The sequence below is a fragment of the Ictalurus punctatus genome, chromosome 26 (assembly GCF_001660625.3).
Source record: "Ictalurus punctatus breed USDA103 chromosome 26, Coco_2.0, whole genome shotgun sequence".
Taxonomy (NCBI): domain Eukaryota; kingdom Metazoa; phylum Chordata; class Actinopteri; order Siluriformes; family Ictaluridae; genus Ictalurus; species Ictalurus punctatus.
Window position 1 is genome coordinate 15,455,006 of NC_030441.2, and position 144,179 is coordinate 15,599,184.

Consider the following 144,179-nt stretch of genomic DNA (forward strand, 5'->3'; position numbering starts at 1 on the left):
AGCAGTTACTCTGAGATATTGTCACCGCATAATACATTGAAAGCAGTAGTTTATGCGAAACAATGTTTGGTTCGGGAGGAATATACCACTGGGTCATTTGCCTACTCAACAAATATAAAAAAGAGTAGAAACACTGGAGGACTATAATAAATCAGTGTTATTTTTCTGCGTCTAAAAAAGGGAGGAAATTTACACGCCGGATCCACTGTGTGAGGCACAGAATGCAAAATCTGCTTCTTTTGTTAGGAAGTTCTTAAAAGAAAGGTTCCTCGTGGATGTGCTACGTCTGAGCATCCTTCACGGCGTGCTTTTATGGTAAAAAAAATAATAATAATCTTTAACGGGGTGGCGTAATGCAGAGTTATTGAATTAATGTTTTTATTTATTATTATTATTATTATTATTATTATTATTGTTGTTGTTGTTGTTGTTGTTGATGATGATGTCATCAAACTCTAAATAGGTCATATGTATTGTAGTGTATCGTAAACACTACATAATATTTCTACTCAACCCCTATTATAGACTCTTGATATGAGAGAAGTCATTACTGCCTCTGAGCCTGAGCACATGAGCTGTTTTACTACATAATTTGAACAGCGGTAATATCTGTGTTTAATCTGTGTATTTTCCTACAGTAGACCTGACACCGTGTCATTATTTATACGGCTGCATTTAACCTTGCAAAAAAAAGATGTATTTGTGTGCATGTGCCTGCATATGTGTGTGTGTGTGTGTGTGTGTGTGTGTGTGTGTGTGTGTGTCTCCTGTATGCTTGTGTGAGTGTGTCCGTGTGTGCCAGCAGCTGCATTTACAGGCAGCTCAGCCCGTCGCTGCTCATGTGAATAAAGCTGAAGGATGTTTGTGCTGACAGGAGCTATCCAGCGCCATAGAGCCACGACGGCTTCTCACACGCCTGACCTTTAAAAACATTGGGCAAATAGAAACTCCAACTACATAGGCATCCAATATCTAGCAATCAGCTTCAGTACTACATGAATTCACGCTTCAAAATGTTACAGTGAAACTGACATCGGCTGCATAGATACAATGTAGCCGTTAAGTCGTTATCTCTCTCGATCTTCTTTACCGAGCATGCTCCTCTCGTCGTTTTTATTCGCCGTTCCTGTCCAAGTCGATATGTGATACGCAGAAAATGAGCGTATCAATAAAAGCAATGGTTTCCAACTGAACAAAGAATGAAATCATCACCGTCAGTATGTTACGTTTTCTATTCGGCACAAGAATGCTAATAATGGATACATTATACCATGGAATAGTGCTTGTATTAAACATGATACGCGTGCACAGTATGAATAATGATTTGTTCATTCATCATCTATTTCACACCGCAGGCCAGGCAAGAAACCCGAAGTGCAGACGAATACAGTGTTAGACGTCGTAAAACAAAGATGATTAGCGGATTAATACGACCTGGATTATCACCATCAAATAGGAACATATGCTCCTGTCCCAAATGGCTTTGTGATCCAACTTCAAGTGCGCACTTTGTCGAGGTGCAAACATATGGTGGTTTAAAAGCATACATTTTGGACAAGCTTCAAAATTTCGCCACATTGGATGTTGCCTGTGCGGTACCTTTGGTGAAACAAATAAAGTTAACAGCCATTTTGTCCGATCCTTCATTAACATCTTATACCACATTCCTTATTCCTTTATTCCTTTTATACCAATGATTTTGCTAATTATTTATTTACTAAATAATGACAAGTCATGCCTTTTTTTCATGTTGTGGAATGCCCTTAAATGAAGTTAGTTCCTGTTATCAGCTATAAACTCGATTTTCACTGTCTTTTATTGTTAATAATTGTTTCATGCTACCAAGAAACCAAAGGCCCTCAGTCCTGAAGACTTTCCTGTGGTCGAAAACTAAATGTTATGAAGTTACAAAACTCTGACACTGGAGACTCCTTCCAAAAATGAAAAGTACGCATCTCCTTACAGAAAACTTCGCCATAGCAACAATAGCGAACTTTTTAAAAAAAAATCTGTTTAAGTGGAGCGTCCGTCAGACGAGTCCCTGTAATTTGTTATTATAGAAACGATAACATATCGGCTTGCAGTCAAAACAGTTGTGAAAACTAATGCTATAGAAATCCATCCATCCATGCATTTTCCATACCGCTTATCCTACACTGGATCGCGGAGAGCCCGGAGCCTATCTCAGGGCATGGCAGGGCTGATAATAGTGATAACACTGATATATATCATTGGGTACTTTTACACAGTGGCGCAGTATCAAATGAGGCTTATATAGCTCTAGACGAAATTAAGTTGCTTTCCATTAACATAAGTTGATGATCAGAGACACGACAATATAAAACTTTGGCTTTGACGTCAACGTCTTGTTGTTCCTGGTCTCAACATACCGACAGTGATTGGGACAGGCCGTAACTTTCCTTGACCCTTCTTAGCTCATCTCCACCCACCGGCCTGGATCAGCCACTTTTGCCTTAGCTGCACTGAAAACACAGTGAGACGGCTCCTGAGTGGCAAGTGTCACAAATGATTTAGATCTAAACCAAGTACCTCTTCAACAAGCTGAACCCAGGAACCAACATACGTCACATGGACTGGAGTGTGTGACATGGGGTGACTTTTAGGTGATGAGGTTTGGTGAATGCTCTGATGGTCCAAAATAAAACCAAGAAAGGTACACACTCTGGGGTGTGTTCTATAGATGGTTTCATTCAAAGCTGCTGCAGTTCAATTCTTTACTCTCATACATTACCAGCAATGTAACCTTGGAATACAATCGATGATGGGAGATTTCTTGTGCAGAGACTTAAATCATAAGCTACCCGAGCTATTGAGAACCTTGTCAGTCTCAACATTAATCTCCTGACTTATTAATATTTAATTGTGTCTTGTCTTGCCACTGTACTCTGTCTTACTGCCTCACCCGGGAAGGAGTCATAATTCTTCTTTGACTATTAAAAAACGAAATGCTACTGAGAACTTAAAGGAGATCAGCTGAGTGGGTATAATGCAGAGGTCCTACTTAGCAAAAATATGTCAGTGGACTGAACCTAGTACTTACTGTAGCAGAGCCATTAAACAACTCAAGTTCAGCAACTCAAGTTTTCTAAACATGAACCATCATGGCTTCTGCAGCAGATCCTCTGTTGTGTTTTATCCAATCACATGCATTTTTGTAAACGATTTAGCTGAAGGCAGCTCATCAGACCACCAACGACTGTAGCTACAGGGCTAGAGACATTAGCTCATCAAGGGACGCATTTTCACAGACTTTCATGTATTTTTTATTTTATTTGCTTTCTCTCTCTCTCTCTCTCTCTCTCTCTCTCTCTCTCTCTATCTGATTAGTGACTTGTTTAAAATAAAAGTCAACAATGAAAACAAAATGTTTAAAGATGATTGGACATTGATTGTGTCACGTTTTGAACTAATTCAAATTGGTCTTCAAATCCCAAACAGGATTGGTCTAAACCTGCTGGATTGTTCAATCCATCCATCCATCTTCTATACCGCTTTATCCTTTTCAGGGTCACACGGAACCTGGAGCCTATCCCAGGGAGCATCAGGCACAAGGCGGGGTACACCCTTGACAGGGTGCCAATCCATCGCAGGCCACAATCACATACACATTCACACACCCATTCATACACTACAGACACTTTTGGAAATGCCAATCAGCCTACCATGCATGTCTTTGGACTGGGAAACCAGAGTACCCAGAGGAAACCAGTGTAGCACAGAGAGAACATGCAAACTCCGCACACACAGGGCCACGGTGGGAATCGAACCCCCGACCCTGTAGGTCTGAGGCGAGTGTGCTAATCACTAAGCCACCGTGCACCCTGGATTTTTCAAATTGACCTTTAATTGGATGGGGAGTTTTTTTGGTCATGTTTGTCTTGAATGACAGTCCTGAGTATCTACACTTACCAAATGACAGTCGACTAATCATGAGGTGTAGGGATGTACCTGATTCATATGTATTATAAATGAACTATGCTCCCTCATTCATCCTTAATAACTGCCTGGTCAGGGTTGCAGTGGTTTAAAATAGGTGGCTAGTTTGTTTACATTTTGGGAAATAGCACCAATTTAATTTAAGACAGGGATAAAGAAAAATAACAACCGCTCAAGCTGGACACTGTACACATATGCACATCCCTAGTTGAGATCAGTGATGAACTTGAGTCATGTAGCTGAGGCTGAGGAATTGTCAGAGCCAGATTTCACAAACTGTGCTGACACTGCTGGTATTTCTACCTTTTGGGTTTTTCTTTATTTTATTTTTAAAATATATTTTCAGTGTTTCCAGGAACATATTAGTAGGACTAACAGATATATATATAGAAAAACCCTTCTGGTTAAAGATTTGTTTAAGGATCGAACAGACACTCTCCAGCCAACTTTTCTTTACCACCTTCACTCTCACCATCTAAAAATAGGAGTGCTTACATCATAGATGAGATTAGCATAAGGAAATTGATGTTACAGGAGATAGTACTCGTATTAGGCTGTAATGTTTAGATATTTGAGGTTCCATGTAAAGGCTATATTCGTCCATTACTCAGAAACATTATTTTCCATTCCATACTCTTTAAGTTGTGCTCATATTTTGTGCCATTGTCTCTTACATGGAAATGAAACATTAATTTTAAGCGGTGAAGTCAGTCGTTGAATTGGAAAGGACATTTATGCATGACTTTGACATTCATCCAATATAGATTCTGTTCCCCCTCTTATTGGATTTGAAAACGAGATTTACAAGGCACAGAGGATCATTAGAAGACTCGGGGGGAGAGGCATTTTTCTACCAATAGCATGTAATTAAAACCATAAAGTTATGTTTGGCAGGATTAATATTCTGAAAAATTCTGTCGTAATTTATTAGAGCGCTGGAAAAGTTAATAAGAGATTATTTATTCATGCTCATATAAATATTTAACTTATGTATTAATATTCATTGGCACCAAGCTTCCATATTTATCATGAAAAGTAGATTTATTGTGAGGTCGGGGGTAATTTTGGTAATTTCAGCATTCCCTCACACTGAGAGTCCAACACAAAGCTGAATACAATTTCCATATAGCATAAAAATGTTGCATTCTGGAGTCCTCATGCTGGCAAGAGAAAATAATTTCCGATAATCCCTTTATTAATGAAGAAAGGTTACAAAACCTAGGTGTTTTTCTTTGAGACACATTCATGAAAGAATGCTTAAAGTGAACAGAATCACAAGCATGAAGGAATTGCAAGGGTTTCAAACACTCTGTTGTCGGGACTAGCATGAAATTTTCAAGGGCTTCCTCAGTGGGACAAGATGAAAAATTCTTAGATGGTTCTAGACAGAGGTGGGTAGCAACATGCTACATTTACTTCAGTAGAGTTTTGAAAAAAAAAATGTACTTTTAAGAATAGGTTTATTTGGCCATACTTATACCATTACTCAAATCCATTTTTAATCACAGAAATATACTTTTACTATGCTACATTCGGTGGCGTTCCTCCGTTACTGTTAAATGTTAATGAATGTATCAGTACGTTTACATGGAAAACAATAATCCGATATTAACCCGATTAAGACGATACTCTGATTAAGAAACTAGCATGTAAACATCGATTTTTTATTACCTTAATCCGATTAAAGTCATACTCGAAGTAAACACAAATGGAATTAAGACGTGTGGAGTATTCCTGTTTTAGTCGCATTATCGAGGTGTATTACAGACATGTACACACCTTAATCACACTGTTAACCTCGTGTGGGAGTTTTCACCGCATTTTACGATAGGACACGTACACACCTGACAGTGCTCAACTGTTTTATGGCAAATAAGAGAGCACGGCTGCGTCCCAAACCGCATACTTACATACTATATAGTAGGAGAAATACATGTATCTCAGGTACTATATAGTAGGTAAGTACACGGTTTGGGACGCAGCCCCAAGCAGTCGTCTATTTGCACGTTCAGCGTGACAAATAATTAACTGCACTTGAAGCTTTCGTAAAATAAAAAATAAAAACACCCAAAACTGTATGCGGTACCATAACGAAGACCAACTGTAGGTCGATACGTGAAATTCTGGAGGGATGTCGGACGGCGTGGCGCGGTGACGTAATGACGTGTGCTGCTAATCGATCTGTGTTCTATAACACGTAAAACGGGAACATGACAGGAGTATTCTAAATACGAGTCATGTAAACACCTTAATCACAATATTGTCTTATTCAGAATAAGTTCAGTAATTAGATTATTACATGTAAACGTAGTCAACGTAGTTTTAATAAGTAGTTTATATCACGTATAATGAAGTCGCGAGTCTCACAATATGCTGAAGTGGTCTGAATATGAACGCATCAACCGCTCACTTTTTCAGCGTACACATACATGCTAACACAAGCATACTAACCCCCACCCCACCCCCACACACACACACTCGCTCTCTCTCCACACACACATTCTCTTCTGTTCTGCTCCATAGTCTGTTCTCTTGTTCTCCGTTGTCTTGTTTAAATGCAGATGCTGACAAGTTTGTGTTGTTAACATGTTGTGAAAATAAAGACAGTCAGATGTTGGGAAAATGTTTTTGGGAAGTGTGTGTGTGAGATTTTGTGTTGAAAATGACAGGTTGTGTGTTATTGTATTGGACTGGGATATGCTGCTTCATCTTGAACCCAGGTTTTCTATTATATAAACAGAACAGACTTTCAAGGCGAGGTGAGACTTACAGTTTCTCCATGTCTGAGACTCAGGATTTTCCCTTCATTTTAATCCGATTTCGAAGTAGCTAGTAACTTGCTACTCTAGTACTCTTCTCATTGGATACTTTATTACTCAAGTCATTATTAACATTATTACTTTCACTGTTACTTGAGTAATTATATTTATAAGTAGTTTTAGAAAATTTCAGCAACAGTGTCAAGGAAAGAAACTCAATGAGACGACATGAGGAAGAAACTGTCAGAGTAACCAGACTCAAACAGAAACCCATCCTTTTCTAAGTCAAACCTTTTAACTTTAGCAGTCTTCATTCACCCATTCACACACACCAGCATGCCATTGGGAGCAACTCGGGGTTCAGTGTCTTGACCATGGACCCTTCATCATGTTGAGGCACGTGGGCCGGGGATTGCAATTGGTGGTCAACCTGCTCTACCATCTGAGCCACAGCTGCACCCAATTGCGGGATTATACATCATTACACGTTTACAACCATATACTATAAAGTCAAACAGTACTAAATGTTTTAAATGGATGTTCAGTATGATTGTATTGTGAATAAGAAATCTTGGACAGTGTTTATGATTACAGCAGCAGTTCCTGGGTCTACAGTATGCAGGTGAGATTATCCACTGAAACAAAGGCACGAGTTGTTTTTGGGAAGTGCAAATCTTTAGGGTACCATATGCAACCATCTACAGCAGCAAAAAGTGAATTCTTTTCTTCTATTGTACGGTTCAACATATAACCTTTAACAGTTCCTAGAGGAACAAATTAGTGAGGGGGGATCAAGTTTATGTACCTGTAGCTTGATATGTCCATCTGAGTAGTAAATCCGATGACTCAAAACTCAGATAGTCTAATTTACTTCAACACGCGGTTTGAACTTTTGCTGCCCTTTAATGGAACGGTCCTATTCGTTCACCACAATTCCAAAAGGTCCAGAAGATAAAAAAAATAGATTGAAGTAGGTTCCTTTGTTTAGTGTTAAAGACTTTTTTGCTTGTGATCAACTTTCTCTGTCACTGCTGCCATCAGAAACCAGTCACTTTACCTGCCAAGCTTCATTGCCCCACCAGGGCCTTTTGAGAATCTGTTCAGTATCTCAAATTACTCTAGTAATGCGTTTTATTTCACATCTAACAGAAAGAATTGGTGAAAACATTAGAAGCTCTTGGGGGAAATTGTGCCGTCCTTGATTTGTTTGTTGTGAATAGATTTCCGAAGAGTCATTATTTATCCATGAGTTGATTTTATCCGGAGAGTTAGTTGTACTCGGTAGATTGGGAAGCTGATATTTCTCAGGTTATACAGTATGTACTGGAAATCAACAGTGAAATCAAACCGCAGTACGGATATGCAGCAATGACATGAAGGCTTTGCGTCATGAAAAGTCTTTTGGTCTTATAAAACCTCACTATGCTGTATACTCATGTGTGGCTGCATGAAAAATGTTCAACGTTACAATTCATTTTGCCAACAGTCACGACCGAGCAAGTTTCTCCGACGCCGCCAGATAGTAATGCCGAAATCACGGCTGTGTCACTTGTACATAGAAATCGAATCCCTTTGTCTCTTCCTAGTGTGAACCCAGGGCTGTGAGCGATGTGTGTTTCGCAAACTATTCGGAAAATGTGAATCATTTCGTGCATCCATCCACTGACAAGCCAGCATGTACAGTGACAGATATACTGGTTCACACAATCCTCACAAATTTCACAAAATGTTTCATACACTATATGAGCAAAAGTATATGGACACCTGAGCATGACACCAATACGTGGTTCTTCCCCAAATTGTTGCCACAAAAGTAGGAAGCACACAATTTTATAGGATGTTTTTATATGCTGTAGCATTACAATTTCCCTTCACTGGAACTAAAAGGCATAAACCTGTTACAGCATGACGACGCCCCTGTGTAGAAAGTGAGCTCCATGAAGACATGGTTTGAGTGAAGAACTCGAGTGCCCTGCACTGACCACCTTCGGGATCAACTGGAACTCCGACTTCACCCCTGGCCTTCTCAACCAGCATCAGTACCTGACCTCGCTAACACTCTTGAGAAAATCCTCATAGCGATGCTCCAAAATCTAGTAGAAAGCCTTCCCAGAAGAGTTTAGGTTATTATAACAGCAAAGGGGGAATGGGATAAATCTGGTATGGGATGTTCGACAAGCACATGTGGGTGTGGTGGTTAGGTTTCCTCAAACTTTTTGCCCACATAGTGCACTTTTCAATCTAAGAGAAGTGTGAAAACAAAGAAGCAATCCAATACACCACTGTGCTCCAGGCGAGGCGATGTGAGAGGCCAGGAACTGCAGGAGAAATTGAGATGGGAAGCAGAGAAAGCGAAAATCCAGGATCTTTGACTTGCTGCAGTGGTCGAGGTGAGGGAACATGATGATGCGGGTCTGCTGTAAGCAATACTTCAGCTCGGTTCCCTTCAAAAGGTGAACAGGGTATTAGAGATTGCAATAAGGAAAATGCTGCACATTAGCTTACCTGACAACTGTAATCTATCACCATTTCATCCTTTATAAATGTTAAATCTAGAAACAATCATCTTCGTTGGTTTGACCTGCTGGGAGAAGCCTTGATTTTCCAACGAATCCTTGAAAAACATTTGTGTTCTTCCAAGAGTGAAGTGTTCCTTGGTTTGAGTTTTAGGGGACATCTTAAAGGTTCTAGGTGGAACCAAACATCAGAGTGTTTTCCAATCGGGATACTTCCAGTTTCTTAAATTTCTATTGTTCAGTGCTGATGAATGAATACTGTAAATTTACTACTACTAATAAAATACTGTAAATTATATTCAAACTGCTAATCATTTACAGTTATAATTAATCAGTATTTAACATTATATATATATATATATATATATATATATATATATATATATATATATATATGCTGAACTGATGCAAACCTCCGGGGGTCATAGAAAATACACCCCACTAGAAACACGCTCCTCCTGTGGTCATTTTATTGCTGTCAAGAGTTTTAACTCAGAGGAGATGTGTTAAAAAAATCATCACAGATGCCCTCTTTATAAACTAATCCAATCTGAATAAGGGCTTTTGTTTCATGTAAAGTGTTATCATGCTTTAGGACATTAAGGCTGAGCCTTAGCTTTCTTGTCCCGTTTGTACAAAGCAGGTAGGACTTAGAAATAGTGCATAATCCATGCATTTTACATACCACTTATACTACACATGGTCGCAGGGAGCCTGGAGCTTATCCCACGGGGCTCAGGGCACAGGACGGGGGACACCCTCATCGCAGGGGACACTCACACACACTACGGACAATTTAGAGATTCTAATTGGCCTACAATGCATGTCTTTGCGCTGGGGCACAAAGCACAGGGAGAACATGCAAGCTCTGTGCACACAAGATGGTGGAGGCAAGATTCGAACCCCCAACCCTAGAGATGCAAGGCAAACAGGTTAAACACTCAGCCATCGTGCCTCTAAAATTACAAAACCTTCTACTTATTTCCAATTTTAAATGGAAAAAAACCCCCAGATTTTCAGTGTGATCTCAGACTTCGCATGTAAGACGTCCACTACATGTGAAAAATGTGTGAAGTTCATGTGACTTTTCCTTTATATCTTATTTTGCTTTATTCCATCTAAAGTGCCACTCTTCTTCCATAACTGTACTTTTGCACGTGACTGTTCTCAAGATATAGGCCAGGTTAAAACAAAACAAAACAAAACAAAACAAAAAAAAAAAAAACAAAGTCAGATCAGAACAGTAATTCAGACTCGATCAAGTATGTCTAGCAGTCTGAAGTGCAGAGTCGATGATTTTGTAACACACTACAGCACGTTTCAGTGTCTAATAATGACTGATGACAACCAGAGCACTTCATGATAGTCTTTTTTTTTTTTTTTTTTTTTTCCTTTCTCGAAGCAGTGGAACGCACGAGCAGGGAATGATGGATACACACATAAATGATGGATACATTTTCTTTCTCCCTTAGTCCCTCATACACACACCTCATCTCACACAGGTCACCCTTGGCCACTGCTGTATCCTGAATCCATTTCCAAGGCCCTGAGGGTTTAGTGCGCGCGCCTCGGTGCGTGCTTTTTGATCTCTCTCTCTCTCTCTCTCTCTCTCTCTCTCTCTCTCTCTTTTCCCGCGCTCTCCGACGTCACAACAACACGTTAAACGTCTTCGTCAGCATCGACCCAAACTTTCGCGTCCCACGTTAATAAAGTGCGCGCCGCGCGCCAATGTTATCCCACTCTCTTGATCATTAAAATAACTTCCGGAAATCAGCAGTGCTCTGATCAGGGACGTGATGCATGTAATGGGAGAGTCAAAAAATGACAAGAACAAATGCATGACCCTTCACCACGACTCATGCATATACATCAGGACTGTGAAAGGAAAAAAACAAAAAAAAAAACCCCAAAAAAACAACAACAACAACAAAAAAAACATTGGCACGCGCAACATGAACATTTCAGTGCAATCGGAGTCGCGCGCTCTGGGTGAAGTTTAAAAGGATTTCGCAGCTGGTTAACGGTGATGGAGTGAATGCGGCAATCTATTGGCTGTGGGCTTTGTAAATTTCACTCGGCGCAGTCCAATGGCAACTGAGAGAGCGAGAGAGTGCGAGAGAGAGTGAGTGTGAGAGAGAGAGAGAGTGTGTGAGAGAGAGAGAGAGAGTGTGTGTGTGAGAGAGAGAGGTCCAGCTTTGGTGTCTCTCCCTTTAATCTCTCCGTCTTTCTCTGTAGAGGCAACCTGAATCTCTGCATTTTAACGCTCGAGCGCATTGCATTAATCCATCTGGATCAACCACAGTGTCGCTTATTTTCTTCTTTTCATCGCACTGTTTGGATTGGATGATTTTTCTTTTCTTTTTTTTTTTTTTGTAACCAGGGACCGAAGGATTTTTTTTTGGGGGGGGGGCACTTTGCTTTCTGTTCTCGCGCTCTCGTTTGTTGCATGTTCATGTTTGGTCATATCCCATGAAGTCAGTGCGCAGCTTGGGGAGAGTCCTATGATGCAGATATTGCACAGGTAAGAGACACCACAGTGACTGTGTGTGTGTGTGTGTGTGTGTGTGTGTGTGTGTGTGTGTGTGTATTTTTGCTCTGTACTGTTTTGTTTTGTGCTCGTGCAGATTCGCGTTCTGCCTTTAATATGCACATTGAAAGGAGCTGCGCGCGGACATTTTTGTTTGTTGTTTTTTTGTTGTTGCGGTGAACATTTGCATACCTGTTTTGTAAAGATTGAGGACTGTGACAGCCGTGCATGCTGTAATGACACTCTGTGATGCGGATTTGACTTTTAAATCTATTTCGCAGTCCTATAAGACGAGTTCGTGGGTACTGGAAGTATTTAACCCGCGCCCGCGCGCGCGACTGATAATGTGATGCACGGGTTTTGGTTTCATCCAAACTGCATTTTATTCTCTCCAGCAAAAAAAAAAGTGCTATATAAATATCTATAAAAGCCACAGGTTTAATTTACCAGCATGACTTACCTGTGGCACTTTTTATTTATTTTTATCTTGTAGTGTGACGTTATAATGTTGTGATATATCTTAATAGGTTATTACATGGGGTTACAGACAGTGGGGTAAACTGAAGATCAGGATGGGATAATAAAGCCATGAAGCAATGGCATCTTTAATCAAAACTCAATGGAAAACTCCATGCACCGTCTTGCTTATTTGAAAAAGCGCAAAAACGCAGAAACACGCACGCTTCCGGTTCGAGACAGGAGTGTCTCGAGCGCAACAAAACACAGGTCGCCTCTCTTCTTTAGATGCAGTGCGTCCGGTCGGGTCTGGTCTAACCCTCACCACTTTCTCCATACACACACACACACACACACACACACACAGACACACACACACACACACACACACACACACACTCCCGCACTGAGCCGCAAGGTGGTACTGTGGACATCTGCATAAGCAGCAAGGTGCGAATAGGGCACCCGTCTAGAACCGCGCATGCGCGTTAACCTTGTACGCCTTCCAGCGCTTCTTCCATGTCGTCTGACTCATGATTATGCATAAGGCGTCATTTAAATGACATTCCTCGAAATCTAGGCTAGTGATGTTGCTGTGCCATATCACTGAATGGGTGAAACTTAATGACATGACCTCCGACCTCCGACATTTTAGTAATGTGTTATTCTGGTGTGTTGATTAGATTCCATGAGTGACTCCCTGGCTTGTCATTTTGCCCCTAGATAAGTCTTATCTGCACATAGATGAGAGTCCTCTCTCTCTCTCTCTCTCTCTCTCTCTCTCTCTCTCTCTCTCTCTCACACACACACACACACACACACACACACACACACACACACATATATATATATATATATATATATATATATATATATATATATGGATCCTAAAAACGGCTCATGCCTGAAGAAATCTATCTTTACAAGCAGGCGATTGAGACCTATTGATTTCCAATCAGTTTGGCCTACAGCTGTGCAATTTCTTTAAACAACCACACAGGGACCTGTCTCCTAGTGTGTGACTCTTAAATGTAAAGGCAGCTGATCCGATTCTTTCTCACCGCAGCCTTCTGTCTAGAAGGATGGGTTGTTATTCATTTCTGATCCATATCTCAGCAGTTGAAACGTGCTAGTGCGCCATCTCTCTCTCTCTCTCTCTCTCTCTCTCTCTCTCTCTCTCTCTCATTCTCTCGGTCTGGATCGCCCTCAACACCACACAACATAACACAGCCGTCACCTTTGAATAAGTCCTCCTCTCTATTCACTTGCATCTCTCTGGGGTCCTTGTCCTCATTCTCTCAGCCGCTAGAAAGATGTGGCTGGAGCTCTGCTCAGGAAGAAAAATATCGAGCTGGCTATGTTGAATAGGTGATAGCGGGTCCGTTCAGGGCAGTGGAACTGTCACTTCTCTTCTTGAAAGTTCACCCAAAGGTCAACGGCAGATTTTTTACCCCGCTTTGTTTCCTTCTTTCTTCTTCTTCTGGTCCAGCTGGAAAATAGCTTCACCCCTAGCATCTGGTTGTCTCACTTGACACTTGATCGGATCCCTGGCCCTCAGCCTTCTACCAGATCCTTTAGAATAATTAAAATGCAAATGAAAAGCCCAATACCTTCATTGAAATTCGTATGAGTTATCACACACACACACACACACACACACACACACACACACACACACACAGTGAATTGTATCTTCTAGCTATTCTCACTTAGGCCTTTGGATGTGAGGTTTAAATGAGCGTAAAAGGGTGTCACATCTGAGGCTTCTCTCATATCACAGGCTCGTTTCATTTGAGGATAAATGAGGCACTGAAGCAGGCCTTCAAGGCTGCCAGTGACACTGTCCAGATATCCAGAACCCAGAACGCACACATACACTCATAGCTTTTAGTAGATATCTACAACCCCAATTCCGAAAAAGTCGGGACAGTATGGAAAATGCTAATAAAAACAAAGAGTGAATTGTAAATGTACTTTGACTTGTGTTTAAACAAGAAACGTATAAAGCTGAGGTATTTGATGTTTTATCTAATCAGCTGCATAGATTTTTGGAGATAAATGTTTATTTTGAAATTGATGCATGCAACACGTTCCAAAAAAGTTGGGACAGGAGCAATTTAGGACTAATAGTGATGTGATAAGTTGAAATAAGAAGGGGATGTGAAACTGGTGAGGCAATCATAGTATACAAAGAGTCTCCAAAAAAGGCCTAGTCCTTCAAGTGTCGAGGCTCGACAATCTGCCAACAGATGCATCAGCGAATAATAAACGCTTCGAGAACAACATTCCCCAAAGCGAAATCAGTAGGATTTTGGGCATTTCACCTTCTACAGTGCACAATATAATTAAAAAATTCAAGGAATCTAGTGAAATCTCGGTGTGTAAAGGTCGAGGCCGAAAACCACGTCTGAATGCGTGTGATCTCCGATCCCTCAGACGTCACTGTCTTAAAAACCGTCATGAGTCTGTAATGGATATCCTGACATGGGCTCGGGAATACTTTGGTAAACCTTTGGACAAAACATGCACTGCCATCCAGAGCAGGACAACGCCAAACCACATTCTGTCTGGATTACAAGTGTTTGGTTGCGTAAGCAGAGAGTGCGGGTGCTAGCATGGCCTGTCTGCAGTCCTGACCTGTCTCCAATTGAGAATATGTGGCGCATTATGAAGCGCAAAATAAGGCAACAAAGGGGGAAAATTCTGCTTGCTAAACTTAACCAACTGGTGTCTTCACTCAGCGTTCAAAAGGTGATGTTCCACAGTGGTAAACAGTCGACTGTCCCAACTTTGTTTCGAGTGTGTTACACTCATCAGATTTGAAATGAGTGTATATTTTCAAAAATAAATTTAATTCACAAAGTATAACATCAAATAATGTGTCGACAATGTGTTTTGAATATAGTACAGGGTAAATTAAATTTGCAAATGACTCTCTTTGGTTGTTTTTTGTTTTTGTTTTTTGCGCATTTTCCATACTGTCCCAACTTTTTCGGAATTACATTTGCTGACATTTTTAATTGCTAAGGCTTTTGTAATTTTGCAATTAAAAATCAGCTAAGGAGTATCTATTATCATTTTGTTAATTATTTTAATGATCCAATATGAGGGTTTCCATCCAGTTCTTTTATGGAAATTTAAAACACATGAATAAATAAATAAATAAATAAAAAACCCCGAAAAGGCCAAAATAAAATATACAAAAAAATGTGTTTTTGCTTGGCTGGGGTGGAATCGATGGCATAGCTATAAAGAAGAAATGTGTCAAAGGTTTTTTCTTTAATGAAAATAATGGAAGCACAGCTTCAATGGCATTTTTTTTCTTTTCTGACCTTTGCTGATAAATTTGTTTGAAAATTGCACTGTTTGAATGGAAACCCAGCTTTTGTCATGTCTATTATAACATTTGGTTGATGCATAATGTTCAAAAAAAAAAAAACCTCTCAAACATTTTAGCCATCTTAGTTTCTCATTTTCTTCTTGAACCAGCTTCTCTAATAATGATAATAAGTCTATATTAGTCATTATAGCACAGTGAAATTCTTTTCTTGCCAGCATACTAGGAAGTTGGGGTCAGAGTCAGCCATGATACAGCACCCTTGGAGCAGAAGGGGTTAAGGGCCTTGTTCAAGGGTCCAACAGTTGCAGTCTGGCTGCACTAGGGTTTGAACCCCTAATCAGTAACCCAGAGCCTTAACCATCAAGCCACCACTGCCTCTGTACCAGTCTGTACTTGGAATACACATTCCAATGCTAGTTCAGAGCTTGTTGATTCCTCTATAGATGCTGGATGCCCCTAGACTTGCTGAAAAACGTGGTGTAAATATTTTTATACTGTCCCCACTCCTGTTTCCTTTCTGCAATGGAAACAAAATTACAGGCGGAATACTGTGGCCCATCTGCCTGGATAGAAGCAGAGCTTGAGAAGGGTCCTTAAATTTCAACCTATGGTAATATTCATAGTGTTCATGAGGACAGAAGGCAGAACGGATACCAGAATAATTGTAACAGTGTTTCTGGAACCAGTTTAGACTAAATAAGAATATTTAAGACAAAATATACAAAACAGTGGTATCTGGTAAATACATATTTTTTAAAAGTGGTCAAGCTCCATGTAAAAAACTGTCATAAATATCTAATCTTTGGAGAATGGAGTAAATATTGTCCAAGCAGATGCTTCCTGTAGTTGTGTTTTTTTTTTTTTTTACACTCATCAGGTAGCAGTGTCTATGGTTCCTCTAGTAACCATTGGTATTATGTATTATAGTAAAACATTTTGAGATGGTACGTCCCACGACAAGTTTAATTTAATGTGAGGATCTCAGTTAGTGTATTATAGCTGCTTTGCTTTGCTTGAGCACTCAACTTCTCACGAGAACCATTATCCTCCATCTGTTCAGATTGCTCTGCAAGATGCATAACTGCCATTAACTTCGTTCCACACTTTCGCTTTCTTGGAAAATCAGCATATGCTTTAGACGTGCTGCAGCAGATCATTCTAAATGCACTGATCTGTGGTCACCTTTGTGGTTTCCAATGTTATAACTGAGGGTAGTATTCAGGCATTGGAATCTGGTCTTGGATCAGACATCCAGGTCACCTCAGACCCTCGTTAGGAAAATGGCTTCCGTTTTTGTTTTATTGTAGGACTAAATCTTTAAGGCTGCTGAACAAAAGTCCTGTAACTAAAACAGACGAGCAGCAGTTGTTCCCCAAGAACCTGGTGGTTACTGTAAATATCAGAGAGTTCAAAATTATGTGCAAAGTAAAAATACAGAGTTCCTACCAAAAAAATGCGTAAAGGTTGGTAGGTCTGAATCCATTCTGAAAGCTGAAAGATTTTGCATTTTATATACACTATATGGAAAAAAGGTCGGTGACACCTGACCATCACACTCATATGTGGTTCTTCCCCAAACTATTTCCACAACGTGGAAAGCACACAATTGTATAGAATGTCTTTTTATGCTGTAGCATTACAATTTCCCTTCACTGGAGCTAAGGGGCCCAAACCTGTTCCAGCATGACAGTGCCCCTGTGCACAATGCATGAAAAAATGGTTTGACATGTCTGTATAAGCTCTGTGCAGGCCACTCAATTTCAACATCAACCTTGGCAAACCATGTCTTTATGGACCTCGATTTGTGTACAGGGGGACTGTCATTGATCAAACCTGTTGAACACCTTAAGATGAATTGGATTGTTGATTGCACCCCAGGCCTCCTCATCTGACATTGGCGCCTCTTGGACCTCTTGAGGCTTAATGGACAAATCACCATAGCCATGCTCCAAAATCTAATGAAAAACCTTCTCAGAAGAGTGGAGGTTATTGTAAGAGTAAAGGGGGATTAAAGCTGGAACGGGATGTTCAGATGTTAAACAATATATATATATATATATATATATATATATATATATATATATATATATATATATATATATATAACATCTCTTGATGAGCTGATCTAGAGTTCAGGCAGTGCCTAAGCAGTGTGGCAGTGTGGCAAACTAATAGCCTTTCATCATGAAACCAAGATGGAAGCATCCTTAGTAATAAATCTGTAATTAGTGATCTTGATGAACTTGTAATTAAAGTGATGACTAATGGATGTTAATGTGAGGATGTTCAAATTACTGCAGACGTGAAAGAAAGAAAGGGAAAAAAAACTTTGGACATCTTAATTTCCCATCCAAATGTTCAACCATAGAGAGTAAATTAGTCACAGTAAGACTTTTCGGGGTAGATGAGTAACCTTTTTGATTGCCCGGTTGTAGCGACTGGGAAACAGATCGATTGTGTTTTATGGTTGCGTTGCAACTATTCCACATCTAACGTGGATATTTGATCCTCAGTTTTCTAGACTGTTTACAAACTGTGGGTATCTGCAACGAGAATCATATTTCAAAAGGTAGATCCCAGTTTCAACTGCGATCATGTGAGCTGACTTGGAACGGCTGTGCTGAGTGTGCATAAGCATTGCTGGCTTACTGTCTGGTTTGACTTGAAGTTTGACTTAAGGTATTTCCACTATGCTGTGTTTGTCAGTGTCAGTAAGCATGAATTTTAATAGATTTTACTGTTTGTCCTGCAGGCAAACCACGGATGGAGTGAAGATGGACTGAAGAGTGGAAAGTAGTTGCACTGGAAGACTGGAAGCCAAGAAGACAGAGCTGCATTTTTTTGTTTCTATCAAGGGGTAGCTGTTTGACAGAATTAAAGCTACCACACCAAACAAGACCCGTTTCCTTGGGATGGGGGGTTCTAGTGTTGGTGATGTGATTGGAGGGTGTCTTGCCTATAAGTTGCCCATCATAGCCTGAGACAGGGGTTTCACCTCATCTGTTCAGGTGGGATTATAGGACCGTAGATATCTTCGTCTCCCCAACCTCGGCTGGACCATGTCACGGCAAGGAGGAACCACATGGATACCTACAACCATGGTCCCACCATTTGCCAATCTACACCGAATCTGTTGGATTGTAGTAGTGGTAGCTTCTTGCTTAGCAGTGGCCCAGGGACAACAGTATCCAGTTGTCACTACAAACTACGGCAAGTTGAGAGGCTTAAAAACATCACTGCCCAATGAGATTTTGGGACCTGTGGAACAGTACTTGGGGATTCCCTACGCTCTGCCGCCCATAGGCGAGAGGAGGTTTCAGCCTCCAGAGCCGCCAATGTCTTGGCCGGGGATCCGAAATGCCACTCAGTTCGCCCCAGTGTGTCCACAGTTTCTGGAAGATCGCTTTTTACTCAATGATATGTTACCTGTATGGTTCACTGCTAACTTGGATACAGTGGTAACCTACGTGCAGGACCAAAGTGAAGACTGTCTATACCTGAACATCTATGTGCCCACTGAGGATGGTATGTTTCTTTTGTTGTTTCAACTATTTGAAGAGGATTTCTTGTTAGATTTATCCTTGCAATTACTTGATTTCTGAAAAATCGCAATTTGGTACACTCCTTTCAAACCATCATGGCAATGAACCCTGCAGAAGTCTCAGAATGTGCTGAAAGCTGATATAGTTACCAGAATACTGAAGGGAAAAAATAAGAATCAGACCTCAGAACCCCAGAAAGCATTTGGCTCAATGGCAAGGGAGCTGCTGAGGCTCTCAAAAGAGATCTTAACAGTATTGATTTTCTTCAGCTGTGAAGCTCAAGCAGAGTGAGACCTCATAAACACCAACTATCACAACACAGCTTTTCAAAGGTGGATACATGCGTGGTGCTTATCTGGGTGTGGCCTACGCCACGTAATGATTCTCGTTGGTTCAAATGTAAAAGAAAATGGCGGCGTGAACATTTTCTCCGATTCAGTGTGGTGTTTTTTAAACTCATTATATTTAGTGCTAAACCTTGACTGTTAACTGGAAACATACAGCGTAGATGTCCGCTGAACTTGCTTAAATAAATAATAATCAGAGATATTAACAAGAGACATGGGATACATGAATGAATAGCACACATTAATACAAGGACAACAGATTCTGCACTCATTTCCACCTTGATGCTGTACTGTTACTGGCATGTTTTGTCAGGGGCTTGATTCTTGAACCATGTGGAAGGCCTGCGTGACTCAGCAGGCATGAAATAATCTCTGCATATCTTCCTGCTAGGGGTCTGCGGCTTACTAACAAAGATGGTGCAGATAGCTGAGTTGTTAGGACTGCTGACTAGCAACTGGAGGGCTGCCACTTTGATTCTGGCTCGGCAAATAAGTATGCACCATATACCAGTGCAGTGGAGCTGCAGGAAATAAAGTTATTGCCGTCACAGTGCTGAATATTATTATGCCCTTTGCAGCCACTGAGGCTTTAAGTGAGGTTCTTAAAATTGCAATAGTGTTACAGTTGCTTCTTTCCAGCAAGAATCAGCTATAACTTTGAAATAATGCGGAAAGTTTGAATACATGTAATTCTAAGAAGTACCGGAGTACTAGAGGGTCTATGTACATCTTGATTCGATGGTAACCTGAAAGGTTCTATACAGTGTTAAAATATATTCAAGTAACTAGTCAAACCCTATTATTATAAATCAACACTTGCAAGTATATTATTCAGCACGAACAGATAATTTGTTCTAAAGAGATACAAATACAGATATGAATAGGAGGAGCACTATTTGGTTTTATGTTAGAATTCACGCCAGAAGTGTTAACATGGCATCAGGTTGAGACGAGAGCAGGAAGTTTTTCCATTCATGCGGGCGTTTGTGGTCAAACAAAGACCACGTTCATTAACATTTAAGGCATTTACTTACTCATCCTTAGTAACTGTCTAGTCAGGGCTCTGGTGGTTTAAATTAATCTACTAGTTTGTTCATATTTTGCGAAGTAGAACCAATTAAATTGATTAGAAACGATTGCAGGCAGGGATAGACAAAAATGTTTTCCGTTGTTGGCGTATTGGTGGGATGGTTTAAAGCCACACTGACTTTGGGTTTAAATCCAAATACAGATGGATATTTGGAGCAGAAACAGAGATATGTTAATTTGTAGAGATATGTTAATTTGTGGACTCTAGTCTTGTTAAAGGTGCATGATAACTTGTTTAAACTCTGGTCCTCTTACAGGAAACATGGCAGGCGAGTCTTTTTATGCTTTAAAAAAAGACTTAGAGCTAAAAAACTCAGAGGCGGCCCGCCGATCATCCTTTAGTTCACACAATTGCCCTTTTGAAATCTCAAGTAATGTCAAAACATCTTGCTCCTTCTAGATGAAATTAAGCTTTATGCAGATCCAAAATGGCCTGTTGATGCAACATCTGCTTTAAGAAAGAAGCCGGAGTACAGGGATAGCATGGTAAACCGGGTTCAGCTCCAATTCTTTCCAGAGCCCAATACTTAAACCCTGATTAGTGTGCAATGGGATAAACTGCATGCACAAGTGCCCATACTGTGTGTGATTTACAAAGAATAATTTGGTGAATTGTATCACATGCAAACTAGGAGGCGGGGGAAACATTATGTAAATTATGTTTTTGTAATTATAGATAAATGGTGTCGGTAGTGATACAGTACAAAAAATTGCTTAATAAAATATGAATAAATGAATAAAGTAGTTGAGATATTAGCAAGTTTTATGCTAATATGGTACATAACAATGCCAGCTGCTCTATTTAATTGCTGATGTCATAATTGTGCGAACATATGAGCAATATTTTAATATGAAACCAAATTTACTTTGCTAATATTAAGTCATAATTTGACTTCCTGGCTATTTTACATAATTTCGATTCAACTCAACTCAACTCAGTTTATTAAAAAAAAAAAAAAACGCATTTGCATTGATAATGCCCTGTATTTTGCACCTGTATGTAGAAACATCCCAAATTGCATATTAGGAATGAAACGGCTACCACGATAAAATTCCCCGACGGTTAGTATTACCGTGTCACATTTAATTATCATTAAAACCGTGTGTGAATATCGTGATTTGTAAAACTCATGATAAATGCTGTCCACACACACCCAGCATGAGTCTGACAGTTGTTTTCTGAGCATGAAAACGTTACAATTAAAAAATGAATGCGTCTGCTCAATTCACCGTGAGTCGAATGACTCGCAGCACAGATCAGCAGGAGTCAGATTTCATTCCTGACAAGAAGAGTGAGGCGAGCTGACTGACAGGAAGAGTGAGGTGAGCAGAATGACAGGAAGAGTGAGGCGAGCAGAATGACAGGAAGAGTGAAGCTAGGAGAATGACAGGAAGAGTGAGGCGAGCAGAATGACAGGAAGAGTGAGGCGAGCTGACTGACAGGAAGAGTGAGGCGAGCTGACTGACAGGAAGAGTGAGGCTAGCAGAATGACAGGAAGAGTGAGGTGAGCTGACTGACAGGAAGAGTGAGGTGAGCTGACTGACAGGAAGAGTGAGGCAAGCAGAATGACAGGAAGAGTGAGGCTAGCAGAATAACAGGAAGAGTGAGGCTAGCAGAATGATAGGAAGAGTGAGGCGAGTAGAATGACAGGAAGAGTGAGGCTAGCAGAATGACAGGAAGAGTGAGGCTAGCAGAATGACAGGAAGAGTGAGGCTAGCAGAATAACAGGAAGAGTGAGGCTAGCAGAATGATAGGAAGAGTGAGGCGAGTAGAATGACAGGAAGAGTGAGGCTAGCAGAATAACAGGAAGAGTGAGGCTAGCAGAATGATAGGAAGAGTGAGGCGAGTAGAATGACAGGAAGAGTGAGGCTAGCAGAATGACAGGAAGAGTGAGGCTAGCAGAATGACAGGAAGAGTGAGGCTAGCAGAATGACAGGAAGAGTGAGGCGAGCAGAATGACAGGAAGAGTGAGGCTAGCAGAATGACAGGAAGAGTGAGGCTAGCAGAATGACAGGAAGAGTGAGACGAGCTGACTGACAGGAAGAGTGAGGCGAGTAGAATGACAGGAAGAGTGGGCGAGCAGAATGACAGGAAGAGTGAGGCGAGCCGACCGACAGGAAGAGCGAGGCGAGCCGACCGACAGGAAGAGTGAAGCGAGCCGACCGACAGGAAAAGTGAGGCGAGCCGACCGACAGGAAGAGTGAAGCGAGCCGACCGACAGGAAGAGTGAGGCGAGCCGACCGACAGGAAGAGTGAGGCGAGCTGAATGACAAGACGATGGTGGAAGATTTGGTTTAATATAAGTGAGTTTGTCATTGTGCTGTTTTGTTGTTGTCGTGTTTTTCATTAATAATATGGAACCCACCATCCCCGAATTGTCTCTAATTCGAAACCGAAAGTGAAATGCGCCCGCACGGCCACATGGGTGTTCATAAGCGATTTAAAAGCGAGGGATAAAGAGTGAAAAGCGCCAATGAAGTGCCAAAGCCCCCTTTCGCAGCAGCTTTCTTCTAGCAAGCTCTGCAGTCAGGGTTACCATCTTCTATTAAGTTTCCCTCAGTATTTTTATAAAATCCAAAATATGACCACACTTCGGATTTGGTCCTCTTGGCAGGTTAGAAATTCTCCCGAGTGCTGTCACTACCTTCCGCCATGTTCTCTAACTGAACTAAACAATCGCAGCAAGCCTAGTGACAACCATCTATCACTTTATAGTCAAATCTAAAACCTGTTGAAATGTTTTCAGTGTGTGTATCAGTATTTTTGCACATTTTCAGCACAATGCCGTGATAATACTGATAACCGTGATGGTTTTGGTCACGATAATCGTGATCACACCGCTATTGCATATTGCCCATTAGGGCAATCAGACGAGACGAGACACAATCGTCTTTAGACCATGTTAGTAGATCAGCATGCACGGTATCAAGTTTGCACAATGTTTTCGTACACCTGTACTGAATCATGGCCTTATTGTCTTGCAGATGGATGATGCTCTCTAGGCTATTTTGCAATTTGCTTGTTCATTTGTGCATCTTCCCTTGTCTACAGTACATTAGAAAAGGCACTGAAGAGAAGCGAAGGACCCCTTTACGCAGCGAGCAATGTGAATGCAGAGGGACATTTTATTTCATCAGGAATTAATCAGAATGAAAGCCTGAGCGTGGGCGGGGCGTGTTCTGGGTGAGCAGACAATGCCGCAGCGGGCTTCTCTCCACTCTTTAATTGCGAGCATTTGCTGCGTCCGCTCTCCATCGGGCAGTCGTTCAAAACAAGCCATTCACAGAGGCAGAGAGGGAAATAGGAAAAGAGCAGTTCTGATAAATCACTGCTTGTTACCTCCAGCAAGCTCCGACAACCCCTCCCTCCCCCCTTCCCCGCACCCCCCAACCCCACAAAGCGGCATAATAGCCGCTTTGTGTAAATGCTGAAACAGAGCTTGTATGAAGAATCTCCATGGGATGGAAATGCTAGATGTCATGCAACAGTATGTGGTTCCCCTATGGAACAGACACTCAGATAGCTATCTCTATTATGTGTAATTATTACAACCCCCTTACAGTGCAGTGGCCATGTGGTTATCACTGCCGTGACACTGAAGCCAAACTGCATGTTTTGTCTAGTATTCGCTAATGATGAGCAAAATTGTTTGAAACATTCGATCAGTTAGTGAAGTACTGTTTGAAAAGTGGCTTGAAATGAAATGAAAACATCACCTTCGATCTTACATTAAAATGTGAATCACTGACATGGTAGTGTCACCTGTCAACGACTTTTATTGAACATTAGACACAGATAGGCTGTTGGCCTGCAGATTCGTACGAAGGCAGGGGTGCCAATATTTTAATCTTCATGAAAATAAAAATAATGCAGAGTGTAGGAGAGGGCATGGCAGTTTGGCAATATATAATAGTAATCTCTTGCATAGGTTTCACCAGGCTGTTACGTTATACCTAGGCTATTTATTTTAGTTTTTAGTACAGTAGAAAATAGTATAGTAATAATAATAATAATAATAATAATAATAATAATAATAATAAATGCATGATAGTTAATAACATCATAAATGCGCAGGTTTCTTTTTTCAATATCACAATACCCCTATTTATGTGTTCAAGTACACAACTACGAGCTGTATTTTTTTTTATACCTCAGCACTATTGAATTCTCACTTCTGATTAATTTTCCGTAACAGCAGCTCTGACAGTAGTTCCAGCTGCAGCGTTTATATTAATGCGCTTGTTCGAATCCATTATCATTTCCATAGTAACAGCTTACAGTGGGACTTGCATGCCAGATACGTCATGTAACCTAATATAATAATAAATAGATTTTAAAAACGTGTTGTTATTTATCAGCGAAAAATGTAGACTCGATATGGTGAAGCCGTCTTAAATAAGATATTAATTGAACATTTATGGAAGGACTCTCCAGTGTTAGTTTTACATAAAAGAACTTCAGTGCAGAGAACTTTGCTGTTTCTTTTTGGCGTGGGTGTTGTTGTTTTTTTTGTGTTATTAACTAATAGGAACTTGTACCACTGATGTTCAACAACATAAAATGTAACTATAAAAGGATAAAAAGTATGACTTTTAAATAAATGTAACAAACAAAATGTAATCAGTGTGGGCGACTGTCGCTCAGGGGGTACAGAGGGTTGTCCACTAAGCGTGGGGTTGGAGGTTCGATTCTCGGCCCGCGTGACTCCACATGCTTAAGTGTCCTTGGGCGAGACACTGAACCCCAAGTTGCTCCAGATGGCAAGTTAGCATCTTGCATGGCAGCTCTGCTACCATTGGTGTGAGTGTGTGAATGAGACACAGTGTAAAGTGCTTTGGAACCGCTAAGGTTAAAAACGCTCTATATAAGTGCAGACTGTTTACCATTTTAATCGGTAGCAATTTGCTGTGGTATAAGAGGACTAAAACAAGAGAGAGAGAGAAAAATCAGTCAGAACATAATTAATAGAAAATTATATTTTCTCTGAATCTCTGATTAGTTTGGAGTTGAAATCTTAATCTTAATATAAAGACATTCTAGACACTTGTGTGCTTCCAACTTTGTGTCAACAGTTTAGGGATGAATCACATATGGGTGTGATGGTCAGGTGTCCGCATACTTTTGGCCATATCATTTATATTTGAATTCTTGGTCAGCAAAGACATGGTTATGGGTTAATTTTGTAGTGAAAGCAGATAGAATGAATTTTCTAGATTGTTTAGAGCCTTACTGAGTTTGATGAGTCAATCCAGTTAGGTGTTAAATATATCCAAGTATGCTTAGATGGACTGGAAACACAGCTGTATCGCCTGAAGCAGGGGAATGTGTTGCAGTGATAAGATGACCGAGGGAAAATAGAAACAGGCCTGCCTCTGACAGCAAACTAGTGGCGTGTGAGCTGTGGCAATGAAATGTCCACGAGCCAGGACAGGAAATGAGGGCAACCATGCATGCACGCAAGCATACAAACACACACACACACACACACAGGCTCACACAGTTTGTGTGTTTACATAGCAGTTCCTCTAACTCCTGTGTGTTTTCATGATTGCTATTCATTTAGTGCGAGTACTGCTAATAAATTTTTTCCATTTCCAGTAATCCTCTCTCTCAGACGCCATTGAGGCAGCATTTTAAACTCCTGACCGATGCTTCCCTCTAGCACGCCGTCATGCTGCTTTAATTATCAGCATAAATAAATAGTTACCTCCAATCAATTTGTCCTAGATCAATACATTCGTAGCGCAAAGTAAGCTGCGCCTCTCTGACGCATATCGACATAACCGATAATGGTGCAGACGTCGTTACTGAGTCATCTCTCTCCCCATCTGATGATGTCACGGTCTGTAGTCACATTCTGGCATGATACGCTAATTTCACTTGTCTCAGAGGTGCCAATAGCGCTGGACATGTTTTAGACCAAATGCACCCCCGGACGAAGTCCATCAGAAAAGCCATCAGAGTTTAAAGAACAGTGAAAGAGACATCAGTAATGTTGTTCTCAGTGACTCATATGCTGTAATCCTCCTACCACATCCTAACAGCAGAGACTGATGGAAAAGCATTATTATAGAGTGACCGCTTCCTCTCTCATTCTTTTGTTCATGCAGATGTTGACTGGGTCAGTGCAAGACTATGATTACGAAATTAATTACAGAATGATTATTTCTGAGCGTCGCAGATGCATGTTAGAGCCATCCAATTCCTCTGTTTTTGTTCTAGTATTTAAAGTCATTGAAATAATAATCAGTAATAAAATAAAATTCTATAATCAGACACGTGCTTGCGTCATGTAAAAGAAGAAAAAGGAAGGCAAATATTGTGTCACTTCCTTATGCAAAGTAAATATAATTTCACATGCAAGTTTAATAGTTTCAAATCATTTTTATTTTCCCGCACTGTTGTGTTGAAGACGTCACCATCTCAACAATTGTACACCTTAAAAAAAACAAAAACAACAACAACGACAAAATCCCAGTCTATGTGTAATGTCTATTTGTGTAGAGTTTTTTGTGCTTTTTTGAATTGGCGAAACCTCATTTGCACAAAATAGTTTTGCACGGTCTTTCACAGTGATGCTTGTCGGTAAATGAGACCTTTTAGCCATACTCAATGTTCGACGCACATGAATCGAAGAGGGATTTGGGTGAATGCGCGTTGTGATGGCGTCACACGACGCGTCTTGGCCCAAATCTGTGGTCATTTTGAAAAAATTGCAAGCTCCTCTGAATATTGCGGAAGTTTGTTTGATTTTGCGTTCATTTCTGCGATTGCGAAATCCTGCTATAGAAATGATAACGTATTAGAATTAGTCCCTTTGCAGCTGGCACCACTGACATGGTGTAATAGAAACACCAATTAGAATCAAGAATTCAGCAATGCTGTGACACTGATAATTGTTAAAGTCAAGCACAAAATCTTAGACCTTTTGCAACCATTGAAACCTCAAATTCCAATAGTTGTTACAGTATACGGATTCCTGATGGTCATAGTGTGTATGTGTAGTCCATACGTAATACCGTTACATCCAGCTATCCTGCTGAGAGCTGAGTACTTCATCATGTGTACCATTTTTAAAAACATATGCGAAAGCATTAGTTTAAATATGGCTGTCTGCACTCGTTTTAGCTTTTATTATTTCCCTCCCCAAGTTATTGAACAGTAGTCACTCATCTAGGGTAACACTTATTACTAGCAAATATGGCTGCTAGTTTTAATCGTAAAGGATGCAATAACCAGCTTACTACATTATGTAATATAGTAATTAGCCTACTTTTTTTCTGATGTAGATTGACTAAAAGCTATTTAGACTGAAATTGGCTTGTTAATAGACTTGGGTAGCTACTAAAGTCAAATAGTTTCTGAAGAAATAACATGGGCTAACCTAGCTGCTTAGCTGGCTGATGTTAGCGCAGTGCTGAATTTAGATAGCTTAGTTAATGTTGCAAAATAGTTTAAACTTTAATAGTTTAAATATTTTTACTTTGAGGGCAAAAATACACACCGGTTAAAAAACTAAGAATTGTTTACATGGCTAAAATGAATGCTGTAATTTGGTATTAGCAGGACTATAGGGGGCTGGTTGGGCACTGTTGGGATATTTGAATTTAGCATGAACCCTTACTGAGATCTAGGATCTGCCCTTTTTGCTATTAAAGTCTTACAGTTTTTGTTGTTGGTATCAGCTGGCAGACAGATATAATTATTCTGGATAAGGTCATGGACAGAACACAGAGTTTTGCTCAGTTAACCTTTATCTCAGTAAGGGCCTAGCAAAGATGCTAATCAAGTAATTGGCTGTCGTGTTGCCCACATTTGGAATGACTTGATGATCAAAAGATGATTCACTGGTTGAACGTTTGAACGAATATTTATAGCATTACGTTACTGTCCATCTTTAGCTTGTTTTCAAGACTGGAAAAAAAAAATGTCTTCACATTCTTTTGTTTAAGACCATGATTAATAAAGGTAAGGCCTTTAGTGCTTCTGTACTAACCCAAATTTGAAGCCAATGTCTATATTCCCAGAGACTAGTTTTAATAGTAGTATTAATACATATCTCAGTTCATTCTCATTTTGTCTCTGTAGCGTATTTAATAGACATTGTTGCAAAGCAGCTTTCGAGAAAACCAGATGTTGATTTACATTGTTAATGGGCAAGCCAGAGAGATTCCCTGAGATGTCATGAGGTAGAAACCTTGAGAGGAAAAGGGAACTCGTGCTCTTCTGGGTGACATCGGAGAATCAGATTATGGATCATTACTCTTCTACGATTGTATACTATAAAGACAAGCAGTACTAGATGTGTTGAAAGGGTGTGAATAAGATGAGCTTTATGATTACACCAGCAGGAACAAATCTACAGTATCCAGGTGAGATTATCCACTGAAGCTTAGGATATCGATGTGGGACCATTCATTTGATTTGTTAGCAGTTGCAACCAAAAGGTTAAACAATTTTTGTATTGTATTTTGGGCAATTTTTTTTATTATTTTTTTTTTATAAAAACACAACGAAAAAAAAAAAACAGCTGTTCTTAAAAGTCTGTTCCCCCTTTATCCCCTGTGTTATTTTTCTCCTGTTGTCGACAGTAGGAGCCAACACTTACAATCAACGTGCCGATTTCACCAATAATGAGGGTGGCGAAGACAAAGGTATATTTTTCCGTCTTTTTCCCCTATTCAAAAATAAACAAACAAATAAATAAATAAAAATAAAAGTCGACTCCATGAAGCCTGATACGCATGCATGAGAACGAAACTTTGTATTTTTTGATTTGGCTTTCCCTGATTTCCCACTACGGAGGTGCGTATATGCATCTTTCAGCTTTTCCTTGTTTTTTTTGTTTTGTTTTTGATCCTCTTTCCTTTTCTGGACATACTTAGCACAGAGTCGGAGGACTGTGTAACAGTATGAAACATCTATATATATATATATTTTATATACATTTATATAAAATATAAGGCCAGGTTCACCTGTGAGAACAAAATGAACAATATAAATTTATATGCTTATACATAGCTTTAGCAGTCTAAAAGACAGTCCCTTCCCCTGGTGCTGCAAAGTAACAAGTTGTTCCACGCAAAAGTCTGCATGCCTCTTCTCTTTACCGCCTCAGAGAAATTCTGTTGTATTGTTTCCCCCTTTCTTTCATTGCTCGTCAAAGCATGAACACTAACCTGTGTGATTTTGACGATTGGAATCTGTTCATTCGTAACTCCTGCCTCAATCCGTGTCCTATAAATGTGTTTTCTGGTTGTAATATTAACAGCTCGCTCCTTTTGCATGGCTCAACTCTTGGACAGTCAGCTTTCAGACAACAGTATTAGATATGGTAGTAGTAGCCAAAATGTACTGTTCTATAGAAAGCTTGTGAGTTCAAGTCTCAGAACTAGCACAGGAGAGCCAACTTTGTATTTTTGAATAAAGCTGGTTCCCTGGGATAAAAAGCCTCCACCAAATGTAAACATTCAGTGGGCACAGTCTAGTTTTTCTATCCCAACCCTCTACAATGGAGACTGTTTGCTAATTATAACTGCCAATATGGTGACTGAAGACGTGGCATACAATCATTTGTGTACATATTTACCTCTGCATATTGGCTGGTTGCTAATGGAGGTCATGATGGTGTATATATTTTGTATACACATATGAGTAAGGCAAGCCATATGAGGCCTTTGCTGTGTTTGCACACACACACACACACACACACAAAAAAAAGCTACTCTTGAACTTCTTCCCAAGGTTATTTTTGTACACAGTTTGTGAGCTATTTTGCAGCAGAGCTAATATATTTTGTCTATGGTAGAGGCAAATGAAGGCTACTTGTACTTTGTGAGTGTTTTACTGTATGTCAGTAAACATGCTGAAGCATTTGCTATTCTATATTTATGAAAAATAGAAGAAGAAAGTAAGGAATAAAACATAACAGGGCATGCTGTAACAGGACAGCACTCAACGGGTAATGAAACAGGAGCAAGGAGTAACACACTTCCTGAACTCTCTCGGACTCATACTTTTCTTTTTTTGTTTTAAAGGGATAGAAAACTAAAGATATTATATATATATATATATATATATATATATATATATATATATATATATATATATATATATATATATATATATTTTAAAATAGAGAGGAAATGAGTCATTTTTTTTGGTGAGCGTTCACCACACAAATGACGTCTTTCGCTGAAGATAATAAGACTGATGACGTGGTTCACAGGTACCGTTTTTTTATAGTCACGTAACACGCGGAATTGCCATGTCACCTGACCACGGCAGTGATTTCACACAGACTTCAGATACTGGTCACTCGCGAGGTCACTTCCCACAGTGTGAAGCTCATGCAATGTTGAGTTCCCTTTGAAAGCGAACTATGATTGCTTTTTATTAATCCAAAGTGATATTTTAAATGCTGCGTTCGATTTGGTACGTTATAAATATCTTTATTTTATGCCTACAACATTCGAAAAACCTCCTGGTTTGAATAGTATCATATATGTACAATATATATAGCATGTTGTATATCCAGAATTACATATCAGATCATATGCAAGGATGACAAAACCAGTTATTGTGCTAGGCTGGAAAATATACCGACACTTTTAAAAGATAATCACAGCAAGAGAAACATTTTAACCTGCTAATCTTGCTAATGAAAATCAGCCAGTCAGGCAATTTACCGCACTGTAGAGTAGATTCATTTATTAACCAGAGCCACATCCCCGACAGAACCAAATGTCTTGGTGAACCCTGGTTTTCAAAATGAATTTAAACCCCAGCAGTTTGCAGGAGGGCATAATTCATGTTCTCTGACTACATGTGCATCTGCAGTGGCACTGAATTACTCTGGTTCCCTCAAGGCTCTAGCTTTGCCATATAGAACTCCAATACTGGAGTTAATTAATTAATGCACTCGAGTTCCTTCTAGGTTTAGTTATGAAAGAGTACCTAAAAGCCTTCATTTTTTAATTCGCTTTGTTTCTTTTTTTTCCCCATCATTTTATCCCTGTATCGCCTTTGAGAACGTTATGCCGCAAAGAAGACCTCGTTTGAAAATTAATGGCTACGAGAGGGCTCATTTGAGAATTAACGAACGAAAGGAACCTGCCTGGAAGTGGCGTCTTAATTGGTTTACATGCAGATTGAACGGGAGGCCTGAAGTGTTCGCTTAATGGCTTTATTACAAAGTGACATCAAACTCTAAAACTCAAAGATAGAGGCCCGGTGAGATGATATCAAAAGTAGTGCCAGCTTTTGTCCATAGGCTATGCTTGACTTGTTTGATGATGAGATAGTGAAATCCAACTGGCAATCATTTATTTATGATGGCTAAAATTGCTGTAACCGCTAAAGACCTATGAAGGGAATTACATCTTGGGAATTGTCATATTAGTGTTACAACTGTTGCATTTCCTCAGTATGGCAGTTACTGCTGAACAGGTGCACTGGAAAGCTAGCTTTTGCACAACTGGAACATCAGCAACCTCTGCATGGCCACTAACAGCCATTTCCGTCCGTCCTCTACTAACACTTTGTGAAATGCTAAAATGGATGGAAAATTCAGATGACCCTACTCTGTCTCTCTCCCTCGCTCTGTCCTGTTCTGGCCATATAAAGATGAGTAATGTGTGTGGCGCCATACAGCCCATGGGGGAATATATTATCCCCCTCAGGCTGTCCTGGCAATGATGAATGTCCATGGCGCAAGCACTGCAGAGTCACCCCCCTGCTCACTCCTTCATTATGACTCCTCTTTCTTGCCTTCTCTCTCACATAATGCCATCAGAGCGAGTATGGGAACTGATGACAGCGGGACACAGCGAGCTTCTTCAACCATACCTTCGAATCTTCCACCCTAGAGGATGCCTGTTTGCGTTGTGTGAAAGTCCTTGGTTTAAAAAAAAATGCTGCTTGTTGTCTTCACCATCCACCATCTTACAGAGGAGACACACTATATGGCCAAAAGTATGTGGACACCTGACCATCAAACCCATACATACCTGTTGAACATCCAATTCCAGATTTAGTCCAGATTTTGCTGTTATAATAACCTCCACTCATCTGGGAAGGCTTTCCACTCTTCTGGGAAGGTTTTTTTGGAGCGTGGCTGTGGGGATTTGAGTTCACTCAGCCGCCAGAGCTTTAGTGAGGTTGGGCACTGATGCTGGGTGAGGAGGCCAGGGGTGTAGTCGGCGTTCCAGTTCATACCAAAGGTGTTCAGTGGGGTTGAGTTCAGGGCCCTGTGCAGGACACTCGAGTTCTTCTGCTCCAACCTTGGCAAAGCTTTTCTTTGTGCAAGTGATATTGTCATGCTGGAACATGTTTGGGCCTCTTAATGTTATAGCATACAAAGGAATTCTAGCGACTTCCAACTTTGTGGCAGCAGTTTTGGAGAAGTCTCGAATCTGGGTATGATGCTCAGGTGTCCACATACATTTGGCCATATATTGTATTCACTGCATCCTCACAAGGGATGGAAATTGTAGGCCAGTGCACTAATAGTCAGCCGAAACCGCATCCACTTCTGGGATCTGAGAAGCTTATCCGAAAGAGTACTTTGACAACTTTATGGATGCACTCCATACTCTTAATGAGTTTCAAAGGTTCAAAGCCCCGTAGCATGTTTAAATTCCTAGTAGTTAATAAAGTGCTGACTGAATTATCACTCAAATAATAAAACAGGAGAGACTTGGTGTAATCATCGATGGTCCACTTTTGCTCTTCTCATAACAAAGGTTAAGGATTTGGGTAAAAGGATTCTTCCATCAACATAATAAAACACTCTCCTTTACCGATCCCTGAAGAACATCTTCACTAAAGGAGACAGAGCCATTATCTCGGTTGAATAAGAGAGTGTGTTGCGACGCTGAAAGTTGTACACTAGCGCAGAGCTGCAAAATAGATGCCCTCGCATTAGCGTGCCCGCCTGGCTCCTGCTCAGATCCTGACCAAGATTAATCACCTGTTAACATGGGTTGTTTTCTAGTCCCTCTTTCTCTCTCTATCTCACTTCCTTTCTTGCATCCTTTACCTCTATTTTCTTTCTTCCTAACTCATAAGTTCCTCCTGCTATTTGTCACCCTTCCTCCTTTTTTCTTTCTGTGCCATCTTCTCTCTGGCTCATGTTTTGTGGATTGCTCCAAAGCACTCCACTTGCCCAGAGGCAATCTCTGCACAGAATAAAGGAATAAAGTGTGTGTATGTGTGTATTAATCACTCAGGAATAGAAAAATCATCTAGAACTGAATGTTGTGAATGAATTCTGATTTTGCAGGGTCATAGATAAAGCCCTAAAGTGTAAGGGTGGGCAATATGGCAAAACAAAATCTTCAATATTATATGAGATGTTTGAAATATATTAGATGTAATGCGCGGCAGGCTGGGAAACCTCGTAAGATTTGCTCACTTTGGCTGAATTCTGCCAAACAAGAAAAATATGCTACCTATAACATTCTCTCATAGGTTATATTTTTGAAGTAAAGGAGCCATTTTAATAAACACAGTGGTAAAAAAAAAAAAACAAAAACAGTCAGATTATTAAAACCTGTCTTTCTAAGTGTGATTTCCTCACACGGTGAATGTCACGGATTGATCAAGTTATTGAAAAACTATGTGCAGTAGAAAAATAAATAAATAAATAAAAAAACAATCAATTCAGTTAGTAATCACATAGCAGCTGTCAAAATGCCTGAGATGCTCCTGTATCACAATCGGAATAAAATCTTTAAATGCAATTTTCTCCCTTTAACATGGAGGGAGGTTTTTTAACACCTAATTATCTCTTTGAGGAACAATGCCAGCAATTATGGAAATGTCACTTAAACACTTTAAAAAAAGCAACATATATATATATATATATATATATATATATATATATATATATATATATATATATATATATATGTCTCTGTCCTAGTATAAATTGAACTAGCAAGTTGCCAGAACTAACAGAATTCCTTAGGTTTTTTTTTTTTTTGTTTTGTTTTTTTATTTTCAGTTTTGGCATTAAATCTATATCAAACTACCTTCTGATTCTTTTGGCAAAGATACATGATATGGTAACACCTTTAAACTAGCAAACTCTAGCGTGTTTTTAATCTACACATTTAGCTGTCTAGATTGATAAGTTAGGTTAATATTATTGTGCATTGAGCAACAGACTGTTAACAAAACAGTACCCATCATAACTGTATAAATTGTGTATGAAAGATTATACAAATCCTGCACATAAGTGCTAGTGTATGAACGCATGTTTGATTTATCTAGCAAGCTCAGTGGGGGATATTTCCTCTGGCTAATAAATTGCGCTAACATGTTTAAACTACATGGCTAGCTAGCTAGCGAGATGGACATGCTAGGTTAGTACTGTTGCTCTTAGAGTGCATTTACCTACAACCTGTTAGCAAAACAACAGCCATCATAATTGCACAAGTTACAGACACGCTTTATTTATGAAGCAAACTCAGCGGGGACTATTTTATCTGGTTAGCTACATATCTAGGGGATAATGTGACAGTATTGCTAGAAATGCAACAGCAGTCATATAGCAGCTAATAGCTAGTAGCTGTCACGTATCAAGAAACTCTGGACTCCACTTCCCATCAGCCACTGCACTGCTCTAGTTGTCACATGACCACCTGCACCCGATTCACGTTTTGGTTAATGAGCATTCACGTGTATATATAGTCCTGGTCTGCACTATGTGCTGGTCTTTCGTTGTCTTAGTCCCCTGTGTTCCATGTTTGACTCATGTTGTTTATGTCTCGGTGTTTGTTTCTTGCCACAGTGTGTTTAGTCAAGTTTTCTTAGTGTATTCGTTTCATAGTACGTTTGGTTAAATAAATGTCTTTATCTGCACCTGCTTCTGGTCCAACCCACGGCTTGTGACAGTAGCTGTCGAATTATTTCGGTTCTGTTAGATTGAATTGATTTCACACATTGGAAATGATGTACATTTTTATGAGATTATAGTCATATATGTGCTCATTTTAATGAACGTTAGTTTCAAATATATCGTCAAATGACCTCCTTTGCTAGGATTAATGTACTCCCATTAATGTATCCCTTGCTAGACTACATGTACATGTTAGCAAAACCCAGAATGACTAGCAGGATAACTGCTACTGGTTAGTTCATAGTAATGTTACAAACACAAAAAGTGCATGCTGAGGGCAGGAGCAATAACAACACACACTCTCAGACCCACAAGCTACACATCGCTATAAGCTAGCCACGGTCATAACCCTCTCCTGATGGCATTTGCTCTCATTCGATCTGACATTTAGCACAGGCCTGAGGAGGCCTTATAGTGGGTGCATACATAAGCCTCAATAATCAGGAGAAGGCTCCACAGGCACATAGCCTGTTCATCATCTGACAAATGTATTTCATCATCTAGTTCTATCCCTGACACCTGCTTCCCATGGATTTTCTTCTGTTGTTGGAGTTTTTAGTTTCTCATAATGCGCAGCTGTAGGCATTCATTTGGAGAGCAGCTGATAATGATCTGTGAAGCTTGCTGGCTATTTGTGGAATGATACCTGTGCCTAGTATTCCGCCAACCCATTCATTTATAATCAGCTGCTTCTTCAAGTTTGCTAATCAGACGCTATAATCAGGGCAGGAGAGAGTCGCAAACGGTCGACTCATCTGAACAAACTATAACTATGACCTTTTGGCGCTATTGCTGATTGGTTCAGTGGAGCTCTGTCTCAACTAATGGTGGAATCAAAACACTAATGAGATGTTGCTATTTGAGGTAAAGCTCTCTTGTTTCATTAGTCCATTGGTATCAAACTACAGAGAATGAGAAATGGAACAAAAATACTATTGGGTGACTCCACGAGTAATCGTTAAAATACCTCAGAAACCTCATACCAGTAAATGTCATACACATGTACCCCTATGAAATATATGGAATATTCCACACGCCACCTGTTCAACATGAAGGTGCCAATTTTTCCAAACCATCAGCAAAGAAACCTTGTCAAAATATGAGATTGTTGCCTGAGATGGTTTTGAATGGCATGTTTTCTTAGATTCAGTGTTTTTTTTTTTTTTTTAAGTTTAATATTTAATTTAAGGGCTACATGACATCGCAATTATGGTATCACCCAATTATGTTAAGGATCTCAGCCAAACCGGAATACACCCACTCAAAAATTAGACATAGATAGAGATAGACAGTTGCCATCATGCACTGTGTACTGTTCAGTATTAAGCCGTTTCATGATTTTTAATAAAGAATAATTAGATAACGATGGCTTATTCTGTATCCAGTAGGTAAAATTCAATTTGAACAGCCTTTAAACTCCTAATTTCCACTTGGACTTCTTGGAGTTGTAACTTTTGAGTGCTATGATATCACTAATTACAGCCATTTAGTTGGATAATTAAAAATGTTTTGCTCTTTCCTGTTTTTTTTCTTTTTCTAACCAAGCTACTGGTAATTTTATAATCCACACAGAAGCATAACAAGCGCTGGCTTACTGTGAGCATCAAGTCGTTCTGACCTTAAATAGTCCAACTTGTGTAAATGCTCTGACATGGGATGTAGAAAGATTCAAGTTGGAGAATACCACGTTCTTAGTTATCATGACCTCAACGTTACACTCTGCCGATTGGATTACACTCATGGATTATTAACCACCACTCATAACCACGACTGACCCCAGACGTGGCCCAGAAAGTCTTTCTCTTTAATGTCCCAAGCACTTGTATTCATAGTTTGTTTTTTGGCTTTTCCAGACATCCACGATGAGAACGGTCTTAGGCCCGTCATGGTATACATTCATGGCGGATCTTACATGGAAGGCACAGGGAACATGATCGATGGCAGCATCCTGGCCAGCTATGGAAACGTCATCGTGGTTACGCTTAACTACAGACTGGGAGTGTTGGGTAAGTCTGGCTGTTTGGTTGTATTGGGTATGATTTAGCTTCTAGTCTAACACTCATTCTGCTGGTTTAACAACAGGTCACTCTTCTCAAGAACTGCTATTACTAGCTTTTGTAGAAGTAAGTCAGAGTGAAGGTGCTTGACTGCTTCACCCAACAGCCAATAGTGTTGAAGATAAACCACACCCTTGCTAAAGTTAAACAAACTTGACAGCAGCATAGTGAGTTAGCTGAATATGGAAGACAGTGAACTGACCACAACATGGCGAGAGCCGTTTTTCAACTGTGGAGGATTTCTCACCACCACTTTCACTGACTCCTGTCCACTGTCACAAAGACGATTTTCGGTGTGTTTTTGGAGCTAATTGTGTACATGTTGATCGTCAGAAACACTAATGGGTAACTGAGAGCCACAGGGTCTTCACTGGGTGCCATTTAATTGGACAATTGTAAGACTAGCACATATCAAAAAATTGTAGTGTTGTGTTTTTTTGGTTGTTTTTTTTCCCCCAGAAGTGCTAAACTATAAAAGTATAATGAGAATATCTTGAAAACTATTTCTACAAGATGTCCACCGATCCTTAAAAAGTTTTAAAATAAGGCCTTAATTAGCATTGTCATAAATTTACATTTCAGAGGTCTTAAAAATGCAACCGAACCGGCACTGTAAAGAAGATTTTGATTTTATTTTGGCTTGTTGCTGTTTGAAATGATAATGAGTCTTTATTGATCACGTATGCACAGTGAAATTCTTTTCTTCACATACCCCAGCATGTTAGGAAGTCAGAGTACAAGGTCAGCCATGATACGGCACCCCTGGAGCAAAGAGGGTTAAGGGCCTTGCTCAAGGGCCCAACAGTGGCAGCTTGGCAGTGCTTGGGCTTGAACCCCCGACCTTCCGTTCAGTGACCCAGAGCCTTAACCACCAACCACCACTGTCTCAATGGTGAACCCTTATGAGTGTATTGCACTCAGAGTGTGTGCGGCTCATCATTTAGAGCGGCTTGGTTCACAGTAAACGCCGCTCCACACAAACTGTGCTGTGAGTTTGAGTCGCTTATAACGTGCGTTTAGACACGACACACACCAGATTCACTTTGGTTTTACGTTAGCGTAATCTCAAACATTTTTGTGGGTAGAGGTTTACAGCATTTCACCTGATTGGTAATGAAGTGAATTAAAAAAAAACCTGTTGCCAACTAAACAGAGTTCTTCCTTTATTACTATTATTATTATTATTATTATTATTATTATTATTATTATTATTCAGTGCTATATTAATATTACAAGATAGCTATTTTTGACAGATATTTTCTTCTTCACGAACATGTAAGTACATTTATAACATTACTTGTTACATTTCCCTGGCAATAAATAAATAAATAAATAAATAAATAAATAAATAAATAAGTAAACACTGCTGCGAGGGGTTTTTTAATTCAGCTGCTGAGGGAGTGATGGTAAATTTGACATCTTTTTCTCTTCTTCCTGCCGTAATTCAGCCGTAACACTCTAGGAAACTCATGGGAAGGCAATGCAACATTTTTTTTTTCTCTCACTTTTGGAGCAAATGGTAATACAAAAAGGATATTTGCTGTGGACTCACATATACCTCTATAGAAGTTTACCTTGCTATATGTTTACTTAAACCCAGAAATGGATGTATATGCATGAACACAATCCATTATAGCTGATGTATAGTGTAGCATGATTGAAGTGATTTTAAGTGCAGGTCTTAACATTTTTTTTTTTGGAAATGACTTGAATATGGTATTAAAAAGTATTAAATCTGAAGTGCTGATACCTGCAGAGACCCTGTTCTAGATACAGTTATACTATCATATTGGTGTAGCTTTGAAACACAGTTTGTGATTTCAGGTGCACTTTAAGTCTTAGCGTAGCTTACTGTATGTGAGATGTTTTACACTTGCGAGCCTATTACATTCTAAATATACTGAATATTAAAGTTCTGTGAATATAGACATTTAGTTTATTAGATATACAACTGATAAATTGTTCAACTTTTTTTTAAAGGGTCATACATGGTTCATTTGTGTTCTGTTTTGTCTGATATTGGAAGGAAAGTAAAGGGAAAATATACGTGTTCCATGAACAATTCTCACATTGAGTAGATAGAGGGGAAATATTAAAATAGCAGCACATATATATATATTTTTTTTTCCCGCTTCTGTCATGCTTCGAAGGAGCTGCTCTGCTTACCATTTGTTATCGGCTTGAGCTGTCGGCAGAGCTCCCTATATTTAGTTGCGCTGGAGCCAAGGGGAAAGGTGTTCTGGAAAAAGTGTGCACTGCAGGGAAATGGAGGAGGGGGAGAGAGCTGAAGCCCTCGTTAACAGCGTACATCTTCTGACTTCCTGACAACACCAAGCGTTGGAGTAGATCAAGGCCATGTCTCAAATACACATCATCCTCACTCTTCTCCAAAGGCCTATCAGGGATTTTAGGAAATGTTTGGCTTTGTGGTTTTTTGAGGGGTTTTTTTTCCGATGTGTGTCATTTTTAGTGTGGAGAAACTACACTTCTCTAAAGATGAACTGGATAATGTATATCCCCAAATTTGACCTTCATTCAGTGTAATTCTGTTCAGCTCATCACAGAATGATTAGGTCGCACTACATAGGGTTAGGTTTGGGCCAGGGTTACTATTGTGCTAGTGTTAGGGTTGGGCTAGGGTTACTATAATGCGAGTGTTAGGGTTGGGCTAGGGTTACTATTGTGCTAGTGTTAGGGTTGGGCTAGGGTTACTATAATGCGAATGTTAGGGTTTGGCTAGGGTTACTATAATGCGAGTGTTAGGGTTTGGCTAGGGTAACTATAATGCGAGTGTTAGGGTTTGGCTAGGGTTACTATAATGCGAGTGTTAGGGTTTGGCTAGGGTTACTATAATGTGAGTGTTAGGGTTGGGCTAGGGTTACTATAATGCGAGTGTTAGGGTTTGGCTAGGGTAACTATAATGCGAGTGTTAGGGTTGGGCTAGGGTTACTATAATGCGAGTGTTAGGGTTGGGCTAGGGTTACTATAATGCGAGTGTTAGGGTTGGGCTAGGGTTACTATAATGCGAGTGTTAGGGTTTGGCTAGGGTAACTATAATGCGAGTGTTAGGGTTGGGCTAGGGTAACTATAATGCGAGTGTTAGGGTTGGGCTAGGGTTACTATAATGCGAGTGTTAGGGTTGGGCTAGGGTAACTGTAATGCGAGTGTTAGGGTTGGGCTAGGGTAACTATAATGCGAGTATTAGGGTTGGGCTAGGGTAACTATAATGCGAGTGTTAGGGTTGGGCTAGGGTTACTATAATGCGAGTGTTAGGGTTGGGCTAGGGTAACTATAATGCGAGTGTTAGGGTTGGGCTAGGGTAACTGTAATGCGAGTGTTAGGGTTTGGCTAGGGTAACTATAATGCGAGTGTTAGGGTTGGGCTAGGGTAACTGTAATGCGAGTGTTAGGGTTTGGCTAGGGTAACTATAATGCGAGTGTTAGGGTTGGGCTAGGGTAACTATAATGCGAGTGTTAGGGTTGGGCTAGGGTAACTATAATGCGAGTGTTAGGGTTGGGCTAGGGTTACTGTAATGCGAGTGTTAGGGTTGGGCTAGGGTAACTATAATGCGAGTGTTAGGGTTGGGCTAGGGTTACTATAATGCGAGTGTTAGGGTTGGGCTAGGGTTACTGTAATGCGAGTGTTAGGGTTGGGCTAGGGTAACTATAATGCGAGTGTTAGGGTTGGGCTAGGGTAACTATAATGCGAGTGTTAGGGTTGGGCTAGGGTAACTATAATGCGAGTGTTAGGGTTGGGCTAGGGTAACTATAATGCGAGTGTTAGGGTTGGGCTAGGGTAACTATAATGCGAGTGTTAGGGTTGGGCTAGGGTAACTATAATGCGAGTGTTAGGGTTGGGCTAGGGTAACTATAATGCGAGTGTTAGGGTTGGGCTAGGGTAACTATAATGCGAGTGTTAGGGTTGGGCTAGGGTTGTTACTGTATTAACGATGACGGATTGGATTGAGAGAGACCTGCGATTTGCTTCAAAACACTTCACAAGTTATTAAACTTGGCTCTGCTGCTTTACATTCACATGCATCGTGTCACAGCAGCAAGGTCAAAGCTCTCGCCAATTCCCACCAACCTTCATAAGTCACTACTAGCCAAATGCTGCAAAGTTATACAGCTTTGCCCTCCAAAATGCTTTATTTTTCAATCTTTGCGAGGCTTCAGAAGTTTGCATAAGCCTTCTATTAATGTGTGGAAATCACTAGACCATCTAGTGCCTATGAGAATATTCACCTAATTCATCTTGATTATTTTTCTTGTGATGTCATGCTCATGGTGAGAAGAGGACATGAAGAGAGAGATTTTTTTCTAGATTGTTCTACAGATGGGTGACCAATTAAAGAGGGAAACTGGTGGTTCTCTAATAGGGGGGTTTTGCTGTCGTGGGTTGACTTCTTCTACCTGATCTATCCTATGATTCTATGATGAAACATTTTTGGTCACCCCATGATGTGGTCATTTTCGGGATGGCCACGCCCCCTATCCAATCACTGAACGGTTTGACAAGGATGACAGTGATGTATTCAGTGGCCTTCACAGTAACTAGATCTCAATCATATTAAACACCTGTAGGAGTGACTTGTTAGACAGCACTCTTTATTACCAACCTCAGCATAGGGAATATCTTTTACAAGAACGTTGTTCTTCGCTCCAGTAAACTTCCAGCGAATCAATGTCAAGGTGCATTGAAGCTGTTCTGTTGGCGCAACACCTTACTAACTCAATTTATAGTAATAGTACTGGAGGTTAAATCCCAGGATAGTGGTTAAACTGGTTAAACTGAGTTAAGTGGTTAAACTGAGCCATTTTGTGTGCGATGAGAGCCTGCTGTCCTTCTTCAGTCCTGTACTGGCAATGAGAACCCATTTTACACTTTGAAGGTGAATCCTTAGCACTACGAAAGAATTTGGGTGACAGGACATGTTGTGCGTGCATATGTGTGTGTTTGTGTGTGGAGGGGACCCTGTATACAATCTGCTGTGTGTTTGGCCATGGTCCAGATTTACCAGTGAGATGTACATAAGGCTTCAGCTGTTTCTAAACCCTGAACATTTTAATCATTCTGTCCTCACACACTTACACACTTATGTCTAGGAAGCATCAGGTACAGACCAGCGTCACATTTTCCACCAATGGAATTATTAAACTGTATAATATGGGCACATTGTGATTGTATAGATTTAGATAAATGGGAGCTGGTGGCTGTAATATTTCAAATGTAACAGGGCATCCATGTTTTTGTTCGAGTATTGTGTGTGTGTGTGTGTGTGTTCTCATTCTCGTTGCTTTCTATAAGACAACACCATCTGTGCAGCAGAGTGTTTAGGACTGAGATGTGTCACTAGCACATGTGTGTGTGTGTGTATCTCACTCTCTCTCTCTCTCTCTCGCGCTCTCTCACCATGTACTTCAGCGTACTACAGTGCAGAAAGATGAAAACTGCTAGTTACAAACAGTCATTTAATGTTTTTTTTTTTTTATTATTATTTTGTTTTACATACACGCCAAGCTCCTGAGGCATCTTCGGCTCTGATTTCGCCATTTATCACTCTTCTTTAAGTGCTGCTTTACTGTGTTCCTCTTCTTAAACAAACAATATTCTATGTAAAAATATGTGTAAAAAGCACTGCAGCTTGTTTTTATTATTTATCATTTAAAAAAAAAAAAAAAAAAAAACCTAAACAAAAATACTATAGAAAGCACATTCCATTGCAACATTATAGGTCTATTAGCAAACTTTATTGTATTACAAAGACTGAAACTATTACACAGTAATTAGGCAACCATAATGTTTATTTTTATTTTATTTTTTTAAAGAATGTCATACGTTTTATATATATTATTAGAAAAAACTAAATTCATTCATTAAATTATTCGAATAATCTGAAAATCTTAATGCAGAATTGTAATATAGTATTGATAAGAAGGAAACGATGAGCAAACGGTTCTTGTTTTGCAAACCGAATCTTATTTAATGGCAGTTAAGTGCAGGTAGATGTAGAATTGTTTTGATTTGTCGTTTGGTGTGTCTTTTGTAATTCATTTGCATAAAATGCACTTAGAGGAAGTAAGCATTGCCTGTAGGGCGCTAGTGTGCATGAAGCGTAAGATCCACTACTCTTACTCCTTCTCCACTGCTGAGTCTAGAAGTGTGTCATTGGGTCTGTTGGGCTTCTGATTCCCCCGAGAGGAAAAGGTTGAGTAGAGAAGGACAGACAGAGCTCAGGGGATTTTAGTCCTGTCAGATGGAGGGAGAAAGAGAGAGAGAGGTGAGAATGAGATGGGATTTTAGTATCATTCAGTGCGTGACCAAGTGATTGGCACCTGGCACCTTTCTTCTCCTCTTGTCGCTCTTTTTTAAGTTAGTGTCAAACAGTGTGTGCAGGTGGTGTGGGTGTGATGAGCTAGAAGGCAGAGTGGTAGTTTCATGGTTGCTTTAATGACCCTGCTGTCTCTCAAAAATGAGAGTGAGGGGTGATGTGAGACAGGACGATCTGAAACAGAGCATGAGAAGGAGGAGGACAGAAGTAGCGAGGGCAGGAGATGAAAAAAAGAAGGAAGGGTGACAACCAGAGGTAGAGCAGCAGAGATGAGAAAGTGGTAGAGAAGGAGGAGTGAATGGGTTTTCATTCACAGGAAAAATATAGAAGACAGGTGATGAGTGTTGATATGAAAGGAGATGTTTGGGACGAAGTCAGAACGAGTAAAGAAACAGAAAGTAAGATGAGGAAATCTCAGATATTTAGTCTGTTAATTTTATGCTGTACAGGTATAGATAATTAATTTGCCGGGGGGGGGGGGGGGGGGGGGGGACGGACGGACAAGAATTAATTACCTCTTGAACCGTGCTTAAGTTTCTACAACAGTTCGGGCACTGGAAAATGAGAAGAAGGAATAAAATGCTAGAAAAAATAGTTTGATTATGGGCTATAAATCCCCAGAGACTGCACATTTTAGCACATTTTGTCACATGGCATACAGTTAAAATTCTGACCAGATTTAAACATTTTCATAGACTATTGAATTGGTCATATGTTGTTTTTATAGAATCCTTGGAAATGAATGAAACACTTGGGGGTGTGCTGTTCTAGGAAAAGAATCAACAATGGGGTGGTGTAACGTGCCCGAAATGAAGCAAAGTCACTGTTACTACCTGGAAGTTGATCATTTTCTTTATTTCCTTATCATTCTTATACGTTATACTATGCACTTATCATTTATGTTGTGGAACATCCTCAAAATGTCTTACTTCCTGTTGTCACTTATGTTGCAGCAGCTATAAACCGTCATTCTCCCACTTTCTCTTGTGCTCTTTTTCTGCTGTGACAGATTTGGCTACTAATGATGGTGAAAATTGCGACTTGTGTACTAAAATCCAACTAGCATTCACCTTGAAAACATGTGAGCTTGTGTACTAGCATTACCAGGCAGATATCTAGCAGGCTAACTAACGTAACCAACACATCTGATGAATGAAATAGTCGAATTTCGAAATGAGGCTCATACTGAATTCCCTCTGATGGCTGGCTACCTGTGGAACAATTTGAGCTAGTTTTTTAGCAGTGATGTCGGTGTTAGCAACAAACAAAATTTCAGGTGGCATGGGTGGAAAATGTGTAGAAATGTTTCTAGGCCAATTGTAATTGTGTTTTGAGCATTAAAAAGGTAAGTTTAAAATGACACGTTAATGAGTATGATAACCTTTGTTTTAAACATAACCAGCATATATACTCTTATTTCTACTCTACCATTTGGAGGAATGTTTTGTGTAAATTGTGTATTATAATGTTTGCTGAGTTACTGAAGGATAAAAGGGGCAATTCTGTAAAAATTAGCTATTTACATGACCAAATAAAGTGATCCTTGCACTGCATGCTGCAGTTGTGAGCAGACACTGTGCTATTTCGTTCTACAGTTATCATGTCATATTTTTTTTTTTTATCCCCTTCTAGCATTCCACTCCTAATTTAGTGACTAGCTCTAAGGAGAGTTCATGGCTCTTGGAAAGCAGGTCAGCATATTTTAGTTTCAAACCCCACATGGCAACCGAGCAAGCCGCACTTCCTCTAGGCTCCTACAGGTTCGTCCGTGATGTGGGGAAAAGCGAATTCCCCGCACAGATAAAAAACAAAGCTGAAAAAAAGGCTTCATTAACAAGACAAATGGAGCATCGTCTTCTCTCTCAGTGCTTTTGACAACACGTGCCTCTCTTGTGATTTCAGTAATAAAGCAAATCAACAAAGCCCCAGCCTCTAAAAGCTCTGCCGCAGCAAAAGGGTCTGACAACACTGGCAACCTGAAAGATCATCAATCAAATTCTGATTTTGTAAATGCATTTCAATCGGTGTTCTGTTTATTTTGTAGCCACACTGTGAATTAATACTTAGTAGCCGGTGGTATCAGACTCTGGTGTTTATAATATAATAAATGCAAAACTTCACGTGGGCGAACGTTCGAGCGAATAGCACCGTTTGTCATTTGATTTAAACAGCGTGCTTACATGTTTTTGTAAGATGCAGTTTTGTGTATTGTGAAGCATTAGACATGACATAGAAATGTTCATAATGTAGACATAACAAGAACAAGATGAGCCACACTTTCTAGTTCAAGATGCTTATTTGATCAGTGATGCTAGCAAGAGACTGTGGGGTTTTTTAATGTATTTGTGATCAGCCTAATTTCAAATGTAAGCTTGTCTACCCTATGGTTTGCCATCAAAATATATCACTTAAAACTTTTTTTTTTTTTTTTTTTTTTGACATTTATAGACCCAGTTAAATGGTAAAAATGCTTTAAAATGTTTAGTTGGCTTGGAGAACAAGAGACAGGTGATAACAATAAGGAAACAAACCGATATACAGAATTCGTGACTATAAATCATGTCAACATGGACCTAAAGTGTTCTGTTAATGGACATTTCAGGAACAAAAAATCTCTATGGTTTCAATAAATAAGCAGGATGGTATATATTATATATAGATTATGTAACAAGTCACCATATCCACAATTTTATATATATATATATATATATATATATATATATATATATATATATTATGTAATGAAATGATAATGTATTAGGACAAGTTTATTATTGTAACCCTGTGATTTGAAGCACTGTTAGAGCTGTTATTCTAGAAAATTAGTCAACACCAGAAGATGACCAATCGGAAATGAGAATTCAACTCTGGTAAAACAGAGCATTTTGACTAACGTTATTATGCATTTAAAACAAAAGACAAACAATGAAACGAATTCAAAATGGTCTGCTACATTTATGTTCATACATTATGTTCTCGGGCCTTGACACACTATTTGTTGTGGATGGACTTTTCTGAAGAAAAAAGATGTAGTTTCCAGAACTGTAAGTCAATAGTAAAACCACAGGCATTTGGCTGTCGCTGTTGGTCGATGCAGAGACTGAGCTTTTTTTTTTTTTTTTCTGTAAAAAATATCAGCAAAGCTGCTGCATGACAGCTTTCCACATTTGAATCCTGAACACAAGGGCACTCAGAGGTCTAGCTCAGCCACCATCATAATATCTGCTGCATGTCCACTGCGTGATGTGTATTATGCTGCTGTTCTAGTTATTTCCGTTTTTGAACAGCGAGGCCTTGATCAGGATGGTGGACGTAATTGCACAGTGCATTAAAGAGTGCGATTACGAGCCGGTCCGGAAAACAGTTTATCTCTCTACATTGAAAGAGGATGGAATAAACAGGAATAATGAGGCAGAACAGAACAAGGCACTGTAAACACGTTAGTAGGATTACTGACACAAGCAATTCGAGGATGAGGCTAAGATAAGTGGCGATCATAATGACTGGTCATGGCTGTGGGTCTTACACAATTGCTGGGATCTGTGAAGCCACTATTTATCCATTTCCTCTTGTCAAATGATTCTACTGTATACATTTTATAACAAGGACTTTAATTTTTGTATATTCCATCATGTGTGCCATTTTGTGCTCAGGTCTATAGGCTCACAAGAAGGCCTGCATTGGGCAGGAGATAAATGCTTTCATTGTGCTTTTGTGTTACGCAAGAGGAGTAAAGAAAAAAACAATGCGAGTTGGGAAATCGGTCTACAGCTTCCTCTATTTACAAGCTTAGATCTGGTTTGAATCGAAAACTGAAAACAGTTTTAAAAAATTAATGTAAAAAAAAACAAAACAATGCACAAAACAGTTAATGTACACTCCCTGGTTCACGTGTGTGTGTGTGTGTGTGTGTGTGTGTGTGTGTGTGTGTGTGTGTGGTGTTGGAGAGAGAACTCTGCAACCCACCACTAAGTAGTCAAGGAGATCTTCACAAAAGCACTTCTACACACAAAACTGCCATACAATACCCCCATGATACAAATTAGTTCCTGCTATCTCTTACGTTATAGCAGCTTTAAACAGGTGGCAAAGGTCGTTCCCTTACCAGCCTCTTAATTCTTGTTTTCGGGTTAATAAGACACAAAATTCAGCTTCTTATAAAAAAATATATATATGGTTGTTGGTAAACTGTTGCCATATGGCAACAATGTGCAATGGTGGAAAGTATCAAATAGTCCAGAATACCCCAAAATATATGAGATTACATTTCAAATTACAGCATTTTCCAGACTATAAATTGCAGAGATTTTTTTTCCACCTAGTAAGCATGTAAACATTCTTCTAGAAAGAAATTACAGTTGTAAAAAAGTATGTGGATGGTATTACTCACTCAAAAACAAAAGCATACAAATATTAGCTCCAAAAATGTTTTGGGTGAAGTATATTTTAATTCTTTCTCTTGATTTTGTAAAATTATCTCTCTCGAAGGTGCAATTGTGTAAATGTCTGAAGTTTCAACAGTAAATGAAAACATATACTATTAGTGAAGCCTAGAGGCTTGTTTGCTATGTAGGCTGGTTTTAACCCTCTACTGCATGAATTATTGCATTTATGTTTAAAAAAATGGATTTTTATTACTTCAATTAATTAATTAGTCAAACATTTGTAGGGGTGGGTAGTTGGTAAATTGGCGACCGTGTGCAACAGTGTGCAATCTTGGAAAGTATCATATAGTCAAAAATAGCACAAAATGTAAGAGTACAATTCCAATTATTGTATTTTCTAGACTATATGTTTTTTTGTTTGTTTGTTTTGCCACCTAATAAGCATGTAAAAATGATCTCTTACAGTTGTAAAAAGTATTTTGATGGATTTACTCACTCAAAATAAATGCAAAAAAATAGACACAAACACTTTTTGATTCATTCTCTTGAACCATAAAATTTAGAAAATAAGGTTCAATTGCAAAATGTCAACATTTTTCTTACTTTGAATGTGAAATGGGAAAATAATGAATGGGAAAATAGTAGTTTTGTATTAATGCCTATCAAAAACTGGAGATAAATAAATAAAGTACATTTTTTTTATTGACTTTGGTGCATTAAAAAAATGAGCTCTCTATTTGTACGTTTTAATTGTTTGTGGATGCATACTGTGATGTATAACTGGGCTTATATTTTTTGTTTAAGTGACACTTTATTAGCGACTAGAAAATGACCAGACGTCTGTTAGTATTGTAGTGTTAGCTTTTAATGTACAACGTGAAATAAAAGTCTTAAGAAGATGTGTGATGATTTAACATAGATCCTTTCAAATCAGTGAAATAACTATCATAAATAATCGTTTAGCATAAAATGCATTTTAGCATCATTGAAAAAATTAAGTTCCACTGACAGAAGATCAAACTGTAATTGTTGCTATTTTTACCCAAAGGGCTTAAATGATCAGCACTACCTGGTTCCTAGTAGTTTAACGCTAATCTATCAGTCTAACGCTCCTTTAACAATTATTCAGTTTTAGCAGATTTAGCTTTAACCTCCGAAACCAAAATTTTACACTGCTCCACATCTCCTTTCATTACATTTTTTTTAACAAATACCTCTCAGACATCTCTCTTCATTTGCTTTTGAAGGAATACCAGAGTGTATAAAGTAGCTTATCTCTCAGCAGGATAGCTAGCAAGCTTCGAATACAGTTCCTCACATCAAAGGGACCTTCTTTATCCGGCCCACACACTTTAGCTTCTGACAGCGGATATTAAACGCTATCGGCGAGTTCTCACATTTGCGGACATGTAGGAAAAGGTGAGGGACATGGATTCACAGTGATTCAGCTTTCTCCACATGTCATGTACTGAGGTGGGTGTGTTGATGAGGGCAGAGTGACGTTAATCCTAAAGGTTTTTTTTTTTTAACAGTCTCTGGTTTGTCCTTCTGGGGGAATCTGTAACCTCTGTAAGTCCTACATTATTTATTATTCGCTTATTCAGTTTAATAATTTATTATTAAATATTCCTGTACATTATTAAGTAAGAGAGGAGTGTAAGTTTGCTCCATCTGAAGTTTCCTGGAATCTAGAATTATTAACCACCCAAGTAAACTTTGAATATATATGTATATTGAATGTATATACATTTTTTAAGAGCTTTTGAGTATTTAAATAAGGATATACATGCTTTATTGTACTACTACTACTACTACTACTACTACTAATAATAATAATAATAATAATAATAATAATAATAATAAAATATGAAGAAGAAGAAGAAGAAGAAGAAAAGGTAGAATAACAATAGGGTGCTTATGCACCGTTGATGACCCCCCATGATGATGATGATGATAATAATAATAATAATAATAATAATAATAATAATAATAATAATAACTAAAATAGTAATAAAAACAGGTAATAGTAATAATAACAACAACAATAATAATAATAATAATAATAATAATAATAATAATAATAATAATAAGATGAAGAATTATTAAATGGACACAATTTGTATGAGGAGTAACCAAAATGGCAGTTAGATGTAAGCATTTTTAGCATGTTATTGTAACTTTTAATCAGTGGGTGGCTCTGTCACAAAATTTGTTGCGTAGTCTCAGGTCATGGTCCTGAAAAAGCCAACCAAGTTTTGTGTCAGTGCGCAAAGTCATCGCTGAGATCACAGCCTCACTTCCTGTTTGGTGGCTTCACTGTCAGAGCCGTTGTCCCATTACAGGCAAACCATTTGGAGTATCAAAATTCCTTTGATATCTTTCCTGAGAGTTACCCTGAAGATGATGTGTGGCAAATTTGGTGGTGATTGGACAGCATTTGTAGGTGGAATAGCGAAAAAAGTTTTTGACAGAATCTAAGATGGCGGAAAATCCAATTAGGTGGAAACTGACATCGTAGAGTGCGTCAAACTCGTCTTGACCCAGGGACTCCAGGAAAACACGGTTAAAACATTTTTACCATTGTAAAAAATTGGATTGTGAGAGTAAGCAGAAAATGCCAATGCTTTGAAGGATGTAATGTTATTTAATTGCGAATCTGTTTTTAGAGGATTTAAACCTAACATGGTGAACAAATTATATTGTAGAATTCAGGCACTTTTACTGGGGTTATCTCATACAGTGTAGCAAGTAATAATCTGGAAAGACCTTTGTAATATCACAGTCTAAAACTGTATTTAAAGAGAAGCAAATTAGTAAATGAATCACATGTAAATGTATCACTTGAATATGAATCACATGAAAATGAATCTCATGAAAATGAATCACATGTAAATGAATCATACGTAAATGAATCACATGAAAATGTATCACTTGACTATGAATCTCATGAAAATGAATCACATGTAAATGAATCACATGTAAATGAATCACATGTAAATGAATATGAATGAATGACTATGAAAATGAATAAATAAATTAAAGACAACATTTTTTTTTACCATAAACATACTTCCATATTAGGCCCAAATTTGACCTGATGGTGGAGCTAGAGCATTGGCAGCACTTGGCCTAAATTTGGTCGGAATGTTCCGTGGACCCTCCCCAATCAGTGTGCCAAATTTTACAACATTTTTACCAGATAGTTCAGATGTGCTGCCATAGACAACTTAGCCAGAAGAAGAAGAAGCAGCAGAAGAAGAAAAGGTAGAATAACAGTAGGGTGCCTATGCACCTCCGGTAGATAGACGGTAAATAGACTGAACTGAAATGAATTAACACTGAACTTTTGGCAGAAGCTACAGGGGTGTGTGTGTGTGTGTGTGTGTGTGTGTGCTAACATGACAGAGTTCCATATTCAGGGTTTCTATCAAAATGAAAGCACAATGTTCAGCTCCTTAATAAATCAGTATACACCACTAATTGTTATGCTAGTCACCAAGTATTCTCTTATGACACTGGCCTTTTCTAGATTATGTTAAAAAGAGACAGTCGTGGAACAGGAAGAGCAATCACACCGGCTTGTCAAACTCATGCTTTTAATCAAATTAAAAGAAAAATACAGGCTAAAATATTCATGTTTTGCTAGCTTTAGTATGTAAATACTTGCTATCTGTTAATCAGTGTTCGTTCTGCTTCTATGAACAAAATGTGAATTATTTTGGATTTGCTACAAAAAATTTTTTAATCCTATTTTGAAGAAACAAACTATTTTTTAACAAAATATTATGCCAGAATGCTAATACCTAGCATTCTACCGCCATTCGAATCACAGTGCATGTAGCTAATTCAAAGACACACTAATATCAACTGTGACAATACGAGGAACAAAAAAGTGTCACTTGATGATACAGAGGACCTATGAGATAAAACACGTGTTAAAAAGAGTGATGGCTTCTTCTCCAGACACGATACCTCAATAGCAGAATAATTATATTTTGGCCCTCGGTAATTACCATTTTGCTCCTGTGTCCTTCATTTCAAATTACGCTGTTTTGATACAGCGCTCTGATTAAAATTCATTTAAAAATGGGCTTTAAATATGCTGTTAACATACGTATGAAAGGAAGTTAATGGCTTGACACTAATTACAGGATGATCCCTGCCGAGGACAATTTTAATTATATGAGCTCGAATCCGATTAGAGCTGTCTCTACGACTTACGCTTTAGGAAGTTGAGATACGTGCGTATGTATACACAACAGACCAGAAGTTTGAAAGCTACGCTGACTTTGTGACACTTAACTAGAGAAATGTAGACCGGAAAAAAAAGGGTTTGATTATACTATTAGCAATAGTGTACAACTAACTCGTTCTGAAGTTGCATGAATTCTGCATTTATCAAAATTGGACATATCAGAATGTTTTTTGTGGTTATTTATTAGTGTTTTTGGCTAGTGGGACATGCATTTCTCACTAAGGAGCAGTATACAGTGCTTTGTAAACTTTTCCGCATTATGGCGTATTATGACCTGAAATTACAGTGGATTTATTTTGGATTTTATGAGCTACACAAAATTGTCCATTATGTCAAATTGGACAATTTAGTTAGTTCTAAACCTACATCCAAATTTCTATAATGCCAAATGTTTGTGGACAGTTGAGTATCACCTGACCGGCCATATGTGGTTCTTCCAGAAACTCTTGGCACAAAGTTAGAAGCACATGATTGTGTAGAATGTCTTTAAATGCTGTAGTATAACAATTTCCCTTCACTGGAACTGAGAGGCCCAAACCTGTTTCAGCATGACAGTGCACCTGTGCATAATTTGAGCTAAATGAAGATATGGTTTGCCAAGGAAGGTATAGAAGAACTCGACAGTCCTGCACAGAGCCCTGACCTCAACCCCACTGAACACCTTTGGGATGAACTGCGACGTTGCCTCGACACCAGTACGTGACTTCACTAATGCTCTTGTGGCTGAATGAACACAAATTCCTACAGCCGCACTCTAAAATCTAGTGTAAAGCCTTCCCGGAAGAGTGGAGCTTATTATAACAACAAATGGGGAATGAATCTGGAATGGGATGTTCAATAAGCACATGTGGATGTAATGATCATGTGTCCACATACTTTTGCACATATAGTGTATGTTGTTAAAAGTGCTTTTCAGATCGAATCGAATTGAATTAAACACACCTCCTTTTGCCATAAAACAATGTTGTGACTAATAGCTTTCAAAAGTCACATAATTAGTCACGAAGTGTGACAAGAGTTCCACCAGTTTTGCCAAGAAGAATGCAAAAAATGACCTGATGCTGTATGCAAAGCTGATATTGACTCGCAGCCTATGCAGATTCCATTTGTAAATTTGGAAAACGATACCCATTTTTCATTTAGTTTGGCATTAAGGAATATTTTATGTGGAGAGCTGATAATCAGAGTCCATTTTAATTCCAGGTTTTATCACTACCAAAAAAAACCTAATGGAGGGAAAACTTATGCTTGGCACTGCATACTGTGCATATATATATATATATATATATATATATATATATATATATATATATATATATATATATATGATCTAGATCAGTTTCCCAAAAGCATACGCTGCTCACTCTGCCGTAGTAATCGCTAATCATGTTAAGCGGGTTGGATTTGTAGCGCATGAGCATTTGGGATAAAAAAAGAGGTCTCTGCCCGAGGACATGGAATAGGAGCCAGTTATTGAAAACCTTGCAGATAGTTTCAAAGCAAAGGGATGAACCATAATGTTGGGTACACCAATAGAGGAATGTGCAGGTTAGAACCAACTCGAATTGAATAAATAAAAAAAAAGTTCTATGTAATCAGTCTCTTGTGCCGTGGCTAATGTAATGATTCACAAAGTGGGTTCCTTGAAGCATAGCCAAGGGGTCTGGCATTTTTAATCTTTGTTACATAGCTGGAAATCACAAACTTCCAGAATAATAATAATAATAATAAAACAAGTAGGCCTTCTTGCAGTGTGTTCTGTTTGGGGAAAATTCATGAAGAAAGCTTTATGCCTTCAACAGATCGCCAAGTCGAATAAACTGAATCTTTGAATCATTGGATTATGTTGATTGAGGTTGTCCGTGGAATTTCTTCTTACAGTTAAAAGGGGGCCAATGTGCAAACAGTTTGAGAGCCCTTGATGCAAGGAAGAAAACACTTGGGTGTGTGTGGTGTTATAGGAAAATAACCAACAGTGTGTCGTGATGCAGTGGAGATAACGTAATCACCCTGTTGTTGATTATATTATATATATTTTCAATAATCACGTTCCACAGCAGTTTGCTCATCTGTCCTGTGTCGGAACTGGAGACTCCTTCCGAAAATGCTAAATCAATTTCTCCTCCCAGAAATCTTCATCATCGTTGATTACACACACTTTTTAAAATCTGGTTATATGAGGTGTCTGCAATACAAGTCCCTGTGTAATGAATTGTTGTTATCATTGAAACATTACCGTTTTGGAGTGAGTGCATTACTGGTATAGAATAATATATATATATATATATATATATATATATATATATATATATATATATATATATATATATATATATATATATATATATAAAATGAATCAACACCTTCTGACCAATCAGAATTCAAAAGTGCTGTGTTATAAGTAGTGGGTAGCTAATGTGATATTTCACAAGCTGAGGCCTAGCTCAATAAATTCTCCTTTCTAATTCCATTTCCAGAGAATATCACAGCCCCCCCCACACACACACACATTAACCGGCGTTTCTATTTCTGGCCCAGGGTGTTGATTCTCAACTGACTGGCTAATGTCATACCTCAGATACAAGACCTCGGGCCCAGTCTGTGATTTCGTTCAATAAAACCAGCATTCAAATCCCATTCTCGGAGAAAATTACAGTGTAATTTGATTTAACCCTATTCTGCCTGTGCTGCTTTTTTTCTGACCCATATTCTATGTCGTGTGTTGAATTTCTTAAACAAAGAATATCAAGCCCTGGATTCTGCATATTTTTTCCCCCACACTTGCTCCGATACACTCGATAGGAACGGAACAACAGACGAACGGGGAATAAGGTGTTGAATAATGCACTCTCGATTTCCTTTATAGTGTACTGGGAGACAAATAAAGTGTACAGAGTTAATAAAGCGACAGAATCAAGAGACAATGCATGAAACAGAATAGAAAATTACACAACCCTATGTTTCTTCTTGTAGCTTTGAGTCATTATGACCTTTGCGATTTTGAAAGATACGGCAGGCGTTGATTTGCTTGAATCCCTCAGGGTGCTCTCTTCCCAGAGAGCAAATCTGAATACAGAGTAGCGTAGTCCAGGGATGAGAGACTGTGACTGTTCTGCATGAGGGTGGTTATAATGGCAGCAAAAAGCTTTGAACGTCGGAGAGGAGAGAGAAAAAAAATGTAAATGAACGTGCATACAGTAGCATAGTCTTCACAGCAGAGCTGTTCGTCAGAGTGTATACTGTAGCTTTGCTCCGTGGTGCTGGATAGCTCTTGACTTCGGGGCTTGTAATAAAGGTTTAATGATGTGCAGCTATTTGAGGAGTGCTTTGGTCTTTATGAACCATCCATAATAGTGACCTAAAAAAGAAAAAAAAAATTAATGACATTTTTTTTTAATCGAAATGCATGAACTGAAATGACACAGAGGACAAATGTCCTGCACAAAGATTACTGTAACGCAGATCATTTATGTTGCGGTCTGGGAAAACCCATTGGCTGGGTTGCACCAATAATTTTTTAGGGGGTTTGGCAATAGTGAAATACCCGATTTGACGGTGCAGTGCAGTATCGGCGAGCATTTTTATTAAAAATGACTCACGAGCGAAGTATAGACCCTGACGAGCGAAGACGACGGAAGCGTGCTCGTCTCAGCGCTCGGTGCTCGCTGAATTGAACTGCTGCATGCTCATGAATAACTGTATAAGCACAGTTCACAGCACCTTGCATTCATTTTTAATGAGCATGCTCACTGATACTTCTATATACACTCAGGTCTCATATACTGTAGTGTTTAAAAGCCATTACATGTGGTATCAGGTCACTTGTGTTGTAGATGCTCCTCTTGATATTTTCACACAGCACAGTTTGCAGCTTACTTGGTATTAATTATTAATCATTCAAATACATCCAAACACTCATTTCCTCTCTTCTGCTAATTAGCGTAAAATGCTAATCACCAGGGTAAATGAACCTGGTAGGAGAACAATATGGGTATCGTTGTCGATGCGTCTTTATTTATAGCCGTACCTGTGCTTGTGCCTGCAGAGATCATGTTAGGTAAGTAAATAATAAAAACAGTCTGTTTACATAAAGGTGTTTTAACTGCTAGCTTGCGTGGATAAGTGTGCTTTCTTCACGCGGTGAATGCCATGCTTTGTTCCCGTTGTTGGTTGTTGATCAAGCTTCAGTTGTAAACCGTACAAACACCAGCTGTCAAATGATCCACAGTGCGCACACTGTAGAAGTTTAAAAGTCGTAATGTTGGAATACTAATTAAAAGAAATGGGAACTTAAGCCAACCGAACAAAATGCACTGAATGAATCAGCGATTATTCCCGTACGGATGTAAGAGCGAATAGTGAACAGTCAAGTCGAGAGTGATGATAAGGCTCCTGTTGGTCAGATTTACCTCAGGAGATAAGACAGCCGTACTGATCTGGGTGATGCTTATGAGCGTGATTAACATTTTCAATCTTAAACTGTCATATTTGTTGTTGTTGGTTTTTTTTCCCACTATACTTTATGCATTTAATTAAATGCAAAGGACCTTTACGGGGTTATTTTTTATTTTGTTGTAATTATGTCTACCGTAGGTGTCTGTGGCATTGATTGTTGCACAAAACCAGGACAATCAACCATGGCAGCGATGTCTGCTGTGTATAATTGTGGCGGTATTTAATTAGCACATTCTTACACCGAGAACCGTGTAATCTGTGATTGTATTCTCACAGGGTTAACGCGACAAAACAAAGAAAGGAACAATATGGGTTTGATTAACTGCTCGCGTTCCATTTTTAGCCATTTATACTTTTCAATCGGTGATGGCTCAAATTCTGAGATGTTCTGTGTTTGTTCATATTGCGTGCTCAGTGGCCTTGTTTGTCTCATTTGGAAAGTGCTGAAGGTCCAGGCCTCCCTAAACAACTACACTTGCTGTTGACAAAGAGGATTAGCTTGTGTTTTGACATGGTTATTATTTGCTTAGTATTGATCCGCCCTTAATGTGTTGCACTCCGCTCTCCTGCACGGACTGAATAAATAGTCTCAAAGGCATGGCAAGGAGTCTCACTCCCCCGAAAAGCAGTGGGCGATTTTTAAAACAAACTCAATCAAGGTCCAGCCTGCTTTTACACCGAGTCATTATTAACAGTCGGCTTGAAAAAAGTCACAGATTCGAAATGCTGTCAACCAGAAATGAATATCCTGTTTAAAATTCAGCCACAAGCAACATCGTGTCCTGTTTACTTATGTAAGGACAACGTAGAGTGCAGGATTTCCTTAAGTACAATGAGTATAAGTAATGATGGTACTTCGCAGACTTTTTATATATGGTGTTTACATCCAGTGTGTATCTATATTCACTGCAACTCTAGCGTATATATCTGATTACCAAGGACAAGAATTTTGGCGTTTCCCCTGTACTAAGAAACTGCTTTTTGGAAACAGAGGTTGGAATGCATTCATACATACATTTTATGCTAACGATGAGTATTAACCAAAGTATTAATTACTCAGGGATGATTTATGCCTCAGTTTAAATAGTGGCCATGAAAGGTGCTTCTCCACACACTTAGGATACTAGGCTCGCTCTTTATAACGTTAGCTGATTCAGGGGTTCACAAACTTTTCCAGGGCAAGGCCCCCCGAATGGCATTAACATTTGACCGAGGCCCCGCTTTTGCAAGATGTCTTTAAAACACATTAAAAATACAGACTTCTGAATATATCCCCCTTTTGTATTAATAATTACGTCTTACATCTTTACATTACATTGCATTAGGAATTGATTGTGTGTGCGTGTGGTTTTCCGAGAGTGAGAATTTATTTATCACACCAAATTGTTGAGGACCCCCGGGCGCCCCCTGGTGGCCCCCACTTTGAAAACCACTGAGCTAGTTGATTTTAAATGAAGTGAATTAGCTAGCTATATTAGCTACTTTGTACAGTAAATAAGTACTTGCGTTTCCCCCCCCCCCTTTTTAGTCAAGAATAATATACTAGGTGAAAATAAGAGCTGTACTTTTTAATCACCTAGCATGAACTGTAGACATTTTCCTCATGTCATATCTCAGCCCAGCCATGACTCGGTTTCCCGAGAAGCAACACCTACTTCAAACATGGCCGCTGAGGACTACATTTCCCACACATGCATGCGCTCACATTCCCCGGAGTTCTGATCACACACACCTGCAGCCAATCACTTCGCCCTCTCACTACAACTTAAAAGAGACTTTGGATGCATGCAAACCTTGCGAAGTAAATGTTCAGCTGACTAGTTTCTCTGTCGTTATCCAAGCGTTCTACCATGTTTATTGCAAAGTGACTTTGACCATTGTTTACGTTCCCGATCTCGATTTCTGCCTTGCCCCGTTTTGTTTTGTTCGCATGATCGCCTGACCCTTGCCTGTTTCTCGACTACGAACTTTGTTTACTCCTCTGGATTATACTGCCTGAATCTGCCGCCCGCATCTGCTTCCGTATTCCCCACGGTACGTGACACCTCACCTAGCCAACATTTCCTGCTACTGATGAACTCATGTTTACGATGTTTTATCAGGTTACTTGTGTTGTATAGGAGATGCTGCAGTTCCTCCTTTTGATATTTTGCTTTGATTGTCCACATTGATTGTGAAATACGCCCATATTGCTGTTATTTTGTATTTCATGTACATTATGCTCACATCAGATAATATGACGTGGTCTTATCTTTACAAGTTCAAGCAAATGGGTATGGTATCCAACTGATACCTGATACCAGTGTCAGTGTCGATGCCTTCACCTTCATTCTTTCATTAATTGTTCAAACTTCGCACATACAATAAATAATTCGAAACTACACCAGTTACGTTCTAACGGTGAGACAGGCGTGAAATTGTTTTTGTCTAAATTTCCAACAGAAGTGATAAACAGTCATTTCTAGTTGCTATGGTAACGCCACTACAAACTCCTTCATCTTAAAAAAGTAGTCCCATCTCTGACAGGATGCTAATTTGAAGCGTAATTGACAAATTTGACTGACAGCACAGAAATATGTTTCGCATATACTGTGAGTTTATTGACAAAAGTCATCATCATCCCGGAGACTTCCATTATAAGAAAATATTATAATAACGTGGTAAACAGTGGTATTTTGTCATGAGAACACATGAGAATATGTCACCTCTGGGTCGAAGACACATTACAAATAACTTGATTCGTTCCTTTAAAAACTCACCGATCGTAATATACTACTGTTGAGTAACTACTTCACCTTGTCACTGTAGGAATCATCACATTAATGCGTCTAAAGATCTCACTCCATTTCCTATATGAATCATCTGCCCTATGATTACACTGAAATATCATGTAGACTTTCAATGCAGTCTGTATCACAACGGATTTTCTCCCACACTGGATGACTAATGTATTGTGTTTTTTAAAATAAGGGCTAGGTTGGATTGTCTATGCCCCTGAGGTTTCTCTGAAGCTTAAGGTGAAGATACGCTGGGCTGAAATGAGGATATCAGATGCAGAATTCCATCAGTCACTTAGACAGGCGTCCTTTCCACATGCTCTTCACCTTGGCTTGCCGAGTGAGGGATGGCAGCCTCCGAGCTCTTGTGATTGTGGTTTTTCTGAGGGTAACTTACCAGCAGATCTCTGACTGATGGATATTCTCACTCTGGCAGACATATGATCACACCATGACCTTAGCCTAGAATGAGCCTTGAGCAGAGCTGAAAGTTTGAATCTAACCTCGTTATGTTCATATGGAAATGATTGCAAAGGTAAATTTGGCCTTAAAAGTAAATATATATGTTTTATAATATAGCTCATGGTAGGGCTGGGCGGTACAGCTAAAAATTTATCACAATTTAATGTTTCATATCATTCGGAGTCGATAATTATTGATAAATGTTCATCTTTTTCATAAAAAAAAGGTAGAAAAAAAGGTCTAATGAGTCGAGCTCCTGCTCTGAGGACACTCATTGACTACGTTTACATGGACAGCAGTAATGTAATTATGGATCGTATTCTGAGTAAGACAATATTGTGATTAAGGTGTTTACATGAGTCGCTTTTAGAATACTCCTTTCATGTTCCCGTTTTACGTGTCATAGGTCATAGAGCGATTAACGGCACACGTCATTACATCCCCATGCCACGCCGTCTGACGTCCCTCCAGCATTTCACGTATCGACATACATTTCATCTTCGTTATGGTACCGTATACAGTTTTGCTTGTTTTTATCATTAATTTTTACGAAAGCTTCAAGTGCGGTTCATTATTTGTCGTGCTGCACGTGCAAATAGACGACTGCTTGAAGCCGTGGGCTGCGTCCCAAACCGCGTACTTACCGTCTATATAGTAGCTGAGATACATGTATTTCTCCTACTATATAGCAGGTAAGGACGCGGTTTGGGACGCAGCCGTGCTCTCTTGTTTGCCGTCAAACGGTTGAGCGCTGCCGTGTGTGATCGTGTCCTGTCGCAAAATGCGGTGAAAACTCTCACACGACGTTAATGATGTGATTAAGATGTGTACACGTCTGTAACGCACGTCGATAATGCGACTAAAACAGGAATACTCCACACGTCTTAATTCCATTTGTGTTTACTTCGAGTATGACTTTAATCGGATTAAGGTAATTAAAATTGCTGTTTACATGCTAGTTTCTTAATCAGAGTATCGTCTTAATCGGGTTAATATCGGATTATTGTTGTCCATGTAAACGTACTGACTGTCCTCCCCAGAGCAAACATTTTAACAGAAAACACAAAAAGCGGAAAAACGTCACATTTGTTCCTTGCCACACGCAAGTCACACGCACTGTACATATGCGGAGTCTCTCGCAGCTTGTGTTTCCGTACTTGGCCGAGACGTTTTTTTTTTTTTTTTTTTTTTTTAAAAAGCTCACACACAAGTATTCTGATGTTAGTCAGACGAAAAGAAACCTGACATGTCCTTTTTCCACAATCTCCTCAGCAGGCACGGCACTCATTTTCATGTGTGTTCTGATGTCACATGGCGATGATGCAACCGAACCCCACAGATACTTGTTATTGGCTGTTTGCTTGTCACTCATAGCACACTCCTTTATCAAGACATATGATTGGCTGTTTATGATCCAGGGATGGCGCACGATTGAGGGTTGTTCATGCAACCAAACTTCATGTATGTTTACATTTTATCGAGCATTATTTTATCGAACATTGTTTCTATCGTTACAGATAAAGGTGTACCATCGATAAATACCGATACCGCTTTATCGCCCAGCCCTAGCCTCATGGTCAAATTCATATTGCGATATTGACGTAGGTGTAGCAGGGTAGGAAAACCAGATTACTTGAATAGGTGAATGTTGGCAAACAGCCAAAAATGACTAAAAATAATCCATTTTCTTTAGCAAAAATAGCATATTCATCATAAAAATGAAGAAAGGTGTTTATTTACTTTTCAATCTTGACTAGATTATCTTCCTGCAAAGATCACGTTGTGTAAGGATCCTGTTTAACAAATGCAGCAGTAAATGAGTGTGACTTTCTCACACAGTGAATGTCATGCTTTGATCAAGTTGGTGTATCGCTAAATACCATATCAAAGTCTAATCAATTCATTTTGTAATCAGATACCAGATGATTTCCATTATGCTCCAGCGCCACATTGGAGTTGAAATCTTTAAAAGCAATTTTCTTCTTTCTTTTTTCACTTTTGGAAAATGCTATACCTTCTGCTATGATCTCTGGTTGAGACACACACATATTTTAGTTCAGGATGCTATAGGAATTTTTTTTTTCTTTCTTTTTTTTTCTAGGCTACCATGAATATTTGACCAATATTGAACCAGTTGTCGAATTTATTTTCATTTTTCCACTTTGTACAGAACTATCTGTAATGATTTATTCTGCTAGTAGTATATTAACATTAAACTGTGCTTCTCTTCAGTTATACTTAGATATGCTAGTATATCACAAATAAACTGCAAGTGTACTTGAAAGTGTAATTCTTTTACAACGCTTTTTTTCCTTAAGGAAAGGGATCTAATTTGGGCTAAATTTGAAGCTAACATTTATAGCTTGTCCTTGGTGAAGGTGATTTAATCTTATGAGAGTTCTCTCGCCATACGACTGTTCAATAAAAGGTAGAAGAGAGAGTTGTTGCTCTGATGGCTTCGGTTAATGGCTTCTACACACTACACGACTTTCAAAGAGGTTGGGTTGTGGTACCGTTCATATTACACAACCGTCCGTCTTGTCATGGACGTCGTAGGGTTTTCAAATTACACCTTCGACACATTACAAAAAAACTCCCATTACTGATGAATGCCAGACGACTCTGCCTGGACTCCAAGTTACGTTTCATAACAGAGTGCGCGCAAGAAGTGATACGAGAATTACACGAGATCACGCGTGAGTAGACGTTCTCGTGCTTGTCCGGGCAGGGTTTTCCACTAATCAGGGATAAAACCCTGGTTTTAACCTCCTCAACTGAAAGAAACAATGTGTATGCTTTTAAACACCTTTACATCATATATTTTATTGGTTACAATATGTAAAAGTACCTCCTGAAAAATCTCTGTCGAAGAGAATTGGCAATTTATCTCCAGCTCTTCTCTTTCGCCACCCGGTTATGGTATAGTTCAGAGGAAAGAGCAAACAGGCACTGCTGCTCCTGCCAATGTTCCACTAATTTTTCCTCCATTTCATCTGTCCAATGAGACTTTCTTGATACCGCAGCCATGCTAGTTGATGGTCTGTTGCAGGTACATCAGGACTCCTCCCACTGAAACTTCCCTGGTCATGTCTCATTGGCTGTTGGTCAACACTGCAGTTATATTCAGTCAAAACACATTTCACATTGCACGATTTGGAATCGCAGACCAGATGTTTAACATGCGAGATATCTCACCGATATCGGCGACGCGTCAGAGCTTCTCTCGGATCGCATTTTTGATAAGCCATACTTTGCGCTCGTCGCTCACGGGAACGAGCTCTGCTTTGCCTATGATTTCGGGCTTTTGATGGTGATCTCGACAAAACTGTCGGCGAGTGAGAAAAGGGCCTAAGCTCGGCATTAGCCGCTGTTTTGTAGCTACCATATTATTTGATCAACAATGATTTTTGTGTTTATAGATTGCCAAAAGCTAAAACAACAAAACTTAACAGGCAGCACAGATTTACTGCTAACTAGCTACTGTATGTTCATCTCACTCTTTGACACAATATTTTAAAAGTCTAGTTATGTTTTTTCACCTAGACTTGCCAAACTTCACTGACTAGTTAGTTGTTGTTTTTTTCCCTGTCACTTACCAGCTACTTTCGTACATAAGATACGATAAGTACATGATTTTGCAGAGGGTCTTTTCGTGATTGTTGCAGCCAGAAATGGGTTTTTTTTTGTTTGTTTGCTTGTTTTTAATCTGCGATGCAATTTGCAGAGTTTGTTGTGCTTTTTTTGCGGAAAACTACTTGAATTGGGGACATTGCAATTGCACGTTCATAGTGATGTTTGTTGGTAAATGAGACCTTTTAGCTGTACTCGTGGTCAGTGCACGTGAATCAACGAGAGCTTTGGCCGAATGTGCGTTGTGATGATTTCACATGACACGTCTTGGCCCAAATCTGCGGAAAATCTGCAGTAATTTTATCTTTTATCTTGTAATTTTTAATCGCAAAATCCTGGTGGGACAGATAAAAGCAGGTAGGATTCTCCTGAGACATGTGAAGCCACCACATGTTTTCTTCATAGGTCAGCTAACAAACTTTATGAGCGAACAAGAGCTGTCGTAATTGGTTAGTGTCCTTCTGATTGACAGGGCAAAGTGTAGCACCATCTTTTATACCCAAAAAGTCAGGACAGTTACATTCTTTTGGAATCTTTAGTATTGTTAGGATTCGTACACGCCATTTCCTATTGACATGGTGAGTCCTTTACTGTTGTACAATTTTAGATTATCTCGTGTTAAATGAATGTATCCTATAAACAGCAAAAGTCATGCACTGCGTTATTGATAGAGCCCTCTAGCACTGCAGAAATGGCAGTTCCTGCTAGTAAAATGGCCATCAGATAAAGCAGACAGGCTAATACGGCCCGTGTCAGGCTGCTTTGTGGAGAGGGGTTGGGCCACATAGAAAGGACAGTGGAACAACATATCCGTCAGATGGTATGGGCACGTGGCTTGGCTGCCCTGTGGATCACGACCTGGGAGTCCCTGATGGATCTGATTGCTGTGCTTTGGGAGGACAGATGGTGTGTGTTGAGGTGCACATGAATATGTGTGTGTATAGATGCTGAACAAGGAAATTTAATATTTTGTGACCCAACTATGCTTGACCCTGGCTTGAACTTTTCAATCTATCCATCATTTTGCCTACTTTGCCTATGATATTGTAGTTGCTAGTCTATTAGTTATTTTGTAGTTTTCTGCAAGGAGACATTTCCCTGTGTAGAAGTCAGCACTTACTGTAGTGTCAACAAAAACATGTTCATCTACGGGAAAGTCTTCAGGACAGACGACTTTAATTAATAATAAACTAATAAACTGTAATCCTTAGCAAATTGATGTGGCAACGTATCACAGCACGTTGTTATGAATAATCTTCAGCATGTGCTGTCGTGTTTTATTCCTGATACCGGACCACATATAGACTCGACGCTTATAAAAATGTGTTTTCAGTCCACCAAAAAGCATTACTGGATCTGCCAGCGGCTCTCAGCCTCCATCACTGTCTCACATCCCTGTACCTGACCTGAGCGAGCTGTCATGAAACACACACACATCCTTATCCCAGGCCTAACACGAACACACTCCTATCACATACCTGAATGAACTGTCATTGCAGCCATCCAGCCCGAGGCCCGTCGAGCGATCACAGCAGACTATCACCCACACTCACAATCGTGTCCTGTCTCCTGAACGACCTGCCAATGCACTCACACACTTCAGCCGTACATTATAGGCCTCCAGCGGAGCAGAGAAGTGGCGCTGGTGCATCTACAGTCTGTCACCAAGAGGCCGTTCATCGGTCACATACTCCTCACTATTGATTCTCGTCCTGGAGCTGAGTGAAGAGGACACCTGTCACACGGAAGAGTGAGTGAGGTGAAAAGTTGTGATGGGGGGAAAAAAATAAATCAATACTTAAATGCATGCATGGACATCATTAAAATCGGATGTATACTTTACCGACATACACACATAGATTTTTTTTTTATTGAAAAAATGCAAAGTACTAAATATTTCTGATCAAATGTATAGGTTTGGGCTGTCAAAGTTGTGCTGGTAGATCACAAACAGTAGATCTTTTTGTCTTTTAAAAAAAAATAAAATTATTACATTACATTTCAGTTTTAATGGTTTTTTTTATTATTTTATATAGTTTTTGTATTTGCTGATATTTTGCTCCATTTTAAATTTCTTATATTGTATACATAAAACGTTTACATTTCTTATACTAAAAATCTGCCGTTAAAATGCTCTCCAACAGCAACGTGTCCTGAATGTCTCCCTGTACACCATTTATGCTCACTAAGCAGGTTATAACATCAAAGTATTGCATCACCTACAGTATACACTGATCAACTATAATATTAAAACCACCTGCCTAATATTGTGTCGGTCCAACTTGTGCAGCCAGACAGCTCTGACCCGTCCAGGTATGAACTCCACAAGACCTCTGAAGGTGTGCTCTGGTATCTGGCACCAAGAGGTTAGCAGTAGATCCTTTAAGTCATATAAGTTGTTGCATGAATCAGACTTGTTTTATCCAGAATATTCCACAGATGCTCGATCGGATTGAGATCTGGGGAATTTGGAGGCCGAGTCAACAACTTGAACTCTTTGTCATGTTCCTCAAACTGTTTCCGAACAATTTTTGCAGCGTAGAAGGGAGCATTATCCTGCGGAAAGAGGCCACTGCTATTAGAAAATACCATTGACATGAAGGACTGGCACCCTGTCCAGGGTGTACCCCACCTTGTACCCGATGCTCCCTGGGATAGGCTCTAGGTTTCCCCGTGACCCTGAAGAGGCTAAGCGGTATAGAAGATGGATGGATGGATGGATGGATTGACATGAAGGGGTGTACTTAGTCTGCAACAATGTTTAGGTAGGTGGTACGTGTCAAAGTAATATCCACAGGAATGGCAGGACCCAAGGTTTCCCAGCAGAACATTTCCCAGAGCATCACACTGCCTCCGCCGACTTGCCTACTTAACTTAATGCATCCTGGTGCTATCTCTTCATCAGGTGCACGACGCACACGCACCCGGCCTTCCACGTGATGTAAAAGTAATGTGATTCATCAGACCAGGCCACCTTCTTCCATTGCTCCATGGTCCAGTTTGGTGGACAGGGTGTCAACATGGGTACTCTCCGGTCCGCATCTACGCAGCAAGCTGATACCTTTCTGTCATAGCCAGCATTAACTTTTTAACACGCATCGATGAGTCATGGGTGCCCATGACCCTGTCTCCAGTTCACTGGTTGTCCTTCCTTGGACCACTTTTTGGAGGTACTATCCACTGCATACCAGGGACACCCCACAAGATCTGCTGTTTTGGAGATGCCCTGACCCAGACATCTAGCCATCACAATTTGTCACTCAGATAAAGAGTCACTCAGATTCTTACGCTTGCCCATTTTTCCTGCTTCCAACACATCGACTTTGACCGGTACCACTATAACAAGACAATCAATGGTATTCTCTTCAACTGTCAGTGGTTTTAATGTTATGGCTGATTGGTATATGCTCAGTATAACACTATTTGAGATTCAGCCAAGAAAAAGTGTGACTGTGATAAAAACCTACTGGAAATTGATTACTACCTACATGTAATGTCACTTTCAATGCACATACTGTGTTTGTTTTCAGAAGTGGTAAAAGTGCCGAATTATTATTATTATTATTATTATTATTATTATTATTATTATTATTTTACTCAAGTACTCAAAAGAAAAATACGTCTGCCTGAAATCACACGCTGATTTTTGGTAACTGATGATTAATTAGAGCCTCATTCAACAGGACTCTGAGTAATGTAGGAAAACATTAGCAACAACGCTAACTGACAACAGCGTTATTCTTAATCTCGCAAGTGTTAGCTAGCACGATGATAACTCTGACAATGCAAACTAGCTGAAGGCCAATAGCTAGCTTTCATCATTCTTGCTAATAACATCTTCATTTCTAAACTCTAAAATGTTAGATAGCATAACTCTGGCAATTCGAATAAACCAAATGTTAATAGCTAGGTGTCACCATGCTAACTAACAACAGCTTTATTCAGTCTCTCTGAAATGAAAACTAGCATGTGAACTCTGAGGATTTAAAAGAGCTGAATATTAATAGCTAGCTGTCACCTTGCTAACTAACAACAGCTTTATTCCATGTGTCCGAAATGTTAGCTAGCATCATGATGATGACTCTGTTAATTACCGAGCTGTCACTTTGCTAACAAACAGCAGGTTTATTTCTAATCTCTCAAATGTTAACAAGCATGTTTAAACCTCTGAGGATACAAACGAGCTGAATGCTAATATCTAGTTGTGACTATACAAACTGCCTTAATATGTACATGTGTAAAGGAACATGGATTTTAATTTTTATTGAATTTTTTTTTCCTTTGAATACGTAAATATCGTGAAAATTCAGCGTTATTCAATGGCAGATTTTTTCTTTTGACAGCACTAATGGAAATACATTAAGCCTAGTGCTTTTGGTGATGGATGAAAACAAAAAATAGATGATGTTCTAAAAGCAAAATATCATCATACTGGAAAAAAATGCATAATGTAGGCTTCAGAAATGAAAAATAACGAAATAACGTTTGCATTGTGCATGCTGAATCGAAATAGCATCAAATTGTGAGCCGCTGAGAGAGAAAGAGAGAACGAGGTAAGATTGAAAAGCCATCTTTTTTTTAGGAATCTCATTAAAGACACTTCATTTTATAAGCAGGCTGCATTACTTGACTAATCCAAACGAAACTGCATACACTGCGTACATTCATCACTGAGGGAGTAAACCTGATCTGTGCTGTAATTTAGCCCCCCTAGAATCTCATCAGATTCTGGAGAGGATGGGGTTTATGTGCCTTCATTTTCACGTTTGTTGTTTGCAGCACTTCAGACTTTTCAGGCTTGAAATGGGGCTTCAGAAAGATGCACAAGGTCGGTATTTACACATAGACGGATGCTTTGTGTGTTGGGGGCGAGTGTGTGTAAACATGTAACAGGCAGGCAGAGTCGAGTCCGTGGCTGCTGCAGTTTTCCTCTTCAGCGCAGGGCTTCTTTGTCAGAACGCATGTTGTGATCCGTCGCTTCCCCAGAGAGACTCAGAGAGAGGCAGAGAGAGAGAGAGAGAGAGAGAGCACGTGTGTCACATGCTGAGCATTAGCTTCAGAGTGAGTTGACGATGGGCCAGTGTCAGAGCAACACACCTGCCTGGGGCCACACTCTACATACACACATACACACACTTGCAAAAAAGAGAGTCCTCACAAACTGTTAGCACATTGCCTGATTGCTTCTGCTGTGGTGCACTATATTTAAAAAAACAAAACAAACATTTTTATTCTTTGATAGGTCATATATGACGTATAATACATCATATACGATTGTGACTGTCCATTCTTGTTCAGTAACCTCTATACTTTAAGTCATATTTATTTTTCAGGTCATATCATCTTTTTGCAATAGTTAAGGTCTTTAAGTTAAGGCAAGGAGGAATGTAATTTATTTCCTAATATCTAATGTTGTGCATTATTATACTATTATGATAGCTTTATTGTGGTACAGACTGCAACAAAATACAATGACATTCTTCATAATTACTTATAGAGTATATGTCACGAATGTGTTATTAATGTTATTAAGGGCTACATTATGTACTTGTATCTCACAGAAGGGGAAATGTTAGTGCTTTTATTAGGGGGAAAAAAAATCACAAGGAGGCAACATTGTGATCGGAGGTAATTATAGAGAGTAATGTATATAAATCTGTGATTTATTTACTTATTTCATTTTAATATATTTCTACATACACGTCTAAATGTCATGTACGAGTCCCAAAACGCTTTGTATTCACTACTGCATCATGGCGTTGTAAATCCTACCTAGTGTAGTGCATTAGAAATTCAGCCATGAAGGAAGAGATTCCAAGATTCACTTGAATTTAAGAGCGCATTTAGGACAATTTTTTATCGGAAGAATTTATGAAAATGAACATATAAAAAAAAAATCTAAAGGAATAAATTCAGGGGCCTTTTCTTACATAAAGCCACAAGGTTTGCATTTAGGCAAAAAAAAAAAAAAGTCTGATATGTGGGAATAGGAATAAAACATGACAAAGTGTGTGAATTTTTTTTCTACAACATCTTACTATATGTAATCGAATAAAAAACTTTGTCGTATGAACATAATGAAAGTAATGAAGAACATTTACACATGCTTTCATATGTTTATGTGGAGTTTCCACTATACAAAGCCCTTGTATAAAGTAGTAGGACAAGTGCATTATTGTGCACTAACACTCAACTAAAGGAACGGCTTTACGTCTAAGTCAGGGGTGTCCAATCTTATCCGGAAAGGGACGGTGTGGGTGCAGGTTTTCACTCCAACCAAGCAGAAGCCAAACCTGAGTCTATTGGAAGTCAAGATCAACTGATTAAACAGGTGGAATCAGGTGTGGCCTCTGCTTGGTTGGGATGAAAACCTGCAATACACATCGGCCCTTTCCGGATAAGATTGGACACCCCTGGTCTAAAGCCTAAGGCAACAGATACATTTGTTGGGTTTTGTCAGATCAGTGTGTCGGCATCTGTTGGTGTTGGTCTGCATTTGTTTTCACTGTCTGAACATGTTCAATCGGTGTTTGTCGGGCGTGGAATGTCTGAGCAGTGTGGTATGACTTTCCAACAAACTCTGACGTAATCTGACCTGGGCACGAACCGTTGCCATGACGATGAGGCAAGCATCCCTGAAAACTCCATAGAAACAAGAACCTGTGCGCTAGGTGCTAGGCATGCTAAATCGTTCTTGTGGGTAAAATGGCAGATTTCTGGACGAATCAGGAAGAAGAGCATAAATTATGTATCGATGTGTTATTTAAATAATTTTTATTTTATTTTGACCCCTGGTGAGGATCATATACTCTTGTGTTTTGGTTTTAATTGGCATCATCCGCTAAACGTATGACATTTTTCATGTAAGAAGCGAAATCTCAACTAATGTTTATAACTTACATTTGCGTGAAAATATTTTTCATACAGTATGCATGAGCTAATAATGGTCTAGCTTACCACATAGCCTAGCTTAACGATGTTTTTCTTGGAGTTTTTGAAACTCCTTGGGGACAAACCAGGCAAAATTTTGACAGCTTGACAACTGTTCTTTGCGTAAATGTAACTAAGCGTCCTGTCTCTCACGTCACAACAGCCAGGGCTTCACTCACAACCCTTTTCGTCTCACTCTTTCACTTTTTACGACACGTAAAGTAACATTTTTATCGTGGTAAAAGGATCATCCATTTTTAAACCAGTCTGACTGTCTGTAGAAAAGTTTGTTGCTGTCTCTTGGGGAAATGTGAAAATGAGTTGTTTTTCCCAACATTCTAAATCCAGCAGCCAACTTTTAAATGTTGGTGATTGTCGGAGTTGGTCGGCGTCTGTCAGTAAACTGGGCTTAACTGTTACAAAGCACTGATGCTGGAGACTCCTTCCAGTAATACTAAATAAACTCTTCCTCATAGAGGAGTATATCAACAATTCTAAATGCTTGTATTCCGTTTACGTGAAATATCCACCGTACAAGTCCCTGTGAATGAGATGTTAGCATAACTATAACATTATAAAACAATTTGATTCGCCGTGTGGTGGTGACTACTGTCGTAGATGCTAGTATAGAATTACAATCGAAGCAATACCTTCCGACCAATCATAAAGAAAAGTGCAACAGTGCTGTGGTATAAGAAATCTTCAATAATAAACTACATAACGTGCCAAAACATGTCAAATGAATGTGAACCTTCAAATGGTTCGTGAAGGTTTACTAAATGGATGCAATCAGTAGACATTCTCACAGAGGGCATTCATGTTAACTGGGGCGTGACATGGTGAGAGTGGTGTTTTTAGCTAGGAAAAAAAAAATGGGCTCATCTGGTTTGAGAGAATCAGGTGCAACAGGGAGCATGCCACACACTCACACCACTGCACACACTGCCTCGGAGAAGGGTTGCCACAAATACAGTCATGTGAAAACAATCAGAAAGAGATTGCACAAATTTGACCTGCGTGGGAGGCGTGTCAGGAAAAAACCTTTGCAAGACTACAGTTTGCCAATGAATATATATAGTCAAAGACCAGGCCTTTTGGAATAATGTGCTCTGGACAGATGAATCAAAGATAGCGTTGTTTGGCCACAGTAACAGCAGACATGTTTGGTGCAGACCAAAGACAGCGTTTCAAGAGAAGCACCTCATACCAACTGTGAAGCACGGTGGTGGAAATGTTATGGTTTGGGGTTGCTTTGCTGCTTCAGGGACTTCACTGATTGAACTATGAACTCTGCATCATATCAAAGAGTGCTTGAAGATAATGTGAATCCATTTATCTAAAAGTTGAACCGAAAGTGAACCATTCAACAGGATATTGACCCTAAGCACACCAACAAATCCACCAAGGAACGGCTCAAAAAGAAGAAATGGGGGGTTATGGAATGGCCTAGTCAAAGCCTGGATTTGAATCCCATAGAAATGCTGTGGGGGGATTTCAAACAGGCAGTACATGCAAGAAAACCCTCAAATATCTTGCAGCTGAAAGAATACTGCATGGAAGAGTGGTCAGAAATTCCAGCAAGCCGATGTCCGAGACTGGTACACAATTATGAAAACATCTACAAGAAGATATTTCTGCTAAAAGGAGGCAATACTAGCTTCTGAGGCCAAGGGTGTACTTACTTTTTCTTACCGCAGAATAATACCGCATCTATTGATATTTCTATTTGTTGAATTAATGATTGAAAAAGCTAATTTTCCTTCTGGTTCTGTTCAAGTATATCGACTTCATTAATAGGCACTGTTTCAAAGATGATCAAAGGTTTGCTTATCCAAATATGTCCAAAAAAAAAAAAAAAAAGTCAACAATTTCCATGGGGTGTACTTACTTTTTCACACGACTGTAGATATAGTGCAGACAGAAAGAATGAGCCACCGAGACAGAAACAAAAACTGTATCAAAATGTAGTGTGGTCCAGAAAAAGACATCATCGATCAAACTATGTCTCTCTGACAGAAGCAGGAAGTGGAACAGGGAAAGGGGTCCATTTATTACGGGGACTGCATTTTGCTGATAGATGGGAATATTTTCTCCTTTTACAGTATCATAGTCCTGCAGCTCCTCCATTTAGGCAATGCTGGTTGGAGCGAGTCCATCTACCTGAGCTACGTATTTCAGAATTTACTCCTTTAGTTACACGGAGCACAGCTATAACACAGAACCTCGAGTAACGTCAGAAACATCTTTGGAAATTAATTCATAAATTCATGAGAGTTATTACCCCCCACCCCTACCCCTTATCTTCCTTACTGTGACAGCGGGCAGAAGAGGAAATGTACGTACTCCCCGCGCTTGTTCATCGACTCACATACTAAGAGTTATGTACTCTAGTCCTGCAGTGCAGTGCAGGGTACTTACTCATATTTTATGTATTTTTTTTAAAGGTCTGTAAGACATTGCTAGGAAACTGGAGCTTCTTGCAGCGTGAGATTCTAATTACCTCGGCAGAATTTAACGAACATACGTTATTAGATCACACGGGTCATATATCGCATCCAAGCATGTGTAGCCAGTTGCACATTTCACAGTTCAGCTGTGAGCTGGTGAATTCCCTGAGCTGAGACGACACAGATTCTATCGCTACGCTGTGTGTTTTTCTCCACTCACAGTTGACGGTAGTGAGAGCTGATTGTGCATAGGGGATCACAGTCATGCTGAAATGACAGAAAGCAATACGACTCTGTTTAGTAGATAAAACAAATTGTTTCAAAATGGCGCCCCATGTGAGGAGGGAATCAGCATCTGCCGACTGTCACGGTTTCTGCCTCTGCTTCTCTGTTGATCTGAATGTAGTTTGATCGATGCATATCTCTCTCTATCGTACTCCTATATACGATATAACTTCCCACGTCAGGTTTCAGAATTAACGTCCTGAAATAAAAGCCCAATATTGAGCAACAGGCTTGTACAGAACAATGCCAGTGCATTTTTTTCTGTTGGAACTGGGGTGCGGTGGGTCGCACCAACCGAGTTGCACAGCATCATAAATGTCGTTTTTGTCATTCTGAAACGTCTGTCATCGAAACGTTCTGGTATAATTACCAGGTTACCTCATGTTACCAGGTAACATGAGGTTTGTGATAGCCTTTTCATCTGCGCACTCATTTATTATATTGGAAAAAAGACCCACAGTGGCTTCCGCGGTCGTAACAACGTCCAGTTGTATTAATACCTTGCACCAGTTTCAACAGAAGTGACGATTTTCTTCTCTTGGACACGGGATGCTTTATTCGCAAATGTTTTACGCGATATTAGAACTTTTTGCATGTTTAAAATGTGCAACCTGGATAGAAACATAGCTACTTATAACAGTTTCGCATGTCCTGTATTTGTATGTGCGGGTTTCCTCTGGGTCCTCTGTTTTTCTCCCACTTACCAAAAACATACTGGTAGGTCAACAGGCTGTGCTAAATTGTCCTTTGGTGTCATTCAGTACGTTTACACGGACAACAATAATCCAACATTAAGCCGATTAAGACGATACTCTGATCAAGAAACTAGCATGTAAACAGTGATTATTTATTACCTTAATCTGATTAAATTCATACACGAAGTAAACACAGATGGAATTAAGACGTGTGGAGTATTCCTGTTTTAGTCGCATTATCGACGTGCGTTACAGACACGTACACACCTTAATCACACTATTAATGTCGTGTGGGAGTTTTCACCGCATTTTGTGACAGGACACGTACACACACGGCAGCGCTCTACCGTTTTACCGGTAAACGAGAGAGCACGGCTGCATCTGAAACCGCGTACTTACATAGTGTAGGACTGTAGTAGGAGAAATACATGTATCTCAGATACTATATAGACGGTAAGTACGCGGTTTGGGACGCAGCCCACGGCTTCAAGCAGTCGTCTATTTGCACGTACAGCATGACAAATAATTAACTGCATTTGAAGGGCTCGTAAAAATTTTAAATAAAAACACCCAAAACTGTACACGGTGCCATAACGAAGACGAACTGTATGTCGATACGTGAAATTCTGGAGGGACGTCGGACGGCGTGGCGCGGTGACGTAATGACGTGTGCCGTTAATCGATTTATGTTCTATAACGTGTAAAACGGGTACATGAAAGGAGTATTCTAAAAGCGACTCATGTAAACACCTTAATCACATTATTGTCTTATTCCTAATAAGGTCAATAATTAGATTACTGCTGTCCATGTAAACGTAGTCAATGTTATTATTATTATTATTATTGTTGTTCTTGTTGTTGTTTTTGTTGTTGATGCTGCTTTGGATTAATGTTTGTAGTATCTTCTTTGTATTTGTCACTCACTGAGCTTCCTCCAAATGTCTATTACTTATTTGTGGTCAGTTGGTGCAAGTCTGGCAGCACTTCTATCACAGTCAGCTCCTTTAGAAGCTCTGTGCTTGTATGTGTCCTTTGGATAAAAGCATCTGTCAAATGAATAAATGTAAACTAATTGGAGAGAGTGTTCCCCAGCACGACACGTGTTTTCACTGTGCAAACAGCAGATGGCAAATCACTAAATATACATTAAACAGAAACTTCAGTTAGAATAAGAACAATAATGTTTGTATTTATCAGAACTGGAAAAAAAAAAAAAAAGAGAACAGGAAGTTGGCATTTGTTTGGACCACTGGCTCGAAATCTGTCTCATCGCAAAGTGTGTAATAGTATTTAACCCCTTGTTTTTAAAGCTCTACTTGTAAATGTGTAAGAGACTCTCTAGTCGCTTCGTTTAGGCAAAGAATCGTAGGGAATGAAGCAAGCTTTATTTCACATTTCTAATAATGACACCTTTTGCACGGGTGACAATTTTGAGGCCGTGGCCTTAACGCATTCACATTTCACCAGTGATTTTGCAGATGCACTTTGACAGCTCTTCTTGTTTGGTTTCCCGTTCAGCTGTCAATCAGATGGTATTACGCTATGTAACCTCAAGCATCCTGACATGAATCAGCCATAAAATGTGGTCTTGTCTTGTGGTTTGTTGGTTAATGGTTCTGCCCGTATGCCGGCAGACATTAAATAATTGAAAAGTACCTGTCAGTTTACAAGTGAGCCATCGATGCACCTCACTTCGACACTCTTAGAAAAAAAGAGTTCCTCAAGCATTATTTAATGGTTAAGGCTTCTTGGTTGATATACGGGTTCTACTTGGATCCTTTTCTAAAAGGGATACTGTCTGCTGTAGGATTCTACATACTATATTTAAGGGTTTTGGCAGGGAGAACTTATACTCAAGAACTGAAGAACTAAAGAAAGAGTTTTTCCTGTCTTTTTTTTAACACGATCTCTCAGTTGAAAAGCAAGTTTTCAGTGGTTCTTCAAATAGTTAAGGATTCCTTGCTTCCCTAATAGGTCCTGCTTTGAACCCTACAGAACCCTATGAACACTCTGCTGTTATTGTGTTCTACACTGAATGGATTACGGTCCCCTCCGAAACTATTGGAACGGCAAGGCCAGTTCATGTTTTTGTGCTAGACACCAAAGGCATTTGGGGTTGAGATTAAAAGATGGATATCACAAGAGAGTTTAGGAGTCCTGGTATTTACATCTAAATTTAAAACATAGAACCTTTTGTATCAGACCACCCAATTTGTAGGTGAGCAAAAGCAAAGGAACAGATCATTCTTGAAGGAAACTAAAGTAAATAACACTTAATATTTGGTTGCTTGCTTGCTTGCAATAACTGCCTCAAGCCTGTGACTCCTTGACATCACCAAATTGTTGGTTTCTTCTTTTGTGATGCTTTTCCAGGCTTTTACCGCAGCCTCTTTCAGTTGATCTTTGGGGAGGGGACTGTAAGTCTAAGCTCTTTTCATATTCATCTTTTGATCTCAAACCCAAATATCTTCAGTCGACAGCAAAAACAAATTAATTGGCCTTGCCGTTCCAATAGTTTCAGAGTTGACTGTATATTATATGATTTTATCCCAGAAGGTCAATCTGAAAACCCATTGAAGGATTGTGATATAAACTTTTGTTTTTGTTATACTCTGATCCTGATTGGTCAGAAGCTCTGACAGTATAAATCCCAGGTGTACTGTATATTAATGCGTCCTTTCTAATATTTTATTGTTTCTATGGTAACAGCTTAGCCTTACTGTACATGATGGATGGTTCACATAAACAGAATTTTTAAAATGTGTAACTGTTGATATGATAAAGTTTCCTGTAAGGAGATGTTTATTTAGCATTTTTGGAAAGAGTCTCCAGTGTCAGAATTTTGTAACATTAGTTAAGTTTTCCGACATGGGAAAGTTTTCAGGACAGAGCACGTTTTACATCACCCTGTTGTTGATTATTTTCCTGTAACAGAACACCTTCAAGTGTTTTATTTCTTATAGATATATAATAGTGGTTAGCATGTTCGCCTCAAACCTCCAAGAGATGCATGGTAGGCGGATTGGCGTTTCCAAAGTGTCCATAGTGTATGAATGGGTGTGTGAGTGTGTATGTGATAGTGCCCTGCGATGGATTGGCACCCTGTCCAGGGTGTACCCCATCTTGTGCCCGATGCTCCTTGGGAGAGGCTCCAGGTTTCCCAGTGACCCTGAGAAGGATAAGCGGTATAGAAGATGGATGGATGGATGGATATAATGGTATTTTACATACAAATTGATCCCATTCAAACTACTAAATGTACATTTAATACGTTAAATGTGGTGGCTTGGCGGTTAAAGCTCTGGGTTACTGATTGGAAGGTCGGGGGTTCGAGCCCCAGTACTGCCAAGCTGCCACTGTTGGGCCCTTGAGCAAAGCCCTTAACCCTCTCTGCTCCAGGGTATCATGGCTGGCCTTGTGCTCTTACCCCAACTTCCTGACATGCTGGCGTATGAAAAGAATTTCCCTGTGCTCTAATGTATACATGATCGATAAAGATGCGTTATCATTTAATACCCAGAGAATAAACCTTATTCACATAAAATAACTCTGCAACAATCTGTTCAGAATAAATATGTGCAACACTTTCTGTACCACATTATCTTGCCATAATTATGGATTTAAAAAATAAGCTATCTGTGTGCAAATCTTTTGCCTGTCATGGTTCTTCGACAGTATATATCAGACTGAATAGTGTAATAGTCTCACATAAATCCAAATACTGGCACTGCACAGCGTGTGTCTAGCTAAGGTTGGTTTGTTCAGACTTGGCAAAGAGGATAAATGAGCTTTGACTGCGTTGTTGTGCTAACCCTTCCTGGCTCCCCTCTCATCATCCACTTAGATTGAGGATTTCACTGCAGCCTAAGTGTGGATTGTTACAGATGTACATTGATGGTACATGTGCTCAAAACAGGAGCTGCAATGCGTCAGGCTTTGTCTTTTCCCTTCGAAAAGACACAGCGTCGATGCTATCAGTATTCAGCAGTATCGTGTGGCATGTCCGGTAAAAAATATAGAATTTTAAATAGGCGATGCAATGGAGTGAATAATAAATGTATGCACTTGATACTGGTATGGTGAACAGAGACGCTGAAGAAGTTTAAACATCACAACACGTAATGCTTAGCAGCTGGGCTGATTTCGGTGGCACAAAAAGACTTCCTGTGTGTGTGTGTGTGTGTGTGTGTGTGTGTGTGTGTGCGAGTGACCTGACCCCGTTCAGCTAATCCGCAATGTTCCCCTCACATCACTCCCTTTGATAATTAACATTTCAAAAGGATTATCTTGCTGACAGCGAGGACAATTAGGCACTATTAACATCAGTCTGTCAGGATGCTGGCTTTCTTTGTTGTATTTTTTTTTTTTTATTCCTGATCATGGTTTTTTTCCATCTTCTTTTTAAAAAGATATTCAGTGTCACAGATTAAAAAAAAAAGAGTCATGTATTCATCCATTCATCTGAAGTAAGTGCAGTGGATCTGGAGCCTATCCAAGGCCGGAATACACCCTGGATGGGATGCAGGTTCATTCGTACACATTCACACACTCATTCACACACTCGTTTATACCTAGCGACAATTTAGAGTAGCCAATCCACCATATTCTCGCAAGGTTGCCATTATTTTTCAAATGGATGGATGGGTGTGCTGGAAATGCTCTTTCAAACATCCTTGATTGAAATCTAAACGTGAAGGAAAACATGTTTTGGAATCATTGTGACACCATACGGTATATTACATACTAAGAGTAGGCAAGTACATTGATATATATCGTGATACATCATTTTGCTGAGGTTTTGCTAACAAATCACAACAAGCACTTTTACAAACAGAACAAGGAAATGGACGTGGGAAAGTTTTCAGGACAGAGGACATCTAACATGATGTATAAGCTGCAATTTTCAACGAGAACCGGTGACGGAAAGACTGTTTATAGCTGCTATAAGACCAGCGATGACAGGAAATAACATGTTTCGCGGGCATTCGAAAGCATGAGACACAACTTTAAACCGATAAAAAGTACAACGTGACAATCTTTAACAAATAAAAATGCTTAGCATTGACAAATTGCTGTGGTATAAGAGTAATAAAACACTCCAGGATGTGCTGTTATTTGAAAATAACCTATTTCAGTGTGGTAACATTAAACGCATCCTACATCCCAGCATGCCCACAAGTTCTTTTCCTCCCTTATATCTTGGCTGATTTGCCTTTTTTTCTTCTCAAAAATTGTCTAAATACTTCATCCTCTTTATAATATCATGTATGATTATGAAGGCGCATGGGATTAAATCATCCGAAGTGTAAGGCCATATGTGTGCAGCTGTTTTCTGCAGGACATTGGCCTGTTTATTTAAATCCTCGGCAGAATGTTGTTGGTATAAAAGTCATCCCAAGCAGTAATCAAGGATTAAAGCAAGCATTATAGTTCTGCATAATAAGACTTAGGACAACAAGGAGATTTTCTTACTGTACATTAGATTGTAGATTTTAATATGTTTGGGATGATTGTGTGTATGCTTTGGAGGAAAATATTGGCAGACCTGGATTTCTATTTATTTATTTATTTATTTATTTATTTATTTATTTTCCACGAGGTGGAAAAAAAAAAACCAAACAAACAAACAAAAAAACAACAACAATGAGCTACCTCATAGTCTGGACATGTGAATACTATGATATTGTTGTCACATCCAGAGAGTAATCAGTACTTGTCAGATATTCCTTCAGCTCCTTTTAAAGTTGGAGTAGGTCTCTTGGCAGCCTCCCTGGTAAGCTTTTGTCTTGTCTTGTCTTTTTTGTAAATTTTGGAAGGACTTCCTGTTCTTGGTAATGTCACTATGGTGCCACGTTTTTGGGTACAGTCAAAGAAAACCCCTGACATTTAAACAGGGGGTGTGTAGACTTTATAGATCCACTATATATAATACCCTTACCATTGCATTTAACCATGCTTCTTTGAACTGAAAGATGTTATTGGATCAAAATCAAGTTTATAAGCTCAAATGACTTCATCAAGCTGATAAAACAATGTGAAGGGATGTTATTAAGCAGGTGAAATATGAGGGTCAATGCGGTTTACACAGCGGACTGTTTTAAATGAATGATTGAGAAAAACATCTAGTGCCTAATGTAATTAAATCTGTGACTGTAAAGCAAAGGAACGCTCGGGGGAAGGAAGATGTATGGATTGTGTAACAAATCAATCCCTCTCTCCAGCTCATATCCAGCTGTGCTTAATGATCATTCTTGTGCATAAATAATGTTGTTAAACATGCTGCATGATTAATATTCTTTTTAACTGGTAACTGGCCAGAACTTTTAATACTCAGCTTCCAGCATTATCGCTCATGTCAGCACATTCTGGAGGATCGATACTTTTCTAGGCAGCGGCAATAGTACGACGAAGGAGTACGCTGGATGAGAAGGATGTTTAAGGAAGATCTCAGGCACACACACTATCCTACACAGAGACAGAATTGCTACAGTCAAGCATTCTTCCAAAAATGTCCTGCATTTGTATTCCAGGGACATTTTTTTATGTGTATTGTTAATTTCCTTGTTCGTATTTTTTTTCTTTTTAATTTTTCTATTTATGTTCACCAAGTGAAAAGGAAAAAAAAAAAAAGAACAAAAACACGAAGCGAGTCATAAACATCCTCCGTGTAGTTCTTTTTGCATAATTGTGTCGTTCGCACTTTGTTGATGATTGTAATGGGCTCATGCTCGCATTCAATCCACTCTCAGACAGCAATCACATCAAGTGTTTGAAAGGAAGAGTCTGAAGGACAGCTGTATGTCCAGTGTCACTCAAATTGTTGATCTGTTCCGGGTGTTTTATACAGAGCTGCTTATAATGCTGTCGGAAGCTTCTGCCAGCTTCATTTTTTAATACAGACAGAGATTAGCAAGAGCCAGTGAGATGGGGGCAGAGAGCCGATGAAGGCCTTGCCTTAATCCCCACACCGGAGACTGCATTAATGCTTAGTAATATCTCTAACCTGGAACTGCAGAATGCTCCGGAATACCTGAGTGAGCTGTAAACAACTTTGTGCGGAGGAGTCCAGCCTGGATTCTAGTCACTCTTCAAGAGAAAAATAATTGTATACAATCTGCACAACTATTAAAAACACACAGCTAATGTTCAATTCAAATTATATGACCCATAAACCCTCAACTGAAAAAGTGGAAGGAAACCGAATGGCAATTGTCTTGGGGGTGGAAATAATTTTGCCTCTTTAAAAAAAAAAAAAGGAACAATTTAATGATCGTATTTTATCTCTCCAAAAAAAATGTAGCACAATTATTGGCACCCCTAAATATGGCCATTCTTTCATTTTCATTCTGCTATTCATGGTGGGGTTTGTGGTGGTAATAGGATAAGCAGGTCATTTTAGACCTTATTCCTTGTTCTCCATCGGTTCCTGGTTATATCCTGAGATCTCCTTCCAGTGGGATGTGCTGGAACTGGGAGCTCAAACTGGAGTCAGCCCAAACCACTTTAACTGTCTCTGAAAAAAGATATTGTTGTATTTATTTATTATTTTAAAAATAGTTCTCAGGCTATAGAAACACTAGGTTGATCACTTTGGTAACTCATTGGTCACCCATCACCATGGGGAAAACCAAAAACCATACCAAGTAAAAATTTGCCAAGAGCTGGACCCAGCATGCTGTCTGAATTTGAATACTAGGAGCTTGAAATGGTCCAAGACCCTTCTGTATATGTTGTCCGACCTTATTAAAGATTACAGAACGAAACTCTGTGCTATTACATGCTTCAGTCATTGATAAATGTATGGGTGCCAATAAACCGGTGTTTTGCACCAAATACTGTACCACAGAAATTCAAAAAGAGTTTGTGCCCTGTATAATGTGAGTATAATGTGAGTATAAGTTTTACTAAGTAGAGTTATTGACTTTGGAGAAGTGTCCGTGTTATGAGGTCTCCATTAAGAAGTAAACACGTTTTGGCAATTGCATCCACACCAAGGCCCTGGGCTATCCGTTTCGGGGGGCTAGAGTTGCCAATGTTGTAATCCCTCTAGCCCCATGTCAGCATGACCAACTAAATCTGTCCTCTGCTTGCACGTACTCCTTATCCTATTTACCCTGAAATGTTCTGGTCTATAACTGCACCCTCCGGAGGGGAATGAGGCCAAGTCTGGCCAAGAGAATGGAGCAGACACCCTGGAGGCTGCCGTGAGGCAATGCTAATGGGTTTAAACCACTTGGCTAATCTGTCAACAAGTCGCAATTTTTTGCCCATCGAGTATCCTGTATTTAGGGTTGGTGAGCAAGCTTCAAGCTGTTTAGTGCATTGGGGTGTATTTGATATATTTGAATGAATGGTATTTGCCACTGTTTTCTTGTTCCTTCTTGAGAAATATGAGGCAGCCATACAAAGGGGACTGATCCAAGGGCTTTCAGGTTTAGTGGTGGAAAAAATTCCTTGCATTTAAATTCAATTAATGGATTTATTCCAGCTCACCACATCACAAAACCCAGATACATGTATGTTCGTAGCTCGAGTGCCACTTTTAATGTAAAACATATTACAAGTCCAAGTCTATAAAGTAGCATGGATGATTTAGTACTCCGTAGACACTGCAAAAGCAATGACATAGGGTCCTGACAGTGGACTGAAAAAGATCCTGCCACACTGAAAGTGCATTATAATTATAATTGAGTGGTATAATTGAGCGTTTTTTTTTTCCCTTCACAGCAAGGATCTCACAAAGGTTGCTGCCAAGCTGTCATTTTTTCCCCCATATCGTTTGAATGACTTATTTTAAACACGGCAATAAATAGGACACTTTCGCATTCACATTCCAAAAGAGCAGCCAAAAATGATGGAAATTAAAATGAAAGTAACCCCAACCTTTCGCAAATACATGGCCAAATAACCCCATAAAAGTGCACCCTGGATGAGCCTTTGTGCGTCCAAAATGCACGTCTGCACATCTTTTTGATCTTTTTGTCAAGATGATGGGCGCTTGTGATAAAGCGGAAATACAAATTGGGATTGTTAGGGCAGCCATTAGTGCCCTCTACACAGAGCAGCTCCTTTAGGAGCATGTTTTAGGGTTATGTTTTAGACATTTGCTCCTTTAATGGACAAAAAGGTAAGGAGGCTATTGTGATAGAATTAGTATGATGAAAATAACATGACATGGCATCCAGAAATTCTTATCTCAGGCCATATGCCAAACAGAAGCAACTCAGAGCTGTGTAGAAAGAAAATCCCAACTAATGTTCTCCTCTGGCGAGATTAGAGTTAGGTTTTTTATTTGCAAGCTGCAGAGGATATAATATATTTGAATGTATTTTAATAAGCTAACAAACATCCATCAAGAAACACTGTAATTAAACACTGGATGCTATATTTTAAGACACCCAATATCCATCCATCCATTTTCTGTACTGTTTATCCTACACAGGGTCATGGGAAGCCTGGAGCCTATCCCAGGAGACTCGGGGCACACGGCAGGGTGCCAACCCATCACAGGGCACATTCACATACCCATTCACACACTGCGGACAATTTGGAAATGCCAATCAGCCCACAAAGCATGTGCCGTATCTAAAACGACTAGGTTGCTGAATTTCCTCTAGTTAGTCTATACAGTAATCCTCAATTTACTGATCAAAATGATGCCACGAACAAGATAGATGAGAGAAGCAAAAATCCAGATTATTGTTCAAAAAACAACATGAGATCCCCTCGTGAGACGTCCCAAAAGTGATCTGAATCTAAGCACAGATTCAATGCCCTATTTATACAGTCTTATCTTTAGGTTACGCCTAATTATCTAATCCTTTTGGAATCCTAATATGCTTTCTTAACCATCTATTTGGACTGGGGGAGGAAACAAGAGTACCACGGGGAGAACTCCACACACACAGAATAGAGGTGGGAATCAAACCCCTAATACTGGAGGTGTGAGGCAGACCACGAAGCCACTGCCCCCTCCCCCCCAACCCCCCCGACACTCAATATTAACTTGTTTTATTATTATTAAGCGCCAACGGCTGCACACATAAATCTAGTGCCACAAAACTTCACCGTTAATGAATACATGTGTGGCAGTGAGGGTGTGGACAGGTCGTGGCTAGGAATGGTAGGCGTTGCGAGATGGAGCGAGTAATGTGTGACTGGCTACACCTATGTGCTTAAGAATGAAGTGTATTTATATTCTGTTTGTGCTTCAGTGAGCGTCTTTAACCTATGAGAGAAAAGCTAAAGTTTTTTTTTTATTATTTATTGTATGAAACAATAGACAGTAAAAATACTCATAAATATATATACATATATATATAATTTTTTTTAAATAAAGGTTGCATCGCAATAAAATAAATAAAACCTGCCTCCTGCTTTTACACATTAATCAATGTTGCAACTCGTCCCACTCGCTGCTACAACAGGCTAGATGCTATATGTTCCACTACTTTGGTTTTTAAAACTTATCCAACAATGCTCAATCCTGTAAGACGAAGAACCCGAAAGATTCTTCTTCATTATCGTTCTGTTGTTCTCTTCTATGCCAACAGGATTTCTAAGCACAGGGGATCAGGCTGCCAAAGGGAATTACGGCCTGTTGGACCAGATTCAAGCGTTGCGGTGGATCAAAGACAACATCCAGGCCTTCAAAGGAGATCCAAAAAGGGTGACTATATTTGGATCAGGAGCTGGAGCGTCATGTGTGAGCTTGCTGACCCTGTCCCATTATTCGGAGGGTATGTAGCATTAAAAGACTATTTATTTCAAGAGACATCTTTGTGTTTGTTGTCAGTGAGTTACTTGTTTGTCAAATGTCTATGGCAGTGGTTTTCAAAGTGAGACCCCCCCTGGGGTCTTTAAAGCATGGTGATTATAGTGATTAAAGGTGATTATATTTATCATTGGGTTCTTATAGTTAGACCGGTTGCTTGAATTGAATAGGTTTTATCCAAACCTTAATAACTCAGAAACAAGTAGGCCTATGAAAAATGTCAACTTGATACTAATGTGTTCTGTCAGTGGGGCTCTAGGGCCACAATAAATAACCAGAATATGATTTTATACATTTAAATAATGAGCATAATAATTGAACAGGATTTTGTTTTGTCCTAAAGCGCTTCAGGTTCATGGGAATATTTTTTTTTTACAGTTAAAGGGGTCTCTGGATATATGCAAAATAGGGTTAGAGATTGAAGAATCTCCATTCATTTTAAAAACAAGGTAATGCCCTGTCAAGTAAGATCACGAACATCGGTCTAAACTGACTGTCAAGTTTGTCCATTAAAATATCATGGCCAATAGTGTCGAACTTAACAATCTGTGCCAGTCCAAGGTTTCCTTTACATTTACAGCAATTAATCGACTCCAGAGCTACTTACAGAACTGCATTGTAGTCACTATCAAAAGAAAAATATCCTCATGCAATTCATTATGTCAGGGTGTGAAAATACCATCACGCTAATACCCAATTAGGGGAGATTACTACAGAAAAAAAAAGAAAAGAAAACACACAAGTCAAGGGATTTTTTTTCCTATTACAGAACCCTAATTGCTGAGCTCGCAAACTCCAAAGTATGGAATTAATGAGTGACCACTGCCCAAACCTTCAGCCTTACTAATCTAATATTCACACTTGTTTTAGCAATCATAATGGATGAATAATACAACACCATAAACTGAATATTCTCCCTCAAGAATAAATAATGCTATTCTGGAGTGCCCTTGGAATACCCTTGTTTTATTTAGATGCTAAAAAATAGCATTCTGAAGCTGTTTATCCACTTGGGCTTTTCATAGCACTTATCAGACATTGAATACTGCCCACTCTTGAAAGCACTCTGGAAAGGTTTTTTTTTTTTTTTTTTTTTTTTTTTAATTATTTTTATCCCATTAGAATCTATTTGAATGTAATAGCTAAAAAGCAACTCACTGATGCTCAACATCAGCCTACAAAGCTTACCTTCCGGTGGTAAAAACAGCCCAGATCGAAGTGAAATCTCATAATGGATCAAATGACCTCTGGCAACAGCTTCTCTTCTTCCCCAGAACCTGCAATTCAATCTGGACTGAGGATGTGACACACTGGATTAAAATAATGCGGACGAGACGCACGGTACTCTCATGCGTTCATGTCGGAAAAGGGTCAGCTTTGATTTATGAATGTACTTTGAATTATATCATGCATACTGTGAATAGCACTTACTAGCACATTACGTCTACTCTAGCCGCTGGCGTTAGAGATCTTTGAGAGGATATGTATTATCTTATGGTTGAATCATTTGAAACCTGTCACATGTTTTCAATATAGTAGGGTCACACCAAGCAGCCCTTAGAAACCCTATAAATAAAATAATAAGCTGCGACTAATTGTCAGACAGGCATGGATGTACTTTTGCCCGTTGCTGAAAGATGCGAACGAATACGAACGCATTGTTCGGAATGAACGGATACAAATAAAGATAGGAATTTTTTGAACAAAAAAGCTTGGCGAGAAGTTTCACATAGCATGTGGTTGAGACTAGAGGAGTGTTTACAGGAGGCTTTTAATATCATGTACAGAATGAAGCTCGTGGGACAAACAAGGACCACATTCATTCACATGCTTTCACAGCATGCATTCATTCACTCGTTGTTATTAAATGCCTGATCAGTGTTGTGGTATTTTAAATTAAGCTACTAGTTTGTTTATATTTCGCGACACAGAACCAACTCGATTTATTACAGGATATCTCGGGCAGGTACAAACAAAAAATAACAACTGCATGATTTTAAAAAACGCATCTCTAGTTGAGATCAATTGTGAACTTAGCTTAGTGATGTAGCTGAGGTTGAGAAATTCTCACAGGCAGAATTTGCATACCATGCTGACAATTATGGCATTTCTTCCTCTGGGTGTATTCCAGTGTTTTCCACAGTTTCCAGGGGCAAAGTGGTAGTGTTAAAAAAAAAAAAAAGATTTAAACCACACCCACTTGAGCATAAAATCAAAATACATGTGCAGATATTTGGAGCACTAAACAGATACAGATAGTTGCTCTGTGTTACACCTCTAGTGAATATGTAGCTTTCATCTACATTGTTGAGAATATGGAGTGGCTTGGGGGATTTTATTTTTCTTCTTCTGTGTCACTGAATCATCAGCTCCAAGCCCCTATCTTTTTCTAGGACAAAATCGGCAACATGAATCTACTGCCACGCATGGCTGATCTGACAGAGGTTGAATACAAAGGTTTATGTGGTTTTTGTCAGCATTCACATCAGACGCTTGGTATCCACAAGGCTAAATGAAATGAGGGAAAATGAAAGCCGTTATGAAGATGGTAACTCTGTGCTCAGTCGCTCCTCATATTGCCCTGATTGAATCACTAGACTAAGATGATATAAATAGAAAGTATGGGGAAAACATCATGTACACACACACACACACACAGAGAGAGAGAGAGAGAGAGAGAGAGAGAGAGAGAGAGAGAGAGAGAGAGAGAAACAGTTCCCGGTGTGCTGTAGCCTATTTACAAAGTGGTAATGTTCATGATAGCAACATGAAACATTCTCATACATTTCAAACTAGTTCCACTGTGTGCTTGCTTTGGGATGCATAATGAAGTAAGCGCTATGAGATTTTCAGTTGACATATCTGGGAGAGAGAGAGAGAGAGAGAGAGAGAGAGAGAGAGAGAGAGAGAGAGAAAGAAGCCTCAGAAGAAAATCTTTCAAGAAAAATAACATTATGAAGGTCTTGCAAGAAATTCCATAGAGGTCTGGATCCAGAGGAAATGAAGCCCAGGTTATTGGACAATGGAGAATACTAATAAAATAGGAATATTTGAGTCGGTATTCCAACACACTGGATTTGAAATGAAACAGCAAGAATAAAGTGCTAAAGAGTTCAAGTGAGGAATATCAGCTTTAATTAGAGATCTCTATTGGCGGAGCCTTTTGGGAATCCTATCTCATCTCATCAGTGGATGTTGTTTTTAGTCAGGTACAAATACCTTTAAATGAAGAATTTCTGCCCCCTTCTTTGTTTCAAATCCACCTTGCTGAATAATAACCTGAAATGCCAAAAGTGGTCACTGTAATTGGAAATTGGTAACCTCCCATGCCTTTTTCCCTTTGTCCTGGTTTATTCTCTGCACATTACCATTGAGTTTCAGCATTGATCGGAAAAGTTACACTGGTGCTTCAGCTTTTAGCAAAGTGGTCTGAGTGCACTAATGGCTGCTTATTTCTTCCCGTTTGTAGATCTGTTTCAGAAAGCCATCATCCAAAGTGGCACGGCTCTATCCAGCTGGGCCGTCAATTACCAACCGGCCAAGTACACGCGCATGCTTGCCGAAAAAGTAGGCTGCAACATGCTGGATACCATTGAACTGGTGGAATGCTTGCAGAATAAGAACTACAAGGAGTTGATCGAGCAATATATCACCCAGGCCAAGTACCACATTGCATTTGGGCCTGTTATAGACGGTGACGTCATCCCAGATGACCCTCAGATCCTCATGGAGCAGGGGGAGTTCCTGAACTATGACATCATGTTGGGCGTCAACCAGGGCGAAGGTTTCAAGTTTGTGGATGGGATCGTAGATAGCGAGGATGGCGTGTCGGCCAATGACTTTGACTTTGCAGTGTCGGATTTTGTGGACCACCTGTACGGATATCCGGAGGGGAAGGATACGCTCCGAGAGACTATCAAGTTCATGTACACCGATTGGGCTGATAAGGAGAATCCAGAGAACAGGCGCAAGACTTTGGTCGCATTGTTTACAGATCACCAGTGGGTGGCGCCTGCTGTAGCTACGGCCGATCTTCATGCGCAGTACGGATCGCCGACGTACTTCTACGCTTTCTATCACCATTGCCAGAGCGAGATGAAGCCAAGCTGGGCAGACTCGGCGCATGGAGACGAGGTGCCTTACGTGTTTGGTATCCCTATGATCGGCCCGACCGATCTGTTCAATTGCAACTTCTCCAAGAACGACGTCATGCTCAGCGCAGTGGTGATGACGTACTGGACGAATTTTGCTAAGACGGGGTAAGTGAAGTATCTTCTTAAGCTTATGCTGCCCTTTTTCCCAGCTGATGCCAGTATCAGTTTAATACCTTACCAAAGAACGTGGAAATCCTGCACTTAAATCCTGCACTTAAATGTCCCAGTGCTTGGAAATGTCATTGATGCACTCAAGAAGTTATAGTGTAGGACAATGACGCCAATATGTGCTCAGAGTTAGAGCTAATTGTATTTCACCAGTGAGTGTTTTATTTAATAGAAAGGCAGAGGAAAGGTTACTAAGGTGTCTTTGATCCCATAGTCACAGCACTTACTGCTTGAATCAGAAAGACTATACATTCCAGTCCATTTAGTGGTGTTAATCAAGTTGTCAGACAGATATGTTTAGAATGATTTTTATAGCGTTAAATATCCTTTCCAAGAACTTCATTCAAGCCAAAAACAATTAGCATTTGGATAAAAAAAAAAAGTAGCATATAGCTAAAGCAGTGGAACATCACTTCTTTGTCAGATTCTCACTTACACCAGACAGATTCAATACCGTTTTTTTTTTTTTTCCCCCGTTGATTTAATTTCAGAGCACATTACCTTGTCACACGGGCCATCCGTTTCAAGATAAATGTCTCGGCTCCCAAACTATTTCCCAACTTCTGCGTTTAGATGTACCAAACTTTTATTTCCAGTGAAAGAACTAGAGAACCAATCCTAAGTATTTTGAAGCATGTCAGCCTTGTGTTTCAGAGCACATTTTGAGAAAACAAGGTTCCATCTATCACTCTAAAGGGTTCCTAGTCTTGTTCGTCGTTAAAAAGTTCTGCGTAGAATCCTGTAATAGAAAGTTTTCTTTTCAGGAGAGATTGAAATGAAAAAGCGAGAAACATCCAAACATCCTAAGAACCAACAGTTAAGAGTGCTGATCTTCCTCCTACTGCTCTACTAAAGCAGAAGACATAATGTCATAGAATCTTTCACTTACACACACTTTGTTGCTAAGGTCGCTAAGTTAGTTAGCCGACACTACTGAGGACTTGTTGAAATGTAAACTGATATTTTTGAAAGCGTAGCTTCTCCCCTGCATCGTGGCCTCCTGGGCACACGAAAAGAGCATTTTTGCTCAAAGCTACATTTTCAAAAAAAAACTATCCTAAGTGTTAATGAAAGCCTTACTGTTAGCTAGAGAGCTAGCTAATTAGTTAGGTAACTTGGCTAGCTGCTTTTTTTTGTGTTAGGTTTAAAAATCTAGTTGTGGAGCAACTGAATATATTTGAGGGGTTTTTTGTTGTTGTTGTTGTTGTTGTTGTTTTGTTTTAGGGTTTTTTTTCCCTTAAACATTTTCCCAAGTCACAGCAAGGCTTTGTAAGATGTAAGCCTTATACGTTGAATGGTGTGCTTTGGGTTTTTTCACTACTCTACTACACAGTAGGCAAAAAGCAGTACACCAGAGGGGTACAGTAGTCGAGAAATACCCTGATGGCGTACTGCTTAAGGTGAGATTTTGCAGTATGCAACCGATGGACACTACGCGAGTCAAAAATTCCCATAATGCAACAGGATTGGTGCGAACGAGCTCAGAAAGAAAGACAGCACCGGCTCTTTTGAAGTATTAAACCTTGGTTAAACGGGACTTATACCTGAATAAATCGTTAATTTGTTGAAGGTTGAAACAAGAAAACAGCTGTCACAGCGTTTGAAACCTTTTTTATGATCTCTATCATGCCTTAGCCGGCCAAGCTAATGGTAACGAATTTACCTCAGCCTGTTAACCCCGCCCACTTTGAATTACTAATCCAGTTACCTTTTTCCATTAATGTGCTTGATTTAATCTGGTGGTCCCTTTAAGATTTTTTTGTTTATGATGACGTCAAAAGTCACATGACAGTGCCAACATGGCGGATGTAGTATGTCCGGGATTGTAGTCATACAACACACACGTACTGATTAGTACGTACCGCATGGAATTCACTACGTACTGTACTGTCACATACTAAAGATTGACTATTTTGTTTAAGCAGTCTTTCACCATTTCTAATTGCTCTGAGACTGTTCTTGTAGAGACACAAACTAACTCCTAGTAAATTATGGATGGATTATGTTTGAATTAGTGTTAAAAGCAGCTACATAATGTGTACCTGAGAAATGAGCACAACTGACGAAAGTCCTTGACGTTCATTGACTACCAAACTCAAGATCTTTTCCAGAGATCGCACTTCCATTAATGTTAATAATGTTAACGATTTATATTCCTACACTTTTATTAAATTATTATTTATTTATTTATTTATTAGAAAATATCACAGGTACTGGCAGTTTTTTTTTTTGTTTTTTTGTTTGTTTGTTTGTTTGTTTGTTTTTTAACGTTCAACTCTACTACTGTCTTTCTTCTTGTAGGTTTTCAAAGTTTGTAGATCCATTTTTGCTGGCAATATGTACAGGGTGTTTATATGTATGTATATGTATATATACATACATATATATATATAATATATATATACTCAGACTCAGGAAGGTTCAGTTAAAAATGTATACCGTTACATTTACAAATGATTTCATAAACATTGTAATCAGTTATCATTAACGCAATCCAAGTATCTTGATATGAAAGAAATATAATCTGATTTTTTTTTTTGGATTACTTCAAGGTCACATATGTAAATAAAGTTAAGAGAAAGCCTGCCTATACTGTACATATCATAAAAAATATCATGGAGTATTGTACTGTACAATATGTTTGCCATCGTCATGGTTTTATGTTGTTATTGTGAGAAATTGTTTGAAATACCTTTTAGGTTTAATCACACACCCGCAGGAGCTATATACTGTATGTGATATTAGTTTAAAAGAAGTATTAAAAGCAGATAAAAGCCCTCAAGAGGTTTAGTCAGAGGTTTAGTGCTACACTCACATTTACTCGACTCACCCTACACTGCATTAACCTACATTATATAAAGCTGGTATGAAAACATATTACTGAAGCCACAGTAAATTTCACTGGAGCGGAATTAAATCTGTCTGTTATATTCCTGAAATATATTTACACAAAGCTGTAAATAATGTGTCTTCTATATTACATAAAAAAGCAATGCACAGTAATTCAAGTATGATACATTTTAACGTCGGGATTATTGCCATTAAGGAAATATACATCTTTTTCAGCTAGAATGAACCGTGACGGTGCTGGATGTTGCCTCAAGACACATTAAATGCAGAAGATGTTGGGTTTTTTTTTTTTTTTTTTGTCCTCGTATGAAAACGCGAATCATCACACTGAATGCTGAATGGTATATGCCTCAGGCTAAAATAAAAGAGAAAGAGGAAGATAGGGCCGAGTTGCTTTCGCAAGGTTATTTATATCCATCCGTGAACTTTCTATTTTTGTTTCGTACATACCGAGACACTTGAAGATATTTTCGATGAAGGAGGACAGCCTGTTCAAATGGTATACAGTACGTGATTTGACTATTTCAATATTAGTCACTTTAACAGAAAATTGCATTTGTTTATTTAGATAATGTGGGCTTAGTGGTTAGCACGTTCGCCTCACACCTCCAGGGTCGGGGGTTTGATTCCCACCATGGCCCTGTGTGTGCAGAGTTTGCATGTTCTCCACGTGCTGTCGGGTTTCCTCCGGAAGTCCAAAGACATGCATGTCTAAAGTGTCCATAGTGTATGTGATTGTGCCCTGTGATGGATTGGCACCCCGTCCAGGGTGTACCCTGCCTTGTGCACGATGCTCCCTGGGATAGGCTCCAGGTTCCCCACGACACTATAGGATAAGCGGTATAGAAAATGGATGGATGGATGGATGGATTATTCAGATAATGTTAGGCAGAATACAACCCATGCCTATAATTCATACACTTTTTTTGTTGTTGTTCAAGCCCCATGACATACAGAGTAATAACAGGCTTATAATAATGCACAAAATATGTAGACATTTCTTGTACAACTACGCTAATACATCATCTGCTACCTGTTAGCCAACGTCTCAGTTGGAAATGTTGGAGGCATTTACACACAGACGCGCAAATATCCCAATTTCGTAAAATATAAACGATCAGAAGCCATTGCATGAGTCAATCCTATTAAAGATTTTCCAATTGTTGTTTCTAAACAGTTTTCCATTATATAAGGAATAAAACATGACAGCGCATGCTGTGTTAGAACAATAATCACTGGCAAAGTGGCACAGCATGAAGCAGAGTTACTGTTACTACCCTGAAGTTGATTCTTTTCCTATAACACAACATCCTGAAGTGTTTTCTTATTATACCACAGAAATTTGCCAGTGATTCCAATTTACTCTATGATTTATCAAAGAATGATGTATCCATTTAGAGTTACATTTAATGTTGTAGCTATTGATATAGTGTTATCTTGATGACTTTCCTAGGTTGGAAAAGTTACAGCTTTACATCTGACTGGTACAAAGCACTGACACTGGAGACTCCTTCCAAATTCTGTACTTAATAAACGGACAAACAGATAATCTTTCTAGGTGGAGCAACCTCCAAGTTCCTATGTAAGATGTTACTATAGAAACAATAACGTATAAGAACATTTATATTAACCTGTGGTTTGTCTTGCAGCTGGAATTAGTATCAGAGCTGCTGCTATAAAAACAGATTTTCTGACCAATCAGATTCAAGAATTTAACAGTGCCGCATGTGATACAAAGCACTTTAACACTGTAGTATTGCTTTTCATTTGAGAGTCATTTGGGACAAATATAAAACATTTTCATATTGTAATATACACCACATATATCTGTAACACTAATGCACTCCATGACTGTTCTCTGGTGCCCCTGCTACAGCCCTTTTTGATGAAAACCCCAGATTGGAGCTGAAATAGTGCTCACTGCTCATTATGTGTGAGCGATGTAGAAGCGCCCTGACCCGTGACGCCCTGACATTTATCAAGCATGTTAGAAATGATCCGAACAAAATTATGTAGTGTGTGCGATGTACAAGCCCGGGTACGGAGGTCAGTGATGAGCAACAGCCAATGAATGAAGCAGAAAAACTACTACGACGCCATACTCCATATATACTGTATATATTTGAACGTTTCACTATGATCTTATTACGTGTAGTGTTTCAATCGGTATGTACATTACTACATACTGTAAGCGGTTTCTTTCTTTTGATTTCTTAACAAATCAAAAGAAATCCTCCGGCTGGGTATGAAATCCCTTTATTTAGACAAGCCTATAATATTATAAGGAGAAAAACATGCTGGAGGTTTTGCGTTTTATGTCTTTTCGTCTATGCCTTGGTCCCTCACCCAAAGAGTTAACCTGCTACAGCTAGAAAAACAATATATAAAAAATATACCAAACCTTAATAAGAGCAATGCAAAGATTTCTTTTTTTATACAATAGGTGTGCTGCTTCTAATCTTATCTATAAAGAATGATACATCAGCGATGCCAGTAGTATAATATCCATAGAGGAACCACAATATGTCAACAAGGAATTATTTGTAACAGGTCGCTGGTCATAAGTAACATTAATAGTACACCAAAGAAGCCCTTAACGTTCCAGGTGAGCGAAAGTTCCAGTCCAGAAGTGTTCTGAACAATGATTTAAACCATGTTCCTTAACTAATAGTGTACAATAAAGAACACAAACACTCGCACAGCTTCCTGAACTTTGCCTGAACCCAGCAGACACCTGGGTTTGGGGATTAGACACCTCTTTTTCTTTGTCACTTCTTTGTCTGTGAAGCTCATTTATACTTCATTTTGTAATGTGTGTACATATGGATTAACAAGACATTGTCATTCTTCTCGTTCCCTTTCCCTGTTTCATAGCTCATCCCTCTAAGATAGTGTGGAAAGGAAGCAAGAAAAGGAAATGAGGATAGGAGCAAGATCAAATGTATTTAGCAAATGAGATGTTGTTGCTCACTTTATGTTTCCCAGATGTATTAACTGTAGACCAGATCAGTTAACAGTAATTACACAGTGAGTTCCATCCATCAGTTTTCTGTACCGCTTATCCTACACAGGGTTGCAGGGAGCCTGGAGCCTATCCCAGGGAACTCGGGGCACAAGGCGGGGGACGCTCGGGACACGGTGCCAACCAATCTCAGGGCACAATCACACACCCGTTCACACATTATGGACAATTTGGAAATGACAATCAGCCTACAACCCGTGTCTTAGTACTGGGGGAGGAAACCCCAAAGCACGAGGAGAACATGCAGACTTCGTACACAAAGGGCAGAGGCGAGATTCGAACCTCAAACGTGCTGACCACTAAGGCCCAACTCCCCCCCCAATTATCCTTAAACAAAATATGTACATTACATGCTTTTAGACTAGCAAAATTCAGCTGACCTCTCCTTTCAAAATAGTGCCCATTACTTACTTAATTTAATTTTATCACGAAATCAGTTAAAATTTTGGGAAACACCCACAGAATGCCATGTTGTCACATACGTCTTGCAGTCTATAATCCCATGATCCTCAGCCTGAAACCTCATCACATGACCTCCAGTCATGCCCTTAGCGCCATTCACGGTCACATGATTTCTAATGACACTCACCTGTTTGCGATTCCCTTTAAATAACCCGGCCTCTCGGTGTGTCTGCGCAAAGTGATATGGCCATTTTGGAATTCTACAAGTCTTATAGGGTGCGAACCTTTCATAATGCGTGGAGATTATGACATGATTGAGTGCTTGCTTATTAAATATCTTACACTACAAAAAGATGCAGGTGAATGGAATAGCATTCCATTTGGTACACAATATGGATAAAAGTTTATGGATCCCTACCTGACCATCACCTGACTGTGTGTCCACAGGTGTCCACAAACTTATGGCCATACAGTGTTGTCTATGTAGTGTTGGCCATATTGTATTGTATTATATGATGTATTACTTAATAATGCAGAATAAATTTCAGCTGCAGTTCAGCTCTCAGCCCATTTCAGTAAAACATAAATCCCACAGTCAAACAAGAGATAAAAACCGATTCAGTGTTTTTATCTTTCTGTTTGGATAACAGTCACAAACACACAGCTATTGAATCCCCGATGGTTGAGATTAGGGCTCTGAGTCTGAGCATGACAGACCATTACTTTGATAGTTAGCATGAAGAAGGTCTAGGTAAAACAAAGCCAGAATATCTACAGACCTCACGATTCAATTTTTATTCTGATTCAAGGTCATGACAGCCTGCGTTATTTTTTTTCCTTCCTGCCTTGAATTCATATTACATCACAGTACAGCTCAATCCTCGATTCTGATTGGTCAGAAGCTGTTCATTCTCATTTCTTTCTTTTTTTTTTGACATAGCAGTTCTGACAGTAGTCAAAACACAAGTTTGTATTAATATGCTCATTCTAATTTCTAATTCTAATTACAGGGTGAATGCTGCACATTTTTTTTAAAAAAATGTGTGTAGTGAATCGTGAATTTTTTCTATGAGGAAATGTTTATTTAACATTGTTTGGAAGGAGTCTCCAGTGTCAGTTGTTTGTAACAGAGGTAAAACCCACAGGGAAAACAGTTTCAAAAACAGACTTCTGGTCTAGAATGGGCCACCATACATCCTCAGAGTGGAGCTTCGTGAACATGTGCAAGAATCATTTAAATGTTGATCCTGAAATGAAAGACTAATCATACCTAATGCACATTTAAATTTGAGATTTTTATGTTTATAAAAATATTATACACCTTTTTTTTATTTAAAAAAAAAAATGTATAGAATGCTGCAGGGATGAAGTATTTTTGTAGACCTACCCGGAAGTTAGCATCACCCTGGTTCCTTCGACAAAAAGCCAGTCGGATTTTTAGATTAGCTTTTAGATTAGTGCAGAAAATAAGCTCTGGGACCAGCAATTCTTACTCGATTCTTACAAGTTTCGTACATCAAGAAAATCTTGACAAATGATCACAACTTTTATTAATTTTGCACCAGAATATTGAATACAAGCACCAGTTTACAAGATAGTTTGCCGACTTCGGCACCACCACTACGCTAACAATAGATTTTACAGCACTACAATTTGAAAAAAACAAAACAAAAAAAAAAAACACTACAATTGGAAAATACTATAAATCTACTACAAGTTGGAAAGTTTGAGTTGGAATTGTTTGCAAGAGTATGAGTATAAACTCAATAAGGCCACAGGATGAGTTTTCCTGTTCGGCGTGATGACGTTTAATGTTCCCGACACCCTTTGTGGTCGCATTTGTTAGCAACCACCTTTTTCAAGACACGTAAAATCTTTAAAAAAAATTAAAAATGAGTGGTGTATTACTGACAGGGCACACAGTGGCTTAGTGGTTATCACGTTCACATCACACCTCCAGGGTCGGGGGTTTGATTCCCACCGTGGCCCTGTGTGTGCGGAGTTTGCATGTTCTCCCCGTGCTGCGGGGGTTAGGGTTAGGGTTAGGTAGTTAGGGTAGCCTAGACATGCATGGTAGGCTGATTGGCGTGTCTAAAGTGTCCGTAGTGTATGAATGTGTGTGTGAGTGTGTATGTGATTGTACCCTGTGATGGGTTGGCACCCTGTCCAGGGTGTACCCCGCCTTGTGCCTGATGCTCCCTGGGATCGGCTCCAGGTTCCCCGTGACCCTGAAAAGGATAAGCAGTATAGAAGATGGATGGATGGATGGTATTACTGATATATTTTATGTCGTAGAATAAAATGTGAAAATATCTTGAGCTTGTGTTAACCACATTTAACCAAAAACCCATTGACTTCAGGATGCTGGAACGAGAACTGCTAAAATAGTAAATAGAAAACTGCGTTGAATAGTAAATGTGCTAAATTGCAACTCGAATATAACTATTAATGGAATTTGATAGCCCAAACCTAAAATGACGATTTTTCATCGGAAATGTTTTGTACGTTAAGTTTCCGTTTTTAAAAAAAAAAAAAATCTAATATCAAAGTTCTGTGCATCAATTCAGAATCTTTCAAATGTTTTAAGAACCTAAGATTATCTAAGGTCTAACAATCATTTTTTCCCCCTCTATGACAATGTGTTCTTTAAAAGGCTTTAGTAATTAAAAGACATGTTTAGGCATTTATTTACTGCGCACTTCATACTAGTATTCATTTTATACGTCCATTAATTTAATTTCTTTCTTGTGGTTAATTATACATTAATTCATCTGTTTCCTTTTTTGCCACATTTGCATCATTTTTCATCAGCCAGTTTATTATTACTTCTGCCATCTTTTTCGTGTGTGTGTGTGTGTGTGTGTGTGTGTGTGTGTGTGTGTGTTCATGCACCTATTCTGAATGCAGCTCCATATATTTCCTCTCCATCTTCGGTGTCTATTTAAAGGTCTAGTTCTCTCTTTCTTTGTCTCTTCTCCATTTCTTCTCTCTCCTCCAATATAATGAAATCACAACCTACAGTATCACTGCAGAGCCACTAGCAATTTCATAGACTACACACACACACACACACACACACACACACACACACACACACACACCTAAGAACATTGAGGTAAATTACTATTGCAAAGCTAGTTCATCATGCTGCTAATGACGTTCTATTGCAAATGAGTTTGTCAGGTGAATCACTTACTTGTGTAGTAGGGCAGTGGTACATGGATAGTCTGCATTCTAGCAGAGATTTACTGCTTTTGTGCACAGATAAAATTCCCGTCATGTCCCAGTGAGATACTCCCAATATATTTTTGGGAATGCAAAACAGCTGGTAAGTCATGAGCGATACCTCTATACTGCTAATGAATATGCAGTATAAATCAGCAGACTTAAAAAAAGAAAAAAAAAAAGAAAAAGAAACAGGTCGTCTACCATATTTTGTGGCGTCGCTTCAGACTACCCCGTCCACCAATATCTCTCTACTCAAAAAAGAAAGAAAAGAAAGAAACAAAATATTTGTCGGTGTTTTTTTTTTTGTTGTTGTTGTTGTTGTTTTTTGGCCGTATTCTGGTTCCCTGAAAAAAAAAAACAAAAAAAAAATCTTTTTTTGAGAGCGAAAAAAAAAAGAAAAGAAATCGAAGAATGAGGATGTGTTTTACGGGAGGCGCGTTATTCGGGGGTTTTTTTAATGTTTTTTTTTTTTTTCTTTCCATTTTTAAACCCTCTAGCTTCAGCCAACTTGTGCCAAAATCACTGAATATCCCTTTAACAGTTCCGAAAGAAATCAATTCTGCTCATTTACAAAATGCCTTGGCAGCCATACAAAACTAAAAGTGGAGCACAAAATTGTTCACTAAGCAAAAAAAAAAAAAAAGCAGGAGAACAAGTCTGCAAATCTCCCAAGATTTCATTTAATTTATTTATATATTTTTAAATCGCACCTGTACCCTGAAGGTGATGTGATGCTCTCATTGTTGAGGTTAATCATAGAATTGTATTCTCTAAGGTAGAAAATTTAGTCAAAGAAATTGATCTTTAGATATTTTTTTTTTCTCTAACTTGATTGTGTTTCCGTCTAAGTGTGTTTCTCTTTTTGTACTGGAAATAGAAAGTTGCGTGCGGATATTATGTTAACCACTATGAGACCGGGGGAAAAAAAAAAAAAACCTTCATTAATGTGGCAACCGAATCCAGTATTAATTTCCCACTGTGATTAAAAATCTCTAAAAATTAAAAATTCTCTGGCACACGAACTTGTATTTGGCATTGTAATATGAAGAAGTAATAAAAAGAAATATTAAGAAGATATTTGAAAGCTTTGTTTATCCGGTTTTGGTTTTTCATCTCACTCTATTTGCTCTTTGTATTCGAATATGTTTTTAATTGTGTTAATTGTTCTAAAGCACTTTTTTTTTTTTTACAGAACAACAACATAAATTACCTGTTGTTGTTTTTTTTAATTTATTTTATTTCAATTATATTTTTTGTTTTTCTATATATTGCTTTATATAGCTGAGCACAACTTAAAAGTTTCAAATATTTCAAAACTTGATGTATAGTAATGTTTTGAGGTAGGGCAGAGGAGTGGAGGTTGAAGTTGTTGGGGTTTTTTTTCCCTTCTTGGTTCATTAGGCATTTTTAGACTTATTTGAATATTTTGGTAGGATTACGTAGGAAACTGTAATGACTGTGTAAAAAGTTTTATTGACTGACGTGCCTGCCTTAATGGTCAAATAAAACTCCTGAGTGCATAATCTATGTAGGAGTGAAGCCATTATGTAAAAAAAAAAAAAAAAAAAAAACCCTTTATAATGCTAATGCACTGAGAGAAAAGTGAAAGTGGTTTAGGACAGTATATCTTTATTTAGAAACCTTTTACACCTCTCTGGCTTATTTGCCTGGCCTCTGAATAAAATGTACAATTGCTAAAGTGGTTGTCTCAAAAAATAAATCCCCCGACCATCACCACCACCCGCCCCAAACCCGATGCCCTTTTAACTAGGGCTGTGAAAGGTGTGCCATAGTGGTTGCGAAATCCTTGAGGGTAGTTACAAAATTTCCTCTGGAAATAATTATGAAATCAAGAAAGGTTGAAGTACATGCAAGTTCAATGGCATGTAAATTGCTCTTGTTCTATTAACATTGAATTTGAACAATCAGTTCACACTAACAATGAATGATATACAAACAGTATTACTAATCTCCTGAAGTTACTTCTCAAGACTTATGTGCTTTTTACTTTTTCTTTTGAATAGAGATCCAAATCAGCCAGTTCCACAGGACACCAAGTTCATACACACAAAACCCAATCGTTTTGAAGAAGTGGCCTGGTCCAAGTACAACCCCAAAGATCAGCTGTACCTTCACATCGGCCTGAAGCCAAGAGTTCGAGACCACTACCGTGCCACCAAGGTGGCCTTCTGGCTTGAACTTGTGCCTCACCTTCACAACATCAACGAACTGTTTCAGTATGTCTCGACCACCACTAAGATCCCGCCGCAGGACACGACACCCTTCCCTTATACCAAACGACTAGGTAAAACCTGGCCGTCCACAACACGCCATCCTGGAATACCTCCTTCAAATACCAAGCAAACCACAGACCAGCGCAAAGGCAATGATCTTGTTGAGGACTCTGCTGTGATGATCGAGACCAAGCGTGACTACTCGACAGAACTAAGTGTGACCATTGCAGTGGGCGCGTCACTGCTCTTCCTGAACATCCTGGCCTTCGCCGCACTCTACTACAAGAAAGACAAGCGACGTCACGAGTCTGGTCGTCGTGGTACCAGCCCGCAACGCAATGCCAACTCCAACGCTAACGATGTCTCACGGATGCAGAGTGACGAACTCGCGTCATTGCAGATGAAGCAGCAGCAACAACAACTGGAGCAACAGCTTGAAAATGAGCACCGGCATGAATGTGAGGCACTGAGGCTTGCATGCCCACCTGATTACGCACTTACGCTCCGCCGATCTCCTGACGATGTTCCGCTCATGACACCCAGCACCATCACCATGATTCCCAGCTCGCTCGGTGCCATGCAGCCCTTGCACAATTTCAACGCCTTTGTTGGGACTCAGAACAGCACCAACCTCCCCCACGCTCACTCCACCACCAGGGTATAGCTGCACGCTTTTGGAATACCTTCAGACTACCACCTCCTCTCTGTACTATTCTTAGGAAGTCAGGGTTGGTTTACTCCTGGCATTGAGCTTAAGACTGAAGTCATGGATGAAAAAGTTGCTCCACCTGGAGATTGATTCTCAGTGGATAAGATTATTTTGCTACACCTTCTTAAAGAATATACGAGTCCGATATGATCTGTTTGTGGGGGAATATAGCGAATGTTACTAAACTTCACACTGTACTCAGAGCCAAGTGGAGTGGGAATATTTTACCAAAAGTAATTCTGGACTCTTGTGGACTAGTTTTCTTGCACAGGGGACACTTAGAAGCTAATGATAGAAGGCATCAAGGATGTGTTAACACTTGGTACTGTTTATCCTATATCGAACAGTGCAAGAACACTGTATTTTGAACAAATCTACTTTTCCGACACATGATGGACAAAGGGACAGAATTCTAAAATCCCCCAGCCTGAAATGTATTTATGACAAATTTGTAAAGATGAGAATTATGTAAATAGCTGTGCGTTACAAAAGCCAATACTAAAGAAAATTACAAATGCTTTTATTGTTGTTTTTGGTTTCAAAATATAACTATTAACAAGCTTGTGCTTTTTGTTGAAGTGACTGTATATATACCGATCATAATCATAATCATTGTTTTACTTTTCGAAAAAAAGGTTTGGGTTCACATTCCAGATGCAATAGTAAAAAACTAATAAAAACAGTAATACTTATTTCCACACACATAACCATAAGTTTGCTTTAGTGGTCCTTCAGCTTTCTGTCCAGCAAACGTAGTTTGTTCAAAACCAGCTTCATGCATTGACCTTAAACATGGAGGAAAACACTCTACAATGGTGTTGATGCAAATTGGATATTAATGGCAAGTTAAGATTTTGGAGTTTGTCTTTCACATGGTAGGGACGATGAGTCACCTGGAATCACAGCACTGGCCAATGGGATTGGATTTATTTTAATGAATGACATAATGGGCGGACATTGAAAATATTGGCGCTGCTGCTCAAGTATGATCTGACGATAAGTTTCTCACGTCCAGTTAGGTTCCATATAGCTCTAACTAAGAGAAATAGTGCTTTGATTCCAGGTGCCATTGCAAAACAGCTGAAAACAACATCGTGTGTCCCCAACAGCTGTAGGTCATTCACACCATCTGCTTCATTCTGTATTTTTATTTCCATAACGTTTTTGTTACATGCATCACTGCCTGAATTGAAGATGTGGCCCTGCAATGTACTGTCAAGAATTTAAAAAAACGGTCAAAAGAAATAGCCCAGGCAGTGGATTTTACTATATTAGTTGGATATGTTTGTAAAGACGTATATGTTAGATATTTCTACTTGTCATATGCTAGCAATATGTATTGTGCCAGGCTTGTGATATTTTTGGGTTACAACGCAAGTGAATGAATGTAAATAAAAAAATAAACTATAAATGATATTTAAAAAAAATAAAAAAATCATTAACCCTAATATTTTAGTTCTGCATCCTATAAGAGAGCTTGGAAGCGCAAGAAAAGATTAAAAAAAAAAAATCTAATAAAATGTAAAAAAAAAAAAAAAGCAAATTGAAATTTATAAAGTTACCTTTGTATATTGAATCTTAAGATATTCATCATAGGCCCTTCAACTGTCAATAATTCAAGGGTGCAGTGTAGGATTCTACATAATAGTTTGTCTTATATTGTTTGCGGTTTTTGCCTTAAGTGATAGATGATATTTCTGGCTGGACACCTATATAATTTTTTTCTGCAACGTTTCTAATAAAAATCAATATTTTCTAACATGCTGTCTGCTTGTCGAATTTCACTGTTGGGTCTAAAGTGTAAAATCCACGAAATGAACATCATTTGTTTTCATATGTAAAATCTAATATAATCACATTGCTGGAATTGTTTTTTTTTTTTTTTTTTTGTCTTGTTGTAATGCCTATACTTGTGCCTTGGTAAGTGATTATGGGGTGCTCACGATCCTAAGTGGGAACTGCTAAATATATTTAGTTTAGTACAGTTTAAAGCTTTGTCAGCATCTGAGAGACTTATTATTGGAGTAACTTACTGGTGCAGGCCAATTTAGAGAAACGAGTGCAGAGCTGCCAACATGGCTAATAAGAAAACTCCTAGCAGGCAAAGAGAGAGAAAAAATACCCTAACGTATATGTCGATGGAGATGGTTTCAGCATAAATGATAAGCAGCACATTCAACCTTGCGCTTTTACCAACCAGAGACCACAACCCTGCCCTCTTGTTTTCTTTTGGCTCCCAAGACCGAGGCACAAAGCAAAAGTAGCCTCTATCTGCACCAAATATCTGCATACTTTCCCCTTCAGAGAATCAGCTTTATCATCGGGCAAATTTGATCACCTTTTAATCTGACCGCTGGTTTAGCCGAGAAAGCAGAAAACGTCGTTTTCGGGTTAAAAAACGCACATGGTACAGCCCAGCCTTAAATGTTGGCACCTTTTGTGAGTGCCTGGGGCCATCTATGTTAGCAGTGAAACCGGATTTTTACAGTTAAAGGAGCATATGAATAAATGCAGGATTATAAATATTCAAACATCTCACCAGTGACAGCTGCATGCTTTACAGCGTATTCCCAACACTCTGCTCCCCTGAGTATCGACACCTGTTTCTTATTCATTCACTTGTTAATGAATGCATAAATACTTCATGGTTTGCAATGCTAGTGTGCCTAACTTACCTGTATTCAAGGGTGTTGGTGTGCCATTGTGGCTTGGTGGTTTGTGTTTTTGCTGGAGCGTAATCACCAATTTCCTCCATGTGAACAAACACACTCCTTACATTGGAGAGAAGGTTCCCATCATGCTAAGATCAATCCTATCTCTCCATCCAGTCTTCCGTCTGCTCCTGAACATGATCATGAGTGAACCAGTACAGAGGCTAAGTCTGGAGACCCTTTGGTATCTTCAAAGCTTAGACAGGTTGACTAGAGCGAGCATGTCTCGTTTCTGTCTGAATCCCAGTACACATATCTGTTTATCTTATTTTCTTACTAAACTTCACAGTGAACTCTGAGTCAAATGGAAGGGGAATACTGCAATATTTACCAAAAGAAATTCTGAACTCTTTTGGATGATTTTCCTTGCACAGGGGACACTATAGAAGGCACATATAAGGCATCAAGGATCTGTCAAAGCTTTGTACTGTTCATCCTATATCCTATGTCTTCAAAGCTTCTGCAGAGACCAGCAGGATGACGACTGGTAAGTATGTTTCATTTCTGTCTGAATGGTGGTACATGCTTCTGTTATTCTTAGAAGCAAAGACTAATGTTTGCAATGAGTGAGGAGTAATTTACTTCAAATTCAACTTACCGGTTCAGTAAAAATAAAATGATTTACCAAATGAATGGCAATAATCACAACCTGTACTTTTCTTGTCCACCGAGACTAAACCGCAGACAAACACTGCTCACAAAGGCTCAGAGTCAGGATGTTGCTCCTAGCTACAGGTTCATCTGCCCTCACTATGTGAATTAAGAGTGAGAAATGTAAATGATAGTGAATTACTAACATGTAATCCGACATAAAATGGATTACATGAGAGAGGCGTGGTAATATACGTACATGTGTAGCTGCCCGAACTCCCTGACAAGCTTCCCATTCCCTAGGCATCTCCTCTGGTAATGGGACAGCTAATGCAACAGAGCCCTGCTTAGACCTATCACTGGAGCAACAAACCTGAAGGTATCAAGAGGATGTTTAGTTTGAATAAAACACCATACCAGCAGTTGCTGACAGACATGTGGAAGTTAAACGTATCTGATGCTGTTTCCCATTATAGCCCCAAGGTGTTTAGGTGCAACATCTGCAGTGAGGACTAAATCTTGTCAGTTGTCATGGACATCAGCCCATCATCAGCATAGAAATATCTCTCAATGAATTGGTGCATATATGAGCATATCACTTTTACATGCTTTGGCAGCTTGTCTGATTCCGTAGATGGGTAGGACTATTACCAAAGACATGAACCTTCATGTTCCTATGGAACATTTGCCAAATATCATTAGCTACTCGTTTCCTAAAGCAGATCAGAACTCACGGCAGCTATTATCAAGATCTGGGCATATGAACAGCACACTTGAGCTTGAGGGAAAGACCACACTAATCTACTCAGGCCTTCGAGGGTGGTAGACTCCAAAATTGACAGGTACCGATACTCCACATTCTCGTCCAGTAACAAAGAAAAAGAAGACTTTATTTGTCACATATACATTACAGCATATTGGAATTGTTTATTTTTCATATCTCAGCTTGTTAGGAAGCTGGGGTCAGAGTGCAGGGTCAGGCCATGATACTGCAGCCCAGGAACAGATAGGGTTAAGGGCCAGTCTCAAGGGTCTAACAGTAGCAGCTTGGCAGTGCTAGGGCTTGAAATCCTGACCTTCTGATCACCCAGCTAATTGGTCTTGTCCCTAAACCCTTCATCGCCCATAGTCATTAAAAAGACTTTTTTTTTCCATAGATGGAGCCACTGTCTGGTTGAACACTGTATTCTCCCCACCATGCACACTGTCTCTCGCAAAAGAAGAAAGCTGGTACATGCTTTAAGGGGGAATATTGTCTACCAATCTGTGACACATTGATTTGTAATGCGCTTATACTTGGTGCATGCACCTTCAAGCCATATCTCACCCATCAGGACCCTGCCCAAATTCAGTCTCCAGTGCAAAGGGAATAATCATTTGCTTTCTAACTTCATGTACTTGAGTGATCTCTGTCCCTAATAGGAGAACAGAGAGCACCACTACAGTAACTAGTTTGGAAGGTGGTCCATAACTGTTTCATCTTGCACTTCACTGGTCATGAAACAAACAATATCAGGGTCTGTTTGTAAGGTTAATTACATGCTTCACTGGTGGCTAATTTGCTGTTTTAAATAATGCGAACAGTAATGTTTATGTGTAGTCTCAAATCAATTGGGAAACAGCAAGGGGCCCAACGTTCACACAGCATGATGTCCAATAATAGGGTCATATACTCTCTCCTTCTATCCATCAGGAGGCACTGCTTGTTCCATTCATTTAAGAGTAGAGAGTCTTATATTTAAACATGAACATGTGGATGTGAATGGACCAGTCTCTAAATCCATCCATTTTCCCTAACGCATATCCTACACAGGGTCACAGGGGAGCCTGGAGTCTATCCCAGGGAAGTCTAGGCACAAGGCAGGGGACACCCTAGATGGGATGCCAACCCATTGCAGAGCACAATGGCACACCCTTTCACTCAGTATGGACAGTTTAGTGATGCCAATCAGCCGACAACGCATGTCTTTGGACTGAGGGAGGAAACCGGAGTACCTCGGAAGGAAGCCCCCGAAGCACGGGGAGAACATGCAAACTCCACACACACAGTGCAGAGGCAGGAATTAAACCCCAACACTGGAGGTGTGAGGCATACATGCTAAGACCTAAGCCACTGTGCCTAAATATTAAGCAAATCTTCATTTCTCACACACACACACACACACACACACACACACACACACACACACACACACACACACACACACACACACACACCCCCCAAGTAATTTATACATTTAACACATCATTCAAATGATTAAAACTTGCTTTGAACTTCCCGCATGATGTTTGCTCACCCAGAGGTTCTGGCAATAAAAGCTATTAATTGCAAGATTAATTAAAAGATACACATGAGTTCTGTTGTATTGTATTGTATGTATTATGCTGATCAGCTTTGCTGCTGTGCATCCACAAGCATGTTCCCACGTTGCCAATTTTTTTCATTCGGCTGCCAAACAACTTGCTCTTCATTTAGCATTCGCATGTCTAAATATGCATCAGATAAAAAAAAAAAAAACAAAAAAAAAAAACAAAGTGGACTGGATTAAGGAAAATCAATTGTAAAAATGTGAAACGTGAATGTGAAATGTGTTTCCCGTTAGGCTGACATCTTTATTCATCTGATGTGCATTGAAACAACAGAGTTACGAACAGCACCATGAACATAGAAGACAATAAAACAAGGAATCAGACGTTAGAAACACAAGAACCAAGTCCTAAAATCACAGTATCACACTAATGATAGCTCATGAGTTGTTAGATGATTCATGATTCATGGATTTATAGTTACCTGGTCTTCCTGTGTTTAGTGTGCACAGTATAGTTTCTAGTTGTGTAGGTTCTTCGAACACTGCCTGCCTGTGTTTGAATGGCTTATAATCACCTGGATCATAAAATGGTCAATAAACTCTTGGATGAACCGAAATAATACAAATTTGTATTCTAAATGTGTAACACAATGCCACTACCTCTATCCCTACCTGTTTAACGCCTCAGATATCCATATCTGCATCTGGATTTGGATTTTAAACCCTAAGTTAGTGTTGTTTTTGTTTTTAGCCTAGATGTAGAAATGCCTGACAGTTCCTCAACCTCAGTAACATCACACAAGTTCTAGTTGGTCTCAACTAGAGATATGCCTTCGACTGCAGTTATTATTTTTGTTTGTGCCTACCCAGGAGATTTACCTCACATTTAGTCGGTTCTACTTCCCAAAATATAAACAAACATGTAGCCTAATATACCCGCTACAACAAAGACCAGGCACTTCCTAAACATGAACGAATGGGTGCTGCAAATGCATTATGTTCATGTTAACGTCATTTTTATCTGCCTCATATCTGACCGCGTGCTTGAATACTATACCTCGTACCTGTTCATTACAAATAACATCATTACATATATTCGGTTGCATCTCTATTATAGTCATACCCAAAGGTTAGAACACAGTTTATAAAACTCAAAGAAACAAACAAAAAAATCTGTTATATTTGACTACAATTTAGAGAAACGAGTGCAGAGCTGCCAACATGGCTAATAAGAAAACTTAGCCATGTGAGTTTCTTATTAGCAACTAATAAGAAAATTGGTGGTTACGGTCCAGCAAAAACACAAACCGCCAAACCACCATGGCCGACCAACACCCTCGAATACAGGTAAGTTAGGCACACTAACACTGCAAACCATGAAGTCTTTATGCATTCATTAACAAGTAAATGAATAAGAAACAGGTGTCGATACTCAGGGGAGCAGAGTGTTGGGAATACGCTGTAAACAAAAAAAATATCTGCTATATTTGACTACATAGGGTATATAAATAAAACAAAAAAACTGGATCGAACATGCAGGGAATTAGACATTTTCATTATAAGCACTGGGTATCAATGATAATATACATAGATGCTGATTTCTTTAACTGGATTGACATTTTTATTTATTTATTTATTTTTAATAAAAACATCAACAACAACAAAAAAAAAATAACACTGTGCCTGTATCTGCAGCTCTGAGATTTTTCATTTCAAAGCACGTACACCCCAGAACTCTGAAGTGACAACTCCTGGAAGTGCAGGCGCAGTGACAAAGATTTTATTAAAATGGAGCGAGTCCAAGAAATCTATATTTTGGCTGAACCTTTGGTTACTGAGTGACACTATATGACATATAAAACCGTGAAGAGGCTGGCTATTACACATTTTATGACTTTTTATTTTACTTATGGAAAAAAAAAAAGAGAAAAATATTGGCACTATACACTCTGAAATCATACACTAATGACTAGGGGTCACATATTGCCCAACTTGAAAAAACATGTGGAGGTGAATAAACTGGCTGTAATTCATGACAGCATTATGTATTTTTATTTTATTTTACTTTATTTAAAATACACTTCACGTCATATAAACCTAAATCTTTACACTTTCTTCTCTGAGAACAAAATTCCGTGGATACATTTCTTAGTGGCTTTAAAAACTTGTCCAGTGTTAACTGTCCTTTGATATAAGGCTTGACTCCAAATGCCAAAGTGCATCATCCAGTGTAGTGACCTACAAAAAATGCTGAAAAAAGAAGTCGGCTGAAGAAAAGAGCTTAGAGGCATGTACTCTGTTTTCTCAGAGAAGAAAAGCCTGCATGATTTCTTCTTTACTGCCTCAGCACAGAAGCTGTGGGTAGAATTTAAGGAATAAAAAATGGTTGTGCAAGCTGTTATAGGAAAATAATCCGTGATCAAGTCTCAAAGTACTTTATTCCTCTTATACCACAGCTCATTTTTATATATATTTGTGATAGAGTGATAATCGCCTGTACTACAATTTATTTTAGGGACCCGAGCAAAGACCTGTTGCTTGCCTTCATACTGAGCAAAAGTCCCTTAAATATGTGCTAAACATCCCTGATTTGCTGACTGAAATGGCTGGTTTAACAGGTGCTGAGTAAACACTCTTTCACAATTGAGCAATACTGAAATTGACAGGATGGAGAAACAAATCTCATTTGCAGTTAGGCAGGGCAGAGCTAGCCTGTTTATCTTATGATGCACTGATGCATGCATTGAGGGCAAACACACACACGTTTGCACAGTCAGAGACATGGGACTAAGTGAATGTGAGAGTCTGTCGCCTTGTTTACCTCATTGACTTCTCAACTAAGAGTTGATCAACTTTGGCAATCCAGCCACTGGACCTCTAAAAACGGTAAATTACTTTTCTAAATTGTTTTAGTGAAAGCCACTTGCTGCGTATGCGTGTACTTGCCTAACAGGGTGCAATAAAATATCATGACCCGGTTTCACCTTAGTCAGGTCTATTGATTTGACTTCAAATGATGCCAGCCAATTAGCTTTTGGATGAAGCCCAAAATGGCAGGAGTCATAGTCAAAAAAAACCCCCAAAAAACGTTATTAGTTATTAACACCAAGGTGAGATCAATAAACATTTTACTGCGTCTGCCCTTGAAAAGTCGCATGAACCTCCACGATCACGTGTGAAATTTCAGGGCTTGACGTTTTTCAAATTGTGATCACAAAAATGTGCGATCAGCTATAAAATATACATGAGTTTTTCATACGGATCAGTAGTCTTCAGTGTTTGAAAAGCTTTGAACAGTTTTCTAAATACCCAAGAGCACACGATTAAAAAAAAAAAATATATATATATATATATATATATATATATATATATATATATATATATGTTGGTTTTTTTTTTTTCATAAAACCATCTCAGTGTGTTGACTTGTTCATATTCAGGCTCTAGGCTTGATCCCTCCTAATTGGCACGGTATTGTGAAAAGTTGACAGGAGGACGAGGCGGAAGTGTCTGTAATGAAGTGCTGTGAGCAGCCATGAATACTCATGACTTGACTGGAAGTTAATTAACCCAGTTTTAGTATTCCATCACTCTTCCGGCTGCCTGGACTGTCATTCATGCATGGACTTCTCTAAACAACCATTACCCAGCCGTATCGATCCTTCCATGACAAGCTGGCCTAAAAAGCAGGAATTGGGAAAAGATACACGGATAAGGCTGTTGAAGTTCTCTTGAATTCTTCATTCTGATGTGAGGTGTTGATTAATTTTCTAAATCAGCAGCTCTGACACTAGCGCCAACTGTCATTCAAATCACCGCTTTATATTAATGTGCTCGTTCTATTATAGTAACACCTCATTCACAAGGACTTGTATGGAGGACGGTCCACATAATCTAATTCAAATAATAAACGATTAGGAGACATTTATTTATTATAAATTGATAATTGAGTCTCCAGTGTCTGTGCTTTGCAACACAAGACATAATCTTTCCACCCCAAGAAAGTCTTTGCATTCCAGTTGCTCGGTGTCATGACAAACTGCATTTTTGTTTTGTTTTTTTGTCTTATGAATATCAAGGCAGGGAAGCAAAGAGAAAAAAAGAGTGACGAGGGAACAGCTGTTAAATGTGCAATGGATAGAAATGGATAAGAAATGACACAATGTACAACGTGTCACTCTTACGCGTCTCAAAAAGTGTCATTGTTGGCAAATTGCTGTGGTATGGAAGGAAATAAACACTCCGGGACATGCCGTTATTGGAAAATGATCAACTTCATAGTGGTAACATTAACTCAGCTTTGCACTGTTGATTATTTTCCAATAACAGCATGTCTCAAAGTGTTTTTTTTTAATGTTAATTTTACTGACAAATGTTATTGTTCTTTTACAATATTGTACAAGGTAAGGGAACAACTGTTTATACCATACATGTTTACATTATCTAACTTGTCTAGAGGATGTAGTACAAAATTGAACATAACTCTAAATAGATATTTGTTTATAACTCTAACTCCAAATAGATTTTTTACTATATATATATATAGTTTGCAAATTGCTATGATATGTAATAGGAATAAAATACTTCAGGACATACTGAGAAAGAATTAAGTTCAGGGTGTTAACAGTAACTCCACTTCGTGTCACACATCACTCCATCTTACATTTACATTTATTCATTTAGCAGACGCTTTTATCCAAAGCGACTTACAAATGAGGAAATCTTATCACTGATTATTTTCTTATAACAGCCTGCACTGTCTGTTTTGTTCCTTACGTAATAGAATGACATTTAAGACTTCTCAGTGTTGGGATAACAGAGTGTTTACTTGTTTGTGAGTCTCTCTCTGACTCACTCTCTCTTCATTCTCCCACCCACACCAAACATGAATTAAGATTCAGGTAAATACCTCCACATCCATGCCAGTTGATTGCCTTCGCTCCCTCTGTGGCAGGACCCTAATAGGTGAATATGAAATCTTCTGAGCCAATATATATGCTGAACAGTTAAGTGAAGAGGAACGTTCATCGGAGTCACCGTGCCTCAGTAATGAATATCGCCTGAAGAGATTCCTTTCTTCTTCATCCCCACCAACTTTTCTTCTCCCTTTTCCATCCTGATAGAAAAGTTGTAGCATCTTGCCATTGTATAAATATTTAGCTAATCTCTTTGGAGTGCTGGTAAAGAAAACAGTGGAGGACAGAGATGTTGTTTTTGTGTTGTGTGCGAAAGGTAATAAACGGGAGCCCTATAGTCCAATAATCATTAGCTAAAATGACTTTGGCGGAGAAGAGCTCCAGTACTCGTAAGCCATCAATAAGGGCAAGATGAACATGAGGCACCAATGATGCATTCATCCAGGTGAGGTACATTATGCAAATAGATACCACACCACTCTTGAATTCTCAATTCTGATTGGTCAGAAGTTTTAGATTCATTTTCTCTGAGAGTAGTCATGGCTGTAATTCAAATCACAGGGTTATATTAAAGCACTTATTCTGATATGTTATTTTTCTTAATTATTGTATGGGTTATCATATATAATCAATTATATGGTGAAGTTTTCGGTAAGGAGATGTTTATATAAACATGTATGGAAGGAGTCTCTAGTATCAGTGCTTTGAAATGGTCAGTAAAATTTCCACCATGGGAAAGTCTTCAGGATTTATATACTGTATACATATACAGGTGCGTCTCAAAAAATTTGAATATCGGGGAAAAGTATTTTTTTTTTTCCGTAATTTAATTCAAAAAGTGGAACTTTCATATATTCTTCTTTACACAAAAAGTGAAATATTTCAAGCCTTTTTCTGTTTTGATCTCGATGATTACGGCTTACAGCTCATGGAACTCAAAAAATCCAGTATCTCAAAATATTAGAATAAAGAATTTATAATGCAGAAATGACAACCTGAGAAGATCTGTAATCAGCTAATTAAGTCAAAACACCTGCAACGGTTTCCTGAGCCTTTAATCTTTCAGTCTGGTTCAGTACACACACGCACAATCATGGGGAAAATGAAAGTGAATTTTGTATTTTATTTGGAAATCAAGGTCCCAGAGTCTGGAGGAAGAGTAACAAGTGGATCTGTAGTGTATGAATTTTTTTGAGTAACTTACCCAACACTGGTCCCAGACAGGTGGTTGAACTCCGATAGTGATTTGGGAGGAGGTTGCAGTTTCAAATTGACCTCACAGCAATGATCAGTGAATTGACCTGAATTAACATTAACATAGACTTAACCTACATGAATTACATTTTGGCTCTTGACACACAAACTAAACAAATCTATTGGGACATACTGACTGGGATAACATGCAAGACAGATTAAAAGTCGTAATAGAATACTGCCTGTGTTTATTTGGCAGATTTCAATGAATTCACTTAGCTAACCATTTTTTTTTTTGTATAAAAGCTAACATATTCACCAACTCAATAAGCTAGCTACAATTATACGTAAGCTAATAAACAAATTTTTACACATAATGAGGACTTCAATAAAAGTAAGATTACAGCATATATCAACACTGATGACACGATAGATCCCTAAATTAGTGAAATAACTGCATTATCAATGTGTTTTGCATTTTAAACAGCATATCCCTGGGTTTACAACCTAACCTTATCTTCAACACTCGAGCATTGGTGCCCGAGGACCCCACCATGCAGATTGCCATGACGACTATTATACTCTGGGGTATGAAATTCTTAGAAGCCTCTTTATTGTGCTTCCCTATCCTGTAAATATTCTACTGATATAACCGTAATTGTGTCTCACTTTTATGAAATGTTCACAAACTGCAGTTATTTCTGTATGGTGTTGCCTCACATGCAAATTGCCTCTCATAATACACCTGCCTGACTGGACTATTATCCTAATGGACTAGGTAGAACTGGTTGAATGGTCCACCACCAGATTGGCCATAAAAATAGAGGGCAGTTGCAAAATGTAAACGCCACCAGAGAGGACGAATCAGGATGTGTATTTGAAACAGTTCAGCTGTGGCCAATTTCTAAAGTGGGTAATGTCCATTAATGGTAGTTGTTAATAGGAAACAAGGATGTGCATTATACAATGAATTTAAAAAAATACACATTCATGTGAGATGGATACAGCTATGGGTTGCATAAAGCTTTGATAAGTGATGCTCATACAATCTCAGAAACACTGGACTGTACTTTAAATAATGCAGCGCTTATCTGTAGCATTTGTGGTTTTTGATCCCTTGCTAAGACAATACAGGAGACACCTGAAAACTGAAAGAAGACACCCGAAAGCAGTCAGACCAAATGTGACAGTTAGCAACGTTGGCAACAGTGTTGAATAAGGCTCAATCACTATTTTCAGAACAATTTCTATTGACCTTTCCATGTACTCTGTGACGAGCAGTGTATTTTCCATCCTCGAACTAACAGTAGATGTGCAAAAGTCAGATTTTACATAACATTATACTGTGGTTAATCAGTCGTAAGATCAATTTTTCTAACCTTATTAACATCAATGCTGAATTTTTTTTTTTTTAAACCATTATCTTCTGGAGCCTTATATTAGATTGTGCACATGGGCCAGTGTGAACTTTGTAAAATATGTATGAATATCCAAGATGTTTATGCAATATCAACTCATTGCAAAGTGCTGTCAGACTATTTGCATGACTGTATGTCAATAGAATATCCATGCATCGATTTAAAACGTTCCTTTCACTGGAGCAGTGCTTAGTTCACTACTTTTCAATTTTCAAACAGAATTTTATTTTGTATAGAAATAACGATATGACATTATCCACAATTCTGTAAAACTGGTTCGTGATAGAGACGGAAATCTCTATTGAAGAAGCCAGAGGATTCCTGGGTTAAGCGCAGGACAGTCTTTATGATTACAGCAGCAGTTCTTAGGTACAAATCTAGTACCCAGGTGAGATTACCCACAATAAATATGCTCGTTTACCCAATTTTAAGTAGTTTTCATTTTAGTTGCAGGAGTGGGATATAGCATGAGAATGCTCACCCTCAAAGATGTTAATGTAACTTGAAATATATGATTTGAAGCCCTTCTCTTTCTTACTGTTGGGTGTAACAGATGACTGCCTCACAATATGATTAATGCCACTCACGGTAATTTGGGGAAGCTCTCGTAAACAGCGAGTGTAATATACTCTCCTGTCATACACTCCTATGTCATCTTTACACAGTTACTGTATCGCCAATAGCGAAAACGGCTTCCGGCACGGCACTGGATGTAACTGACATTTTGGACTTGGATTACAGATTACAGTCGAGTCCATGTCATGTGTAACATAAAAAGAAAGATAAAAAAAATAAATAACGACATAAAATTAATAAAAGAAGAAATTAATTAATGTCTCCCTGTCTGACCAGGGGCTTTCTGTCTAAACCAGCTCAGAGTCCATGTCATGTTCGAGTACATATTTACCTGAGTGCGTGACAAAGTCCGAGTTCGTTCATAATTGGACTCGAGTCCAAGTCCGGGATCGAGTACCCTCTCTACTGTCTGCTGTTAAAGAAAATTAATCAACACCTTCTGACCAATCATAATCGAGAATTTAACAGTGCTGGGAAGTGGCACAAATGTGTATCGCAGGTTTTTGACGGTGCCTTCGATATTATATTATTAGATTATTATATAAGTTGGAAGCAGTATAAAAAGCAACACAGTGCATGATTACATTTTTTGTGCTGTCTTTTGTATCTGTATAGTGAAGCTCCAACATAACAAAAGTCCTAACATAACATACACACATATGAATGTATTTGGCTGTTGGACTATTGGGTACTTGTCTAATATTTGTGAAATTTGAACCACTGCATTGTCAGACCATAATGAACAAAACATATTTCTCAGATTTTTGATATTCAACGTGGTTCGTCCATAATTCATTAACACAGTTGACTGCAAGTTTGCAAAATAGGCCATATCTCAGCAATCAACTGACCTAATGCAATGTAATTTAGTACATCTCATCCCAATGGTTTCTTGTCTTCCTTTGTCACTAAGACAGGGGTGGGCAATCTTATCCGGAAAGGGCCGGTGTGGGTGCAGGTTTTCATTCCAATCAAGCAGGACGCACACCTGATTCCACCTGTTTAATCAGTTGATACTGGCTTTCAATAGTAAGGTGTCTTTGGCTTGGTTGCAATGAAAACCTGCACCCACACCAGCCCTTTCCGGATAAGATTGCCCACCCCTGCACTAAGAGGTGTTACCAGAAAGTGCTTGGCCCCTTAATCGCTGCTTGCAGCTATATATTTTTTAAATGTCATTCAATTTGTTATGTGCATATATTTGGTGTTTGAAATTCTTTTGACCTGCAAAAAATATAATTGTTTACTACACAGTTTCCCCCCAAAGCATGTCAACAATTAGGTTTTATTTGACATCATTACTTGAAATGATAATCCTTGGACTCCTAGAGAAACCTAGTATGATATATGGTGTATGGATCTGTTGAGCATTTGTCTAGCTTTAAATTTTGAAGTGTTGCACACAATGGGGTATGAATGTTCAGAGCATTTCACAAGGGTAATGTGCCTAGACGTGCATTCCATTTCAAGGAGTGGATTTTAGGTTGAGCTACAGCACCATTAGTTTCTGATGCACTGCTGTTTTTACCATTTCATGCTGTCGAGGCAAGGCTTAGTTCACCATGATTAAAGACGCAGCTCTGGGAACCCATCTTGGTTTGTAAAGAGACACTGCACATGGAGTCACTGGGGTAATTCTAGAAATAAAGTTGGCCCAGAGCCATTCCTGAAAGGCAGCTGGAACATGAACAGGTCTTTCACTGGGAAAAAGATCTAGCTACAAATCAACCTGGATGTGATATTTCCAAAAGACATTTCCTTTTGTTCAGGGAAAGAAAAAATCTTTCATCTTTCTTATTGTGAGTGTTTACTGTCTACATTACCTCTGGAAACGCTGGAGCTGCAGCTTAGATGAGGTTTTCACACCCACGTATATGTTTCCTGATATTAAAGTGATGCAACGCTCAATTTCCTTCTGGATAGGCAATGTCAGAAGTATGGCATTCACATAACTCTCTCTCACTTTCTTTGTCACAACCTTTTTTTTTTTTTCTTTTAAAAAAAAACCCAAAAAAAAACATGATTCTTTTAAACACAAACTGTCCCTTCGGCATTTCCAGAGTGTCTGATGTAATCTGAAGTCTGAAGGTAGCAAACAGGAAAGAGGGTGTTTGATGAATGACAATGCCCAAACAATGACATAAAGAAGCAGCAGTTTATCAAACAATTCAAAATTCACTGTGCATCCAAGAGAAGGGACCTCAAACAGACATCACCCTGCAGCAAATTATGTGACTGTTATTTATAAAGATGGAATAATGTTTTCCTGAAGCACAGTGCAAGAACAGGCCTAATCTCGGAACACAATAGCTCCTAGAACATCACTGAAAGAATTTCTCTCTCGAAGAATAAACAAAGTCTGGAGATTGGAGACTACATCAGAAAAAAAAACAAAACTGAAGTGTCAGCTCAGGCGCCATCTCTAAAAACGCAAACCCATTTTAGCATTGTGGGCCGTATTCAAAATCTGTGACTTAAGTCCAAAAGGTATATGTCACATAATGTAGGCGCAGGACAGAAGCGAGTGCAGGTACAGCAGTCTATTCACACAATAAGAAGTACAAAGGATCAGGCAGAAATCAAATCCAAGGCAGGCTAGGGTCAAAAGATCAGGCAAACAGGCTAAACTAGGCAGATCAGAGAATCGAGGTCAACAGGGTAAACAAAGTCTATATCCAGAAAAGCAAACACAAGATAAGGCTTAGAATTACAACTGAGCATAATACTTTGCAAACTCGGTCTCTTATACAGCATGGAGAGAGTGTGATTAGAATTCCAGAGAAGGTGAACATGTGTGTGTTCTGTTAATTGCAGTCCATGGCAGCCATGTTTGTACTCCACAGTGCAGGACTGGAAATGTAAATGGTCTGCACTTATATCGCACTTTTATTCAAAGCACTTTACACTGGTTCTCATTCACCCATTCACATACACACTCACACACCAATGGTAACAGAGCAAGGCGCTAACTTGCCATTGGGAGCAACTTGGGATTCAGTGTCTCGCCCAAGGACCCTTCGGTATGTGGAGTCACGTGGGCCGGGAATCGAACCGCCAATCCTATGATTAGTGGACCAAACGTTCTTCCACCTGAGCCACGGCCACCCGTGTAGTCACTGATTTGCTGTGATATGACAGTATATCAATATGTATGCCTTGAAATTTATGTATTCTCAAAGTTTGTGTTATGCAGCTGCCTACGTTGACTTTCATTTGGATTCTATGAAATTACCTGTGTGTAGTTTGCACCTCCAATATTACCATAAGTTCTGGAGTAAAACTGTCCAAGGCTAGTTTTCACTAGTATCTAGTACCTTTAAACACAAGTACTTTCCTTGAGCCCCAAAATAATCCATGGGTAGAAAATGCAGACTGAAGAAGGAAATAGTTTTTCTTTGTTGCCAGATGTGCACACGGCGGCTTAGTGGTTAGCATGTTCGCCTTGCACCTCCAGGGTCGGGGGGTTGATTCCCACCGTGGCCACCATGTTCTCCCCGTCCAGGTTCCCTGTGACCCTGAAAAGGATAAGCGGTATAGAAGATGGATGGATGGATGTTGCCAGATGTAATACAGTGTAACAAACCCCCCCCAAAATAGACAAATTAAAATACATAAAAATGAAAAAGACTTGCTGTGTGTGTGTGTGTGTGTGTGTGTGAAGGATGTAGGCTATTTTATCACACTTTCAATTCCTACTGAGTTGTCAAATTAATAAGATAATGCCAAGTTAATTTGATGCACCTTCATAAAAAGAAAACATGACCAAACATTAATCTGCTCACTTTAATTTTACTCATTATTTTATCCATTTAAAACAATCTCTGATTAATCTGCCGTCTGCTCTGATATCTTACATGCATGGATTCTAAAGGCATGATTACTATTACATAATTTAATTAATAGTGTAATATTTGCGTATTGTGGCTCTCACACAAAAAAACAAGAAAATGGGCTAATGTCCAGAGGCCAAATTGTACGTAACAGGAAAATGCTTCTGAATAGTGCTTAAAGTCCCCATGAAATCAAAGTGGATGTTTTGTGGCTTTTAGTATGAATATGTTAGCCTTAAGGTCCTCTATAAGCCAGTGTGCTCCAAAACAACAACAAAAATTTGCATTTAGAAGATTTATGCATTCAACAATTTTGATGACATCATTCTGCTCATCAGATTTTCTGTCCAATCAACTGCCCTCTAGAATCTGAAGTGTCCCACCCCAAACATTATAAAAATCACCTTGCTTAAGTTGCCATTGTTTAATCATATCATAAACCATATCAGCAAGCACGGATCGTAAACGTGTCTTTGGCCGAGCGTTTTATTCAGTTTTCCAAATGTAAGTTGGTTATGAAGGAAATGGCTTGAATTCGTTCACTTTATTGCTCCACGTCCATGGTAGTAACTGTGAGGTAAGCTAAACTCTATTGGCTATTTCAAAGGGGGCGGAGCCACTCGATATGTCCTGCCCTGACTTCCTGTTCAGTGGAAATTCCATCAACACAAAGAATAACGCTACACGTTTCAAGGTACTCCAAAGGGACTTTAAGTGTGGAATTATATCTGAGGTCTGACTACAAATGTGCACAATTTCCAGTATTAAATCCTCGCTATGGACGTGTAACTCAACTCTGAATACGTGTCAAGGGCTACATGGAGAATCTACATCGTTTCTCTACCACTTGTCAAATTTGGAGTCTTCATTCGGAGCAAGATCCACACAATCCAATTCCCTCTTAATGGCTAGCTGTGCTCACAACACCACTGCTCACAGAAGAGCGCCGCGGTACAAGAATCAGCACACCCATCCACAGTGGCAATCCTGACCTTATTAGATTAAGCACAGCGTGGTTAATTCACCAATTAATGCTGATCTGGGAGCAGCTACCTTTCACCAAACAAAGCCCCATGCAACACTGGTGCTTCTGCAAAACTGATCTCAAAGCAGAGCTGTACAGGCTCAGTGTCCTGACTCTAGGTTAAATGCTGCCTGTGTTCATGTGCCAGTAGTGACCCAGTTGTCCTAGTGAGCGCCTGAAACAGTAATACGGCCTAAGCTCTTAGCAGCTGGTTAGGCAGCTGTGTCTCTTTAATGCGCTCGTTTCTCTAAGCGTTTTACTTCCCCCAGCTATCCAATTACTGGCACATTTGACTAATGTCAGTCAATTATGAGAACATGAGCAACCAATGCCAGGCAAAAGATAAAGGCAGGTCGAAATGTTTCTTTCTTTCTTTTTTTTTTTTTTTTCTCTGCTCCATGTTTGAAAGACAATAGGAGATAATGATATAACTTCAACTTACATGAAATCAGATGTACAAAGCAGATGTACTGCTTATGCAATGTCTGACAGATTTACAGTGTTTAGGCATCATTACATGAATGGATGATTGTGCTGCTGGGAAGAGAGGCAATGCTTTAATAAACTTCATACCATAACATTGTCGAATGCTTGATTCTGATTGGTCAGAATCTTTTGCTCCACATAAACAGATTTTATGGAAGGAGTCTCCATTTTCAGAGAAGGAAAAGCTGTAAGTTTAAAGATTTCCGACACAAGAAAGTTGTCAGGACGGAGGAGTTTGCACTTTGCTGTTTCTCCATAACATAGCAAACTGCATTTTTTTCTATCAACAATTGTTTATAGCTGTGAAAGCAGGAACTTGTTTAATGTTAAATGCAATCATTAAAAGAAGTATGACATGTCATTCTTGAATTCTTGTTTCTTTTAATTAGCTTCAGGTTGGTGACACTATGTCATGCATCTCTTTACCTCCGTTTTGATTATTTCCCTATAAGAGCATGTCCTATCAAGCTTTACTCCTTATATAATGCACTATTTGTATGATTAGTACAGTGTGTAGATGATATGTGAAATGAAGGTTGGCTCCATAGGTTCTTTATAACCATGGTTCTCCATGAAACATAACCAGGCGGTCTGTGATTTCCAGGTTTTTTTATTTTATTTTATTTTATAGTGGTGGAAAGCTTTATCAATGTTATTGCATGCAAATAATGTCAACTAGAATCTAATGACAACTGTAATCATTTTAATAATTTACATACAAACACACACCCCCCCCCCCCCCAAGTCCATTTAAAGTGCACATTTCTATGGGGTGCACTCAACGTCAATCCCAAGTAATGCAGCTAGACAATATGATAATAATAGTGTTAAATTAGTGCTTCATTTTTAAAATGAAGTATATGATGTCAAACCCATGAATCTATGCTATTGGGATTTAATTGCCATGAATCTAAGTGTGGTAAACCAACATTATAATACAGCAATTGAAGCTCTGTAATGGACTGGCATCCCATCCAGGGTGTATCCATGCCTCACACCCAGTATTCCTGGAAAAGGCTTCGGATCCACTGCGGCCTTGACCGGGACCACCAAGTGAGTAAGAGAGAGTAAGAGCAATGAAAGCTATTAAGTCAGTGTTGTTTTTGAGTTTTGGAACATTTGGAAAGATGGGAAAATTTTTTCAATTCTCTCCAATAGGATTTCAGTTCATCGATAACATGTCCTTTCAGCTAAATGAGACACCAGAGGCAAGTTTCTGTTGCGCATTTTTAGCCCTGGCAGTCAAAGACGCATTTTGGCTTTCTCAGTTGGATGTGCAAGCTGACAGCCTCAAGTTCTCCCCATGTTAAATGATCAACATATGTCTTTGCCGTATCTTGCAGAGTGAGTAGATCATTTCAGTAACTGTGATGAGCACAAATGAGCAAGTGCTTCCTAAATATAACCAGGGTTCGTGGCAAGGGTCTGTGGAATCACATATCAGCTACTTATAATGCCATCATAATCCATCCTCATCACATCCAGTTTCACGCCAATTCACACCTCCAGACTTCAACAACTGTCAAGGATTGGACAAGTGACAAAATGTCACAAGCGTGAAACAACCTCAGTGGTTTTATTGCTAAGGAAACAATGAGCACCACAATTCAATTCAACTTAATTCAATTCCATTGAACTTAATTCAACTAGCTTTACTGGCATGGCTGTATATAGGAAAATCTAACCTGAGCATTGAGAATAGAGTAAGAATAACCATGAAAAGGTAATATACCAATAATAACAAAGTTTTTGACAAAATCCAAGATGGCAGAAAGTAAGTGGAAACAGACATCATAGGGTGCGGTGAACTCGTCTCAAACCAGAGAAACCTGGCTTTTACATTCTGGACACACTGTTCAAAAGTTATGAACATAATCATAATAATAGTAATAATACAACTATAATGACAAAATGATAAGAATTCTTCCAAATTTGATCCAATGGTGGAACTAGTACATTGGCAGCACTTGGCTCCTCCCCAATCAGTGTGGTTTACCAGACGGTTCTATGGGCTGCAATAGACAACCTAGCCAGGAAGGAAAAGAAGAAGAAGAAGAAGAAGAAGAAGAAGAAGAAGAAGAAGAAGAAGAAGTATAAGGTAGAATAACAATAAGGTGCCTAAGCGCCTTCCGTGCTTGGTCCCCTAAATAGTCCACGGCCACCAAGATCTTGTTTTGAAGCAAATAAAAAAATGTTTCAAATTAAATCTAACTTCAAACAAACGGAAACTGTAACATCACATTGTGAGTGTGTAGGCTAGATATCACTCATACTATGGTTTGTTTTTTATGTTATACAGTCAGAATGCCAAATAAATTGTCTAAATATGGAAAAGATTGAGATATGGAAATATCTCCATCTATTCCATATATGGAAAGTATAGAGAGGTTTATGGAAAGTATAAGAGTTGTACCAGGTGATGATACAAAGATTGCAGATAATGCCACTCAGAACTGCGTGCACACCACGGTGACCTTTTTTCCCATGCAAACAAAGAAACACAAGAAAAATGCAGCTCCGTTTTCCAAAGACAAATTTTTGGGGGGCTGGTTTCTGGCTATTTTGTGCAGGTTTTGAGATGTATTTGGGCTGAAACCTGGCAAACCTGCTTACAGAGGAGTGGGAAAATGTCTCCAGGTCCAGTCACCTTAACTCTTTACTATAACACAATTTACAGACAGAGATGACTGAAAATGATTGTAGATATATTTTTCACGTCCTTCTGAACAGAAATCATCAGCTGCTGATATTAATTATGCTAATATTGCATATACTTATTTAAAAGAAAGCTGTTCAAAAGGAAGCCGTTTCAAAGGACCAATTTGTCTTCAGCATGTTATGCTTTTAGTGTATTTTATACTCGCCATTATCATTTAGTGCGATCATTTGCAACATGCTGCGGCACAGATTATCAACCACTATAATGTGTCTCTTACCTTTTCTTTTAATAAACTTCTTGATTAAAGGCACACGCAAATTTGATGATATTAAGAGTCCCAAGTCCTAAACAAGTTAGGAAAATGAACCACAAAGCAACTGACACTGCAATTAGCTGTAATTAGCTGCTAATACAGAGCTCAGAGCTAACATCGACAAGGCTGCTTTGTAGGATGAAAGGGCAGCAAGTGATTATGTTTTTGCTATATCACTTTCTACCATGGGGGATGAAACTGCAAGCGATGATTTATGGGGAATCTCAGGAATAACATAAGCCAAGCAAGGCAACGTTTTCAGTGGCCCGGCAGATGAACTGAAATTGGGTTACTCACAAAATGCAAAGGGGTCTGTCTCAGGCTTACAAACTCAATCAGTCATGCGATCCCTGGAGGTCATTTTAATAACGCCCCATGACAGGGAATTCTTGCCAAACAAAATACAATCTCTTCGCTCTTCTTTTGGAAAAGCGAACTTTTTTTTAAAATCTGGCTGGTCAGTAATCTCTGGAATGAGACAGGGAAGAGAAAACAAGGGGTGGTTTTACATGTATTTTGTAACAGATCAGTGAACTCTTTTGGCGTGCCACTATAAATTCAATCCAGGTTTAGTAGTCTAGAACAGTGGTTCTCAGGCCACCAGATAGTGCTAGGGGGGCCGCATACAAATTCTAAGTTGGGATGGTGAACCTTTGAACTGTGATATACATTTAAATGAGAAATATTAATACATGAACTCAATTATACACAGCACACTAAGACACACATAGAGACATCCGTTGAGATACTAGCGTACAGTACTGTTAGCCATAGGGTGATAAAACCTAAGACTGTTTAAAATGTATACGTCGATAGATAGAGGACGTAGACTCTTAGCTGAGAAAGTTAATACAGAATAGCCTAGTGTGAAAAAAATGAAATTGTGAAAATTTGACAACTCTAGTGGGCCACAAAGGGATGAACCCTACACAAGAGGGACCTCATGCTGAAAAAGTATGCGAACCACTGGTCTAGAAGCAAATGTGGGGCCTGAAAGTATGGACTTTCATAAAGACCTTGTCATGCAACATCAAATCAAAAGTAAAGCACGTTTAACACCGACATTATTTTATTAATTCGAAAATTAAAACTGTTTAAAAAAGGTTGTATCCCACCCACACATGACGGCTTCGTGACCACAATTTGGGCGGCTGTGGATCAGGTGGTAGAGCGGGTTGTGCACTAATCGTAGGTTGGCGGTTCGATTCCCGGCCCACGTGACTCCACGTGCCGAAGTGTCCTTGGGCAAGACACTGAACCCCTAGTTGCTCCCGATGGCAAGTTAGTGCCTTGCATGGCGGCTCTGCTACCATTGGTGTGTGAGTGTGTGTGTGTGAATGGGTGAATGAGACACAGTGTAAAGTGCTTTGGATACAAGCGCTATATAAGCGTGCCATTTACAATTTAGTACAGTATCTTAAGACTTCATTAAGTTGTGTGCACAATTAACTGTCCAAGCATCATTAAAAACAAGTAAATAAATAATGCATAGTAATAGGCTGTGCTGGATCAAGTGCTATTTTATATGCTGCTGATTAATCAAGGTGGAAGCCATGATGTTAAATTAATCCAAATGAATGTGATGATTACAACTAGGTCTATTTTTACACAGAAATACACATATTGGCCATATATTACATCTGTATGTTTATTCCATCATTTGCAATCTTCTCATCCATATGTCATCAAATTAGTATTTTTAAGATTAATTTTTAAATTCTCTTGCTCTTATGTTGAATCTGTTTCTTCAGTTCCGTCCAGGGTGTATCCTTCTTTGTGCCCAATATTCCCTGGGATACAGGTTCCCCGTGACCCTGAAGGATAAGCGATATAGAAAATGGATGTATGGATGTTTCTTCAGTCTGTATTTTCTATCCCCTGTTTTTTTTTTTCTAGCTTAAAGGCACTTAGTTATGTTTAAAGGTGGTAGTGTTAAATACGCTGTTGAAAAATCTCATCTCAGACACTTATACGAAAGAAAGAACCGGCAACCTTCTAGGCGAGATCCACATACATGTCCTTTTTACAATCTGAAGTGGGAGCCCAGAAAATCAAGGTAAGTGTTAAACAGCTGTGCCTGTCTCTGAACGTTCCCAAAGTTATATATTGACCAAAATTTTGGATTATGTCGCCGACGCTGTCTGCATAAATGTTCCCAAATTAACAGCTATTTCAATGGGGACACTTCCAAATTAAATCCATCTAGGCACCTACCATGAACTTAACATGCCAGTGAGCAATTTCTGATTACAACTTAACAACTCCCCCCATCATGCTAAGTCCAAAACACTCAGAGATGGTAATTCATGCAATCAGTGTGGCAGCCATCATGTCCATTTGCAAGCACTTGAGAGAGAATCTCGTCGCATCTCTGGGACAACAACGTCTGCTTTTCATAGTTTGTTGTGCTCAAGTACACTCCTCCTGCATGGATGTTGATAGAAGCTGCTCTCCATCACCGGCTTCAATTTGCGGGATCAGAAATCGGCAATTATGAGCTGGCCTTCCTCGCGGGGACTCACTGATTATCGTTGCGCCTGATCAGAGAAAAGCCTTAGGCTATGTATTTGGAACAATCCATCTCTGCTTACCGAAGCAGCTGACTTGTTTATTAGCTCGGTGCCATTCCTACCGTTTTTCAGAGAAACAGTAGGATTTTTCCTGCTCGGAATATAAAATATACGTGTACAGGACCACGTAAGCTATAATAAAACCTCTGTGCATGTTAGATGGTACGATTGCTATCGTTTTCCTGCTTCTATTAAGGGATTGCTTTTACATAATGGCATTACTGCTAAGGCTAGCAAGTTTGCAAGTGAGCACTCATGCACACACAGTGCCTGAAAGCTCTGGTCTATATATTTTACTGCTTTTACATGATGGGAGTGGGGAGGGGAGTGAACAGTGAAAGGGAAAGGAATAGTAATGTATTGCTCAGGGTGGAAATGCTTCAGAAATCCCAACAGGCAGGATGACGTTTTCACACAATGCAAAAATCACCTCACTTTGACAAAGTGGCAGGGTGAGCGCTGAATAAAGCAATTTGCCGGCTGTCAATGTGTTACATTTTAAGAATTGAAAAAAAGATAGAAACAAAATGTAAATGCACCTGTTCATGTGAATTTTTTTTTTATTAGATACAGTATCTAGTTAGTCTAGTAGCTATGAGCAATAACGTTCACAAAAGTAGCATATTTGAAAGGATTGAGGTAAAGTTTTAAAAAATTAAAAAATTTTAAAAATAAATTAAAACAATTTAATTTTATCTTTAAGAATGAAGACAAATCTAAGAAAAACTGTTAATGTTGAGAAATTGCTGTGCTATAAGAGGAATAAAACACGTCAGGATGTGCCATTCTTAGAAAATAATGACGTTTTGCATGATAACACTAGCTCCATGCAGTTCATCATCCCATCCTGTCTTTAACGCAAGCATTCACTTGCACAAATACCTCACACCAACTGAGAGTGAGGAATGGACCACATTTGGACCCCCTTCTGGACGTTAGGCTGTGTGGTGTATATTGGAATTCAGAGGCTGGTTCTCTATCTAACAATAAACCGAGGAATCCTGCCTAGAATTTCAAACATTTGTTGTGGATTGAATTAAAAAGAGTCTAACCAACTCTCTACAGCAAAATTGTGGATGTTACTTGTCTTTTGTGGAGGTTTTTGGCTCTATTCAGTTGAACTTGGGCCTAGTAGGCCTTGATGACCAAACTATGCCAGCAGAAACATGTTTTTCTTTTTCTTTTCTTTTCTTTGTGGCAAGAATGGCATTAAGATGCATGCTAGAATACATGGCTGCTTGAAGAAGCAATCAGGAGCTGTTAAGAGCTTAAGCAGGAGTAGGCCCGTCCATCAGCTGCAGAAGATTGCATTGATTTTCAGTTCGCAGCTATCCCGCATTCTGTGATGTTAATAAACACAAAAGGCGAATGCATCAAACCTTGTAAATAACACGTCCTCCAAGTGGCGCGGCATCATCGTTCAGGTGTCTTGGCCAGGAAAGTGATGAGGTTAAAGAAAATGTTAACTGTAAAGATTCCACATGAACAAAAACAGAAGGATTATACTTCAGACTGACAGGGTGTACTAAAAAAATAATAAATGTTTGACTAAATTACTCCTGATAAGTACAGAGGATTATATGGTGCTCAGTAGAGTCCGAGAGAGAGTGTGTCAAACGAAATATTTACAGACGATAATGGAAAGGAGAGCCTCGCTGATAGTGAGGATGGGATTGTATTTATACTTCTCTTACGTGTTTACATGTACAGTGTTTGACTTCTACATCTGCACGTAATCTCTCACTCTCTCTCTGACACACACACACACACACATGCGTATGAAGACAAGACTGGCTGAGAGATGAGGGAACTACAGTATTTTGTACACTAAAAGTATATTAAATATTCATTTTAATCAACAACATTTATGAGAGAACATGATGTCTTTGCATTTGACCAATAGCACCCTAAAGATTTCCTTCAGTTTCTCATTCTGAGTGGTTTCAAGTAGCATCCTTAAAATAGCATTTATATTTTTACAGACTGTTTATAGCTGTCTATATGTAATTGCACGTACTGTATTAGCCGAACTAACGTGTTTAGCTGAAAACCCCATGTGAAAAAAGAACATGAACCTAAATGGAATATGAGAAGAAGAAAAAAAATCACACTGGAAAAATAATTACTTGCGAAAATAAATGAATCATGTGAAACAATCATATTGTGAACGAACGAATCAGGTGAAAAACGTCACCTGTGAAAAAAGAAATCACTCATGAGAAAAATTGCACTGAATATAAATGAGTCGTGTGTAAAAATGACACTGACAAGGCTGTTAATGATTCATGTGGGGGAAAAATATCACTTTAAATAAAGGAATCACAGTGAAAAAAACTGAATCATTTATATATAAAAAAAAAAACAAAATTTAATGACAAACAAAATGTAACAATAAATAAACGATGAAAAAACGTAAAAAATAAATAAATGAATTAATCATACGGGGAAAAAAACACTGAATATAAATGAATCATGGGGGGAAATCATATTGAAAATGAATTAATCTTGTAAAGAAAATCACGTGTAAAAATTAATGAATCATATAAAATAAAATGTAATCCTATGTGAATAAAAATATGAAAATGTGTCTAAGTGTCTAAGAACCATGTGTAAATTTCATAAGTGAAGCCCGTGTTACTTTTCTGTAAGGGTCACGGTCTGTATTTTGCAGTTAATACACCACTTTGGGTAAAAACTTTTAGTCTACACACAGCATGGCGGCCATACAACACTTAACTCCCTCGTGCCTGTGTGTCACCTTGGTGTGTGTGTCCCTGAGAGAGCCCATTTCATTCCACTCACTTCTTTTCAAAACGCCAATGCAGAGGCAGCCCAGCAGAGTAAACGTCTGCAAATGTATCCTGCACCCTTGAGCAAGAGGAAAGGAGAGCGTATGCACGAGAGAGAGAGAGCGAGAGAGAGAGAGAGAGAGAGAGAGAGAGAGAGACAGCCAATGTTCTGCTGTGTCTGCTGTGGATCACGCAGCACCATGTCACTGAGCGGAGGAAAGCTGTCAAACAGAATCACGGCTGTGCGCTGGTCTTCTTCATGCACAGCTTTGCAGGAGATGTCACGTCAGGCACAGCTGAGGGCGTCTAATTGGAGAGTAATGGGCCTGATGGCCGTGTGCATTGCACCACTGCCTCAGGAGCCACCGCGAATATGCTGCATTTTCATTTTTCAAGCCGCAAGGAATTATTCAGGAGTAATGATTGGCCTCATGCTCCATTGACCTTAGCCTAGAATTCACTTTGGTGTAAATGGAGCATTAGATCTGTGTGTCCTCTTTGGCTGCTGGTGGAGATTATGCTTAGATTGCTCCATTGCCTGCTACCTGTAAAATATGTTAATTGAAATATGTTAATATAGGATAAAATGTATCCTTTTTTTGTCCATTTTTATTGCAGGGGTTTAAAGTCCGACTTTAGCAATAATGATAATGTTAATAGTGATGCCAGTTGGAATTCATCTTGACCTTAAGAGACTGATGCAGCGGCGCTTTAGTACTTTGCTTCAACTTGCACGCTAATACCACTGCCAACGTCACTGTTTGTCATCTAATGTCATTAACCGCCATTTTAACTTTGCTAGCAATAACAAAAATACAACACAAACCAACAAATTAGCACCAGAATCACTAAACATATGACAAACAGACCAATCGAAACATACTCAATGTGTTTCAAGATGGCGTTTTCCTTTAAGAGCAGATACCTGTTCTTGTTTGTGTGTGCTAATGTGTGTGTGTGTACTCTCCTCTCATGTGTCAATGATTCTGTACTTTTCTCCTACACCTCAGTGAAACAGCTCCTCCATCACACTGGGTGTATGATGCGACCAAAGCGTAATGATCCTCCGGAAGGGCGAAGGATGGGCTTCAATCATGCAAGGCCTTCAAAGGAAAGCCTTTATTTTGTAATGTGGTAAGTTAATGCAGTCACTTATAATGCCAATGAACACGTCGGTAATGGATAAGGTTGACCAGCAGCTCATTAACAGAAGGTCCATTCATCATGAAGCCTCATTTTCAGGAACAGCAACCATCCCCAGCTTGAAATATGCTTCCTCGGAGTTTGGGACTGCCGATACGATCCGTCTTCGGCTTTCATCACATAATGATGAATTGTTAGATGTTAGATGGATTCTAGATTAGTACTCTGTTTTAACTAGAGAATGCTTTTTGAAACTTTGAACTGCTTTTATTCCAACTTTTATGAAAAGCTAAGACTTATTATACAAGAGTACATCATTTCACATCCAGACATTGTGTAATCGAGAAACTTTTGAACTAGGGCTGTAGTCAAGACCACCATTGTCAAATCCAAGATCCAAGTCTTAATGGGAATGAGGCCAAATCCAAATCAAGTTACAAATAAAAGCTAAAAATGATCAATTCCTTTTTCAGGCCAAGCCTTTACTTATGTTTATGTTTATATTTAGGGCATTTGGCAGATGCCCTTATCCAGAGCAACTTTTCAGAAGTCTCAATAAATACATCCTCATACTGGTTCACTAGGTCACGGACTAAAAATACCATCAGTCCCTGTAGGGAAATACGATAGTACGATAAGCACACAGACAACACAATCGAATTATTTGTTTATTAATTAATTTATTTTTTATTAAAGTGTTAATTTAGGTACTTCGGGAAGAGGTACTTCCACTAGTTGGCCTCATTCATGCATTGTGCTGTTTTATTTGGCTATTAGGCGGTTTTCTATAAGTAGGACTTACTTCTTGTCAAATATTATACTTACAGAAAAAAACAAAAACAACAACAACAACAACAACAAAAAAACAGCAACATGAACACAAACTCTCAGTCAAGACCATATTTAACAAGATCAATGCCCAAGACTGAAACAAGTTGAAGTACAAATGCCAATAAATCAATAAAGAAAACAAGACTCAACTACAGTCCTACCTTGAAAACAAAGGAAATATAACTGAACACCATTGTCTGCATTTATAATTGTTGTGTCACCATGTACAGTAGCTTTATAGAATATGTCCATGTAATTCCCACTGGAATCAATGGAGGTTCATATAGTATGTCAGTCCCAGTGGAATAAGGGACCCTATGAAAATATACCATAAACCCACTGAGCCTGTTATGGAACACACCTAAACCCAGAATGTATTTGGGATTTAAATGAAGCGTACATAACACTCCCATAAAATTCCCGTATAAAAGGTTTTGCATGTGGTAGTATAATATTTTATATCAGTGGTGAAAATGCAGTTCATTCTTGATAGAGTGCTTTCAAACATGATGTAGGTGACTTCAGATTGTAGTTTTGGAGACTTTCTGACCCCAAGACACAACTAACTTCTGTAATTTTCCAGCTGTGATCCTTGCAGATTTTTTGGCCACTCGAACCGTCCTCTTCACAGTGTGCTGAGACGATATAGACACATTTCCTCTTCCAGGTTGATTCATAACATTTCCAGTTCTTCTTAATTATTGCCCTGATGGTGGAAATGGGCATTTTCAATACTTATGCCATTTTCTTATAGCCACTTCCCATTTTGTGAAGCTCAACAACCTTTTGTCGCACATCACAGCTATAGTCCTTGGTCTTACCCATTGTTGTGAATGACTAAGGGAATTTGGCCTATGTGTTACCTCATATTTATTCCCGTGACAGAAAGCAAGGTGGAAAAATCATGACGAGATCATTGATGTGTGCTGGAGTGAAGAGGGTGGGGCTTCCAGGGGATTAGTTATTATCGGAGAATTTAAAGCACCTGCACAACTGTCAATCATTCCAGCTGATTGGCTCATCTGCTGTTTTTATTGGAGGAGAAAAAAGAAGACCTCTCTTATTTTTTGTATTTTGAGTGATAGCTCGCAGCAACATACGTCGATGTTAAAATGCAGAGTCCGTACAGAAAATGCGTAAACGTTGGCAAGTCTAAAAATGTTTTGGTCTAGGTTCTGTATATCCTGCACACCATGCTATTCTTTTGCAGTTTCAAGTATCACACCACGGCGTACGCTTTAAACGTTTAAATTCGAAAAAAGGCTCAAAGGCAAAACAAGTAAGGCTGTTTATTCAGATAACATAATTAAGCTTTCGATGTTGGGCTAGACAGAGATATATGAGCCTTCCTATGTTAATTGCTTGCACTAGGTTGGACAGCGAGGGCTTCGTCAGGTGGCCAAGTGGTCACTGGTGTCCCTATAGAGCCATAACTCAGAAAGAAAGATGAGAAAAGAAAAAAAAAAAACAAGAGTGGAAAGGAGGCTGCTCAAATGCACTAATTATCACATCTCGTTAAGTGTTAATTGCTACTGTAAGAGGATACTTATCTACACCGTATCATTTACTGCAACACACACACACACACACACACACACACACACACACACACACACACTTATATATTTATAATGCATGATGCTGAAGAACTCCAGGCAGATATTTTTTTTTTAAATATCCACTGTTTCTCTGTTCATTTGTTTTTCCTTTGTGGCAGCTCCTTTCATATCATTAAAACTGAGATGATATTTGGATTTTGGCAACTTTTACACATTTTGTGTAGGAACTCCTCATTTTACCGTCTCACTGATGCAGTAATCGTTATCATTGTTATCATTGAGAGAAAGGCCTGCAGCATGAACAGCAGTTAGCTGGAGATTCCAAAGAAACAGCTTTATGACTACCTTAGAGAGCGTAAATGGACCTGAATCAGCTGAATAGGAAAATCACTTTCAAAATTAATGGTTTGGCACCCCTTCCAGGGTGTCCCCTGCCTTGCTCCCCGAGTCCCCTGGGATAGGCTCCAGGCTCTCTGTGACCCTGTGTAGGATAAGCAATACATAAAATGGATAGGACTTTCAAAATTTGATTGGGTTTTCATGTTTCATGCACCTCTTTCAGTCATATTTGTAGTTTAAGCCAGTCACTGTTGCTGCAATGCGTTCCATCCATCCATCCATTTTCCATACAGGGTTGCAGGGAAGCCTGGAGCCCATCCCAGGGAACTCGAGGCACAGGGCAGGGGAAGGGGTCCCTGGATGGGGTGCCAACCTATCTCAGGGCACGTTACAATGCATTACACAAGGAAAAAAAAACAACAGATATGCTGTTGTAAGAAAAGAGTTACCACCCTGAAGTTCCAATAAGAATGCATCCTGAAATCTTTTATTCAAGTGATTTGCCAGCACTAACATTTTTTTTTTTTTTAGAAATAAAAAAAAGCACATTTTTAATGTTGTAGATGGAAGTTAGTTTCTGTTGTCATTTATTTTTCATAACATTTCCTCCCTCACTAGAGTCTTTTTTACACTCTCAGTTGAAGTTAATAAGGCAACCTTGCAACTCTTACAAAGCACTGACACTGGAGACTCCTCCTGAAAATGCTTAATAAACATCTCCTTGCAGAAAAATTCACCATAACAGTAATTTAAAGCACATAAATATATAAACCTGCCGTTTGCATTTCAGCCAGCACAATTGACAGAGCTGCTGTAATAAGGAAATAATCAACAGCTTCTCACCAATTAGTATCGGGAGTTCCGTAGCTCTGTGATATACGTGTTCAAGCACACCAACTTGTTGCCACTGTGTATGTAATAAACGGTTACAGTAAAGAAGTTAGTATGAGATCAGAGTCTGTGGTTTTAACAGTGACATCAAGAAGCATGGAACATTTTCCACACTGGAGACATTTAGCTTGCCAACTATTGCTTAAGGAACCTTGAGGGGAAAGTTGGGGAAGAAAATAAATAAATAAATAAATAAATAAATAAATAAATAATCTATCGATCTGTCCATCCATTTTCTGTACTGCTTATCCTACACAGGGTCATGAGGAGCCTGGAGCCTATCCCAAGGGACTCGGGGCACGAGGCGGGGGACATCCTGGAAGGGGTGCCAATTCATCATAGGACACAATCACACACACACTCACACACCCATTCACACACTATGGACAATTTGGAAATGCCAAACAGCCTATAACACATGTCTTTTGGCTGGGAAAGGAAACCAGAGTACCTGGAGGAAACCCCTGAAGCACGGGGAAAACATGCAAACTCCGCACACAGAATAGGGGCAGGAAGTGTGCTTGAATAAATTCCCACTATCAAATCATTTCTGCTTTATGCATATAACAAATACTTTTCACATTCATTTTGCATGAGGTACAAAAGCATAATAGTCTACTAAATAGCTCTTTGAAAAAGTTGAAAAAAGTTTTAAATACTTCATTTTTTTGCTATTTTTTTAACATAACTAGTAGCTTATTATTAGCCAGTTAAATCTTTTTTTTTTTATCTGTCTTTTAGAAGAACATGCTAGAACTCACTTAAACAACTACAACCATTAGAAAGAAAAAGAAACTAATTAATTAAGTGTACCAAACCATTAGCCTTTGGTAACTTTGATAATGTAGTTTACCACTTATTTTCAAGTATGAAGATGATGTACCAGAAGGACCAAATGTAATAATAAGTGGGGGGAAAAAAATCATCTAATTATGGGAGATTTACCTTGTCAGATCCTTCCCCATTCCTTTCTCTTCGCTTTTGGGCTCCAAAATGATGTCCATAATCTAAAGACATTAGGATACTTTTGTTAAAGAGGTTGGTGGCTGCTGCACTGTTCGAAACGATTAACTTCAAACAAAGCAAAGCGATATAATTGGACTGACCATTAGTGCCTTCTAAATCACCTAGTGAAATTAGACATATCCGATTGGATAAAATTCATTCTTCCCAGACTTCCTATCCAGAAAAAAATAATTAGTAAAAAATAGTCGGAGTTGATTGCATTAGAGATAATCAAAGAAAGTAAATCTGTAACCATGGAATAGATTGATTTGGCTTTTATTGTGTACTTTTAAAAGGCAGGACAAGCTACAGTGGTTAAATGGCGTAGTTTAAATGTTGAGTAGTCTCTTTGCCCATGCTTACACAGTACAGAGGATGCAATTCGCCATATAGTGGAGTCAGCTTCTGGGCCCACTTCGTGGGTCGTGAGTGATGGTGCAAGTTCACCACTCTCCCCAGTGACCAAAGGTTGTATCTAACTAATAGCAGTCAGTGACGTTCAGTGGAAATTGATTGAATGTTCAAAATTATTCAATAAAGTTTTATCTTTGAACTCTGGTTGGGGTTGTATAAGAGACGTACGGTATGTAATTAAAAAGAAAGCTAAGTTCAGAGTCAGTCCTGTACTCTTTTCACTTTTCAGAGAAATGTGTGGTAATCAGTATTGGAGAATGGGATCATTTGTAATACTATCAATCGCTGCAATCAGAAACAAGCTAAAGCGGTGGTGCTCACTGTGCACATGCTCAGTAGCGTTCTCTGCCTTTATCGTCAGATTTCGCGGTAATTTTGCTTGACTGGAAAACGTTTAGAAATTCTGTGTTAATTTTGTGCAACTGTCTAGCTTACTATCAGTTAGCATGACTGATTCATGACTGATTCTAAGATGGTTTGCTAGCATACCAGATTTCATGATGGTTGACAACGTGGGATCAGTTGTAATAGTGTTTATTGTTTCCTTCCTGGAAAAAAAGAGATCTTTTTCCAATCTTCAGCTGTCCAGGTTTTGTGAATCTGTGCCCAATGTAACCTCAGTAGTGGAACCCGATGTGGTCTTCTGCTGTTGTAGCCCCTCTGCCTCAATATTCAATGTGTTGTGCATTCTGAAATGCTTTCCTACTCACCACGGTTGTAAAGAGGTTTTTTTTTTTTTTTTACAACCTTTTTACAACTTTATTTACTGTCGCCTTCCTATCGTTTTTATCTTCATACTTATAAATATTATAGGTTTATTCTTTATACCTATATACTTTATACTTTAAAATTGATCATTGTGCTTATAAAAAACAACAAAAAAAAAAACAACACATCTCCCACAGATTAAACGAATGGGGTCAGTTGTAACATTTTTATCCTTTATTTGTTTATATATCCTTTAATGTTAAAATGGAATCATTACTTGCTTATCATGAATGAACAGACAAACATATCTTTCATGTGCCAAAGAACTGGAGCTGTAGCGTACAACTCAACTACGTTGGGAAATTCTAATAGATTTCCTGTAGCTTAGAATTTCCCAAACCCAGGTAATTAATAGACACTCACAGCTGAAACCTAATAAATGAAATCATAATTTGTTTATCTTTCATTCGTGACTGCACAACAGTGTTTGCACTCATGATAGAGCAGACCAATAATTAAATCTTGAGAAATGAACAGGTGTGACAGCTAAACATCGGGCCCTGAAGAGCTAAAAACACTTGGCTAATGAGGGTATGCATTTCGGTTTATCAAGGGAGCCACCAATATTTTTGTAATTGAGATGCACTAATTGTTCCAGTTTATTAGGTACTAGATAGGCGAGCCTAATAAGCTGGCAGCTTGTTGTGTTTTATATTTCTTTTCAAAGAAGTAAAGAGGTGAATTCTTCAGACAAATATATTGGATTGTCTCAAAAACAAGACTCAGAATGCATAATTTACGTTGAAATGTAATCAATAACATCTGCTAAACAAATCAGATGTCTGTGATGATGCTGTTTGTGTAATGTAAGTAAAGAAATGGAGGTGATCTCTTCTTTATGAATGTAACATGCTAGCGGTGGGCGAAGAGAGAAAAGGTCAGCCCCTCGAGGTCATTCTTGAATGTTAATGAGACCCATTTCGATTCATCCTCTTCTTTTCTCTATTTTCTTATTCTCTCGGGGTCCTTTATGTTTCGTCTCATTAAACCATGCTTGCAGCACTAGCTGCTAGTCCTGAGCAGGACACCCTGGAATCAAAGATGATCTGACATGATGTGTCAATAAATCTAAAGTGAAGTGTGCATGCAGCACTGATCAACTGTAATAATGTTATGGCATCTGAAAACAGGACTTCTTTATTACATTTATATGTTTATGCGTACAGTTGTGTAATTATTTACAATGTACGAAGCTTCATCACTTCATGAAAGAATTTGTGCATGCAATCACTGCAGATCATTAACGCTCCGTACTAATCACAGCTCAGGTAGGTTTCATGAATAGCTTCTCATTCAGTGCCATGACCCGAAACCTAAATTACTCCAGCTGAAAGGAATGAGTACGCTCTTGATGTAGCCAGCCATTCTCTAAACATGAATTGTTGAGCCAGACAGCAAAAGAATCTGTGACTTGTATTTACCAGCCTCATTATTTGACTTCCAGTATGAAAACAATGGAAATAGAATCTATGAGTATGATAAGAAGTGGGACTTAAAGGAATACTCTTGGATTTTTATTTTTTTTTTATACATATACATTCTATTTTCTACATTTGTTACCACAAGCATTTTAATTTCAACATATTTTCCTAACAAAGGAGTCCTGATAAGTAGGAACCCTTGATGTTGATTAGAAAAAAAACAAACAAAAAAAAAAACAAAAAAAAATTGCATATTCATCGACCTATCATGATCATTTGCCCGTCAAAATGTGTTACATGAATTAGGATGATTTTCTGAATAAATTTGGATTTTTATTAGAATATAAAATAGAAAGAACTCATATTTGGTCATGGTACCACAAACTATATGTAAATAGGAAATAGGCATCAAACATAACCGAAGGAAATGGTTGGAAATGGATGGAATAACTCAGAAGTGCTCAATAGTAGAAGAAGGATTTACAGAACCACACATTCTTAAATTATTTTTACCCCAGACTGTAGAATCACAGAGCCAATCGCTGACATTTGCTCAAACTTCCCTAGATTTTGTGTCCACTGGGGCTAATTTATTTAAGCATGTTATGCTAACACATCCATAACACCTTAACATGTGTTAACACCTTAACATAGCATGCTGTGTTCCTCTGTGTATACGCAAAGATTTTATGGCTAAGATGAGACCCCGTTCCACAACTCTCAACCATAATGGTTTCATAATAGTAATGCTGATTTTCTGATGGATAGTAGAATTTTGTAGGCCTTTCCATTTAATGTCATTATCAGTTGTCACTGATGCTCTCCATCTTTTAGGGCTCCCCCCTTCAGTCAGAGATCGAGAGTTCTTGGAATGTGTCGTGACTGCAGCTCAATTCGAATGGGTCTCACACTGTCTGCACCATGTAGCGTTTCTGCACTGAAGAAAAAACTGTCTTGACAAGGAAGATAATGTGGAATGTAGTGACTGGGAGGTGCAGAAATAAGTCTGTAGGGAAATATACATAGAGAATTGGTGTCGCTGAGCGGTCATGACTTGACAGACTTGCAATTATAATTGCATATGAAACGTACAGGATCTCTGAGAAGACACTTTAGATGTACCCCTGCCGGTGTCAAAACGTGTGTACTAATGTACAACAATATTCACTGACACTGTGGACATGATGATATAGCCCTGTGGCTCTCATAAGATCATGACTAATATACACATTTAGCCATTACTAGAGATGAAATGCATATTGAATGTGTTTATAAATTTACTACATATATCTCAGAAAAGAGGACTAAAGAGGAGAGGGACCAGCCGGGTTTTTATCAGCACTCAGTTCAAAAGGCTGCGTCTCTGATGGTATGGGGGTGCATTATTGCCAATGGAATGGGTATCTTGCACATCTGGAAAGGCAACATCAATGCTGAAAGGTGTATACAGGTTTTAGAGCAACATCTGCTTCCATTCAAATCCCATCCCATCGTTACTTCTGAGAGACTCCGCCTCTCTAAGATACTCTTTTTATACCCAGTCATCTTACTGACCTGTTGCCAGTTAACCTAATTAGTTACAAAATGTTCCTCCAGCCTTTTGTTGCCCCCGTCCCAACTTTTTTTCGACGTGTTGTGGCCATCAAATTCAAAATTACCTTCTTTTTTTTCTTAAAATGGTACATTTACTCGGTTTAAACATTTGATATGTTTTTTGTAATGTTCTATTGTGAATAACATATGGGTTTATGAGATTTGCCAACCATTGCATTGTTTTTATTAGCATTTATTTACATTTTACACAGCGTCCCAGCTTTTTTTTTTAAATTTCAGTTGTAATACAAATGAAAGGCTACAAATGCTTTAGTTAGGATTTTACAAAACTGACCAAGTTTTAGTAAAACACATTTAAATATTTAAAGAATAATTCACGTATAATTTTCACTAGCTGTTCTTAATTTTGTGCTTTTTCATCATTATTCTGTACATTTTGTGCAAAAAACTGAAAGGATGCAGCGAACCACAAAATAAAATGCGTTACATTGTATTGCACAAATATAACACATATCAGTTCTCAGGTTATTAAAGCATATTTTATGTAAATACAGCTATAACATTGCTATATTAAGACAGAATAAATATGATAGTTTTCCTGAGAATACACCTGTAAACCGGATTCTAAGTGATGCATGAGTATTATAGCGAGATGAAGCAGAAAGAGAGATTTCACTCTGCACATTTGGTGCTGTTCCACTGAGACTGCATGCTTGGTTAGTGTGTGTGTGTGTGAATGTTTTTCCCACTGTAGGCCGACGCTGACCTTGATGCTCCACTCGGCGCATGACATGCTCCATGCACATGACAGTACGGCCTCCCCAGACGAGAGCATGAAACCAATGTGCTAGGATCGATCACAATTACACCGTCACTTGGTGTTAGGAAAACAAATGTGCAGTACGTCTGCCGAAGGCTCTGTGGGGAAAGAAAACTAAATGAATTTTCAGCTCACGATATCTGGCCTGTGTTTCACTAAAGACTGAAGGGCAGAGCACTGGATCGTGAAACGTGAACTTTTGTTCTGTGTGAGTGTGTATGATGAGTAATCCCAGCTTCACAATTATGTTGGACAGAAAAACAACGATGAATATTAGCTTAAGTGAATGTGCAGTGTCACTATACATCTATGCATCTATATATATATATATATATATATATATATATATATATATATATATATATATATATATATATATATATGTGTGTGTGTGTGTGTGTATATATATATATATATATATATATATATATATATATATATATATATATATATATATATATATATATATATACATATATATACATATATGGAAGTGGGCATGACCTAAACTGAAAAGTTTTTGTTCATTTGTTTGTTTGGTATTAGCTCTAGTGCGGCCCTCATGTGTATCATTTTAAATAAAAGAACAAAAATACAGAAGAAATAATGTTTTCCACCTGAAACTTGGTGGCTAGGCTTATCCATGTATGATGTGTTGACATAATTGCCTCTGAAACAGGAAGTCAGGGCGGGACATATTGTGTAGCCCCGCCCTCTTTTTAAATAGCCAATAACGCTTCGCTTACCTCACAGCCTGGGCTAAGCCGTACGTGACAGTAGGATTTTTCATAATGTTGAGGTCAGACACATCAGATTCTAGAGAGCATTTGGTTGGACAGAAAATCTGATGAGAAGGTGAAGTGCAGAATGATGTCATCAAAATTGTTGATGCGTATTAGAGAGAGAATGCATTTCGAATGCATACATCTTCTAAATGCGAATTTTGTCATTATTTCGGAATACACTAGCTTATAGATAACCTTAAGTCTGACATATTCATACTAAAAGCCACAAAACTCCATTTTGATTTCACGGGGACTTTAAGTGTAAATATAAATGGATATAAAAGATTATTATTTTTTTTTTTACATTTAATCATTGGGACACTGCTGTGTGGGCTGTATGGAGCAGGGGCTCTACAGGGGGACATTTTAAAAATGGCATCTCAAATATGACACCCAAGAACTGGCGCATCACGTCAGGGTCGATCGGCCCAGAGAATGATGCTCATGATCAAACAGCACAAATACAGACTTAAAGCAGCGGTGCACAGCAAACTGGACTGTAGTCGACGAAAGCAACAAACATGCCGCTCAGTCTGCAGCCAGTGCACTCTCTTCCTATTCATCTGTATTTCTATCTGTTTAGAACAAAATATCTGTTCATTCTCAATAACATATTTGTATTCAGCTACATCTGGTCTGTACATGCGTCTCTGTCCAAGAAACACAGCGAGTCGGATATATTCAAATAGAGGAATAGATTTCTTCCCAAAATCCACTGTTACTAGCCGGTATTGCCAATTACAAGTCGAAAATGAACCACTGCGAAAAAAAAAAAGAAGCCTTCCTGTTTGTCTCTCTCTGTTTTGGCAGAACCACTCTATTTGCTCATGGCTTGCGCTGCAATATCGTGCATGGATTGGAGATCTTAGACACCCTTCAGAGTCGCAGAAGCCAAACAAATGGATTTTCGACTAAGAACAGGCCGGGCGCGTACATCCCCACACCTGCGGGATGGAAAAAAATCGTTAGGCTTCATAGACTAAATACTTTGCTTTCATAGCAACCTACAGGAAGTGTCGCGAAATTTTTACCAAATCAATACAGAAAAACAAACAACCATATGAGGTTCCAGATAAGGTTTAGGTCTGGTGCCAATCAGGATCTCCTGAGTGGCACAAACACACTGCAGATTGTGGGGTAGTGTATTCTGTGATTGAATCCTTGGTTGTATCATGTGAAATCTACAGCTGCAACCTGCTATGATCAGAAATTCACGGGATCTGTAGTATGGAATGGATGAGATATTGTTTCAGTAGAAGTTAATGGTAAATGGCGCACTTATATAGTGCTTTTATCCAAAGCGCTTTACACTGTGTCACATTCACCCATTCACACACGCACACACACACACACACACACCACACACACACCAATGGTAGCAGAGCTGCCATGCAAGGCGCTAACTTGCCATCAGGAGCAACTTGGGGTTCAGTGTCTCGCCCAAGGACACTTCGGCACGTGGAGTCACGTGGGCCGGGAATCGAACCGCCAACCTACGCTTTAGTGGACAACCCGCTCTACCACCAGAACCACAGCCCCCCCGTAAGTTGTAAGAATCGCTAAAGCATGACCCAGAATTTCAAATTCAAGTGGCTTCATTGTCCTTTAAACCATATACAGCTGGTACAGTACACAGTGAAACGAAACACCGTTCCTCCAGGACCATGGTGCTACATAAAACAACACACTAACTACATGAGACGAAACAGAATTAAATAAGATCTACACATTTATAACATACATAAAGTGCATGTGCAAACGAATGCTAACAACATGAGACAGTACAGTACTACTAAAATAGGACAATAAGCACCGTAAGTGACAGTGTAGCGCTGAACAGTACACAGTTCGAGTGGGCAAGTGTCTGATATAACAGGTAGTGCAAAAGATAGGTAATAAAGAGTGATAATATCATTTAAAAATGGTGTAAATGTAAACATAACATGCTATGATTGAGTATTTAGCAGATTAGCTTATAACAAATATGTACATAGCAGTTATTGCAGTAGTAGTTTAGTATGAGTGTGTGTGAGTCAGTCCAGTCTTTGAGTATTAAGGAGTCCGATGGTTGAGGGGAAGAAACTGTTACACAGTCTGGCCGTGAGGTCCCGAATGCTTCGGTACCTTTTTCCAGATGGCAGGAGGGTGAAGAGTGTGTGTGAAATGTGTGAGGGGTCATCCACAATGCTGGTGGCTTTGACGATGCAGCGTGTGGTATAAATGTCTATGGTGGAGGGAAGAGAGACCCCGATGATCCTCTCAGCTGTCCTCAGTGTCCGCTTCAAGGTCTTGTGATCCAATAAGATGCCGTTTCCGAACCAGGCAGCTGCTCAAGACGCTCGCAATAGTTCCTCTGTAGAATATGGTTTGGATGAGAGTTGGGAGATGGGCTATTTTCAACCTTCTCAGAAAGTACAGGCACTGCTGGGCTTTCTTGGCTACAGAGCTGTCGTTGAGGGACCAGGTGAGGTTCTCCGCCAGGTGAACACAGAGGAATTTAGTGCATTTGATGATCTCCACGGCGGTGAGTGGTCACTCCGTGCGCTCCTGAAGTCAACAACCATCTCTTTCATTTTGTCCACGTTCAGAGACAGGTTGTTGGACATGACGCAGAGTTAGTATTACCAAGCATAAGTTAATTTTAAGATTTTCCAGTAACATCATGTTTTTTTTTAATTTTTTTTTTATTTCATTTATACCACAGCAATACTGCAACACTTACAATTTGTTACATACTTAAGAATGAAATAATTTTATAGTAATTTTACCATGTAAAAAAAAAAAAAAAAAAAAAAAAAAAACCCATTTATGGTCAGTTTTAATGTTGTAGAAACAAGTTAGATCCCATCCTCAGTCTCTTTATATTTCTCTTGAAGTTAACAAGCCTGACATGTTTCCAAGAAACTGCAGACTCAGACTCCCATATCAGAGAATATACAGTTAGAGCTTTATCTCTGTCAGCACTGACACTGGAGACTCTTTCCATACCTGTAAATGCTAAATAAACATCTTCTTACAGTGTATTTCACTATATCAACAATGACTTTTTTTTTTTTTTTTGCTTACGTCGAACATCTGCCATACAATTCTCTGCGTAAATAGAAATGATATTACATTGAAATGATAACATATTAGAACGAGTGCCTTAATTTAAACCTGTGATTCGCCGTGTCAGAGCTGCACAATTTATCAGCATGTTCTGACCAATCAGAATCGAGAATGTCACCTATCCACAAATTTCATTATCATCACTGATCACATAAATATATTAAAGCATTAAAGCATAAATGATAAAAGTATAGGACAGAGCAAGACCCAATATTTCGGACACACTACTGGAAATCCGTCATTAAGCAAGACGACTGTAAATCAACCTGGAAAAAAAAATCTACCTAAAGGGCAAAATAATGAATCTACTACACATAAAGTTCATGCTGGCAATTAACGACAAACTGATGCAGATTACAGCAAAAGGTCATCTATCAGGACTTTACAGCTGTCAGTGAGAGCGCTTCTAATTAATATAAGCAGAGCACACACTCTCCCCAAAAATTTCAACTTGTTTTCAACTGGTTTC

General features: G+C 39.0%; 1 protein-coding gene and 1 long non-coding RNA gene across 3 annotated transcripts; one reads left to right on the forward strand and one right to left on the reverse strand.

Moving 5' to 3' along the window:
* The first annotated feature begins 11,302 nt into the window (after positions 1 to 11,302).
* On the forward strand, positions 11,303 to 103,445 carry nlgn4xa (neuroligin 4 X-linked a). Of its 2 annotated transcripts, XM_047151247.2 has the most exons (7): positions 11,303 to 11,753; positions 18,308 to 19,080; positions 29,126 to 29,188; positions 37,290 to 37,442; positions 84,699 to 84,884; positions 88,389 to 89,178; positions 100,768 to 103,445. In XM_047151247.2, exons 2-7 carry the CDS (start codon positions 18,615 to 18,617, stop codon positions 101,639 to 101,641), a joined length of 2,532 nt encoding a protein of 843 aa, XP_047007203.2. In that variant the 5' UTR covers positions 11,303 to 11,753; positions 18,308 to 18,614; the 3' UTR covers positions 101,642 to 103,445. The 2 variants fall into 2 exon arrangements, with proteins under 2 accessions (XP_047007203.2, XP_017312322.2); XM_017456833.3 differs by lacking the exon at positions 29,126 to 29,188 and having other exon boundaries at positions 11,314 to 11,753.
* Positions 54,888 to 65,591, reverse strand: LOC128629227 (uncharacterized). The gene is made up of 3 exons (XR_008393570.1): positions 65,267 to 65,591; positions 63,007 to 63,256; positions 54,888 to 55,822 (listed from the first exon to the last, which is right to left on the reverse strand). It is a non-coding gene; the product is annotated as an uncharacterized LOC128629227 (long non-coding RNA).
* Positions 103,446 to 144,179: the final 40,734 nt, after the last annotated feature.

Coding starts and splice junctions, on each gene's coding strand:
- nlgn4xa (XM_047151247.2), top strand. CDS start 18,615: ATGTCACGGCAAGGAGGAACCACATGGATACCTACAACCATGGTCCCA. Junction 29,189..37,289: donor TGAGGGTGGCGAAGACAAAG/GTATATTTTTCC, acceptor TGGCTTTTCCAG/ACATCCACGATGAGAACGGT. Junction 89,179..100,767: donor ACGAATTTTGCTAAGACGGG/GTAAGTGAAGTA, acceptor TCTTTTGAATAG/AGATCCAAATCAGCCAGTTC.